Source organism: Necator americanus, chromosome III, assembly GCF_031761385.1.
Source record: "Necator americanus strain Aroian chromosome III, whole genome shotgun sequence".
NCBI classification, from domain to species: Eukaryota; Metazoa; Nematoda; class Chromadorea; order Rhabditida; family Ancylostomatidae; genus Necator; species Necator americanus.
Window position 1 is genome coordinate 35,851,811 of NC_087373.1, and position 121,896 is coordinate 35,973,706.

Below are 121,896 nucleotides of genomic sequence, written 5' to 3' on the forward strand. Positions count from 1 at the left end.
ATAAATGGAACAAGTAAATCAATGAACAAAATAAAATAAGAAAATAAAAAAGTGAGTGAATAACAAATAATAGATAAATAGAAATAAACAATAAATAAACAAATGTGTAGGAAAAGTTACGAGAAGTTTTCTGTAGTTATTCATTTTATCTTCCTTCTCTGCTCTGCTTAGATATGGATGAGGAAAAACAAAAGAATAAGAAAAAATAATAATAACGATTAAAACCAGAATAACTAAAAATAAATAACAGGAATTTTCCGCGTACTACCACGCAGCGCTCCCGAAAATAACATGTTTTTCACGCGCAAATACATAGAATCTTACTCGAATCCAAGAAAATCCTACCGTCTGAAAAAGTACAACTTTAGCCGAGCGATTGTACGGTGGACGACTTAAATCCCTAAATACGTCCTCTTTTTCTTACAGAGTACCAGTTTTAGATCTAACGAGGTTTCTTGAGAAAAAAAAGGAGAAAAAAAGATGAAGAAGAGAAAAAACGAAGTGAAAGGAAACGTATGCATTTATATTTATTTTTTGTGCTAATGAAAAATTTGAAATTCGTGAGTGTAATTGTTAAAAAATACATTTTCAACACTATCTTTTATTTTATTTTCAATTACTTTTTTTATTTTTTTTGTTTTCAATTCTATTTCTAATGCTATTCTAGATTTTATTAAATGCATTAATTAATTTTATTTCAAGGGATTTTGTTAATTACTTACAATCACTCAAAATCGGCGAGTCAAACAATTTAAAATATAATTCTACTTTTACATATTCTGCATAAAATAATACAAATATTATATCATATCTATTAATTATACCATTAACAATAGCATTATTTTTTTAACATATCTGTACAAAAATTAATTTTATTTTAATTAATTTCCTTAATTGCTTACAGTCACTTAAAATTGGTGAGTCAAACAACTTAAAATATCCATATTTCTACTTCTTAGATTGATTCTTTTCTTATTTCTATTATTAATTCCCTTTATTTTCGTAATAATATATTTTATGGTAGAATTTTCATGTGAGTTATGTAAGTAAAGAAAGAATGCGACGATCTCCTTTGGTAGATTTTTTTTTCATTTATTCATATCACATTTTTCAAGTCAAAACTACTTAGTATCCAATCAATCAATTAATCTCCTTTCAAAATTCGTATGTAGCTGACTGTTTCAGTTCTTAATGTTTCTTTCTCCATGCTACATAATTAGAGCTTTTTCTTAGGAAAAGACAAAGAAAAAGGAAAGAAAAAAGAAGAAATATTTTTAGAAAAATTAATAAAACTAAAGGCTATAGAACTTAAACATAAAATTTCGTTATGAATACGTTACAGTCGTCAATTTTTATTTTTCGATCATAAAATTCCATTATTCTTTAATGAGACAAAATAAAAAAACACTGAAAAAAAAACTTTGCGACTTCAGAATTTTTTTAGGAATAATATTTAATATTTACTCACAAAAATGACGCACTATATAGCTTTTGAAAACAATTATTTATCTCCTTGCTGTTTTTTAAATTGTTTATATAATTCCGTGAAGCACCTTTAGTTTATAAATAAACAAATAAGACAAATAAATAAGGTAAATATGTCAGTAAATAAGTCGACATTATAAAAAAATTAAGAAAAATAAACGAGCACAATATTTTACAATATAAAGTAAAACACGATGACAAATAGGCAAATAAATCATGAATACAAATAAATAATAGGTAACTGAATGAAAAATAAGTAAACAAGTGCATCTATAAACAAAAAAAAATAAAGGGCTAGTATGTAGGTAAATAAATAATGAACAAACATGTAGATATGTAGACAGTAAAACAAATAAAACGGTAAATGAGTAAGCAAATGAGTAAATAATTTTTTATCAAAGATTATCTCGGACACATGGTCCTGTAAGAGAGGACAAATATGTGTTTACAGTAATCGGTACAAGTAATTAGAAAAGATACGAGGATATATGAATAAGATCCGTAAAAAACAGATTAAAAATTGAAAAAAGATTTTTTAAAAAAATTTAAAGAAAAAAGAAGATTTAAAAAAAGCAATAAAGATTAAAAATTGAACTGAATTGACGTTCCAAGTAAAGCAATGACTCATCTGCTTGTCTCGAAATGTTTCGCACCGTTAAAAATACGCAAACATGCAGAGAACATGCGTGTATGCTGAAGCGCTCACTCACACCTTCCCACCCATCCGTGAATCATCCATGAATAGAGCGTGGGCGAGCGGGCAGTGCTGATATTAGCCGTAAAACCACTTCATCCGATTAAGCGAGAAAAAAAATGGAGAAAAAGGCACATCTCTTCGTTCGCTACGCTATTAAAACGCTGCTGATACAGTAACCCAACTATATAAATAGCTCTCTAACATTGTTCATTCCCACGAATTACTGCACAGCTACGGTATTCAAAGGAACAATTCTTTTTACAAAAAAAAGCCGTGTATTCGTTAACAATACGCAACAATACAATAAATAAATATTATTATTATTATTTAGTATAAAAATTTGAGAGCAATTTAATTAACTGAATTACAAGTACAAGAATGTACAAGTTACTGTACAGTTATAGTATTTAAAGGAAAAGTTCTTTGTTTTTTTTTTCTACGAAAAAAGCCATTTATTAAGCGTTAATACAGTAACCCAGTTAAATAAATTACTCTCAAATATTGTTCATTCCCACGAATTACTGTACAGTTACGGTATTCAAAGGAAAAAATCTTTTTACGAAGAAAAAAACAGTGTATTCGCTAACAATACGTTGATACAGTAACCCATTTACATAATCAGCTCTCAAATATAGTTCATTCGTACAAGTTACTGTACAGTTACAGTATTTAAAGGAAAAATTCTTTTTTTTTCTACGAAAAAAGCCATTTTTGTTTAAGCGCTAATGACACGCTAATGATACAGTAACCCAAATGTAATGCAATCGCTCCCAAACTTTGTTCACCCCCATAAACTATTGTATAGTTACAGCAGCATTAAATAATAATATCGTATTTATAGTACATTCTAGAAGTAAACACAGAATGTAAACATTTCCTAGCACCTACATCCTGAAATAGACATCCTGAAAAACGTCAGTGTGGAACAACACTTTAAAAATTAAATAGAATAATATTATGAGGAAAAGATTGAGGTTGAAAGTAAAAAAAAATCGATCCTTCCGCTTCTTTCTGGACGAATCATTTTAGATCTGCCTCCCCTGAGACCCATCAGTAGGGAGGAGAGGTCAATCTGGGTAAAAACATGCGGTATTATGTAATAATAATAATAATAATAATAATAATAATAATAATAATAATAATAATAATAATAATAATAATAATAATAATAATAATAACAATAATAATAATAGTAACAATAATAATAATTTATGGTACTATGTAATAATAATGATAACAATAATAATAGTAATAGTAATCATAATATTAATAATGAACTACAATTTTTTACGGTTAATTACGGAGTTGATTTCATGGTCATTTTGAACTAGATGTAATATCAAATCACACCAGGTGACAATATTAAATATACATATTTAAAATACAATATTAAAATTTGTTAACATTTAGCAGTAAAAAAATTGGGAACTGTTCTATTGCTGAAAATTATAGTGGAAGAAGATGAAATATTGGAAGGAGTGGGTACGTCGACAAGAAAATAAACTATAAATAGGGCGAATAATAATAGTAATAATAATAATAATAATAATAATAATAATAATAATAATAATAATAATAATAATAATAATAATAATAATAATAATACGCGACGATTTTTGAGAGAAAAATCATTCAGCAGACGATCGGCTTCACAGCAGAATACAAGTATGAGATAGTAGCGAAGAGAAAGTGCAGCAATTAAATTTCAGAAAAAAAAAACTCTACCCACAATTAAAGAGAGACGAGTTCGTCCGACTCGTACTCTCATCAAAACGTCAGTGAAATCGCACTCGTTCAAGAGATTAAATCTACTTGAAGCAATCTCTCAACGGCGACCGGTCACGGCTATCCGGTGCCGCCACCACCGCCGCCTTCGCCGCCGTCGCCAAGGCGACATTTCTCAAGGGTTTGCGCAGACGACGAAAAAAAAAACTGCTGCAAAGCGGAAATTACGAACATTACGCTGAAACTGAAACTCGATCCGCACGCAAAACGCGTACACGTAAATCGTTCGTGGTGTGCAAAACGTCGGCGACGGCGTCCGCAATTACGGCGGCTACGCGTAGGTGTGGATATTTTTGGTGCACTTTTTAAAAATCACGAGTGAGCTCGAGCGGTGGGTGTAGTGAAGTTGGTAGGAAGTTCGCCTGCCACTACAGTTTTTAGAGTTATAGATCGATGGTTCGAGATCTCCCCGCGGCCAACCAGGCCTTTCGTCTCTCCAGGGTATCGGATAGCCCCGCAAGTCATTATATGGGCCAGTAACACGTTCCTAAACCACAAACGATCCTGAATTTAGGTGAACGCGTTGACGGGTGCTCAGTGGATTGATAAACGCCAGGAACTTTTCCATTTATCCAGAAAAACTCGATATTGATTTTCAGGGAATGGTGCTGAATGTTTATCGAATTAAACAAATCCTAATCATATGCGTATTGACGCTTCGGACAACGCATCAGCGCCGGACGACCAGCGTTTCCGGTTTTTGGTGCTCTCAGCTGCTGAAATCCTGCAAAATGAACACCACCACCACAGGAAGCAGCAGCAACGGCTGCAATCGAACTAACGAATCGTCTGGGTTGATTTGTTTGCTCGCTGTAAACAAAGCATAGCTATTGATCGATGAGAAAATTTTACAATAACACAGCGACGAAAGAAAACAATGGCAAGACGAAGCGGCCGCTGAAAAGCGGCTACGGCTACGGCGACGTACTAAAAAAAAGGTGGTTTTCACGGACGAACGAACTCGACGAGGACGGACGGATGGACGGTGATGGTGAAGGTCATCAATCAATCGCTCATCTCACGCCAAGGTTTTACCTATGGGACGTGTTTACACTTATACGATACGGTTAATTGCGCTAGCGCCGGCGATGTCGATTTTTTCCTCCGGCAGCTAAGAAACAATATTTTCTAAGGGAAATAGTTTTAAAAAGTGAAAAATAAAGAATTATATAGGAGCAAAGTTTGAAAAGTAACAAATTTGAAAAAAAAGATGTAGAAACAAACAGCTCGGGGAGAGAAAGTGAAGAAAGAAAGTTCCCAGAACCGAAAAATCATGGCAATGTCCAATCTCGTGCTGAAAAAATAAGTTATGAATAACCAAAAAAAATTAAAATTAATAAAATAAAATCAAAAAAATTAATGGTTGAGCTAACATTCGTAAGCGAACTCGTTCTAAACAATTTAATTGGCCAATTAATTGGTGTCCATAGGGAAAGTAGCATAAAAATTATTACCGTACCATTGCTACATTCCGGTACTGGCGTTCCTATCAAAATTAGAACAACGGCATTAAAAGTAGCAAATTCCCTGATCATTTCCCGAAAATCAGAAATTTTTCCCCCAATCACAATCAAGTAGAAAGAAGAAGAATAAAGGACTGAACTAAATAACTTAAGAAAAAGTTCTAAAATTTAAAAAAAGCCAAAAAAAACTCTGACGGGAACGGCGGAAATAGAATTTAGCAAAGTTACGGTAATAATTTTTAATGCGACTTTCCCTGAGAACACCGGTTTCCTACCCAGTGATATTATTTTGGACGAGTTTCCCTACAGATGGCAGATCATCCAATAATTTTTAATTTTTATTGAATTAATTTTTAGTTTTTTATTTTATCCATGAAAGTTTATTTTTATTTTTTGACTACGAATTTTCAAAGGTTTTTTCTCACTAACGTAGAACTTATTCGATTGAATTTCATCAATTTTTAGAAATTTTTTTCTCTTCTAATGTGAAATTTATTAGACTAGGGTCCTCTAGCTAGATTATTTCAGCAGAATATTTGGGAATTTATTAATGACTAACAACTGACAGTGGAGTCTTTGTCTTCTAAGAAATAAAATCCTCTAAAAATTCACATTACAGCAAAATCTTGAAAACGTTCGCCATAAAAGAAATGTTTTTCTGAGCAATCAACGGCTTTAAAGCTATCCTTGCAGACCAGAAAAAACGGACCAATAACAGCATTTTCCCGCCACGCCCCCACCTTTTTCTCGTTCATTCCACTGGCTAGTTAGCAGAACAACGTTGTTCAACCACACTAAACCTGTTCATCCTCGCCTCAATGCAATAAAATTTCTTTCTTCGAAAATGTATAAAAGTCCAGAAATAGATACTATGATTGGTTTATCGAAAAACCAGCCAATAATGAAGTCGGCCGGGCGGTGTTCTTTTTTTTTCTTCGGATCGTCATCGTCATCGACGAGGATAGATCTAACCGCCACCACTTTAACGACCAAGGAGAACGGTTGGTGGACGGTTCATTACGCTTGCGCGTACATTGAACTAAATCCTGACGTTCCTGGCTGTCGCGCTACCTCTAAGGTGATCGTTTGAAATCTTTAAATTCTACAGAAAAAAGTGATTTCCCCGTTAAAAGTAGCCTAAAGTGACAAGGATCTGGAAAAGATCGAATAATTAGTTGAATTTGATTTTCTTTTTGAAAAAAACCTACACTATATGATCTAGAAATAATTAGTTGAATATAATCTAGGAAAAAAAAAACAACTTGCAAACAATCTATACCGTTGCAAAAGAAAAAAAAAATGAAAACTTGAGAAGAAAAAATCCAGTAGGAATGAGTACATGCAACAAAAAAGATGGGCTAGATCATTTTCAGTCATTTTCAAACTATTTTTTTGTTATAATTTTTATTACAATTTTTAAGAAGATCACTGCGGAAGTATTTCTACACTCATGTATACCTCATATTTATCGCTCATATTTATTTAGAAGCTAATAGTTTTCTGGGAAATTTTCAGTTTCCCCCTATGTACCTACGAACATCCAGCTTACTTCTGTTACTTACAGTATGACCGCTTCGTCAATTCCTGAAGGTCATAGAAATCTCAAATTATTATAATTGAAATTATTATAATTTACAGATGAGTCCTATTACTTGTCATGTATATTATTTTACTGTTTTATCATTTATTATCATTTATTGTTTTATTTTCATGTTTTTCCACAATTAGTTATATTAATGTGGTTAGTTATATTTATGAGCCCATTTATACAAATCTAATTGTTACCTGCCTTTTAAAAGGAACATCATCCGCACGGAAAATTCTTTCACGCCCACATTTATCGGGATTTTGAACAGTTCCAGAGAACCAATAGTTTTCACAGGGAAAATTTTCGAACCCTCATTCTCTTTTCATTTTTCTTCCTTTCCTATGACTGAGAACATGCGTTGGCTTACACAGTTAATTTCCCAAGATCACAGAAATCTCAGATATACAGATGAGAGTGTGCGGTCAAAATGTTCGCAATGACCATCACGATTATCGATCGGTTCATGCTTTTATGGATCAATGGTGGTCGATCTCAGCGCCAAACGATGAAATTGAAGGTTTATCGCCGCTGCCGCATTCGGAAAATTATTTTCTAATAAAATTCAGTTATAGTCAGCAAAGTAATCAGAGAGGGATAATGGAAACACTACATCTTATTCATACGAAAACAATCCCTAAAAATCCCTTAGAAGGATAAAGTGCCTGGCGTGGATCAATCCGATTAGGGTGCGCCACCACGTTCACTTCAATTCAGAATCGTTTAGGGTTAAGGAGGGGTTGTAACCGACCTATACAATGACTTTCAAGGGCTAGCCCGGGAGATGAAGGGCATGGTGAGCACTAGGGCGGCTTCGAACCTCCGAGCAGGGAGCGGAACCTCTAGCCGCTACACTACACCCACCCCACTTGTACTAACTATGAGAATTAGATTCATTACTACTTTACTTTTTGTAGAAAAAAAATTATAAAAATGAAAAATTTTAAAATTTAGAGATGAGTGCTGTTAGTAGTTATGAATATTATTTTATCGTTCTATTATTTATTATTTACTGTTATTTTTATTTTATTTGTATGTTATTTTACAGAAAAAGTATCGAATGAAAATATTAGAGTATTAATTATTAAAATTAGATTCATTACTACTTTACTGGTTTGTGGCACGGAATACTGTAGCTGTTAATACTACAGTAAACAGAACTCTTCACTTGAAGTGGTACACACACGCACCTCAACATCGATGTTGTTGTAGATAGATGTTATACTAGCAGATAATGATAGAAGCAGGTACACGGTAGTACTGTATCTTGCTGGATTTGCCTTTTTACCACCACTCCCCTATCCTGGGGAGAAAAAAAAACTCCTAAGGAATGACCTTGACGTCGTTAGTGGTGTGGGCAGCGAACAGCCGAACGCATCACAATTCTTGCTCTACGCGCCGCCCGCTGCGCGACGCCGACCGAAAAACCGTTCGCGACGCTCTTGTTCGTCGGCTAATAGCGATGGAACCTAATGATTTTCTTCCATCAAAAGACCATATAAGAAGTAAATTAGGACAAGCATCAAGGAGAGGGTATCGCTCGGTCTCCGGCGCGATCGACCGTAACCCACCACGACGTCTATATGTGGGTTCAGTTCCGCAATAAAATCGTAATGCACATTAAATACGGACTTTTCGTTAGAGAAGCGCCTATTCGCCGATATTTTTGTGTGAATTATTATTCAAAAATTATAATTATGGAATTATTCTACTATTAATATAAGATATAATAATATTATTCATTTAATATTAATGTAAATTATCCCAATGCCAATTATTCCATTGCATTCCGCACAACGTTCCCCCGGAAACCTTCTCCAATTTCAGTTCATCGTGAGAAAATATGATGGAAAAAAGCTAAATATCGATTTATTTTTGTGATCTTCTTGAGCGTTAGTTCTTAGTGGTAACCAGCTTCAAACGATCACAAAAATCATATTATTAAAATACATATTATTATAATTTTTTTTTATAATTTTATTATTATTATTTATATTATTATATATTATTAAATCATGTTATTATTAGTAAATTAAAAATCATTTATCTCTTTAGAATATGGATTTATGACACATAGGAAAATTTCGAATATATTTCTATTCATAACAAAGATTTTTCAGCTTCTTCTTTTTTTCCTGGCATTACATCCCATGAGGTACAATAAAAAGGTTCGATATTTTTTTTTACTGCACACAAAATCTCATTAAAAATCTCGAATGGCTCATTAAAATTAATTGATGAATTAACTCGAATTAATGCATTAGCAAAATATTCAGAATTTATTTTCCAATTCGGGTCCCAAATCCTGGTAATCGGTGTCCTATCAGAGGGTTTTGAACTTGAGAAAAAATGTTCTTCGCATCTTTCATTCGACAATTGTTTTTATTTTCTGGATTTCTTATTTTTTCGTGATATATTAAGGATTTCTTACGTTTTTTTAAAGCAGAAGAACAGTCTGAACAACCGATTACGAGTGTGTAAAAAATACACAAGAAAAAATTTCACTTTTCGAAGAACCAATTTTGCTTTATAAAGTTTAAATGAGATTCTGATTAGGTAATAGAACGGTCGAAGTAATAGAAAATGACTTTGTTAAGTCCGTTCATGCATTATTGTACGAGGAAAAAAAATTGTGAAAACATAAAAAAAACAAGAAGAAGAGTCTCGGAGAGTATCCTTCATACTGTAGCTGTTTTACTCTCTTCTTATTTAAAAATACAATGATGTGTATTTTTTCTTGAAAAAAAGAGAGAATGGAAAAAAGTGAATAAGATCAGTAAGGCGAAACTAAACGACGTGTTCAGAGAAACGTGAGGTACGTTTTGAGCTAACGTGAAGGCTAAGAACGCGTAACGTAGTGCGCGTAACGTAACGACCAACGAAGAACGAAGGTCGTCATCGGATTGGAGCGGATTGCGGATTAGCAGCAACCACATACCACACAAAACGGCTGAAACTCGCTCTATAACCGTTAAGACGATAGTTTACGAGCAACACAGATTTGCCAAAACGAATAAGGACGTAAATCCGACGACGACGTTGATCAGTGTAGATCATTATCGCTCGCCAGCAGCGATAATATTCGACGATGGAGCAAAAACGACACAAGGTGAGGACGAAGAGGGCGGGGGGCGCGTTAGAATTGGCACCGCTCTGGGACGGAAAAACCCGACAGACCTTGAAACACAACAATTTCATGTGATTATCCAATTTTCTGTGCATTATGTGAGTGGATGAATTTAGAATTTGCGAAAGAGGAAGAGAGAAAGAAAGAGGAAAAGAGAAGGAAGGAAGGAAACAAATGAATTAGAGGAAGAGAGAATGGTTAGAAAATTTCCCGTCGATTCGAAAACCAATGTGAAATTTTAATTTTTTTTTAAAGAAAAAAGAACAAATTGACGAGGAGGAAAGAGGAAATTTCGAAAATTTTCCATCCATTCGAAAAGTAGTGTAAAATCCTAAGACAGGTAATTTTTCTTCTCAAAATTTTCCTCACTTCCAAACAGAGAGGGGATTAGAATTAGATTATATAGCTGAGAAACAGCAGATCATGCGTTGACTATGAAAAAAACATTTCTAATCAGATTTTTAATAATTTAATTAATAATAATATTACTTTTTCCGATGGATAGATTTTAATTTTAAGATTTTTAATCATTTAAATTTTTTTTAAAATTTAGATGTATTTTTTTCCAATGAATGAACAAATTCAAGACCTAATGTTGATTCGGAGGAGCTGTTCTATTTTGAAATAATATTTAAAAATCATCTAAAATATCATTATTAATAATATTTAATAATATAAACAGGTATAATATGCAATAATATAAATATAAAACATCATAATAATATAATATATAAATAAAAGAGTAAATAAATAATAAATAATATGATATATAATCATAATAATATAATAATATAAAATATCTATGTACATCTATAGATTTTCTAAAATATTATAATTAGTAAAGTATAAAAAAATACTAAATAAAATAAATAATAAAAATAATAATATAAATAATATAAATAATAAAATAATAAAATACTAAATAAAAAATAGAAATTTTTTATAATATAAATAATAATATTATATAATATTTTATAATATATAATACTATTTCTATCATGTACATTTTTTTCTGTACATCTGAATAGATAAGTAAATAATTGAATAAATAAAGAAGTAAACAAGGTGTAGTGCACGAAAAATGAGATTCCACAGTTTTTAAGAAAAAAAAGTGATTCAATAAACCTTAAGCACATAAGAATATACGCATCGGATCCTAACCGAACACCGAACCTAACCTTCAACTCCTCACATCCAGGAGAAACGCTTCATCGCTCAGCTGTTGGAGCTCGTTTCTAATGCATTTCCACGGGTCATCGGAAAAATCAAATGCGCATGTCCTGTCCATTTGACACGTGAAGCGTGAAAATTTTCCTTCTTCCACGAGGCTCGGATGAAAATCCGCATCCGCGGATTTTCATCCGATCCTCGTGGAAGAAGGTGAGAAATCAGAAACGGATGAGAGAAATCCGAGTTGAAGGGCGAGCGAGCGAGCGAAGATGGATTATTATCGAATAAACACCTCTACGTACGTAGGTGAACACAAATTCGCATCGCATCGCACGGCGTCGAATCGAATCGCATCTGACCCTGATATGTAGGAGGTGTGGTTCCGTGGTGGTGGTTCCCTCGCGGAATGCTTCCAGAAACCTGACCACTTATCTCTGATGGATACCTCGTTCGTCCGAAGGGGGGTTCGAGTTCGAGCTTGTGCAAATATGAAGCATACGCATTTGCTGCGCGGCGCAGTGCGACGCAACGAACTTTGAACAAATATTCATACAAAAGCTACGGAACACACCAATAAGCGCCGAAAAAAAGCATTGGTCAAAGGATTTCAATAAATAATGACAATAATCACTAGTTGTACGCGAGAGAAATGCGCTTCAAAGACGGAATTTTTGAAAAAAAAATTGCCTCCGACGAAAAAAATCTGAAAAAAAAAACCGGGCTGATGAACGCTTTTCTTGAAAAATGCTAAGAGATAATCCCAGCTGATAAACCGTCTTCTTAGAAAAGGCTAAGCACTATTGTCAACAACTTTTTGACTACTAAAATTAAATTAATATTAAAATAATAAAATTATAAATATTAAATTTTAACTATTATTTTGACAATAATTGGAGACAATTGTTGAGAATTATTGACATTTCGTTAAATGTTGAAGAAATAGTAAATATAGATCAGGTTAAAAAAAAGTTAAACTTTCAGTTTTTTTCTGGATAAAAATAAAACGATACGTTAATGTGAAAGAACGATAAAACGCCTATCTATCCTTGTTTCTTCGTCACAGTTAAATAAATAGAAAATAAATAAATAAATACTTTTACAAATGGAATAAATAGCAAATATGAATCAATTTTACGATGTAGGTCACAATATCGTAAGTTTTTTCAGTATTCATAAATAATGTTACACTTTCACTTTTTTGGATAAAAATAAAAAAAAATTATTAAATATAAAAAAATATAAAAAACATTCTGAAAAAAAAATTAAATAAAAACAATAAAAGCTAATGTGAGGCAACGATAAAGCGCCTATGTATCTATCCTCGTTTCTTCTTCACAGTTAAATAAATAAAAATAAATTTAGAAAATAAGTAAATAAACACTTTTAGACAAGAAATAAACATCAAATATGGATCAATTTGACCATGTATGTCACAGTATTATAAGTTTTTTTTCAGTATTTATAAATAATGTCACACTTTCAGTTTTTTTTTTGATAAAAATAGAAAAAAACGAAAAAATAAATGTAATAAAAATAAAATAAAAATAAATAAATATACGCTAATGTGAGACAAGTTTCTTCGTCACAGTTAAATAAATAAAAGTAAACAAAGAAAATAAGTAAATAAACACTTTTAGACATGGTTTAAATAGCAAATGTGGATCAATTTGACCATGTAGGTCACAGTAGCATAAATCGAAGAACTGTAGCACCAGCACTGTGACCGAGAAACAAGGATAGATTGTCGTTTTATCATTGTCTCACATTACTGTATCGTTTTACCTTTGTCCAAGAAAAAGAAACTGATAGGGTTCATTAATATCTCCAAGTGTTTGCAGTGGTTTTAGCGATTTACACACGGAAAAATACATACGATTTACAGAAACATAATCCAAAATCATTTTTTCACCTCCTCATGCGTACCTCACGCTAATCTTTCAAAAATTAAAAAAAAAGCTCAGGAATGTCGGGCGAAAAAGGCGAAAACGTTGAGTAAATTGCCTGCGAACGTTAACTCAATTATTTTTAGGGCTATAGAAAGCAACGTGGATATTTCACGCGTACAACCGGGACCGTTTACGCAGCTTACTGTGTACTGTGTTTGTTTTGTGCTATTTTTGGATCATATAGAAAACACTTGAACACTTTCACACAACTACTAAAACACTACAAAATTATTTGTTATTAGCAGTAATAACGGTTTTTTTTTTATTATTTATGTATTTGTGCATGTTTATGTTTATGTATGGATGGCATAGTTACTATCGCATCCACGGATGCTTCCTCTTTTATTCAATTATTTATTTATTTATTGCAGTGAAGAGAAAGGGAAAGTATATGAAAGAAATAATAGGTGAAAAAAGTTTTAAAAAATCTTCTATACATATTCGTACAAAAGAAAAAACATTAAGATTAAAGCATGAAGCATGAAACAACCTAAAAAAACCAAAATATTCGTACAAAACAAAAAAAAAAAACATTAAGATTGAAGCATTAGGCAAAAATAATTCTTTAAAAAACTGTCAATCCACTACACAACGGGCTAAGGATAACTTTGCTGTATAAAACCCTACCGAGCTCCGTTTTTTTCTGTTTATTTTCTATGGCACACCTATGGATTTTTTCTTCGGAAAAAAATAAGGATAAAAAATAAAAAAAAAAGAGAGAAGAGGAGAACAAGTGATTTTCGATGTAGTTTATTTTACTTTAGTGTAGGATCCTGCTGACCCTCATTCAAAGCTGCACTTTGGATCCACCATCAATAGAAAAACGCCAATTTACCGTAACCAATCGTTTTGAGAGTGGAAAAAACACACTGCTGCTATGTAAATGGGTCATAACAGTATATGATACCCATGTTTGCAGAGAGACATTCCAGAAATTCTCCAAATTTCTCTTCTTTTTCCACAAATGTATCTTCGATCATAACATTGGTTTCACATGACCTAATGTTGGATTTTATTTATTTATTTATTTGTTTGTTTGTTTATTTCTCGATTTGAAAAAAGTTATAGATGTAGCATACAACGGAAACAAGGAGAAAGATGAGAAGGAAAAAGAAGAAAAAAGCCAAGAACAAGGAGCAGAGCTTATCAGAATTTTGCCTAAATTCCATAGAGCAAACGTTGACGTTTTCCATAAATGATCGAGAGGGGATTGAGAGATTTAGAAACACGCACGGTGGTGCAGAAAGTGGTTTCGGACTGAACCTGAACGACGTAAAGGCGGTAAAGCCGCCTGATGGATGCGTGGTCGACGAGAATTCCTCGCGCGCGCGATCATGGACTCATAATAGAGTGAAGAGTTCGAGTTCGGGCGAGCGACGGGACGGCGCGCCCGCCCGCTCGCTCGCTCGCTCGCACCACTGCCTCAGTGACGAGAACACTGAGGAGAGCGCCAGAACGATTGCACACATCGGCCGAAAAAAAAACCACCATCAACACCATCAAGTAGGGGTAGAGGTTGACGGAGAACTCCAGCAGGTATTAAATCCAGAAAACAAAATTCTCCCGCTCTCCCAGCCAGTCACACCGAACAGGCAGATTATTTTCTCTAGCGTTCTCTAGTGAACATGAACGTCTTCTCAAGTGCTTCCACCCTTACCGTAAGCGGTAAATTGAAGCGGTGAGGTGAATGAGGGAAGGTCGGAGGTGGGGGGAAAAAACGAGTTCCCACCGCATCCAACAACATCAATTGTGGTTTTTACCGACGTTACGCGTGTGGTTCATCGAGTAAAGTATTTCTCGATAATTGACTGCTGTTTCAAGGTTGTTGGTTCAGTGGTGGTCGACGACGGTGGAGGCGACGATGTGAAATATTGCTAGAAATGTAAATATTGTGTAAATACTATTACTAGTAGTACTATTTACGTCATCTATAAAGTCAGTGATGAAGTCAAAATCAAATAAAAAATAAATCAAATAAAAGTATGTTTTTTTTTTTTAAAATTATTATAAAAAATTTTTTTTTTTTAAAACTTCATTTATAAAAATAAATATTATATAAATGAATATACGTATGAAAATATATGATACAGATATAATAATAACAAATAATAATTAATAACAATATATAATATGGAATGAATAATAAATATTCACTAAATAAACAGTAAATAATATAAAAAATTACGCTACTAACAAATAAAATTAAGTTTGTGGTCCGCTAAAAACTGCTCGGAATTATTTCTGATAGTAATACATAGTAGAAGTGATCAAAAATTTATTTTAAAAAAATTAATTCAAAATTATTTATTTTAAATAAAACAAATTGAATTTTTTATACCAAAATAAAATTAACTAAAATTAACTTAAATAATTTGCAGGTACAAAATTTACAAATTACTCATGGGATGACCATAATTTTCTATTATAAAAATTATTAGTATAGTAAACTAATAACACCAAATAACTAACAAAGTAATAATTACTACTTGAATTCATTCATACGAAGAAAGGACATTTTTCATCCCTGATTCAAGACCGCGTTATGTTGCCTAGTACGAACTCCTTTTAATCAATACATCCTCAATCAATAAATTTTAGTACGGTATCCAACGGCCAACCGTGATTTGATTAAGCAGTTCATTTAATATTAAATATTATTTAGTATTTTAATTTGAAAATTGAAGAGCAATAGCTATATACTCAAGCTCTACATGCAACATTAACGGATTCTTAACCAGGATATACATAGTACGTAGTAACGGTCGGCTGAGAAAAAAAAGTTGCTACAATACGCTACAGTACGACAATACGACCGCGCACGGATCGTAACTCAAGCGTATCACAACATTCCCACAATATATCGGTATTCATGCATGAAAAGCACGAAACATGGTGGTAGTAGCGTGGCGGTCATCATTCAAACAAAAAACCACCACGATAAAGAACTTCTCCGTGCTACGGTGGATACCTATACTTCACACGAATTCATAGTCGTAGTGGTAGTGGTAGTCGTAGTCGCAACTACATAGTAGTTCATTCTGCTGTACCATCACCGCCACAGTTACCACCTCCACTACCACCGTCGTCACCACCACCAGTACCACCACCGTCACCGTCTTCCTCCACTACCACCATCAACGTCACCATCACCGCCACCACTAGCACCGCCACCGCCACCATCACCACCTCCACTATCGTCACCGTCACCACCTCTACTACCACCATCAACGTCACCATCATCATCACCACCACCACCGTCATCACCAGCACCACCACTACCACCACTACCACCACCACCACCACCGTCACCGTCATCACCTCTACTACCACCACCGCCACTACCAGCACCATCACCGTCACCACCAGCACCACCACCGCCACCATCACCACCTCCACTACCACCACCACCGTCACCACCACCACCACCACCACCGTCACCGTCATCACCTCTACTACCACCACCGCCACTACCAGCACCATCACCGTCACCACCAGCACCACCACCGCCACCATCACCACCTCCACTACCACCACCACCGTCACCACCACCACCACCACCACCGTCACCGTCATCACCTCTACTACCACCACCAACGTCACCACCACCGCCACTACCAGCACCACCGCCGCCACCGTCACCACCTCCACTACCACCACCAACGTCACCAAGATGGTTTTTTGTTTGAATGATGACCGCCACGCTATTACCACCAGATCGTGATTTTAATGCATGAATACACCACCACCTGCTGCAGCTACCACATCGGATTGTGAGAACTTGTTCTCTTCTTCATCACATCACAGACATTTGCAGTTAATTAGACACGAAACCACAGCTAACTATTTTCCACTCCCCCATTAAATGTCGTCTCGTTTAGGATTCGTAGCGTAAAAAGAAAATTGCTTGGAACTGTTTCCACTTTTTAAAACGGTAGCAGGCAGGTTGTAGTGGTTTCCTTGACGATGCAAAAGAGGAGCCTAAGATCGGGGAAATCGCTACGTTTCCAAGGGAAAGTCCACAAATGAAAAGAAGAAGCTATAGTATCGTGAAATAAAATGTTTTAAATAAAAAAATAACAGGTAAAAAAGTAAAATAACATGAAAGACCCAAAATTTAAGAAAGTAGCAGAGATTTAGAGACCGAGTCCAAATTTCCTCGTTCGAATTGCAACGATGAACGTTCGATGGAGACCGGGTAGATGCTAGCGACAATATTATATATTTATTTATTGAAATCTATATTCCTTATTTCATTTTTTATCGCATTTATTTTATTATTATATATTCATTATATTTTACGAAATATTATAGTAGTAGGACCGGATATGTATGTTAGAGCGATAATATTTTACTTATTTATTTATTTATTTATTTATCTACCGAAGCTATATTTCTTATTTAATTTTTTTTATTACACTTATTTCAACATTGTATGTTCAGTATAAATATTAGATATTAAAGCAAATATTATATTATTTTACTATGATTATCACTTTATTTCACTACTTATTTTTTTGTTTATGTATTAATTTCTATATGTTAGTATTTATTGAAATTCGATTGATTGACCAAATGGAGGGGAGAACTAAAGCAAAATAATATATTCTATAATAATATTAAATAATAAATAGAAAATAAAATCAAAATAATAAGTTCTATAATATATAATCTATATACTTCTATAATTTTTGTCATGTATCCATCTACCATAGAAAGAATAATAGAAGAGAAATTTCCCAGGTATGGTAACGGAGACAAAAACATTCCATCGCCGGCCTCGTACAAGTTGCTACCATGGATTTAATTGTCGAGCACTTAGAGGTACATACATACGTACACTTCACACCACGGCGTCACTTAGCTAGTCACTCGACTTCACTCAACTTCACCTCAATCTGTAGCCGCCACTCCTCAGCGATGAATATGACGCATGTTTACCGTACAAATAATGGATTAATAGAGACTTTTCGACCCGTCCTTTGAAAGAAATCCCAGCTAGCTCGAAAAAAAAACACACACACACAAACACATTACGAGATGCACCAAACCCAAATTAGCTAAGATAAGAAAAAAAAACGAAATTAGAGCATAAGGAACAAAAGAAAAAACGAAACTTGACCATAAAAAACAAAAAAAAAACGAAATTTGACCATAAAAAAACGAGCACATTCAATTGAGTATACAGTATTTAAAACTAGGTTTCATGAAATTTGAATGGTAGAATGGTTCCGGATGCTGCATAACTATACTAACTTGATTTAAACATTTCAGAAAAACTTAAAATATAGAATAGAAACAGATAAATAATATAAAGTAATCTAGACAAATTTTATTTTAAAAAACCAAGTTATAGTTGTTAGTTAAATTGTTTATGTATATTATAGTTGTTAGTTAAATTGTTTAGGTTACTTTTTTTGTTGTTAATTTGTTAAATTGTTTTATAATTAATGTAAAATCACAATCATATCCATATCTATTATACAAATAGGGATTCATTTCAGTTTTATTCAAAAATAAAGCAAATAATAATAAATAATTTTTTAAGATGACAAGTACATTTGAGGAAGGTTTCTATCAAAATCGCTTGCATATCCCTTAGCCCTTATATAAGGTGGTAAGAGAAAACGATCCTAGAGAAAAACGTTAACATCAATCCATAATGCTTAACAAATTAATAAACATGGTTCACGATAAGACACAGCATTAAACTTTAAAACAATCATCCCGTAACGTAAAAGACAATCAAACAATTACTTTTGAAAAAATGTCAAGTATCGTAGAAATGTGAGTAAATGTGAGATGATGAGAACAGTGATATGTACGTGATAGTCGGCAACAGATCCGTAGTGGACGGGCAGTTCTGAAATGAAATAAGGAATTTACTTGAGAATAAAAGCAGAAACAATTCCAGATAAGTTTTATGGAACTTGGAGAAAAAAAATCTTGGAGATTACTGTAATTGAGCAAATTGGTTTGTTACCCAACTTAGCTAAAGTGGAAAAATGCGAAGTTAGAGCATAAGAAACGGGCTCTTTCGATCATGATACCGTATTTAAATCTCATTTTCATAAAATTTGAAGGTGAAATGATTCTAGATACTGCTTAATTATACTCACCTTGTCCGATACTCAATTTAGCTAAGGTAGAAAATACGAAAATAGAAATTAGAGCATAAGCAAGCATAAGCATAAGCGTGCTTCTTCGATTGATACCGTATTTGAATCTTACTTTCATGAAATTTGACAATTTAGTGGTTCTACAGATGCTGTTTTAACTATACTCACATGGTTAGGCATTTTACGGTATCCGAGGTGCCGTAAGCTTATTCTGTGCATCAAATGAAAAAGTCACCAACAAACTTAATTTGAACTCCTAAATATTTGTCTGCAGAATTTTGGGGAAAATCAAATGTTTACGGTCACTCCACGTTGAAAGCAAGTTATATCGTCCGAGCTGACCACTCAGGAGTGCTAGGTTTGAGATTCTACGTATTAGCAAAAGTCGTCGAGAATTATTATTAGAGTTTGATAACGCTTCGTTACTTTGGGAGCGAAAATTATTGGGAATTAACTTTCTAATTACTTCCTCGAAAACTAAAAAGAATCACTATAATTTAAAAAAAAAGTGAGATAAATACATTCATTAATGGCAATGCAAAAGTTTCGACCCTGGCAGGACTCGAACCTGCAATCTTCGGATCCGAAGTCCGACGCCTTATCCATTAGGCCACAAGGCCACAAGTAACTTCTCCGACGATCATATTAAGGGTCGCTCGCGACACGAGCGAATCAATAAGTCTTTCTTTGCCAACAAAATTAAAGGTATGATATTGGCTAAACAGGTAACTTCGGTTGGTTATTATTCCCTTTGAGAGCATCCCACAAAGTATTCAAATTCAATTTAGACGAAATGTTTCAGAAATCATGTTTTTCGCATAATACAAGCAGCTAAGTAGCAGAACTACGAAAAAAGGACGTGAATATGACTGTTCCAACAAAAAATAAGATCAAAGATGAAAAATAGCACCAATTAGCAGGTAGCAAGAGCAAAATGAAGAGGATGACGGCTGCTGTTTTGTAGACTGCGCAAAATCAACTGTTGAATCAACTAATCATGCACTACGCATGCAAAAAGTGAAATTGAGAAGAACGAAAACAAAGAAAAAAACGAGAGAAAAGCGGACAGAAAAAGTGTGTAAAAAGTAAAAGACGAACTTCAATGAATGGACAATGAATCAAATGGTCAATTAGTCCAGGAAAGAAGTCACAGCTTACCGTGTCTTAGAGTGTCTCGGTGTTGCATCAGGTGGTATTTTCTTGATTAATCTGGTATACTGTCTCCAAAAGCCTTATGCTTCTATGGTATCTTTGAGCACGTCTTCTTGTGTGTGCACGCCATCTGAACATTTCAGCTGGATTAAAGGAAAACTCTGTGAAAGAGTAGTAGGAGGACAAGGTCACAATTTACCCAGCCTTGACCTGCTTCCAGTGCCTAGCATACTCTTGTCGCAATGCTGCCATATTGTTAGGATCAATTTTCGAGTCGAATTTATCGATATTCGTCTTATCGGGCCATTCCGATTCTTCCGGATACGGTGATCGCGCTCGAGGCAGTGCAACGATGTCACGCATAACGAGGAGATCCTGCATTATAGGGATTACGTCACAATTTATTTGAAAGCAGATAAACACTAACCAAAGAGGTGTCACCAGGCGGTGCTATAACTGGCTGCGGTTCTGGCGGTTCGCTGTCCTTACCACGCATCCAGGCTCTACACAACTGATACATGGAGTCAGCATGTCCATCTCTAAGACTGAATGGCTTTCCACGTAATTCAAACACAACTTCTAAAAAAAAAAGATGCACGCTGGAAACCTCAAGCACTAATCCAGTAATCCAAAATTATAAAATAAAAAAAAACGCGAGCAAATGAGAATTTACTCCGTGGGTAGCTCAAAAACAAATTCTACTGCATATTCTATACTTTACAAAAAAAAAAACTTCAATTAATAATAAAACCCTAGCTGCCACCCACGTTTGTCCTTATTTTGAATTTTTCTCGGACGTCCAGGACCTCGTCGAAGTTCTGCTGGTTCAATACTAAAAAGGCAAAGTAAGCTATCAGTACTGTATACGATGTAATTGCCACTAAAATAATTTTAATTCCTCCACAGAAAAGAAACGCGGTTACATCTATAAAAAAAATCATCTTCAAAACCTTAGAATTACTCACATTTGTTTCTTTTCACATGTATTTAGAAATGGCGCATCTCCTTGCCGAATTGACGTCAAAAGTGTTCCAAGGCGATCACGAGCAAATTTCATGTCGGGCGACTCAGGTGGGATCATCGCGTCTTCGGCTAAGCGTGCGCTAAAAGAGATATAAGTAGGCGACAAATTATTGAAAACCGTAATTGCAACTATTAGACAATAAAGAGATAAATATATGGAATATGAAGATCTAAAGTAAGACTAGAATGGTATTATGGGAGCAGAAACATAACAGAAGAATTCAGATACTGTATTTCATTTAACTAATCCAATTTATTTAACCTCCTAAGTGGCGCGCGCCTGAACAAAAAGTGCACTCATTCATGGATAAATACATTGGAATAAGTTGCTTAAGAGGTTTATAATATTTACAACACGCAATAACTAAAAAAAAGGATTTTAAAAAAGCGCAAAAAGTGGGGAAGAATTCCTGAGGAAAACAACGGTTAACCAATGACAGTTTGGCACAGTCAGAGGTACAGTTAGAGCAGCAGAGGAGGAATTTTCGCTGTCCTCGCTTAAAACAAGTGGAACTTTGTTCTTCAAGATTTATATTGTTCCAATCTATTCAACGAACAATCATCTTGTCACAAAATTACACAAAGATGATTCAGTGACATTCCTAATTGATGAAAGTTATCACTTGCTCACCTATATTTGCAAAAACAAATTAAAGGAATCAATTGTTGAAATGATTTTTCTTTTTGGAAAACATCTTTCCTTTTCAATTTTCCACCGTATCAGAACAGCAAAGAATTGATAAATTAGAAATTAGTCCATTAAAAAAGAAATTAGCGGAGCTTTCCAGGTTTTTACAAATTAAATACACTAAAACCACGTGAACCCCCAGAATCCGGCAAATCAATAAGTTGCGATCAAAGTCGGACTCCTTCCGCCTAATTTTCTCATCTATGCTCAAAGCAGTTCCCTTAAAAGAGTGCGTCAAGGCTCAAATCAAAATTAGACTCACATTTTGGATTAAATAATACTTCCAGACAATGGATGTTCCCAATTCGGAACTAATATCAAAATTTGGCACTGAAATAGTCGTTACGGATGAGTGCGGACGCAATTCAATCACTGCTGACAGTCGACTGTCAGCAGCAGAACGACCACCTCCTACATCATGAAAAGAGGCGCCAAATCCACAACATCGGACGGCTTTTCAAAACTAGAAAAAGAACAGACGGCGATAAAAGCGCGGCTTGTTGCCCGCTCAGAAAGCGCATCACATCAAAACAAAAAGTGCATCTCCTATCACTCTGGTTCAAAAAATGGCGGTTAAAATTCGAAAACCGATCGAAATGTCGTCGTAAAATTGCGCTCGTCATCTTTCGCAGCATAAAACACATTCCAAACTTTTTATTGGTTGATACAGAAAAGCATAGAAGCTTAAATAGTTTATCGTTAGCATACATGGGGTGTGTAGGAACCCAATGAGCAACAGGAGAAGAAAACTGATTCATTTCATTTTTTTTTCATCTAATTATCTCTTTCATTTTTTTAAATTTAATTACCTCTATGTCTACAAAATCGCATTTCCAAAGACAAGTGAATTAAAAATTTGTTAGATACGTATTATTTAGTGTAAGCATGCTATTCTTGCTTTAGCAACCCGTTAGTTAAAATTGAATCGTAAGCTCATGATTCGATTGAAATAAGAATTGAATAGAAATAGAAACAAAAGTTAAGGGATAGAATTCAAGCATTCAGGTGTGGATGATGGCGGAAGTTATGATCTCAGGCAACGCGCTCCATGTAAAAAAAATAGCATTAGTTCCTTTGGAAAACAGTGTAATTTCTAGAATTATCGATGGAACATTACCAAAGTAGGTCAGAGAACAGTGAAGATGTGCAGTTCAAATGCACTATTGAACATGGTGGCGCTACATCAAAATAATACTGTATCGACCGACTAAATACTCGACTAAACAGAATTACTGTGTTGGTAACCGTGAACAGTTTTGTCAATAAGCTTAGTCATTGATGTATCACAAACTTCAATGTATGGAATGGATGAGCAAATGAATATGGAAAACTTGGATGAGCTTAAAAACGTCCATCCACTTCATATGACCTAATATTTACACACATTAATGACAAAACATGCGAGAAACCAAGAAAACAGAAAGAACTTATTAAAGGCATCACCCCACGAATCTCAGGTGGTACGGATTTCAGGTGGACTATTCGTATACAGGATCGTAAATTATGGAGAGAAGGGTGATTCCGTCCATTTCTTAATAAAACCCCGTAAAAAAGAACCGTAAAAAACGGCCGAGACGATACGGCTTCGAGCGCTACAACGAATTCGATTGGAGCGCGCCAGCCCTGTGCACGCGCCGGATCTTTCGGATGGTTTTTTTTGATGACAATTAGGAAGAAATGGACGGAATCACCCCCTCTTCATAATCTACTACCCCATATAAGAATACTCCACCTGAAATCCGTACCACCTCAGATTCGTGGGGTGATGCCTTTAAACAAGTTGATAACGTTTTCAAAACGAATGCCACTTCATAATAGTAGCATAGTTGTAGTTCATAGTAGCAATCCTTTAAGGAGAGTGAGAACTACAGAAAAAAGGGAAAAAATGAAGTAGAAAGGCGGAAGGAAGAAAGCAAGCAGGAAGGATAGGACGGATAAACATAAAGACCACAAAAATCTTACACATTATAAAAGATTTAGTCTATCCATAAAAATAAACCTACCCGAAGCGTTTCGTTGGCGACAACGGTGTGACGAATTCACTGGATGGCACAATTTCTACACCATCCCCTGGACCGACTAAGGATCCATCCGGAATCACGTACTCCTCCACCGCTTGCGGAATAAGGCCAATATCCGCATCCATTCTGAATAAGTGCAGTAGGCTTCAGATATGAATACCAAAATTTCGTTTTGTGGTATTCCTGAGCATTAACGACTATAGTTAATGCTTGTGTAATGAAAGTAAGTACATTTAGGAGCTGACCTTTCTATGGAATGCAACCATGCTACAAAGTTAACAATTTATTAGGTAGAGTCACAGAAACGGAGCACAATCACAACAATATCAACGGACTAACAATCTTCTAGTACATCTCTGACTGAAAAAGTAGCTTAGTCCCTCTTTTGTGAAACATTTCCCGCCATTGAATAGGCAAGAAATGTCCCTGATGCGATAACTGCTGAGTAGATGAATCGAGTCAGAACCATTAGCCATCCACGCACTCCAAATAACGCAAAAAGCAATCTGGAATAGGTAAATCCAAGCGGATGAATTTCAAAACTATCCTTCTAGATTCAAAAGCAAACAAATTTAAGGCCAACAGTTGATGAACTTACTGGTAAACAAATGAGTGAAATACACATGCAGTCAAGAGCAGAAAAACTAAATGTCTGCTCGCAGCTCTAGTGGCCATCCATGTCAAAGCCGCCATTGCCACAAACAATATCAGATCAGAGGAAGAATCCAAGGCCATCTGAATCCATCGCCAGGAAAATGCAGATGCCCTAGAATGTAGACTTTCTGGTGTTTTCCTTTACAGAGTGAATGACCAAAACTAAAAAAAAAAAACATCCTATGGATGTTGATTATTTTGAGTTTCCTCGTGATCTAAGACCGATAACGTACCTGGCTCCAACCCAGAAGAGAATGAAACTGCTTGCCACTGACTGTGCGGCTCCCCATCCAAGCCCACCTGCGAGAAATCGCACCTAGACATGTATTCTTTCAATGCTATTCTCAAAGGTGAGACAACCAGTAGAATGTGATGCTAAACTAACAACTACAGAGTAGCAGAATGCTTAAAAGCGCAGTTCATTCAAAAAATATTGTGGTGACATCAGTATCATTAAAAATTAGATGAAAACTATGACTCAACTGTTTGTGTGCACTCGTTTCTACAAGAGAACGTTTAATGTTCTCTCCAAAAGGAATTCTAAGAAACTTCTTGTCAATTCTATTAAATTCTAATCCATATGTCAAATTTATATCAGTGCAATTCCAAGATAAGCCCTTTATTTCATCGTGATGTGAAAGCACGGGTTCATGTAGTATTTCCTTTCCTCCACAGATGCAATGGGGAGGAGCTGGTTCTTTCTCAGGTAAAGGGGTCTGGCTCATGTGCCGCAACTCAAGTGATGAAGATCTCTTCGCCAACCGTACAAAAGTGAAGGGGGTCCCTTCGCCACTCGTACAAAATAGAAAGAGATCGGAGTACAGGCTCCGGCTATCGTATCTACGCTTTCTTTGGGCTAACAGAATTGCTATTTCGTGCATAATCAATAATTATAAGAAAACAATAGGAAGAACTGTAACCATTGCCAAACGCAAAGCATTTGTTGAAAAGTGTTACTTTATTGTTTATTAACTGTATTACATTACTATTCATTACTGTATTACTATTCAAGATAGTAAACTCCCCAAACATAATAAACAATACAGTTAATAAACAATCATGTGACAATAAACAGATCTTCAGAATCAACCCGTTCAAACAACGAAAATGGTGGAACTGATCAACACTGATAGGATCTATCAGCAACAACATTACAATGATCTAGAAGTCGATTAAAAGGAAAAGTACAAACCTCTCCTTTTCCATTTAGCAGATGGGTCATCACGATATGCATACCAATTACATCAACAACATCAGCGCTGCTTTTAAGAAGCTCCTGAAGAAGAAAAAATCTGGGTAAAATGTAGTCGCGGGGACAGGGGAGGGGACTCAGTAACGCCCTTATTTTTGGAAGTAAATAACTAAATCAGTCGGGTCGGAGCTCTAAGACCTAAGCATTAGTCTTAGGGAATCTATGATATGTAAGCTCAAGTTACTAAGAGGAAAAAAGAAGTTAGAGTCTTCGGATATAAGAGCGCGCCTGACTGCTCCCCATTCCCCCGCCCCAACTACATCTACCAAAAAAAATCCGGCTTTTAAATACATAATTCAGAAAAAAAGACGAGAAATCAATACAAACCGGGAGTATGGCAAAACCTTCAGCGTCTGTGGCCGGGAAAAATGTAGCAAGCAATAAAAGCTTAATCAACTGTGTTAAAAAATATCCACCACCAGCTTGAGCACAACGCCAAAATGAGCTGTACTCATTTAGTCCTTAAAAGGAACGAATTACAAAAAGTAATGTTAGGAAATATAAGAACAACAAAATATACAAAAACGTGATGGTCACGCTCACCTGAATACTTGTAGGCGATGAAGTACGGTGCATATGCTAGCGTGACGCAGTTTATGAAGTGGAAAAACGTCATTATCCTTGGTATAAGGTGAAATTACCTAAATCATCAATGAAGAATAAGAAACGTGAGGTGAACGTGAACAAAAACGTGCAAAGAGAATTTAGGAATTTTCAGAACACTTCTGAAATAAAAGTACATAGAAATTCAGATAAAATTTTCCTGAAAAACTAGGTATTCTAGTACGGTGCATGTAATAATAAACTCTGCGTTGTGCTTACTTTACTTAATGTAGTAATTTTGCATTTTTTTCTGGAATACTAGGCTTCCCGTGTTTGTTTTTCGAAAACAACAAATATTTGCGAGTCCCCGAAGTAGTAACTGTGTAGGAAATGAACAACAACGCGTAGTCACTATAGAATTAACATAATCCGAACTGGCGACCAGCTAGGCTATTATAATGGAACCAATTCAACTGATCCATACTGTTCAATATACTACGTACTAATATTTGAGGCTCCAACAGATTGACAGGGACTATTTTCTTGATAGTTTTAGGATTTTTTTTTTTGTTGAGATCCTCTTTCCTGTGTGTTCCATTCATGAACACATGACCTTGCTCGAATTTACGGAATTTTATGGGGAGGAAACATTTGCAAACGAGTAGCCCAATAGGTCAGTCTCTGAGTTAACTCAAAAATGAACTGAAAATACAGATCGACTCCGCAGCTGGAGCAGTATTATCATCGAAACAAAAAATAAATAAATCAAAAATCTTCTTTGGCTAAACGGATCTTTTTAAATGTACCCAAATATTCGTCTATTACAGAAGCTGCGAGTTCATATCAGTATACAAAAAAAGAGGAAATAAGAAAAAAAGGGCTGAGTCAAATAGCATGACAGAAAAAGTGAACAAAAATCAGGAGAAAAAAAACATATTGAAGACTACTTGATTGACTTTGCATGTTTTTAAAACTGTTGTACCTACGAAAATGGAATAAGTTCTACGAAGTTTGAGAACTGCCCAAAAGTGAAAAAATTGCCTGAAATTACGAATGTTCAGCTCTTCCGTAATGATGTTCACGATTTTCACTATGGGTAATTGGCAGTTTGAGAAAGAAGTTCTTGTAACTCAGCCACATTGTTCCGTTGGTAACTACATGGGACCCAGTGTTATAGTTATCTTATAGGAAAAGATCATGATGGTAAATAACGTCTTGCTGTCATAATTGCATAAAATTAAAACAACGGCTAAACAACAGAGGTAAAGTCCAAAAACCTTGCTCGTCATAACCTCTTAGAACACAAAATCTCACAGATATAACACAAAACTCACCCTTAACAAAACCCTAGCTCTGTGATATCCAGAAACGCTGAGAAAAAACGGAATGTCGAAGGGAATTTCAAAAATATGCAGCAGAATAGAAAAAGGTGATGTTGTTGCTGTGGTCGCAATATTGCGTCTCCAATAATCTACGTAAACATGCACACCCAACTGAGCACAATCCGGCGATATCAATGCCTCCCCCAGCTTGTGGTTTAATTCGTTTCCGACTGTCTGAGCTACTGTGGCCACGATTTCTCCCTTTTTTTTCTTCCTTCTGAGGACTAAGCGGACTTTTTTGAGGTCGTACACACTTTTTGTGATTGTATTTCATTGTTTTAGTTCACGGAGATCGAATGTATCCTATTGTGTTTTGATAGAAATGGGCAACTCACTTGGACCAGCTTCAAATGGCCCTATTATCAGCGTAGATGACGCAAGAGCTCATGGTAAGTTTATTCACATTAATTCAGAAAGTGCATTACTTTGTACTTTCTGGTCGAATTCTTGTCCCAGAGGACCGTTCGTTCACTCCATTTTTTTCCCATCTTTCTGTATTCTTTCAAGGTTGATTTCTCTCAGTGTATTAGTCGGGTTTCCTTTTTTCTTTCACGTTTTCCTTATAATGTCAAGTCAGCATAACTTCCGGGCCTGAGATGAGGTCCTAAAATGAATTTTTAGTGTCCGACGAGGAGTATCGACGTATTCACGCTGCTTTTTCGGGATTCAAGAAGCCATTTATCACATTCGATGTACGTTCATGTCTTCTATTACCTTGTATCTGTTTCTATGACCTAATAATCTCTACTTTTTTTGATAACGAGGTTGTATTAGTCACGTCCGCTCTCATTTTTTTCTTAACACAAGACAAACAATAGCGGACTTTTCGCCGCAGTAGTTTCGCCCTTTCACAAATATTGACTGGCACCGTAAATGACGGCGTCGCTTAAGAAGTACACGCAGGGCCGTAGTGATAATACCTCGTGTACTGACCGCAAAACCCTTTATCGCTCCCTGCCCGTGATAAAATTCAGAGAAATTGGAAATAACTGCTGTGTAGATATTGTCGTTTTTTTCTTTTGAGAACGTGTGACCATAAACCACTTTTGCACTGTCCGAAACATGAGAAATAATTGGAACATGAGCGATCTTATCCGTTTGTACAGGTTTTTCATGTGCGCGTTGTGAACATTTGCTGCACTTTCGCCAGCGCCATTCGGGACTGTAGACATAGTTGCTATGGGGAGGGGCGGGACCCTCCTCAGGTGTAGAGCGTCTAGCTCATGTGGTGCAGCTCAGGCGATGAGGGTCCCTTCTTCGAGTGCCTAAAAATGAAGGCGTCCCTTCGCCAACCGTCCAAAAAAGAAGGGGATCGGAGCACCAGCTCCTACTGTCGCATCTATTACTGTAGATTTACACGTAGCGTGGACACTAAGGCACATTTTGTGAAACCCAGGCACATTTTGTGAATTCATGTTGGTATTTTGGCCTATACATTCTAGATCAGAAAATCAAGATCATTCTCTGACTATATTTCTTTTGAATTTAAAAAAAAGGAAAAATTTACTACCACTTCATGAAATTGTTACGGTAACGAGGTTTTTCGATTCAGCTTGAAGGGATCACCAGTGCTGAAGATATTTTACATTATAGTAAAGTTGAACCCTTTGAATTTGCGCAATAGCATAAAATAGCTGAAATTTACACGGTTTATTACGATATTTCTTGAGGAACTGTATCTTTTGTCCAAATCTAATTTGTTATTGGTAACAAATAACTTATAATTGTATAGTTTTGTAGCTTTATATAGTTCAAATGTTTATTTTCCATTAATAACACGTCTTCAAAGTCTTCTTAGCTTTTGCAAAATTGGTACTTAAAATTTGTTAGTCGTTGGTTTCAATCCTCTTAGAGCTACTTCCTCGCAAAAACAACATTAAGAATGTTTGACTTTTTTCTCTTCTCCGATTTGATGTATTTGGGAGTTATTTTTTTAGGAGTTCTGCTACCACGTTCTTGGTGGTGCGCGGATCCCAGAAGAAAAACAAAAAGAGCTGTTCAAATTCTGTTCTAGAAATTCTGAAACTTTGTCGTTCGAGAATCTTCTAACAGCTCTTGTGGGATTATGTAGAATCGAACAAGTCCAGGAACGTAGGTTTTCCCTCTAGTTATACGTTAGTTTTGGTTTTTTTCAAAGTATGTTTGCTGAATAATGTTTTTTAAATCCATTTTCTTATACTCTAAATCTTGTTGAAAATCTACTGACATATTCATATAATTTCCGAGTAGGCTTATTATGTTTTTTGATAGAAACAGTAGAAAATTCTTGCTAAAGTTGTAAATGAATCCACTGGTAGGTTTTGTTTATACCAGCTGCTGACACATATTCCTTTTTAATTATTAATGAAGCGTCATCCGATTAAATTTTGTTTACCATCATCGGGTAACGACCGGAATCATTTTCTAAAATTTTTCGATCGTTCAGGGTCTGTTGGTACGTAAAAACTAATAAATAATTAAAACTAAAACAAGGTTGGGAAAAATAAAAACTATCATATTCGTGTGTTCATGCGATATTCTACACGTGAATGGATTTTCAACGTACTCATTTTCCAAGGGTTAATCCACTGGAAAATAACACTACTTTTAATATTACTTTATTCACATGACATTTCATACCTCAATTTGCTTACAAAATTCTTGACGAATTCTTTCAGATTTCATAGAAGAATGCAAAGAATTCGCTTCATGGGGTCTGAGACCTCCGCTGCTTACGATCCCAATGAGCGATTCCTACATATCTTTTTACGAAGTGATGTCTTATGTTACACACCGTAAGTTTTTCTTTCCTTAAACTCTAAAATTGTTGGTTAGATCATTTTCTGGCGCCGCTGGTTCTCATATCAATATAATAATATTATATATCATCGGCTTCTGCTAAAATTTCAAGAAAGAACTTCTATCGGGATAGAGCTGCTTGCGCTTGTATTTTTAAAAATAATATTTGACAAGTAACTCATTTAGTGTCCGTGGAAGAGGTGATGGAACTAGAAAAAGTTTTTGCAACAATAAGCGACCGATCTGTATGCAAACTTTCTAAAGATCGTTGGGATACTGCACTTTGTGGTTGTTTTCCTACCAAATTTGTAGATCAGTAAGTGAATGCATGCCAGTAGGGCTCAAAACACTGCCTATTCTTTTCCTTGAAGGCTTTTCCGTGTGTTCGACGAGAACGGTGACAATCAGATCGACTTCCGTGAGCTAGTGTGCGGATTGTCGGCTATGTGCCGTGGGCCATTCCCCAGTAGACTTTCTTGTGAGTTTTTCCAATCATTTTACGCTGTTTTCTTCTACTATGAAGTTCTGTTGCAGTTTTGGCCAAGCTGTGGGATGAGGACTGTGATGCTAAACTTTCCGACACTGAACTTCACGAAATGTACGAGGATTTGAAAGTGGTGAGAGACCCCGTACAAATCTGCGGATTTATGAATTCCGATTATCCGGTCGAGCTCTAATTCAGTTTTATGACACTCAGTTCTTATTTTAACTGATTTTTATATATCCTAGCCTCCAAGTGATCGAAATGTCGTGAAGAGTGCCGGCGAAAAGGCTGCGGCCGTTGACTTTGCTACGTGGGCTAATGGGAATGAGTACGCGAAAGAACACTATGCTATGGCTATGGAAGTAGGTCACATATGCCTAGGACTACGTCCAGAATCTCACAAAGTAGGATTGGCACTAGTGAAGTGAGCTTTTTATCTCTTATTTTTTTTGTTATCTCTTGTTTTTTCTTCTCTTTTTATTTCATTCGCTACTAAGGTGTGCCCTATGATGTTCTGTCAGAATAATTTTCCTCGGATTTCTGTAGTGTTTGCGCTGTTTTTATCAATTGGTGCCTCACCAATTGATAAAAACAGCGCAAACAGGCAAAGAATCATTAGCTCCAACTCGCTACGTTTTCACTTTTTAGCGTTTGTACTTTGTGTTATGATTCATGCCAAAGAAGAACGGCATCTTTGGATTGTTGTGGATGTTTGAAATCCTCATGAACTGAAATATAAACTCGCTTATTTCGTAATAGATGCGTATTGTATGAAAATACCCATTCTGCAACACTAAGAGAAAACCAATCTCTGCTCGATTAGGAACCACATTATGTTATATTACGTATGCGGATTTTCTCACTGTAACATTAGTATCAGGACGACATAACCAGGAGTTATTTGTCTTCAGAAAGTTCTTTTCAAACCAAAAACGGGACACAAATTTTCCAGCTCTTTTGAGTCTCGCTCGAAAAATTTGCCACTACTCGAATGGAGCATTGTTTCATCTGTATGGCACAACGAATGGGCGAAAGCAGCTGCTGAAGGCAAAACTCCACCTCCTGTGGACAACTCAACTATTAAAGGAACTAAAGCTGACGATGGATGGAGTGGAAAGGTTGGGAACGTGTTTCCGGTAGTTGTTCTAATGATATTCATTGTTTGTTCCGTTTTTTGTTGAATATAAAAAGACGGAAAAAAGCTTCGTATCCAATTTTTTAAGGTGGCATGTTTGTCGCTGGAATCTGCAAATCTTCGAGCTGATTTGACGCCTAAGGATTACATTGCTGTACCTCCGGCACTCTGGCGAGCATGGCTAAGATGGCACGGAAGCGCTCAGTCGGTAAGCATCCTATATTGCTGAAATTGCTTCATCTCTCGAAATAAACATGGATGCGTAACATGACTGCACAGTGTTTTTGGGTAATTTCTTGGTTTTACCATCAAATTTACTTTTCTTGTCAATCATTTCTTTCGTATTTATTCGATTTCAATTTTCTTCTTTCGTCTTATGATTTACTACTTCAATGTTTTCCAAGGTCGATGGTCAGTTCACTCGCAAAAGACTTAGTGGGGAGTTTTTTCCTGATGGAAAAGAAGGTCTTGAACTGTACCCTATGGATATACTCTTACTTGGGCACGATAAAAAGAAGCTTAAGGACATTGACGGGATTCAACAAACTTCGCCTTGGGCTTGTGCTCAGGTATGCAGTAAAAATTTGATTTTTTTTTGTTCGTTATTTCAATTTCCATTTTCCTACGACGGTATTCTTCACAGGTTTCGCGAAGTTGTAGTGTGGACGAATTGCTGCAGCTGTGCAGAAGTGAATTGAGACTCGGCGACGGAGATGCCAGGTACCAGTAAGCTCCTGGAAACCGCTTTACTGTTCGTATAATTGTTGTTTAACAGGCTATGGCTTGTTGGCGAAGAGGGAAACACTCTCTTAGACGACGGGATGAGAACATTGCATCAACTGACGGGGAAAGGAAAACGAGTTAGCAAAGTGAGGAAAAAAGTTTATGTCAATGGTTATGAGCAGAAAACGGTGGAGTATTCGTTGAAAGGGTTTTAGAACACCGTTTTTGATCGTTCTTGAATGCAACCTTGCTTTTAATGATAGTATGAGATAGATTACTGATATATTTATAACGTTCTCTCGTCTTCAGTAATTAAATCTCAGGTCTGCATTAGGTGTTAGGTTAACGGTAACAAATTTAGTTTGAAAAACCTGAATCTTGGGTTTTCTGGTGAATTTTTTGGGTGATCTAACTGAAGAATTGGGCGCAAATGGGATGAGCTTCATTGGTTTCTGAAAAGGAGAGAAGCTTGGCAGATGAGCGAGCTCCTAAACTTTCATTTTGTACTTTCAACGACCCTCTACTGTCGTCTTTTTCGAATTAAAAGTTTTGTTCGAACAATTGGTTACGTTCTTTGAAGTATTTTGAAATAGTATGTGAATAAAGCACGAGCTGATGAGCATTTTTCAGTTCCTGTTAGAATTGAGGGATCCAAATGGTGTCTGGCCAGAAGAACTGAGAGCCTCATTAACGGGAACCCAAATATCTTCATTGGCTAGTACATCGGGTAAGTATCAGTGAATTAGTTCGCTGCAGAAATATAGATATGCGATTCGGAGAAGAATATACTTTTAGGTCGTCCTGGTGCCGTTGGTCTTGTAAATTCGGGGAATTTTTGCTACAGAAATGCAGCCATCCAATGTCTAGCACGAGTCTCACCTCTTACCGAATATCTGCTCAACGAACACAGCATGAGTGCGTTGAAGAAGTGAGTTTAATCTGCTTTTATATCAGCACCACAGAACAATATCGTCAGTGGAACTCTTCCTTGTTATCCTAATATCCTGGATGACATACAGTTAAACCCATAATCATGCTAAATCTTTTGTCTTCCCTTTCAATCTCATGCACTCAAGGTGTTCCTAGAAAGTAGAAAGAAAGCGTCAAAATGTTGAGAATGTTTCTGTTATGATCTCAAAAAGACTGCTTTTCAATGCAGTTAATGTTAATGTTTTGCTTATTTTTACGTAACTTTGTATTTATGTGTGTATATACATCGTGAAAAGCACTTTTTTGCAGTTCTACTGGTAAAAAATGGTCACTACTTTAAATAAATTTCCGTGTGATTTATTACTGCAGTTTTGGCTTCTTGTTCGTTTACACTAAACTATTTTCAGAGGTGATGCTAATAACAACGAATCATTCGTGACAACATTGGAGTACTCGAAGTTATTAAAGGAAATGTGGGCCGCTAAGAAGAAGAATATCTCACCGAATAGTTTCAACGTAAGTATTATAACTGTTATTATTTTAAACGGTGATTTTTCACATCTCTGTACTTATTCCTACTCTTTACGATCCTATTCGGGTCTTTTTCTCTGTTTTAGCATTACTCATCGATCACTCAGTTATCCTTTAGGATGCAGTCAGATTTGCGGATCAATTTGATGATGGGGAACAGCACGACTGCCAGGAATTTGTCTCTTTCCTTATTGAACGATTCCATACATGTGTAGCAAGGATTGAATATGAGAGTTCTCTGGAAAATGGAAGTGAAACAACTGAGACAGATGTAGATTCAATCAAGACTGGTTCCGTTGAAGACGTAGAGCCGAATGAGGAGAACTTGACGGATGAGCAGAAGGGAGAAAAGGTGAGGAGTGCTATAAGAGCTTTAGAATAGTCTAAACCACTAACAGATACCACGGTGAAGTTACCGATGTTTATTACTTTCAAGTGTATTGTAAGGTATCATTGATTATATCCTTTATTATTATCCTTGCCAGAATATAGATTTTTGCGATCAATATTTTAGGCATGGAATCATTATATTCGAGACAATAACTCTTTGGTGACGTCACTTTTCTCAGGTTAGATTGTTATTGCCAATTGAATTTAGTGTTATACGTATGTGGCTCTACGTTCTAGGCCAATTGCGATCCCGCTTAATCTGCCGCAAGTGCAAATCCTCGTCTTCAGTGTTCGAAGCATTCACCTCACTTAGTCTTCCAATTGGTTTCGAAAATGTGGAACTGTACCAAATTATTGGTAATTTTCCTATTTAGAAGAGATGCGGCCAAAAAAAAAACAATGTTGTTTTAGTGGTTCGACGTGATGGTAGCGTTCCACGACGATATGGTTTCCGGCTACCGAGAGAGTGCACCATAGCGACATTTAAAGGACTAGTTGCGGAAGCAAGCGGAGTGAATAAAGATGCACTCACTATTCAATGTCTCAGCAAAAGGGGATACTTTATGGTAGGTTCAGTTATCTTCCGGATTCATACTTGTTAATTGGAGCAGAAATGATAATATTTTTTTTGTAGAATCCGTCTAGCACTGATGAGAATCTACCGTTAAGCTCTGTACCATCTGGTGCACGATTATATGCGCTTCATTTACCCGAAGATACACCAGAATGGAGAGTGGCTATACATAGAAAACTGGTTTGTATAGAAAAGAATATTTCTCATTTTAGATTCTGATAACGCTCTTTCAGCAATACAACTATGAACCGTATTTTCTCGGTTCTACGGGTGGATTTGTTGTATCGCAGTTTGGGTTGCCACTCATTGTCCCATGTCCAGCAAATATCACTGGAAAAGAGTTATATGAAGATGTTATGAGCCAGGTGAGTGAACTGACCACAAACAGTTAAAACTTGTTACAGTTAGGAGGAAACGAACTTAATCTCGGTGCAGTTGCATAATTGGCTGCAATCGAAGCAGCGTGGTGTAGCGTAACCGTTAGGATCGAAACGGGACCATCGCTAGCATCGCTTGGACCGCCGTGATGAGTGATCCTAGCAGGGGTCCTCCATCGATCCTAACCCCTACGTTAATCCGTACTGCGGCAATCGCAGCCACTTACGCAACTGCACTGATTCTCAGGTCATTTTTACCCAACTAACTATACACGTTTATAAATATCCCTATGTATTTTCCACTCCAGAAACTTTTTCTTCGAGAAGTTTAGGGGATTTTCTTCCTTCGGCAACGCTTCCTTTTGTAATTTTTCCCTTCAGCAGAGTTATAGAGAGTCGTATATGTTTGTGTATTAGTTGATGAAACATAATTTGCTGGTTACTAATCTACTCATTTTGCCTAAATTTCTCTGATTTCTTTTTCAGGTCGCCGGTATACTATAAGTATAAACTTTCGTTTTTCACTATTAATATATTAAGGTTTCTAGTATAATATCATTATTCACCATTACTATTGTCAGATGCGACGATTTATGGACTTGTCGTCGCCAGCCATCTCCAATCGTGCACACGATCCGTAAGTTCTTTTTGGAAATTGGTGTTGGGTCGAAAGCTGCTTTTTGCATAGTACTAATATTGCCAGTTCCGGTCTTGGTGGGATGTGTTACCCTTCATTGACCACAACGGTCACTAGTCTGTGCTCTACTGATCATTTTGATTCAATGCTAACAAAATAATGAGTAGGGCACAGATTGTACTTAATGCAATGTTTGTTACCTCTGTATTCTTTCGTTTAATCTGACGGGGTTCACCCTTTGTTTTCCCAAGCATGCTCTTTTTCAGTTCCGAAAGTCCAACAATTTATTTTGCATCGTGGTGTCCTACTAACAATAATTTTGAAAAAAAACCACCTAACAAACAAAATGCTTGGGAACAACTTTGAAATAGCACGACGATTGTATAAGGACTTGCGTTATGTTGATGTTATGGCATGAACTGACAGTATGTTCTTGTAGGTCTGAAAATATCTCGTTCGGTTATCCATTTTCTCTTTGCTTGGTGGACGAGTCATGGGAATGGTGTGGCCAATGTGCAGCGTTGAGGTTCTGTCGTGGATGTGCTATAAGGCCGGATTCATCATTGGTGAGAGGAACAGTCTTGTTCCTTTTGATGCCCTTCACCATATAGTGAAAAATAGTTTCAATGGCGATAGATCGCTCCCTATTTCGCAGAGATTTTTGTTGTGGAGAATATCAGTTTATTTATTTATTTGTTTATTTATTACGCTGAATGGCGTGCCAAAAAGATATGGTAATGACAAAATACAAAGCAAATACGGTAAATACTTAGTAAAAGGACAGAAGAAAAGAATACGACAGGAATCAGTTCCGTGTACGAGTTTGGGCTATGTAGTTCATTACAGTTGTTTTGAATTTTAGGCAAATATTCCTGAGAACTGTGGAATAGCTGTGGATTGGTTACCTATTGCGTTGTACCTCAAATATAACCATTCGCAGGAATTGGTATGTTTCGTTATCTGTGATGTAACAGTATTTTTTCAATATTACCGTGAATTCTTTTTCGAATGAAGTATTTTATCTAATAAGAAGTAATAAATGTCTGTAATTGAACTGCTTTCTCCTAGTAATTTATTTTTCTACGCGAAATGTTAATCAAATTCTTAAGCCACTTCTCTATAGGCTTGTGAAGATGACGAATCGGTGGCAGAAACCTGGTCAAGACACTTTGCTCCATCTTCTTTGGAACACTGCCTGGAAAAGTTCAGCTGTCCTGAGACTCTTGATGTGCTGATCCATTGTGACACATGCAATGAGAAGACAAAAAGAGACAAAGTGATGACTATATGGAGGTTGCCAAGATATTTGGTAGGTTCATCCTACTTTTTTTCTCGGGTTGTTTTAGTAGTGTTTCGCTGCAAATTCTTGTTTAGATAATTCACCTCAAGCGATTTGAGTTTTTACGTGGTGAAGGAAGAATGGGTAAATGTAAACGAGTGATTACTTTCCCCCTAAGGCAGTTCGATCCAACACCATTTGTGGACGGACATGTTGGAAAAAGTAAATATGAGTGCATTGCTATTGCGGTGAGTTCAAAACTTAATGGCATTCTTTAACAGATCAATTCTGTTTCTTTTTGATAATCTTGGATTCAGATAATTGTGGTCAAATTAGACCATTAGCATTTTCCATGTTGTTACAAGTTCTGAAACTGAAACAAAAAACTGATAAATATCCACCGAATCTATTTGACTGCTTTACGACCGACTGCTTCAAGCTTTTCACCTTTTGCTTTGTGGAAAAATTATATCCAGATTAGTGATCTGATCTACTTTGCCAGTTAGAAATCTCAGGTTATAAGTTTCATATTGTATTTTTTCTTAGTTTTTACTCTGCAAATACTACAAGTGCTCCTATCCTAAAAAACACCATGTCTTTTCGTTTTTTTTTTAGTTTTTTGCAAGTCCTGTTGCATTCACTTCTTCTACAGTGCAGTCGCAGTTACGTACTTTCGTTTCATTCAAAACTGAAGCATGTTCCAGAATCATTACGGCCAGCTGTCATCAGGCCATTTTGTTGCCTACGCTCGTGGTATCGATGAGAAATGGCTTCTGTTAAATGATTGTTCTGTTAGAGTAAGTCATACTTTTTTAGTTGCTCCTTGTTTTTTTTTAGCATGACTACTCCTTTTAAGGAAGTATCTGAAGAAGAGGTAGATCGAGCTGGTGCATACTTATTGTTTTTCGAGAGAAAGGATTGATACTACAGCAGTATATGTCTTCTATTCGTATTTCACTTTTTTATTGCTGCTTTATTGGTCTTCCATCCATTTCCTCATCAATATTATTTTCTTGTACATAGGTACATAGTTTTAGATTACACCAACGGATAACATTGCTCTCAATGTACAAGCGAATCACAACCAATAATCTGGTCATATGAGCTTTTTTTTCTTTTAATATTCTCTTTCGTATAACAGTACAACAAATTTGTATGTAAAATATAAGCCCAGAAAGTCATATTTATAATATCTTAAGACATTTACTTTGCTCACGAACTCTCTGTGACTCTTCAAATTCCTAATTCCTCATTTTTATTTCTGGTTCTGAGTTTTTACTGTGATAGTAATATGATGTTTGTGTTATAATATGGAAGTAAATATGGCATTCATTGAGTGATTTCCGAGATTTGTTGCACGATTATGTGTTCTTCATGGTGGGAAATGCTATAAAGAAGTAATAATAAGTCTAGAATTTGCAATCACATGTCAAAGTGAGCGACTTTGCTGTTTTTCGTGGATCGCCAATCATAGCTTTAAAGAATTTTTGAGTGGAAAACGCTTTAATTCTTCTTCATCTACTTTCTAGTAATACTTCTCATATGCTGGACAACACTACTAGGTGTTTTTTTAAGTATAATTTTCAGTTTTTTTCCTAAATTTTCATCGAATTATGTTTTGAAATTTTTAAGTAGTATAGTAGCGACTCACCAACATAATAACATCGGCTATCTTGTCTAATTATAGTCGCGTCGAAATGATCTGAAGCTCCTTGCAGTTGCGTTTCCGTCTTCGCTCGAATCGGGGCGGTGCAGCGTAGCGGTTTGGATCGTAGTGGGACCCTCGCGAGCATCAATCATTACCGCAGCCATAATTAAAGTCTTTATTCTTCTTGTGTTCATCTTTCTGTAAAAATGCGCTGCTTCCTATGATACTATACTTGGAAAATACTTTAAAATTTCTAACATGGTAGAGTCATGCTCGCTTTTAGGTCTTACGAGGCTTAATTTCTAACGATAGAACTGTTTTGAAGAATGACATTATAGAAACTGCAGACATCCACTCAGTAACCAACTAAATCGAGTCAAAAATACCTGAAAAAAGACCGGTCCTGTATCATTTATATAATTCAGTTGTAAAAGTTCGAAGAAAAGTTCTAAAATGTTCAAAAAAAGGAAATAGCATCCCAGTCGCACTTTTACTTAACATATATCTAAAATGGCATCACATTTGCTATTTCGGATACATAGTCGGGTCAAAACGACATGAAGCGCGGAATCGAGGTGGGACCATCGCGATCTACAGCATTGAACGGTGATAGAATGGGTCCGCACCCGCTACGCTCTACCGCACCGCTTCGAGCGCAACCGCCTACGCAGCTGCACCGTGCCTCATGTCGCTTTGAGTCTGCTATATATTATGTTAAGAAAACACGTATGAAAATGGCATACTTCTTTCTTTTGGTGAACTAGAGCCACTTTTCCATCTTTGAACTGCAATTCTCTGGATGGAGATTCATGGAAGACCCCAGACACAACACTAATTTGCTATTCAGCCATAACACTGCATTTGGTATTTCAGGTTTTAGAAACAGTTTGACACGATTTACTTTCCATGAAACGTACACCTCTTCAAATAATATTATATAAGAAAAGTCCGTAATTTTTAAATCCCACCGGAATAATCTAATCATGCCATTTTGAGAAGAATTACAAAGGAGCATTACATCGTTACGTAACATCTGTTTACTGATACATAGTGCATAAAACAAATGGGAGCCACACAATTGCATTCAAAAGAATAATTAAAAATGGAACGTACACATAATCAACCTCAATCCTCTTAATCCAGTGATAGGATCGTCGACATGAGGACACAAATATTCAAAGCTGCATCTTTTACCAGGGTAGACCACTAGAAATGAATCTATACCATCTCATTGACTTTAACTCTTGTAGTTCCAGAAATTTATCTGCTTCAACTCGTATTCGTCGTACTCCAACCAAACATTTTCACTTGTCGCCGCATACAAACGCTTCTTATCGATCAGTATTTATAATCAATCAGTTTTTACCAGTTTGCATGTGTTAAAATTAAACAATAAATGTAAACAAATATACCGTGCAACATAATAATACGAAAAATAATACGAAAAGCAACAATAGTAAGCGAATCAATAATCAATGCTACAGATCACAATACGTATGTACATATGCAAAAACATGAAGTGAATCCATAGTTAAAGGCTGACATATATGGCTTGGCACATATTTCAATTTAGGTGTAAGATACTCATGGGAATCAATAGATCGATATAGATCATATACATGTACGAAAGCAAAAAAAAGTGCAGAAATATAAACCCATGGTTGGCAAGTTAACTGGCAATTTATAAACTTTGCAAAAAAAAAAATTCACAATTACGTCATATATATACCTAAATCCACGTCAAATATGTATTTATATAGTTGGACCAGATATAACGAGACATAGAGTCGGCTAACCTAGCAGCTCGATTCGTTCAGGATTTCTTGTGCTTATCACGGCGATCCTTAGCACGTCTGAAATTATTCGCCACGGTAAAATATGGTATACCAATGTGCATGAATAGATCTTTTTTACACCGGACGGGATTAGCTGATAAAAGTACAAAAGTTGCAAGTGCAAGTGATTATGGCGGACGTATGCAGAGAAGAAATATTTCGACACGTTACAATAACCATCAACAATCATAAAGACACAATTTGCAGGGAAGCTTGGAAAGATTATTTAAAAAAAAGTATTCAAACACATATAGAATTTTATACTACGCGTAATTGGTACAAAATCAACAGTACAATCAATTATTAGCCTGCCTTATAAACTTTCATACGGTTTCTGGTTTAAAATCTTGCACAATTATACAGCTCCGGTACGAAATCATCAAGTTTCCCGGTATTATCGAGCTGTTCAACGATAAAAAGATCTCACAAGTTCGACAGAAAAGAGTGTCCCAAAAGAGGGTCCCAACTTACAGTGGTCACATAGAAACCTATGTGGTTTCTCGAAACTACTTTTAAAACCCATAAAATCCGAGCAATTATCAAGGTTCGTCAGCTTTCACCCCCAACTTCGTTCAACAACGGTCAGCTTAGGGTCCATTCCACTTTCTCCCACGTCATCAGCATCTGGCCTCAGTTTGTGGATTGCAGACGTCCGTGCAGGCATTTTACGACTTCTCGCCTTCTGGCCAACATGACCACGTCGACGTCGGCGGCCTCGTTTCAGTCAACCCGCCGTTTGTTTATAGAAAGCGTTCGGACGTGAGGTCGGTCGTAAATTTCGGCCCGCAACGGACCGTCCTTACCTCCTCCTCCTCCTCTTCCTCGTTGTCCTCCTCCCCTTGTATTCCACACCGTATACCCATAGCCATACAGACAGCATTCATTCTACGCAAACAATTATCAGACTGTAAACGTGGAGCAATTTTGGAGCGTCGCGAATCTTAACTTAGCTAGGAGGACGTTTTTATGGTTTGTTCGTGAACAAAATACGATTCGATGAAGGTCGTTTGTGCGAAAGTAGACTTCGAGAATTAAATAGTATGGAATAGAGAATCAACCAACACAAAAGCCAAAGAAAAAACTCTCTTTGCACAAACGTTGTGCTTAGATAATCTAAAGTACTATAGTACAATGATTGAGTGCACAAACTGTCACAAATACAATACCGTTAATCACTACTTTTAAGAAGAGACACAAAGAATTGTTCGCAACAATTTTTCGAACGAATTTAAAGCAATTCGCATCACGATCAGTTCCTGAGGAACTTCCTCGATCGATCAGATCAACATCAGATCATGACCCATGTGATCACCAAATAAGTCAAGTATCGCACAAGATCCCGTCTATTCCCTACCTCCATCTCATGTGGTTCTTTGTCAAATGAACGCGATTTTTTTAAAATTTTTCCTTTACGGTTGCGGTCTAGTGTAATTTTATTGCTATTTGCCCTAAATAAGGATTTGTTACGAAATAAGGACGTAAATAAGAGAATAAACCCAGAACCTAAAAAAGGACCCTAAATAAGGATTCCTATACCCAATTTTTATGCTTCAACTCATCAAGTGTGACAACATAACTGTTGAAATTCTTTTGATAAAAGGACAACTGCATATTATGGCTATATTATGATCCACATGTTTATTTGTTTACTTATAAGTTTCATATTTTTATGATTGATACTATGATTCTAAGAATAGCTGTGCAAATCTTACGTATTCGTATTTTTTTAAGCTTTCAACAATACTCGATTAGTAAGAAAACCAAAGAACGTCAGTGTTAGGAATAGACGATACTATGGAAAAAAAATCCAGGAACAATGCATAGCTCAACTGGGAAAAATACTGCTAATTTTGTGGCTATTATTGGGTTCTGGGTACTGTATTGTGTTATGTTTCCATTTGAACACCATTTGTTCCCTTATTTCAAAGCTAATATTTCTCTTAGAAGTGATTAATTCCCAAGATTCATTCTTGACGACTAATCTATTTGGGTTGACAGCAGTTTCGTTCAAAAAAAAAAGCTGACAAACAGAAACACTTGAAACAGTGACTAACAGTAACAGATGTGATTCTAACGTATCACTTATATGGCAAATTGTTCAGATTGCAGGATTTGATGAGACAAAGCGTCGTCGGCGGCGCGGATAAAGGGCCAAAAAAGTGCTGCACATGAGTTATGATATGGCGTAATGAGAACACTACTTACCGGGTCATAGCCTACACATCAAAGAAATCACACGAGAATATCACACATTAGGGAAAACACCACGATGAAAAAGTAAGCGCTTACCGATTTTGGAACCAAATCTTAATTTGACGTTCGGTCAAATTCAACAACGAAGACAACTCAGCTTTACGTTCCGAAGTCACAAATGTACTTGTGCAGAACTCCTGAAAAGAATGTCATGTGTCGGATCAGGAGGAGTGCCACAACCATCGTACCGTACCTTTTCCAATTCAAGTCGTTGATAATCCGAATACACCATTCGATATTTGTCCGACGTTCGTACACGTACATCTGCAATCATTTGAAATCTACAAAAAATCGAGGGATTACAGTCTCTGCACAACACGAAGGAGGAAAAAAGCCCATTCCATGTCCTCAACAACTGACTCCACGCGATTGCGCCACCGTATCGCGCAATCGCACAATTGTTCCCAGTAGTTTTTCTACATTTGCACTTACACTTGCAGTGTAAATCTACCGTAGTCCGGTAATTTCCAGTTAAGTGCTGGAAATAAGTGTCAGCAAAAGCAGAGCTCTGCTCCCAGAGATTGCGCGATGGAAAGGTCTATATATCAAAATGACAGTCCCCAATGGGAGTTGCAGTCAAGTTTTCTTCATAGGACCAGCTTTTAAATTTTTCTGGGCGTTGTACGTTTGTGGCTGCTTTAAGCTTGTCTTCAGAAGATACGCAATATCAACTTCCACAAATCTTAATGTTCTATATTTAATTTAATGTAATAGGCGGTTTTAACGATGTTTATTCTTATTCTGCATCTTACGCTACCGTACACTGCTTTCGAGGATTTGGAGGCCTTTAAAATGCGCTTCATTGTTAGTAACGGGACCCACGCAATGCACCCTTGGCGTCAAACGTCAACTATTTCATGACTAGCGTACTTCGGTTAGTGTTTTCTTACCGAGGTTTCTTTTCTTGCTTTTTTTAGTTCTTAAAAGTTTTTGTCCGGGCAGGGTTCAGGGTTGTGCATCAACGTATTTCAGCAATGGTTACCATATCACTTGTGGATCGTCTACTGTACTACTGCCCTTGATTCTAAAACTTCGTCTCTTTGAACTGAGTACAATTCAAAACTCCCCTTATTGGAGGTAAGTTCTCATCTCGTAAAATCTTTTTTTTTTGGTGGGGTGTACCTGGAGCGGGGAAGGAGTACTCAATGGCGTTGATATTTCTCGAAGTAAATATCTAAACTAGTCGTGGCCCTAAAACCTTAGCATCATTCTTGGAGGATCTACGAAATGTAAGCTAAAGGTAGGTAGAGAAGAAGAAGATTGAGGTTCCAGAAATAAGACCCCGGTTGAGTGCTCCCCAACCCTTCAACTACATTTTCACCTTCTTTTCGCTGTTAGCGTTAAATTTTGTGTTCCATAACTTGTTTTGTTTATGATTTGAACTATGTATACCATATTTACGTGCCTTACTGTTTGATTTCTACGCTTTTGTAGAGATTTGTACTTTTTTAAATGGTTGAGTACTAATTATTTCTTTAGACTAAAATAGAAACTAGTACTGGACCTAATAGTAACCTAAGTTTGCAGTTGAATTCGAATGAATCAGTGGATTTGAACGACTTTGCAAGGTAGTGCTTATTTCTCCATTCTCTTTTTTCCTCTTTATTTTTTCCCCCATTTTTTCCAACATTCTTGGCGTTCATTTTTATAATCCCTTCTATCTAATGGCTTATGCGATTATTCTTGGTCAAACGCTACGTTTCTATATGTACGTCATATCTATCGATCCAATCGAAGGGTGTTGGCTTATCAGCGCTTATCAACGGTGAGCAGCATCAGGTAGCTGGCGCTCGACTCGCATAAGATAACCCCGGTGTCGTTTTCTGATGTGATGCCGACCGAACCGACGTTATCAAGAAGTCGTTAAGACGACAACGCAAGCGATGTGTTAAGTAGAGGGAGAAGGTGTCGGAAGAATTAGTTCAGATAAAAATTATATGACGACGTTGTAAATCACGAATTTATTAAGCAATACATTGTTACGATGGGGTCAGCGGAAATGCAACAGCAACGATTCGTTATGTCGAAAAAAATTCGTGACATTTACGAAATGGATGGTGGAGGATTCGATCAAATGAGAGAAAAGAGAGAATTTGAAAGGGGATGATTAAATCTGTTCGAGTATACGTAGTACGATACTGGCACTGTATCAGGGATTCGATGAAAACCTAGTACATCAGGGACTGCGCTGTGCTTCCGAGATCGATACGTATATTCTCTACACCTTCCGTTTTTGTGCAAATCACGGGGGAACAATTGGTGTTCAGCAAATTTTTGATAGTGTTTTTTTCTCTAATCTCATCTAATAAATGTAGAATTATCTCCGGAGAAGTGAATAACTGTTTCAAACAAATATTTGTGCAAAAGAAGTGCAAATGGCGCTACCCACAGCTTGTACAATGTCATAATTAGGTTTATTTTTCCTTCTACAACCAAATAACTTGTTGTAGTCGAGATTTTTCTCTTCTCTAATATGATTCGGTCAAAACTATCTAAACCCCAATGGAACTGCGTAAGCGGATGCACTTGCGATGGCGAGGAGCGGCCCGCACACGTCTCTGCACTCCGATTGCTGCAATCTGACTGCAGAGACGAACAATGAATGATCCCTCCCTTCATCGCTTCTCCAACCTTTTTATTTGATCCGTAACTAATCGATAGATCTATAAGTTGCTACTCAGCAAAAACATCCAACTCACTATTTGTTCCTGGTCCTGTTCGATAAGGCGGATTCGCTACTGGCTTTATCGGTTTCATCGACGGCATTTTCCATTGTATTGCCTGAAAATCGATTATTGATCGATGTGCAGCGAGTAAAGCGTATTGTACAGCAAGAACTGAAGGAGATGTAGAACGTCGTTATTGAAAACTATAGGAAATCAGAGCAAACATTGCATATCAGTGAGTCAACAGTCATGCGGATGGCGCTGGTCAGGATGTCCTTTGGTGGAAAATTGCAATCGAAACGCTTGGAACAGGAACTTCATTCCCGGACATTGTTAGAGAAATTTTCACAGAAATCTGTCAATGCAAAATTTAGGGACGTCACCTGGTTATAGTCCGTCGGATAACCGGATCCAAGTATTGTGTTAGGATAGAACGCATTCACTTTGTATTCCGTTGGACCAGCCATTGACGTGGACGGGAATGGATCGGAAGGGTACGCCTGTAGTGAGTGAAGGGAATAATGGTTAATTTTAACAATCATATTTTCATATTTCTCCCGAATGCTTCCTGGAAAAAAATCTGTTTAGTTGCCCTACTATCGCCTTTATTTTCCTTGCTATGTCTTAGGGAATTGATAAGTGAGTCCGCGAAAAACCTTTTTTTAATCGTATTCTTGAGGCATTAGTATCTTATTTAGAACACATCTGATCATTATCGGAGAAAACTCAAGAACATTACGTTTGTTGTTACATATTGTTGGCATTTAGATTTTTCCAGCCGGTTTTTATTGGCTTATAGTAAGGAGGTTGAAAGTTGGAGCAAATATAACGAGAGTTCGTTCTAATTTGATGATAAAGGTATGCTTCCTGAACTTTGTAGTTTTCAATTTCAAGGTATTTTCCGCTATTTCATTACTGCATGGTGTCACAGAATTTCGACAGTTACAGTCATCCAAAAATAATCATATTAAATCAAAAATGACAAATCCAAAAACATATTTCAAATTCAAAAGCCACAAATATTCCTTACTAAGGGGAGATAATAACTCTAAATTTAGCTTTTAACAATATATTACACACAGCTAACTACATTTTCTTCGGTATAGTAGACAATTAAGCCTTTCCAACAAGACTTCCCTCTGGCTAAAGCAGATTTTCTCCAAAGGCAATAGTAAACTAAAGCGGAAGCTTACGAATAGGTTTCTTTTTTCTGTTTGAGCAGTCATCTATAGAATCTACCGTACCATTATGGAACCAACCTCGGTCGGCGCAAACGGGAACATCGGATAGACATGTTCGGTGGCCCATCGCGGTGGTTCCGGATACGAATCCGTGGTGGTGGGTGGTGCTGGCCATCGTGCCGGATAGAATCCTTGCGCAGGTAAAGCGTCGAACGGAGTCTGATGCAGCATGTTGTGCTTATCGGCACTGGAAAGGTCGGCAACACTAGCGTTTCTCCGGCGGAATAGGTCCGTGGACACGCCCATCGCCATCGTTCCACGACTGCGGTGACGCTGGTTACCGTAACTCACGATGGGCGTGGCCGCGGACCGAACAGGGAGAGAGGTGATGCCGCAAAACCATGACATGTTTATGAAATTTTACGGCATTTCGTCCCACTCAGCACATTGTAAATATGTGTGAAGAGTGTGATTAACTGCTTTAGTGTCCCATAATAGGCTTAGAGAAGTGGGACTGATTAGAGGACTCACGTCAATTCGTGTTGCGAACACCAGAATGGTGGAATCACTCGCGGTGGCCAGAGATGACTTCCATCCGCCTTGACCAGAGAAGACATCTGAAAACGAATGGAATTATTTTTTGGGAACTAACAAGTGGCAGCAGATAGTAATAGTATAAATAGTAATGGATATTAGATAGTAATAGTTATTAATGCTTGTACTGACGAGGATTTTTTCCCCGTTTTACGGGAGAACTGGATGCTTAGTGGTACTGCTGTAACAGCGATAGAATCCTAAGATTGAATCAGAACTGTTGAATTCTGCAGATATGAAGAAAAAAGCTGTATGGATACGACGAAAGGATTTAGTTGGTCTGTTTTACAGATCAAAAATGACCAAATGCATTTTGGGCATAGTTATAAACATCCAACTTTTTTTTTTATCTTACACCTTTTAGACAAATTTTTCCTTTCTTTTAATTACCGTACTGCTAAGCTCCGTATTAGTAGTTCCCATGGTTTCACATTTTTCTTTTATCATTGGTTAGCTATGAATAAGATATGATTTTATTGAATGTGCTCTTTTCTTTTTGGTGGATGCCTTTAGCTGTCACCAGTAAAGTCACTAGGTGTCTCGACCACTTTGTGACTTTACCGGTTCTCTTTAACTAGCAAAAACTTTACATTTCCAAGATTTAACTGAAGATTTGAGAAACTGACTCAAGATTTCACCGCTTTGAGAAATTGTAAGGAAATGGCAATATTAAATACAGTATTTAAGGGGATTTAAGTGGATGGGTGGTGAGTTTGTGGAAAAAGAACATGGATTCCAGCTAAGATACACAAATAAACAAAATGGTTGCTCTATTCAGGTTCATATCTCAAACACAAGTTCTGGGAAAAAAAATCAAGATAGTAAGTTCACAGATGAAAATACTAAGAAAATAAAAAAAATACAGAAGAAAAGGAAAAGAAAACATCTTTGAGAATGAATAGTTAAATCCCTTTAAAGTAGAATTAAACTTCCAACAACAAGGAAATTGTAAAAATTGCAAACTCCTTGATTTCTTTTTTCGAACAAATAATCAGAGCGTCAACTAATTATTTGGAAATAGTTTTTTTTTTCGACTGATTCGTCTTATTTTCAAGAACTTTCTTTTTTCCCTGCTAGATTCGTCTTTTATCTTTAAATACGTCCACTTCCAAGTTTTCAGTTCCCCGGAGAAAAACTCTCTTTTGTTGCGTATCCACAGTCTCAACAATTTCAGCCACATTTAATGACAGTCGTAAAAACCGTAAGTGTGCGCAGAGCAATTAAGTCCGGTGTGGTGTTACGGTAGGTAGGGTGGGAAGGGATTAGTTACGTGAAGTTCATCGCGTTGCAAACGAAAAGTTTGAGAAGGTCATGACCGTGCATAAATTCTTGTGACACGAGATACACCTAGACAAATATCGCGCTGGCTCCTTACCCGCATTTATGCATAAATTAACAGGCGAATGCTAATCAGCATCCACAAAAGAAATAGATACGAGGATTATACGGGGCTAGAAAGGCTTGCGAGCTGGCAGCCGACAGGCTCGACGGCGGGGACCGCAAAGGTTTGAAGAGCGTATGCTCGGATGCATCTTAAGAGCACGGATCAGATGTTTTTTGCTAGATGCCTGGTTCGTGGAGCATCTGACTGAAATCAACGGGATCAAGGACTTACGCTACAAGGTACGGTAGCAAGGCTTGTCACGACTTAACAATTAAGTAAAAAAAATCCTTTAAGTCAAAAAAAAATCATTAGAAGAAAATTTTAAAATATCTTTCAATCGTATATTTTTTCTGCTTTCGTGGAGAGATAAGAGTGTGGTCCATAATTTCTGGAAATTGCATCGTTTTCCCTCGGTAACTGAGCTGACGCTATTCAGCGTTTCGTTTTTTTTTGAGACTGTTACAGTAAGTAGAGAAAATAAAATGTGTAACCCTTTTCTAAATTTTTATCTTGAACTAGAAATTTTTCTGTGAATGTTTAAAAAGTTCTGAGCTGTCGTTTTATTTATAAAAATATTCGCATGTTTCAAAAAAGCGTAAAGGTTTTATTTTTTAATAAATTTATTTTGTTTCTACTAATAAATAGCATTAACCTTAGCATTTATTTACCAGTATTTATTGGCAACTCCCCTTAACTTAATTTTTTTTTTTAAAAATAGTTTTGGTTGTCATTATTTTCTCAGTGTATCCATGGTTGAGCGTATCAAACATAAGAATTGACGAGCTTGAAAGAAAATCCGAATGACCTGTACCACGATCTAAAATCTTCATACGTTGTGATATAGTTTTTCCCACTTTTTATTTGTGGTTAACTGCTTAACGATAATTTCTGGTGGTATTGACCATTGACATTCAATCGAAGTCCATGGAGCGGATACGGTAGTCTATTTCCTATGCTTTTACTTAGGCTTGTGTAAGTAAGACGGTAAACAGAGAACTATCGAGTCGAATAGTGCAGTTTTCTTTTGCAAGCCGTTATGTTTGTTTTATTTATTTTTTTTCAACGTCAGGTTTTGTAGCTATCGTAATTGTTATTTGGATTAAATTCCCAGGAGGACCAAGGAGGACCAAAATGACGAGGTGGAAAGCAGATATTTTGAACATTTACCTTTAGCATAAGGCCAAAAATAAATTTTATATGCTAATTCTTCAGAGAAAAAGCACTCCCTTTATCTTTTTCAGGAAAATTGGTCGATTTTTTAACACTATATATTTTAGTATTTTCCAATACTACATATATTTTTAATACTTTCTAATACTATGCACCATTTTTAATATTTCCCTATGTATATTTATTTAAATAGTTTCTGTTACTGTTATTATTTTCTGTATTTTATAGTATTTTTGTTTTTCTAAGACTATTTTTGAGAACTTCATCACTGTACTTATGAATTAGCATAGAATAACCTATAAGAGAAGAACTGACATAAGAAGAAAGCCGAATTTTTTTTTTTTGAATAAATTGTTAAGGAAATGAAGTCGCCGAAATTTCAAAAATTCTAGTGGAGAATTATGCCTCTTTCTGAGGAAAATAACGTCAGGTATTCTGCTATTCAGGGTAATATTTTACTATGAACGGACATTTCTTCAAAGATTAGCTGTTATCTAAAGGAGATTCCTAACAGATCCCTGAGAAGAAGAGTTGTAAAGAGCGGTAAAGTAAGGCGAAAGAAACCAGACATATGTCAAAACCAGTAGCAATTACAACACTTTGAGGTCACGCCCATTTGCCTGCGGTCGCCAGCACCGGCCGACGGAATACACGGCCTGGTCACCACGGCTGTCCGTATCGAGCCTCAAGGCGATCGCACTCACCCATACAGCTTAGCCATAGGGGACCATCGTACCGACGCGAACATTGTTGACCCCTGTAGATAGGTCTTCACACAGATCACGATCGGAACGATCGATAGCCTCCATAGGTCTCTGAGTTCGTTTGTTCGGCTACCGTAGTATTCGTGTCCGCAACGTCGTGCCGATATCAGCGCTTGTAAAGCGGTACAATAAAAGACTGACTAGTCCGAATATGATCAGGTAGTGCTGTTGGCGTAACTGATTTATGACCTTCGGAGGTCGTTCGAGGGAATTTTTCTGACTACTGTAATCGTTATTTCGGTTACAGGTGGTGCTCAGGAAATCCGTAGCAAGCCCAGGCAGAAGTATTCTAGGCAATCGCAAATGAGCACCGTTGATCCACTCATTATTGAAAAATTCCTCGTCCTTTGTCATTTTCAGGAGAATTTCGAATCGTTTCCTTTTGGGTTCCTTGAAATTGTTATTTCTAGGACATATTTCCATGTACAGAATAAAAGTGCAATTCAACCATTTCATCCTAACTCTGGAGAAATATCTCAATATTTTCGTCCCTCCTATCCTCAAATGTTATAAAATGAATATGAGATAATATCAAATAATCACAAAGCAGTAAACATACCTTATCGTTATCTTTTTTTTCTAGAAAAAAATATCTTTCAACGTTTGTTGTTAAATATCTAGAATTTACCAAAAAGAAACACGTGATAGTGTTTTTCTCCTTTCAAAGCAAAGTTTTCTATGAATAATAATTATTATTAGCAGTTTTGGGGCTCCCATTTGATCTCTTTGAGATCTCTTCTTTTTTTTCCGAAGAAGAAAGCATTTATCTTCATAATTATTTTTCTTACAATTACTTGTTTTGGAAACTTTTCTCGAAGGAAAAAAATTCTGATTAAAAAGTAGAAGGAGAGTTGATCCTGAAATACTTGATGGACCAAAGTATCACTGGCATTAATGATCGTTAGAGAATTTCTCGGATTGTGAGCGGCTTGGAAATCAGAAAAGAATGGTGTTGTCCCTTTATTTTTGTGTTTCTTGATTTAAAAAAAGTGATAAAATAAATATAAGTAGATTAATTCTTGGTGAAAGAATAAAAAAAAACTAAGGATTTTCCAGCTAGTGATTTTGATCCGATCAGATTCCATCAAGCGAGCAACCACGACCTTGTCCTTGCGCTCATCGCTGGCGCAACATTCTGGCACAACGAATTAGGATCTGCTTGATCGAAACGCCAGCTAACCAGCGGTCACTTCAAACACCGTAATCAATCAAAAGCTGTGAGTTTTATTGCCAATGTGCGTTCGTTTGGGACAAGTAACCCATCGTCTGGCTATCGAGAAAAAATAATGGAGATGGTACGGAAATGGTAAGGAAAAAGTCGAGTTAACAGTACATTGTGCGAAAAAAAGACGAAAATGGATACAGTAGGAATTATGTTGGTGTAATTTAAATTTAATGAAGATACTGTCGGGATGTTATGTAACAGAATGTTTTTTTCTCATCAGAAATTATCCTAGCTCTTCCCTGTTTCAGGCTTTGTTGTTAGAGTAATGTGCGGGGATTACGGATAGATCTAAATGACAGTGTATCTGCGGAACTACCGCAGGAACACCAGATTTTCTTGAGGATTTCTGGATTTTTTGAGGTTTGTAAGGAAGCAGACCTAGCAACGTAAGCAGCGTAACGTAAACGTAAGCATAGGCAGCAATTGTTTCTGAACAATCAAAGAGATAATTGAATGGAAATTAAGAAGTCAACTAACTGGAGAAGTGACATAAACAAATTCCAAGTAGCTTCTGATATGCGAATGACGTCATTGACCGTATTAGCGAGTGCTGATGACGTAATCATCTTAAGAACCGCTATCATGCGTTCCCTCAATGACCCATAGAAGCCGTAAAAATGGAAAATCAGTGGTTTCATCCAGAATAATTCCAGAAAATCCTCGAGGTCTCCTTTTTTTGTATTTTTTCGTACTTTTTTTTCTCACGAGTTAGCCGATCTAACTGAAAGTATTTTTATCCCTAGAGACAAATCTGGCACCGATTTACCTATCAAACCGGAGGGATGAAAGAGCTTGGTTGGCGCCAGGCCGATTTCGAACCATCGATCAGCGGTGTAGTCATACTGGGGACCTTTTACCGTCGGCGCTATTCTCGATTTTCCATTACAATCATGATATTTTTGCTTTTTTTTTCTTTTTTTTTACCATCCGAGATGATTAATAGACTAAAAAAAACAGCTATACGACGAATTCTGGTACAAAACTCAATGAAGACAAATTTAGGGCTCAAGTTCAGGAATCAAACTTCTTGATCCATAGTTCTGAGAAAAAGATGATTTAGAAATACAAACAAACCATCATTAGTAGCGATGAAGGCTCCAAGTTGGAAGAATTTGTAAGTGCAACGTACCAGATCACCTAGACAATCAATAATCGGTTTGTCAGGGGAAATAAAAAGAAAAGAGAAGCGAGGATGGATCATGAATATGTTTATATGACTCATAATTATAAGACAGGCGGATGGATGGGTCATAAGGAATGGAAAAGAAAGCTAATCCACCGAATACAGGCTTTTAAAGTAGTTCAAAAAGAATTCTAAACAACAACTTATTGAAATTTTCAAAAGTTTACTCAACCGCATGGAAAAAATCTCAAAGTATCGAGAATGTCGAAGCGGCGATGCGTTGTCAATTATTGATGACTGACATTATCAGCCGAGTCCTTTGAAACCGATAAAAGTCGTCCTTAAATGACAGTAAAGTAATTTATTTTACAATAATTGCTGTATGAATTTTGATTTCTACTCCGCTACTGGTTACTGTTTCTGAGAAGTGGTTTTCTCTTTCTTTTTTTTTCATAACGATTGTAGAAGGGGATTCAAGGCAATGGGAAGATGTAACGGATTAACTCAGGCTTCACGCTTCTCAGACTTTTTTCTTCGGTCAATTTCAACTCCCATTTGAAGTCCTTTTCCATTCTAACTGTAGTGGATTTATGTAACAGAGAAAAATTTTCAGCCAGCCAGAGTTCATTGTGTCCTTCAAAAAAAAAAGAGAAAAGAAAAAAACTGAACTTAAGATTTTTTTTAGGACTTGAACCTCATCATTGTTAGTGTTCTCCAATATTCTTATTGTTTTAAAATATTTTTCAAATAAATAAATAAATAAGTAGTAATTGAATATTTTCCTTCTTCCCTTTCTGACGACGGCGTAAATGAACCAATAAGTATAAAAAGTTCATGTATTCTGGAATGGAATTTATTTTTTTTCCAAGGAAATCGAATAACCATTTGTGATAAAGGAAAAATCCAATCGGAAATTTTCCCACGATGGGATTTACTGCTTGTTTTAGTGGCTGATGCTATTGCTCCAGACTACATATGTGTAGGGTTTAGAACGCACAGTTGGACGCTTCTCCCTTCAACTGATCGGATTACTGTACATAGATGTCGAACAAACGATGACACACCAAAGAATTTTTAGCATAAACAATTGTTGTGGTGGCGAAAGGCGATCAGCTGAACGGTCGCCTCTTTATCTCTGTTTTCTCTGCGCTGCGCCTACGTGCAAAATTAGATAAATTCTTTTATTATTAATGTGTGTCGGAGTCTATTTTAGTGAATCCAAATAATTTTTGATCTCCTTCGATAACCATTCCAGAGCACGTTGTATTCCGGCTCCATTCAACGCACATGTGGCATGAATATTCCATTTATGACCACGAATAAGGTCCAGACCTGAACAAAAATATTCCAATAAATATTAAATAAAATATTAACAATAAATATAATAATAAATAATAATATTGAAAATATTCGTGGTCATTTCGGTGACAAATTGCCTCAGATTTAGTTCTTGTGGTTCCCTCTTTTTTTTCTGCCTTCCTTTTCCTTTTTTTCTCTGCTTCCCGTTCCCTTAGACTGCTGTTTTTCCTTCTTATTCCTCTCTCTCTCTTCTTCCTCTTCCCTCTTTTACCGTATCAGCTCTCATCGGTTTATAATGCGAAGGTTTTTGGCGATCTTTCGGCGAACAGAAAAAGATCCCCATAGAAATCCGCTGTCAGTATATTTACTCGTTGCTTTTGGACGAGTTTTCGTGCTGACAAATCCTGGAAACGTGGGAAATCCCTACCCAAACTGGTGGATATCTCTGCCGACGTCATTGCATCCTTAGCGTCCATTTTGTTGGCTAGAACAAGTATGGGGATCTGAAACAGAGGACGATAGTCTGGAGATGAAAACTCGTCCATGTACGAGTCGCTTACCTGTCGACCGCTAACATCCTTATGATCAAGAATCATCCACAACTCGTCCCTAGCAACAGCCATTCGTAATCGATCCGCACTATCCACAACGAAGATCACCGCCTGTGAAGTCGCATAGTACGTCTCCCAGAGGTTACGGTATTTCCCTGGAAATCCCGTCACGTAGCCGATGGCATCGCTCAGTAACATGCATGTATTGTAAATATACGCATTATTTACAACTGATCACAGACATTTAACCATGTGCGGGTCCTTAGGCGAATTTTTATGGCACCTGCATGGATTTACAAGCAGTCATATTTTTGAAAAGAAGGGGAGAAAACGACTACGCTGTGACATAAAAAAAAAGTTATGCTAGCATTTTCCGGTCTAATTTTAGGATTAACTGACCTATGAAAGCCCAAACGAGTATGACTTTTTTTTTCGGATATTTTTGCTTCTTTTCTCGAAGTTTCTATGGAGCCTTTATGTCTGTTTTCACTAGAAATGAGGTTTCAGGGTTTCTGCGAAAAATTATGATGGGGTTGAGGTCATTTTTACACTAGTGACACGTAAATCCTCCTTCCACCTTGTTTGCTGTCCAATCTTTTCCTTAAGTCGAAACATGGAAAAGCAAACATGGTAAATAGGTAGGCAAAGGTTATCCTTAGTACACAGCATCTTTATTAAAGACACAAATCTGAGGTGGTGCAGATTTCAGGTTTATTATTCGTATACGGGATGGGAGACTATAGAGAGGGGGGTGATTCCGTCCATTTCTTCCTAATTGCCGTAAAAAACGGCTCGGAAGATGCGGCGCCGCACAAGGCTGGCGCGCTCCAGTCGAACTCCCTGTAGAAAATAGTGCGCCAGAACGCCTGAAGTCGTATCTTCCGGGCCGTTTTTACGGCAATTAGGAAGGAATGGACGGAATCACCCCCCTCTCCATAGTCTCCCATCCCGTTTACGAATACTCCACCTGAAATCCGTACCACCTCAGATTCGTGGAGTGATGCCTTTAAGCTTGCTGCAAGTTCCCGCATTAACGATTTTCCTTGGAATTAACTATTAACTTTTCCATAGATTTCCTGGAAAATCCTCATTTAAACTGTTTGCTAGCGATTTTGGTTGTTTGAGGTTGATGTGCTTTCTTTTAAGCGCAACCATTAGTCATTCGTTACAAATCATTTGATAAATAAGTCTACATATTTGATAAATGAGTGTACAGGGCAAATAAGCTCTTTTTTCTGGAAGAAAGTCACTACTTGTCATCCTAATGGAATTCTCAATGAGGTAAAAACCGGCTATTTCAGGAGTTCGTAATGATAGGACAAAAAAAGGTGGATAAACCACTACGTTGATCAGCAGTCCCTTCAGGATACGCGTTTCAAGTTGAATTCAGAATTGTTTGAGGATTCCAAACACGTGTCCAGGTTATACAGTAACTTGCGTGGATCAGCTGGTGTATCAGTTCAACACTTTTTATCCTCTCAAATAAATCGCGTACCGATTTATTGACCGCGAAGAGATCGAAGACTTAGTTGGCATTACGCGGTTCCCAACCATCGTCTGTGCAGTCGCAGTCGAGCCTCCTATCACTTACTCTTTGTGATTATTCACAATTTCTAACTTATTCGTAGTTAATGGGATTATTTATTCTATGGGGCCGTGTAGCGCAGTCGGTAAGAGGTTCCGCTATGGCTATGTACAATTGTCGAGATCGCCCGCCAAACGCCTTTCATCCCTCCGTGGTCATAAATTGGTACCTTGTCCTGAATTGGCCATGAGTCATTCTAAGGCTGAACGCGTGTTCATAAACCTCAAACGAAGTCTGAGTTGAAGTCGAACGCGTAGGCCGATCCCCGGATAGGGATTTGGGAAACGCCGTTCACTTGATCCTTTATCCCTTTGTTTATGGTTTTGAGTAAACGCTCAAATGCTCACCTTGTCCAGCCATGTCGAATGCTGTGAAACTGAAATTTTCGGTAACAAAATTCGTCACCGAATAGCCAACAGTTGGTGCGATTTGACTTGTTCTCGTCTCCGGCGTTCGCAAATAGTTCAGCATTGTGGTCTGAATGATCGATTGATTAGTGATAATTGTAACTCGTTGAGGAGTACTTGATATCTAAGGAGTTCATTCCGTAACAAGCCTGGACTCCTGTTGACACATTACTGCTACATTGTACGAAATTTTGTTGGTATATATCAGCAAAAGATGAGTAAATATATTGATGGCCTATTGATTTATTGATTGAAACCTTCGTACCTTTCCTGAATTATCGAGTCCGACTACGATAACGTTCACTTGTCGCCTGCCAACACCAAGCATTTGCGACAAAGACGAGAGGAAACCCATGATCTGGAAGATGTTCGGTCTGAGTTCTACGTTTCCGGACTAGTACGTTACTGCAAGGTAGAAAACCAAGGATTTGTGAATGATTCGTTCATATTTTTCTTCCTTTTTTTCTTTTTGTGTTAGAAATTAATTCGATTCTGATTTGATTTAATTTTTTTTTCCGGAATTTCTGACTTAGACATTTTAGAAAATTCTTGTAATATTAAAATATACAAAATAATATGGGTAAGGGAAAATAATGCGGCGTAATAATAAATAGTACAGTAATATAATAAAACTAAAATGAAATTATAGTACTATTTTATTAGAAGTAATGACACGAAGACCTATTGAACAAAGGAAAATCCTTGGAAAGAATTGAAATGTGAATAAAATGAAAAAAAAACTGGAGTTTCACAGCATTCGCATTCATCTTGAAATTTTGATAATTTTCATGTCTTTTCTCCTCTCTCCCGTCTAAAAAATGCGTCTAAAAAACGTCTAAAAAATATTTTCTTCAATTTTTCAACTTAGTTTTAAATTTCAGCAAAGAAAAACGCTGAAAAGTATCCCAATTAGCGTAGTTTAGTTTGATGAAATTCTCGGGAAAAAGAAAAGAAGAAGAAATCCACGTTCCCGGTGGAAGAGCGTCAAGTTTTAGTTCGGAAGCTGTAAACACATATCTTCATTCTATGCTCAGCCGATTTGGCTTTTAAAAAAAACACATTAGTGCTTGTTTGACACACCGTAACCTTCTGATCACATATAGCGAATTAGCGATGAGATCGAGAACGATGACGTCATCTACGTGTGGCGGCACGTTTCATCCCGACTACAGTAATCAATCACCACCACCATTCGAAACGAATTCTTTCGCATCGTCGCGTTGCCCTCGGACCATTTGTCACAGTGTAGAGATTTTTGAACTGAATCGAAGGGGCTATACATCCGAAATGTGCTATTTTTACAGTATCTGCGTGCGGATTTTTAACCATCATCTCAGACGCTAATTAGGGATTTAATTAAAGAATGAAGGATAAAGTGTCTGGGGTTAATCAATCCGCTCGGGATCCGCCACCACGTTCACTTCAATTCAGAATCGTTTGAGGTTCACGAACGTGTAACTGGCTTACACAATGACTTGCGGGGCTAGCCGATGTGTCACGTCAGTGTTTTTATCCTCCCAGACAAGTCTGGTACCAATTTATCGACTCCGGAGGGCTTGAAGAAAGGCTTGGTGAGCACCAGGGCGGATTCGATCTCCGATCGATCGACAGCGGAACTTCTTCCTGACTGCGCTACACCCGCCCCAATATCTTATAAAAAGTACAAATAATGAAACAGCCTAGTCGGTTTAATCTGAAGAGACCTAATGGTCTTCTCAACAGGTGTTTTTATAGAGTACTTCAATGAATATGCATAATCACAAGCAAATCGCTGATCTCTTGGACTTCAAAAAAATCTGTGGAAAAGTTTTAGGACCAGCGTAAATTTGGAGACTAATAACCAACGTCGAAAGCAAAAAATTAGTCCGAAAATCATTAGTTCTTCAGATTTTCCGTAAGTAATAGTTTTTTTTTTCAAAAGAAGAAATCTTTCTTTGAATTCCTTTTTTCATTCAAAGCAACAAAAAGGAAAGATTTATGTAGACGAATAACTAACTACATAAAATGACAAAAACTTCATTTACAAACTTTATTTTCTGTCTTTAGCTAAATTTCAGTATTCTTAAAAAAAGGTTAGGTGACAGGTGTGTAGGTTGACATATGTACGTCTGTGGAATTTCTGGGAGAAATTACAGGAAAAAATCGGACAATTAGCATATGTATGTCATTGTTATTACAATAAAAAAGTACTAGAACAGTAATGTAAAAGTAAAGTAAAATGAGAAAAAAAAACACGGAAATAATAACATAATATAAATATAAAATATTAAAAAAAATGCAAATAAAATAAATAAAATATGATAAATATAATAATGTAATGTATATAATATGTGAATATGAGAAGACGAACGTGAATAAAGGTATGAATAAAAAAAAAAGAAAGAAAATTAAGTGAGAAAATCAACTGAAAAGATCACGTCAATAAGTTTTCCAGTGATTATATCCGATTTTTTTTCTTTTTCCAAGTTTTTCCAATTCTTTCATCAACCATGAAAAAAAAAACTTATATCTCCTTCTATACTACATATTTTCGAACTTATAGATTGTCATCGGAAGCAAACGTAGGGTTTTGTATTGATTAATTTTTGAGAAAGGTCATTTTTGAATATCAGGATAGTGTCTACATACTTTGTAGTTTTATAGGCACAAAGATACGGTTGCGATCCAGGGTCGTTCATAGTTTATCCACCCTTTGTTCTCTCGAGTTTCTCGCCGGCTCGGTTACATTGCGCAATCGTCGGCGTAGGCTTTACATATATAGAGAAATGGTGCGACAGCCGTAAACGAAACCGTACGGATTATCCCATTTAACGATCATCGGCGCTCTTGTCACAAATCAAAACAAAACACGGAAATCCGAGATGATCTTTGCGCCGGGAGCGGATACATTCGTAAATCTAAGGTTAAGATTTTAAGGTTGTTCAGTAACTGTGTGAGGTGAACCCGCTGACAGACTAGCAACAGAGAAGTACGTAGGTGGGAAATTTATCCAGAAAAACCCCGGAAACCTAGCAGAATTTGACGAAAAATCCAGTTTTCACCCTCAATACTGCCGAATTTCTATTAATAGTGAAGTGTATTCGATCATACAGAAAAATCGATTACAGTAACTAATCGTATAATCTTTTCTCTTCATTTCGTTTTTATTTTTTTCTTTCTTTTTGAACTTATTTTTTGTTTCCTCTTAATTTTTTTTGCTTTTTTACTATATTTTTCGAAAGAAATTCAAAGATATTCAAAGAAATTAGAAATCCAAAGAAGTAATTTGAAATAAGAAGAGCAAACAAATTAAGAAATTCAAAATCTTCAATGACTAAGGCAATACTTAAGATTTGTGATTTATTCCATATTGGAACATCATTTCTAATTAATACACACGTTTTCAAACGTAATCGCTTCAGAAGATATACTCACTCATTGATTCCGTTTGGATCCGTCCGTTTTTTCTTTCCATTACCGTACTACTACGTAGCTGTGTCTCAAAAAACAAAGGTAAGTAGATGATATTGTTCAGAACGAAACAATTCCCAAGCGAACATTTACGTCTCAATCAAGCCTACTTTTCTGTGGATTTTTTTTCAAGTATTGATCGACTTTATGTGGAAAAAAAATTCGAAAATGAGCGAGTAGCATGTGTTGTCAGAGAATTTAGCACGTTAGCTATAGAGTAGACGTATCACATTCTTATGATTTTCGTCTCAATCAGGCCAGCTTTCCTGAGAAACTCGACTCAGCACTTTTAGGATTTGAATTTCATAGTGCGGGTGATAGTGCTGTAGACGGATCCCGAGGTCCGGACCACGTCTTTTTAATTGCTATTTCATGTGGTACATTACCATTAACAAATACACGATATACGTTACTAAAAGCTCCAGATGAGAATAAATGTAAGTTCCATACTTTTAAGGACACCTCACTGTTGTCCTTTATTCCCCTAACGCTAGGCCGTCGATGGACTTGGTGTATCCTATACGGGGGTGAACCAATCAGTTTGAGCAGTGCTATGAAAACTACTTGCCCATTTTTGTTTTATTCCCACTTAATCTCTAGAAATACTTTAAAATATTTTTTGTTATATTTATTTTATTTATTTATAATTTATATTTCCTACCAATGTGCCTACGAAGTTTTCAGACGTAACTTTTACTACATTTAGGCCGATTCGTTAGTACATTGATAAGCGATAGGTGCTTGCTAGCAGCGTCCCCATATTTACTTCAACAATACTTCTCTCGAAGACGTCAAAAAAGCGAAAAAGTCAGGTTATGATAAAGGTCCCATCTAAAAACCTTGCAGGCACTCCAGCATAAAACATACACAGAACTATGTCGAAATTCCTAGACGTGGGAACGTTTGAATAAAGGTAAAGACAGGAAGAAAATGAACAATGTCCGGGGTAGAGTAATAGGTTAGGTCAAAAATATCTCCATTTTGTTTTTCATTAATTTATTCTTAAAAGTAAAAAAAAGAATAAATAATAAAAATAAATATAAGTACACAAATAAATAATAAAAAACAAACAACTAATAAGAAGAAATTCATAAAAATGATTTTAAAAAAATTAATTGCGATTTATTGAGCTTCTTTGCAAAATCTCTCGTTGTTTGACGTGGATTTTGTTCCAATATTGACTTCAAAATATCGTCATCGAAGGTTGATGGGCGACCCTTCATCGGTTCATCTTTCAAGGTCTCCAGAACATCTCCAGAACGGAATTTGACAAACCAATTTCTAACCGCCCGATCGGTTATCACTCCCTCACCACACACACTGTATATTTTTTAAGCGGTGGTCGCAGCTCTATCACCTTGTTCGAATTCCCGAGGCATTACATGGCGCAAATGTATTTTTTGATTCTTCATTTTCATGGTGAACAAAAAAAAATGATAAACGTAACGTGCACAACACTTGACTGCTGTCTAAAGACTAACAGAAGCTTAGTCTGCGCAACGATAACAAAAATCCCTTGTTTGGGTAACCCATTGTATGTGTAAGCAATAATAATAGGTAGCTGGTCCCAGGACTGAAGTTATTTATTACCCAACCTAATAGCATGTACCCAACGTAATAGTATGTAAAGGTTCCCTTGATTACTTACTTGATTCAAGATGTCTCTTATGCTAGCTTTAAGTTTGCATGATTAAACTGCAAGGTACCCTAAAAACTATAGCTTTTTTCCTAAGCTGATCTCCAAGTCATCTCTTCATTTCTTTATTTTTTAAAAACAAAACATATCCAATTTTTCACATTCCAGAGATAAAATTATTCTTAAAGTTTGAAGTATCACTTTATAATTACAATAAATTCGGCATGAAGAGTAAAAACACCAAAGGAGAAGGTAAACGAGTAAATGTACAGACTTTACGTGCACATAACAAAATATAGCACGTCTGACGCTACGGTTGCCATGGGCAACACAACATCTTCAAGGGCTCGGCTCGGAATTGGTGCAATTTTGCGTTTAAACGCAAAAATAACCATACGGAACCATTACGATCCCTGTAGACGTAAAGTTCGAGAAAAAATACTGCGGTAAAAGAACATCAGATACCCGTGACATCTACAGTTGTCACTAAAATTTACAAAGTAAACATGTAAAACACGATATCGATATGTTGAAACCAACTTTTGCACTTAAGCTAATGACGCAGAGGTTCTATACTGTGAATAAAATGAAAGAAAAACATGCTTATTATAAAATCCATGAGCAGAGAATGAGTTCCACTGACACCATTAAGTGCTGTTGCCTATTCACCTGCTGAAAAAAACCCAATTTGACATTTTCAAGCATAGAGTTACTAAAAAAAAGACCATGGAAGTCTTACTTTTTCTTTTGTTGCCCACCAGTCACCGCTTTTTTCTTCGTTTTCGGAGCTCCACCTCCAAACAAATTCGCCATCATTTCACTTACATCAGGCATATCCAGCTGAAAACAACAAGGAATTTTGATATGAAATAGGTAATATATTTTCCTACAAAGACTAAGCAAGAATACATCAAAAAATTAGAAATAAACTTCCTTCTGGTAAAAAAAAAGCAAACACGTAAGGAGGAATAGAAGAATAGAAAATAGAAGGGAACGAAGGAGCGAAGGAGAGGAAGGGGAGGGAGTAAGTGTAGAAAGGGAAGGAACAAAGATCTAACAAAAATAAACGAATTTTTCCCGTCAAACATACCTTTGGCATCTGCATCTCAGATATTTCTTTTTGCAATTGAGGATCATTGGCCGTCATCCTTAAAAGAATCCATCAGAAAGGAATCCAAAATATTTGAAAAAAAAATCCTAATCTACTACGAATGTAGCATATATCTTGACCTCATTTTATTGAACTGAGCAACACCGTAGTTCCATGACCGTGTCATAACCTACGCACTATAGATACCCGTTCACATAATCAATCAATACCCACAGTCATGAGTTTGTGACTGACTGATGTGACTCTTGTCTCCGCCGACTTGGCATAAGCCTACATAAACGTGCGGACAAACACAGCGTGCAGTGAATCTGTCAACAATCGAAATTCTTGTTGAGGAATTACAGCTGATTGCTAAAGGAATTTGGAGTTGCATATTCATATTAGGGATAACAATCATATATCTAGAAAAGGGTGGTGGTACTCTCCGAAAAAGTCTTTTGTGGACAATTTACATCAGAGAATATTCAAAAGACATCGGGGGAAAATGAAGAAAGAGGCATTGTTTTCAATTTTATGAACCAGCATAAAAACTTTGCGTAAACGCTTAAAAGTTGAACTTTTGTAAGTAGATTAATTTTGGATTTTTCTGTAGTATTCAAAATCTATTTGAGAAAATACTGCCACGTTTTAGCTAAAAAGACCAGGAAAGAAACTATAAATACTCAGAACTCCCACGTCAAATAACTTTTACCAATAACTCTATTCTTTTTTTTCATAAATTTTGTTGTTTGAAAGCGGTGCGGTTAGGATTGAGGGAGAACCCCTGCTAGCAGCAATCATTGCTGTAGTTGGTCCTACCCGATCCCAACCGTTAGCTTCAGTGCAAAGTTATCGGGCGCAGCCGCTTACGGAACTGTACCGTGCTTCATGTCGTTTTGACCCGACTATAGTTAGTATGACAGAAGTTTGTACAAATGTGCTCAAATCTATCCTATGCTGAAAAAGAGTCTTCCTCATTTTAGCACATACTTAGAAAATATTCTCTCGTTCATATCTTAACAAACGCAAAACACTCACTTTGGAATAATGAGCATAATGATCAGTGGTACCACTAGCATAAGTACCATCGGATTGAACAGCATATCTGTGATTCGCCATTCTTCTCGTTTCCGGAAATACCGGGTTGCTTCTCTTGCGCTTAGCTTCAAAGGATATGGTAGCTGATTTACAACATTTGGCTGAAATTAGAGTTCGTCTTAGAATTTTCATGATGCAAAAAAAAGAAAAGAAACTAAAAGTATGGGGAAAAATAGGTAGGAAGAGAAATACCTGAAGTACAGTGAGTTTCCTAGCACGAATTTTTCCTTTTGCTGTTATGTCAACACGAATTGGTTCGAATACAAAGTCCACATTCTCCACCTTAACAGTTTATCACTCGTCATTTAAAAAAAAAGTACTTGGGAACTGAAATATTCATCAATCTGTTTATTATCTTGCCTGTACGATGTAACTGCCGCTGGCTACATTATCCACAACAAAGGAACCGTCTTCACGAACAAATCCAATATATTCGCCGTGATTCAAAAGTACACGCGAATTAGCTGCCCACTTACGGCCGGAATTCGCTGATGACGGGAAAATAACCTTCAATCCGGCAAAATATCAAACGTCTACTTCGAAACTAATAATAATAATAGTAGTAACTAGTAATAATAATAGCGAGTAATAATAGCTATACGCTTACATTTCCTTCAACGGTGAATGTGGTCCTTTCGGTAGAAGTCACGTCTTCAGATGCTAGAGAAAGAACGAAAACGGTCAACAAAACCAGCAACCTCATTCCTAAAACGAAACACTGCTACACTTTCATCCACCAACTAAAAGGAAGAAAAATAAATAAAGGGAAAAAAGTAGCATCTGGTTTCACACCACTTAACCATTAAGATATCAAATTTTTGTTCACATTTATACAACACTATCAGATCTTGAACAAAATAAAAATGAAAACAACTTTAATAAATTAACATAGTTTCTTGAATCGGTGAATGGGGTTGGTCATAGCATTGATTCAAATAAAGCATAGATTTTGACTTCCAAAGAAAAATGCTACTTTTCTACATGAACATAACAGAGGGTACTAAGCGCTCATGAGTATAACCTGAAACATTCCATATAAGCGCTAACTGATATGAAGTGAGGAACAAGATGAAGGCAGTAAAACATAAACATATCGCCACCGGCCTATTGCTATAGAAATTGGGCATAAATGCGTGACCGCGCATCGATTATAGGTCATAATAATCACAAAATTTTCACGCCGTCAATATGCTAAACATTTCTAGAGGAGCATAATTTTCAAAATGAGGCCACAGAAATTGCTTCCACGCAGAGGAACGTTCATTCAGGAGATGCAGAGATGCAGAGAGTAGAAATCCTCTCAGGTCGGCAAAGAACACATCGATGTTTAGTTGAATCGTTTCAGGAATTCTTCAGCTGAAACACGAGCTCGTGCGTTCAGAGCGAGCTTCATATCGCTAATTTCCTGAAAGAAAAAGAGAATGTAGTACATTAATAGTACTGGTTTGGGAAACGAACAGTCCTACAAAAATTAGTTATTTCTCTACTGGATGTAACATGCTACAGTAAGGAAGTACAGGAAACCTAATTGAATAGAACACCAGTAGCACTACTAAAAAAACAAAGAAAGTTAAACTGTGATAGGAGCTCCGCATACCTTATCGATTTCTTGCATGAAATGAAGTAAGAAATCTACCAGCTTGTGTTTGTACATCGTTTCAGTGTGCGATGCAGTGATCAAGAATGAAATATCATAGCCTTAAGACAACAAGACGTTGAATGCAACACTAGATACTGCTATTACCAACAAAAACAAACAGCAGCAAAATAATACATCTCTTTTTTTGTTCAAATGAAGTCCAGTACCTGGCAACGGTTTACGTCTTAAAACAAAGAAACTGTCCGCTCGCTGACACATGAATCGCGTGAACTTATGGCAAAGAATGCGTTCAATCTCGTCAGATTGCTTAATGGATATTGATACCCTAAAAATCGTTTTATAATCGGATACACCAAACCACGTAGAACAAAACAAAGAAAGAATTAGAATTCAAAAGAGCGCTACACGTTTCGCAAATGTAAATGACATATGTCTGCATGCATTTACATTCTGTTTCACAATGGAAAAGAAGCGAAGACCGTTGAACTGTGAACCAGTGAAGAAAAGAAAATTTAGAGATGTTTTCTTTTCTAAAAAAGGAACAAAAATTCTTCACGATTCTTCGGAGAAACGTCAAAGACTTCTCGACTCTTCGGCGAAACACCAAAGATGAAAATTAAGATCAGAACAAATCAAATCTACCAACCTCACGGAATTAATAGATGGTTCAATAAGCACCCGTTCTTGTTTGTTACGTGCAACAACAACTGGAGTCATAAGAAGCTCTTTGGATGTACGAACTTCCACCTAAACATACAAAGAAATCAGATGCAAATATTGCTATAGCACTTATCCGCGATACAAACCTCGGGTTTCATGTGTCGCTCGACTACCTGCGAGCTGAACTGTTCAAGACAAAGAGCAGCTTGAAGGGTATGACGAACTGCTTCCAGGTATGGTTGCAGTGTGGCACTCTATAAAGGTAGATCTAAGCACTTTTCAATCACAGAATGATTTCAATCAAAATGAAAAGAATCAGTTTACCAGAAGCAACTAATCGATGGAACAATTAGGGATATCACAGTTATTTTAACTACATTAAATTTTCATAGATAAGTCCGCTTGATAAAGCTTTAGCTAATTAAATCTTGATGACTCCGAAGCTTTTTAACTTACTTGTTTTGGTTGTAATGTTCCATCGTTAAAAAAAGAACTCGTTAGAAAACCAAGCAAAAAAGGCGGGATAATGAAAAAAAAGCGTCTTTCTACAAAAAGGAGAGCGGACTTATCTATGGGACTTCAGGGTAATTATATAACCAATAACCAAACTAAGCTACAAGGCATCCAGTTGAGAATTATAATTTTACCTTCAGGTTAAAAAATCAATAATATAGGCGAGCGATTCACTACTACGGCCAGTGGTAACAAAGTAGCTACTTAGGAATAATTTTTAGATGCAATGAAAAAGTCCGACTATATCTAAAAATTCCTGAGTACGTAATCCAGCAAGCGTTAAGGTTGATTAGGTTCCTCACAGTGGTTTTTCTATATGGTAGCAAACGCTAGTCGGCCATTCATTGAAATATTTCTTTTTTCAACCAAGCAAATAACCGTGGAGTACTATGTATTACTTGTTTCGAATATTGTTGGGAAGTAAAATAAAAAAGGAGGTTGGTAATGAATAAAGATAAAGCTCACCATATCTGAAGATGATGTAAAGATGAATCACAACAGGAACTACTTCGCAATCAAGGCCACTTAGTTCGATGCCTGTCGGAAGAAAAAGATCTTCCCATTGAAAGATCCACAAAAATTTCGATTGACGAAAATACGAGAGAACAGCAATGCGAAACGTTGTTAATACCGGAAGCAATAAAGGAGACAAAAGACCATAAGAAGCAAGAAAATAAATCAAAATCTATGTTTGAGTGAAGAAAAACGAGATCCTTCTAGTCATTTCTGTACGGGGAGGACTCGATGATAAAAATTATTGAGAAAATCCGAGAAAAAATCAATAGAGACCAATCGGAACATCTTCAAAAATTTACATAGGTCGAAACGATGCGTAATGCTGGAATCAATCGAGATTGCTAAGAGTTCGATAGAGCACAGGCAGAGTGGAGTACGCAGGCAGACAGACTGTGTGAATCGCAAGCCTGCGTATTGTCTTTTGATGTGTCGTCTCGAACAAGATCCGAATTTTTTCGAATGACTGATTTCTTCGGGAGAGTTGGCGGGATGATGTTCTTCTTACGTTTATAGGGGTAAGATGTAGTTGGATGGGACCTAACACTGCTCTAATCGACTTCTACTCTGATACGCAAAGGAAAGGGACGTTCCTAGAGCGCAATGAACGTTCTTAACCGGCAAATGCGGATCGTGAAAAACCACATCTCGGACTATTTTTGGTTTTTTTGAAAGTATTACATGAAGTCATTTAGCTATTCACCTACACTAATTCTGTGTGAAGAATTTGGTGGAATCAAAGCATTAGTATTTCCTGTTCTATCTTACTTTTTCTCTTAGTGGCCTTATCCTTAGATTTTTTCCTATTTATTTATTATTTTTATTTTCCTTCAGATTTTCTATGAATAATACTTAGGTTTTAGTGACTCGATTGACTTAGCTATTCACTTTCAGTGATGACCTCTCTTGACAAACTATTTCCTTCTCAAGTAGTCAAATGAGAAAGAGATTTGACAGTTAAGAACGGCTCCATTTGCGTTTTTTTTCGCACTCTAAGCGCAGAAAGCGAGTACAGTTCGATAGGAGCGCGGTCGAGTGCCCCCTTTCAACTACTCTTTACCCATAACATCATACATGTGTTTGTGAGTACTCTGTTTTGTGTTGCCTTGGCGTGGTTATCTTTCCTCGACTATACATCTACACGTTTCTATCTTTTTTCTTCCTTTTTATCTATTTTGAGAGAGAAAAAAAGTTAAAAAAAACAGTAACGGCTGCTACTTCTCTTAAGCTATTTCAGAATAATTTTACAGGCGTTAAAATTGATTTGATATTCAGACGCAATCCGTAGTTATTGGAGGTCCTCGATAATAGCGAACAAATAGGATGAAGCCTAACGTCAGACGTGCTCTATATAAAACTTAAAGGCATCACCCCAAGAATCTGAGGTGATATGGATTTCCGGTGGAGTATTCGTAAACGGGATCGTAGATTATGAAGAGAAGGGTGATTCCGTCCATTTCTTCCTAACTGCCGTAAAAAACGGCCCGGAAGATGCGGCGCGTGCACAAGGCTGGCGCGCTCCAATCGAACTTCTAGGAAATAGCGCGCCGGAACGCCCGAAGCCGTAGAAATATTTCAGCGACCGCTTTCTCCGAGTTATTGGTGGATATCCAACATTTATTGAATCATACTATCCAACAGTAGAAAATGTTACAATTAATGAGCTTCAAGAACGACTTCCACCACACTTTACCCGTTTACAAGAAGTGTTCACCATTCTGTTTTTACTAGGATTTTTTTTTGTTTGGACATTTCATTTGAATAGACGAATATTATTTCTTATGTAGCAAATGAAGCAGTGGGCAAAATTTCGGATGGTCTTCATTGTGGGTGTTGTTGTAGAGTCATCAGTCGGTTGTCGGGTAAGATGTAGTTAGGGGAGGCCACTTAGTGGCGCCCTTATTTCTGGAAGTAAATGACTAAATCACTTGGGGCCCTATGACCTAAGAATTAGCCCTAGAGGATTTATTACCTGTGGTCTAAAGTTGCTAAGAGAAAAAAGTAAGAAAGAGTGTCCAGAAATAAGGGCGCCACTGAATGCCCTCCTCCTCCCCCAACTTCATTTTCCCCGGTTGTGTGTAAGGGGACCATAAATACGATCTGCTAAAGGTGGATTACTTGAGTTAAACATTGGCAGGATGATCTAACGTGGTTGCCTTCATCTTCGCCGAGTCGAGTCGTGCTTCATCATATCCGATCACCGTATCCGCTTCGATCTTCAAGGTTAGTGCTCGAACAAAATCTGTACATTCGTCGTCGTAACATATTCTGCGAAATGTTACGTCTTGTCTCAGCTCCCAACTCATGTGTGGCCAAGTGCCATCACCGGGATTTATTTGAGATTTCGTTGGAGATCCTCTCTCTTCCCCTCATTATTTCCGTCTGAACTTTCTTTTACGTTCACGAAGTAGTGTTGTTTTCCCGCCAAATTAGAACATATCAAGATTATCTTATCTGAATACTTTGCGAATCATCTTCTGCATTTACGAATACGTATTGTAGCTTTGTAAAAACCACAAATTTGTTTCTTTTTGGTTTTATCTTGCACCGTTTCGTCGAACGATAAATAACTGATTGGTATTAATCAAATATTAGCCTACATAAAAATGACATTACTTTCTAATACGCCAAGTATTTCCTTGCAGATCTTGTCAACACTTAGCCGCTTTTTCTGCTTGTCCCTTAAGTTCATGTTCATCTTTTTGACTTACTCACTTTTCATCCAACTACAAAGTTATTTCAACCAATAATGTACTCATCAAAATGATCACTGATCTTAATTCATCGATTGCCTAGATTGATCCACTTGGCCCAGAAATTAGGTGACTGCGACTTGTCGACCGTAGAAGGAAATTTGTGAGAATGGACCTAATGCTTACTTTACTATTCTTAGTTTAAGTAATGCCTTGAGGCTGTGTTGAATCTATTCGGCTGTAAAATAACTTGAAAAACTTTTCATTCGTATTTTTTTTTCAGTTTTAAAGTCACGAGTTCTTGTTGAACATCAAAACAACTAAGGCATCAAATTAATCAATTATTTACAACCTACCACATTACGATCGATTTGTTGACGCCGTTTCTTCGAAAAAGTTTTGATTAATTCCACGCAATTTTGTATTCTATTCTTGTTTTCGAAACAAAAAGATAGTAGCAATCAACACTCCCAAATTAGAACTAAAAAATATCTTGATCAAAATTATCGTTTTTGAACCTTGCAAACCACTTCTGAGCTGTAGAGCTGTTCTCGACTATGAATTCGTTTCTGTACACGAAGCAAATGTCTCGCGATATTTCGATGGACTTCTGGTTCCGATGAAAAGCGAAGGGAAATTTATGTTGAGGATAATTACTTGATGTAGAATTTGCAGCTAGGGAATTCCCTTTCAGGTTCAAGATGTTGTTTTTGTGTTGTAGAGCAGAAAAAGCAGAAGAAAACTTGTTCATGGTTATGCAAAACAACAACACGTATGTAGAGCAGAAAAAAAACTCCTTACAGTGGTTATTTCATTTCTTACTCGTTTTCTATCCATTCGTCCAGTTCGTAATGCCAAGTCATCAAGAAGAGAGGAGTTAGAGATTGTTAAAGGCATCATCCCGCGAATCTGAGGTGGTACGGATTTCAGGTGGAGTATTCGTATACGGGATAGTAGATTGTGGAGAGGGGGTGATTCCGTCGATTTCTTCCTAGTTGCCGTAAAAACGGTCCGGAAGATGCAGCGCATGCACAAGGCTGGCGCGCTCCAATCGAACTCGTTGTAGAAAGTGGCGCGCCGGATCGCTCGAAGCCGTATCTTCCGGGCCGTTTTTGAAATCTGTACCACCTCAGATTCATGGGGTGATGCTTTTAATAGATAAACTGTTCCTGAACAAATGGTTCATTCTAAAACCTAATATATTCGAGTGAAAACGGCATGAAGCTCGGTGCAGTTGCGTAAGCGGCTTCGCTCAAAGCAGTGCGGTGGAACGTAGAGGTAGAGATCGAGGTGGGACCATCTCGAGATGTAGTGATGAGCAGTGCCAACAAAGGCCCCCGTCTATCCCAGCCGCTAGCTCCACCGCACCACTTCGAGCACAACCGCTCACGTAACTGAGCCGACCTTTAACCGACCGTCGTTTTCACCCGACTACACATAGTGGACGGGTTTCGTGGTGGTTTTCCCTGAATGTACTGTTTTGTTTGACTTTGAGAGTCCTAACGAATGTTGACAACGACGAAGAAATGAAGCTCATTAACCAATTTGGCTAATTACTTCACTATGACGAGACTTCATCCACGGAATATGAACACATTTCGCAGAATGGACGCGTTAATAGTGCTTTTTCAAAACATCTGAATTGGAACTCTGCAAAATCTGCATAAACTCAGCTTATTTCCGATCGCATAAAGAAATTTGCATAAAGTCCGGTCCAAGATTGGGTTTGGTGGAATTTTCGTTGTTGAATTCTCTCTAGCAAAGTGTGGGATTCTCTGTGCACATGGGTAGATGCTCTGGAAGTTTCGCAGAAAAAGAAGCAAAACTCTTCTAACAAACAACATTAAGCCGCTTACTAAATGCATTAGACTTATTGCGACGACATTTTAATTTGTAATTTGTTTCAATGGTGATATGATAATCAGATTCACCAAAAAAAGGTCGTGGTTGAAGTATTCTGATCCTGATTCCTATTGTTTCCGCCCATTTTCGGTTCACCTTCCGCTTACTTTTCTCCTGTATTCTTTTTTTACCGAATATTTCAATAATTTTCTCCGAATATGTTGTTTTATCAAATTTTCTTCGTAATATGGATGTGAAGTTTTACCATACTAGTTTATTTGAACACGAACACATCAAGGACGAACTTAAGAAAGATATCTGGTGTTTTTCGACCTTCCGGGAATTGTTGGCCCCAACTGAAAGTTTTCGTTGTTTTTGAATACATGTTCTATCGTTCCTACGTTTCTTTTAATTTTGTTTTTGTTTCTTCTATTTTTTTGACTTCTGGAATATTATGATGCAAATATTATTTTGGAAAATTCTAAATGATATGCGATTAGCTGTAACCTTTGTTTGGCTAAGTATGATAGAAAGAAGTCGGTAGAAAGTCTTTAAAATTGAATCTGTTGTTTCTTCAGTGTTTTCTTTGTTTTTATTCGCTTTATTATTGTTTTTTTTTGCTACCGTAGCTGTTTTTGGAAGAGTCATCCTATGGAACACTGCAGGTTTTTTTCTTTACTGAGACAATTTTCGTTTTTTTTTGAGATGGTTGTGAAGAAATATCATCCCAGCTAAGTAGAAAACAGCTGGAAACTACAGAAGGTTCGTTGTAAGGCATGAAAACCATAGCATTGTGGACGCCCTTTTCGAAATCAACCGTTTGAACTATAGTTGGAATGTTATTTGCCAAGAGTAGAAGAAATATGTACGAATGTGAACAATATACAGATGTAGCAAATGCATAAGGAAAGAGTAATCCTAATTTTTGAGTTACCTAGGAACATAAGAGAGTCATAGCTTCTCGAAAGCTCTAGAAATTCTTTTGTTCTTAAGAAATAGTTTGCCATTCAAAGAAAACGTTTATGGTAGAACTTATTGTGACTGGAACGATGGGCAGAATCATAGTCACCACCATGACGAAACTAGTTTTGTGGAAACAATCGATGTGAAATATAAACACTAATTGAGGTAAAGCAGTAAATCTCCTGCGAATGTAAAGAAGTTGTACAGTCACACATAGACACACACATGAATACATACAAAATTAACTAGCTTGTCAAGATTTTAAATCAAATAACAGTAATGAAGTAAAAGACAAAGATCCATCTGTTGACACAAGTTATCTTCATCGCGCCACCCACCTGTGAAGAACTGTAAAGAGCCATGGCAAACCGCAACGCATGCACGGTAGGTGACGCGTATTGAAACCAGCTGTTTTTTAAGGGAAAGAAGCGCTTAATAGCGCTAAGCGATAGAAAAGTTAGCACTAAAGTAATAAGCTTCTACGAATTTCCTTCGAAATTTATTATTCACGTTGTGCTCGTAAGGACTTGCAATCGCATTGTGGACCTGATGGTCGATTATGCCTCATAACCAGTAGTGATAGGCCAAGAATGACAACTGCACATCCAATTTGGGATACTGTAGACTGTGTGACGTCTTCGAACGGTACCCATAGTTCTCGCCAACATGTCACATCTGATGGACAATGGAAAAGACCACGCTTGAGTTCGAATCTGCAAATTTTCTACATTCTATGGAGAATTTTCAAGCATCTACAATTCTTGAATTTCACCTTGTTTTCTGGCATGGAGCACGATATTCGACGAAAATTGTGCGGGTTTTGAGAAGAATGTTAGAGTCTTTGTGAGAGAGTGCACGGTATCCATAACTATAAATGCAATCCTTTATAGAATGCACACATCAAATTTAACGAATTAAACATGAAAATAAACTAAATCGGTTGCTTGTAAAACAGTTGGGAATCTTGTTTTTCTCTTTATATGAATCGTCGACGCGTTGACTCATTTGTTGGTATTAATTAATTTCTTTTCTGAAAACGAACTACGTGTAGGAATTAAGAAGATTTTCCTACTCTAAACTTCTTCATCAAAGGTCTATGTTTCAACTTGCTTCAGATGACGTAAGCAGTAAATAACGCTATGCTCACTTCAAAATAGACGAGTGACAGACGTGCGCTCAGACATTAATTATCTTGTCGATCAAACATCATATGACGTATTTTATGTATGGAAATGTAGTCCTTATGTTGCTTAGAAAAAAGTTGCCGAGGAAATTTATAAATGGCTAAGGAGCGTAGTCCGTAGTGCACTATCTACTATCCTACTTCGTTTCTCTCTTCCTGCTATCCTCTTTTTCTTTTTTCTACAACTCATACGGTTGATTTGATTAACGACTCCTTCATCCATAAGTAATGACGTTTCCTGAGGAGAAAATTGTTATCGCGGAGGAATGTACATGCGTTCAAGTATCAATGAATCCAACTCTAGCTCTCTAAGAACTTCAGGAGGTTGTGCATATATGGTACTAAATGTGAATTAAAATTCATTGAATATCTTTGTTCACTGTATGTGTACACCTAGTACATTTAGATTTTCTAGAGTAGTTTTTAAAGATCAATGAACAGGAGAATTCTCATCGGATTTTCGGGAAGTTCTATCATGCTTTTGCAATCTTACAGTTGGGTCAAAACGACAAGAAACAAGATGCGTTTGCGCAAGCAGCTGCGCTCGAAGCAGCGCGGTAGAGACAGCGGCTGGAATCGAGGTGGGACCATCGCGAACTGCAGCGATGAGTGGTGCAGGCAAAGGTCCCGCCACGATCCTAACTGCTAGGTTCCACACCGCTCCCGAGCGCAGCCGCTCAGCGCAATTTCACCATGTTTCTTTTCGTTTTGACCCTAGTATTTACTTGTTTGGAAGGTGTTTGCTGCTCCATAAGCACTCGTAAATTTCATGTCTAGTTCTTGAATTCTAAAAAAAAAACTGAGAGACTTGGGAATAGGTCCTTTTTAATAGAGGTTCCAGAGAAGCGAAGTGATTCAATGACCAAATAATCTTCAGTACTTACCTCACGTGTGCACCGTTTATGTATCCGTTGGCATGTACGAAAGTTACTGTAACCATGTGCGGAAAGATGCATGTTGTGGTATTGTAGTCATGTGTAAGTGGTTGTTGTCTAAACAGATTTGTCTCCGAATTCCCCACATTCTTTCGAGGTGTAGAATTGGATGTAATTACCAATCAGCTACTACAAAGTGGAAAACAACTATGAATTCCGTGAAATTGATCATATCCTGCGAAAGGAATGAATACATGTGTCTGATGAGGCTCAAACGCTGATTATCTCACCAAACAATAACAATTAATCAGCATCAGAAAAAAAAGAGTACAACAAAATGAAGCTAACCTTAATGATCGTATAGATACACTAGATATTTTTAAAAACGAAAAACACGCATCACATCACATTTTTTCAATGGCAGCCTATTTGTTTATACTTTGTTTACACGTTTTGTTTAAATCTAAACCAATGAAAACACGTCACAAATCCGTCATAACATCCTGAACTTTCTCCTTAATTCACAGTACTACAAACCGAACTTCTCTTGCCGTAGTTATTCCCGTCACTGGTTGTTGTCAGCTACCATCCATCATAAAATTAGAGAGTGGAACATTTTTTGCTTGTAATGGCTTAAAAGACTTTTACTAAAAGTATGTATCTTTGCTGTTAGAAGCGGTACTCCGCGGTAATGTATCCTATCCGATAACATTCCAAAAAATTTTCAAGATTTGTTCCTGTCGAATATTTACCTAGACCGCGAACTTGCTTGAATATAAAGGTCTACTTACTTTATCAAAATATTGTACCGCTCCAGCATCTTAACCAGATCGAAGTTAATACGAGGGTTTGCAACACTATATGTGTATTACATATCGTCACAACTACAAGAATATCAATTTTCAATTTATTTTCTGAAGCCCCAGTAAATACTTCAATGACTCTTCATTTTCCACGAATTCCACTTTTCAACATTTGCTACGTTGATAGCTTTATGTTTTTTTTTTCTCACAAGTAAATTTCACATGTTCCTCAGAGGCACGGTTTTAATGCTATGGGAAAGGGTTTATTCCCCACAATGGGACCAAGATATGCTTGCTCTGGTCTCCAGACAGCCTACTCTGCAAGCACTGATTCGGTTGCACCTATTCGCCTGTGGGTTCCTTAGGACCGTCTCCCGAAGCACCGTAATGCGTGACAAAAAAATATGAGTTCTGAAGTGGACGTATGTAAGGAATTCATTTTAAATAAAATGGGCTCTAGTAGGGCGATGAAGGTGGGGATAGGGATCGAGGCGGAACCATCGCGAAATGCAGCGATGAATGGTGCTAGCAAGGGTTCCCATTCGATCCTAACCGCTACGCTCCTTCGCACCACTTCGAGTGCAGTCACTTGCGCAACTGCACCCAGCTTCATGTCGTTTTAATCCTATTTAACATTTCCATTCACTTTGTAAGAAAACTGAGCAAGAATTACGATACTTAATTCAGCTCCAATTACGAGTTTAGTATTCACACCAAGTTCTGTTATTGTGAATACCAAACTTGTAGGAAAGGAAAACAATAGTTTTAACGCTAGTCACGTAAGCTTTTTATTATTTCTACTAGAGAATATTCCACGCTCATCATACAAATTACAAATTTATGAGCTGTGTTTCGACTTTTCATCAGTTCCACTGCTCAAATGGACAACATTGCATCCAACTATCTACTTTGCGAAAATGTCTTCAGGTGTAATAACGAGAACGAGACGCGATCCTAGTCTACGTTATAACGTTCAAAGGTGCATCATGACAAGATCATTGTTAACGACAAAAAAAGAGCTAAGCTTTCTATTCGATGTTAAAAATCATGGAAATTACCTTAGTAGCGGTGTCTCACACAAACCACAATTGCAAATGTGCGAAACATTTGGAACAAAGAATTCCCTCAGCTGATCAGCTAGTAGGCAACCGCTTTTATCGACCTTTAAAATCCAGCAGTTTATTCATCCCTTCCATGGAGAACGAAAAGAAAAACATACAAATCTTGCTGTCTCCAAGATGCACTCTGTAGTTGTGTTTACACCGAATTTTGCCAACTTAGCACTTCGTTCACAACGACCGTTTGTTCCTAAATACGATCCATTCGTACTTTTTTGTGTGTAGGGAACAGAAACGAAAATTTACCTGCTTGTAAGAATTGAAGCGGTTGTGATCCGGTGATAAGAGAGCCAGTATGATGACATTTCACAGATTTGTTGACATTCTCGTCCTCAGTGTAAGTTTGAGTGACAACAGAAGGCAACTGTAAACGACAACATTTTTGTTGTGAACTGAACAACTGGCTCAACTTCTTGACAGGACCAACATCAGCACCTATCTACGTACATTTCGTGCTACAGATATGGTCTCGTTGGTTGGCACATTAGAGCGACTATGATGTTATTACGCGGCACTTATTAGTAGCAAGTTCTATTTCTGGGATGATGTTTGTTGCAGGACCAGGAGTCAATATGATTGTAAAGCGTAAACACTAAGAATCCATAAATCTAACGAGAACTAAAACGCGCAGTATTTGATTTGGTTAGGAGGCGTTGTTATGTACAGTTCTTCAAAGCGAGTGAATATCAAATGTTTTTGACATCTTCAATGGATACGTTGGTGATTTTCGCTTGATTTTTCACTAAGTTTTTTTTTCTCCATGCAAATAACTAATAAGAATAACTGATAAGAATGCAATTTTTAATTGTCATACCTGCAAGTCTTTCAGCACGAAGTGTACACTTGAATCATTATGAATCTCAATCACAGCGTTCTGACAAACGTTACCAACTTGTATTCTGAAAATATTTCGTGGAGCTACAAAGAAAATATGTGATGTTGACAGCAGACCTTATTTAAGAGTATTTTTGGCCGGTAATAAATGAAAATCAAAATTATGACACTTGAATTCACTTGCGCGCGAATTTTCTGCATTGAGAGTGACTATAGTCGACTTCGCGAATTTTACGCACAAAACACACGAGAGGAAAAAATGAAAAGGAATATCACATTGGCGGGCTCGGCTTAATATCGAATTAAAACATATGACCTGTGGTGCAATTACGTGGTTGTGACCGGGTTGCGGAGCTGAGCGGAGTGCTACCGTGCTATTGGGTGTTCAGACGGCTGCACATGAGGTCAGGTCGTTTTCGCCCGACCATACAACCAGTGTGATGTATAATAGCTTACTTGGGACAGCCTTTCCTGTTATATTCAGGCCCAAGACAGAAGAAATGGACTACATCAGTGGATGCACAACTCCATCTATGAGAGCACGTTCAGGGAAAGTCGGTTCAAAATGACATGAAGCTCGGTGTAGCGGCGACTACGCTCAAAGCGGCGCCGTTGAACGTAGCGAAGCGGATTAGGATCGAGAGGGACCATTGCTAGCACCATTCATCGGCGCTGCTCGCGATGGTCCAACCTCGATCCTAACCGGTAGCTCCACTGCGCCGCTTCGAGCGCACCTGCGTACGCAAGTGCACCAAACTTCATGTCACTTTAACTCGATTATACCCACACTCCTCACCATCGTTTCTGTTCCGCTAAATGCCGCAGTACGACCAATTCTGGATGGAGCTGGCTACTACAGATGTTTCAGGTGTTTGGCATGGTCACGGAGTGCCGAATGACAGAACAAAAACGATGGCGGAAAACACATTTGTTTTATTTAAACAGCGATGCTAATGCACAAACGTTACGAAGAAGTGGGTGGCAGTAAAAGAAAAACGCACATATTTGCACACGGGACCATCTGGTTCTCTTTCTCACAGGAATAATTTGCAGTCGACCAGAAGGAAACAGAAAATTGGGATCCATTGCGACAAGAGTCGGCGGTAATTGTTGACCTGCACGTCTTACCATCGCCAGGAAACACATAACAAGACCATTTCAATAGTCTAAAGCAGGTTTTATCCGAGAAATAATCCAAGTGGTTCTCACTGAAGAACAGCCTAACCTGTCAGATTTGCTTGTCCATAGTGGTGGAAGTCGTTCTTGAGGCTCATTAATTGTAACATTTTCTAATGTTGGATAGTATGATTCAATAAATGTTGGATATCCACCAATAACTCGGAGGAAGTGGTCGCTGAAATATTCAATTTTGGTTTATAATATAGAGCATGTCTAAATTGAGGCTTCATCCTATTTGTCCGCTATTATTTAGGACGCTAACAACTACGGATTGTGTCTCAATATCAAGTCAATTCCAACCTCTGAATCCTGAGTTTTATCCTGAAATAGCCTAAGAACAGCTGCAACCGTTACTATCTTTCCTTTTTTTCTCTCAAAATGGGTAAGAAAAAAGAGACAAAATAGAAAAGCATAAAAGTATAGTCGCGGAAAGACAAGCATGCCGAAGTTACACAAAATAGAACACTCAAAAACACATGTATGATATTAGGAGTGAAATGTAGTTGGGAGGGGGACATTTAACCGCGCTCTCATTGAACTGTACTCGTTTTTTTTTACGCATAGAGCACGAATAAAACGTTTATGGAGCGCAAAAACCGTTCTTAACTGTCAAATGTCCTTCTCATTTGATCACTTGAGAAAGCGATAGTACGCCGATGGACAGGTGCTCGCTGAAAATGAATAGCTGAGTCGTTAGCGGCCCTAAAACCTAAGCATTAGCCTTAGGGAATCTATGAATTATGGGCGAAAGCTACTAGGTGAAAAAGGAAGATAGAGCTGAAACCAAACTCTCCATACAGGCGTACTGGAAGTGAATAGCTAAAATATATTATGTAGTACTTTCAACGAAACCAAAAATAGCCCGAGGTATAGCTTCTCGCAATCCGAATTTGACTGTTAAGGACGGTTTTTACGCTCCATAGACGTTTTTCTGCGCTCTAAGTGCAGGTCGAGTCGGTAGATTTCAACTTGAGCGCGGTTGAGTGCCCCATCCTCCCTCCTCCCCCCACCATCTACACAATCCCCTGATATTCTTATAGGTATTCACTTCAAATAGGTTATAAGTATATGTATTACAAGTACTCTTATACTATAATCATGACAACGCCTGAGAAAATGTGCGCCCGTACCCACGCCCATTTTTTTACGGTGCCCAGGGCGAGCATGTTGTGAGTTACGAGGTTCGAAATGAGATCATACGCCTATGAATCATGACCAGCCTGCTGGAACAAAAACAGATGTATGTTGTGGATGAGAAAATAATAATTGATGCCGACTAATTTATCACAGAGGAATTAAGAAAAGAATTTTTATTGTATTTCGAAAAAAAACCTCTGAGAAGTAGTACTTGAACTCTAATTGTATGCTACAATCGAGATCTACAGAAAGAATTCACCTGATTTGAAAAGGTATCTCCCATTCTGTAATTGCACAATTGATCAGAGCGAGTATACCGAACACATCGAAAAGATGCATATTGATCGGTAAGGGTCTAAGCCATCAGGTATAGCACTCCAAATGAGAGGAAAACTGTCATAATGAATAATGAAGGGAATATTATCAGATCCATAGTGGTTCTCAAAGAAACTGCAATCTACCAACTGACCTACCGCATCCAGCTGTTTCGCCCCGCCCGCCAGATCGCGTCACTATGGAGACGCCCATTCAACACCCGGCATCCATGATTTTTCCAAGCAAATTATTTTCAAGGAATAAAATACGGATGAATAGGTACTTTTCGGATTCGAATATGTCCATAATACACCGTCAAATGCAGAAAACTTGCTGCTTTGTAGTTCGCAACGGATCACTTGAATTACGCGCTCAAAACGAACAAACACGTCCGCGCGTCCGGCGACGCTGCCGAAGGAACTCGCTGTTTGTTTCGAATTCTTTCGTTTCGGCGTGGTGTTGATTTCTTTCTGGTCTCAGGGTTTTCTCCTTTTTTTTCTTTCTTTTTGTTTTTGAGCTTCAGTAGATTGGCAATTTGTTTGTATTTATTCGATTAGCGTTGATTCGATAGCTGTAACAGTAGGAAGAACGAAGTATTCGTTCTTATTGATCGTTTACTCTAATGAGGAACTGAGCATGCGGTTTCCTGCAATTCGATCGCTTAGCGGCCGTTTCTATTCATACAAGTAGCATGAGATCCTTCTATACAACTCTCTACCCCATTACCTGTTACTTTTTTATACCCCTCTTCAATAGTAGATAAGTAAAACCCATCTCATGTCTTCTAAAATCGTAATCGTATGCAAAGAAAGAAATTTGTCTGCTCAATCATATTGCAGGGAGAAATTTTCAGATTTCTTATCTTACTGTAGCAAAAGAGTGGTGACAGGGATAAGAGGAATAGGAAAGGGAATGATATCATTTGGAGTTCTCACATTTATTCATGTTTTGGTTCTAAATTCTAACACACTCTAATTCTGTAAATTCTAACATCCTAATTTTCCAGACCTCGATTGTGATTACTCTTTACTTTATGGACATAATTCTTTGTTATGCAAATGGCGAATCAAAGAAGTATTAGTTCTGAACATCTTTGGCTTTCTAATATTGATTTGTTGTGGAAGAAAGAAAAGAGCATAATACCTCTTCTATTTTGTAAAGAAACCTTCGAACTTCATAGATCTAATTTTAAAAGTGCGATTGAGGTATCGTTGAATTCTTGAAGGTTTCTGAGCCATGACGATCAGCAATGCGACCTACGGACCACGTCCGCAGTCGTTCACAATGGACGATTCCGGGGAGCGTTATTATATCGGTACGAATATTGTTTCATTATAAATTCCACTACGAGCTTCTTTACTGAAGATTTTTCTTCTAGGAAATATAGCTATACTAGTGCTTTCTAATAAGCAGCAGGATTTTTTTTAAGAATAACTCGTTATTCGCTTATTATATAGTCAACTATCAATGATGTTAGATATGTCTTGTAGTGAAAAAGCCATGTCCCTGGTCTAACGATGAATGATTATTTTGACGAACTTTGCTTTCGAATACAGTGTCATTTGCTGTTTTTCTAGCAACTGTTGATTTTTTGTGAGTTTAAGTTATTTTTTATGTAAGAAAATAGATCAAAACACCTAGTTCACTCGTGGATAATTTTTCTGAGTCGTCTTTTATTTTAGGATCAGAGATTGGCGCATATCTTCGGCTTCACCGTGGTACACTTTACAAGAAATATCCTGTGCTATGGAGAAAAGTTGCTACACAAGAAGACAAAGAGAAACTGCGTCAAATAGCACTTTCACAAGCTTTCATGCACACAAATATAATGTATGTTTTAGTTGTCGTGCTCATCTCCTCTCCAGTGACTTTTTGTTCAAGAAAAAGTCAAGTGGAGATGTGAATTTGAGCAGTTTATGTGGACCTAGGGTCGATTATAGCAGTGTGCTGCAATTTACTCATTCTGAAAAGTCATTTTCAGGTTGGTGAAAGCGCACGAAATCGATGAGTTGTTAGCCGGACAGGAGGAAAAATATCGGGCAGCTGGATCGACTCCATCAATACCGCGTGTTGATTCTGGTGTTGCAAAAAGTAATAAACCCAACGTGCCGGCTGGTTGGATGGGGCAACAAGTGAGCCGTTTTGGTTTTATAGCTATAAAGGGCCTATTATGTGTAGCAAGAAGTATGCGAGCAAGAGCCTGGAAAGAAAATATGGAAAACAAGTGCTTATAATTCTTTTTCTTTTGGTCACTAAACTTCTTCTGGAAGTAGAGGTTGAGGAAATCAAATTTGAATTTAATTGGGTAGCTACGCTAATACCGTAATATGAAGCAGGTGAGTTCACAGGAAAAGAAATGCAGATTATCAAAAAAAGAAAAGGAAATGAAGACTCCCATTCGAGAATTCTTAGTATAATCTCATTTCTCTCTTTTTCATTGCGACGACATTTCTACCAAATATTTCCCTTACACAAACAATTGAACCGTGTTTGAGGGCGAAGCTCGGTTGATCAAGTCTATTTTGCGAGTATGTGTTATCTGAGCGGCAACTTCTAATAAATCTTCTGCCATGATCTTTGAATCGCATTGCGAGTTATGCGCCAGCTTATTATGAAATACTGCAGCCATTCATGTCTTTATTTTCAAAAGAAGAAATTGAATGCCGAAAGATAATAGAGGTCGACGTATTCCCAAGCATTTGTTAATTGCCGTGGCATCTCTATAGCTCAAATTGAGCCTCGAAGATCAGAAGCTATAGAGCTGCAAGAAGCAAGAAGAATAACCCTTGGATTTACCATTCTATTACAACTGGAGTGAAGTTGTTATGCTTAATTTGAAGTTAACTGAGGGACTTTTTGATCTTAAAATTGAATATGTGAAAAAGTGGTGAAGAGACAATGTTTCAGTGCATATAGAGATGATGGAAATTGAAGCTAATAGGTCTTACAATTTTTGAGATACCAACAAATTCGAATAAATGGCCTCGAATTTATAAAGTGATTCAACAGAGGTGAAATCTTAACAAAGGGAAAAATCTTAATCTTGGCCTGACGTAGATTGCCTGAGCTAGTAGGCAAGATAAGCTTACTATCAATTGACCTCCTGCACTCCATCAGAAAAGAATGGCGAAAAATCTTTTTGGGTTTTCTTTCGCTAATTTTCTTCTTAGAAAATTCAAGATATTGAGGATTACTTTAGTATTATTCGACTCTAAATCTAAGTGAAAATCTATATCAAAAGCTAAAGAATGTCATTGACATTTTTAACTCTTGTGTACTATTTCAGTAAATCTTAGGATTTTTCTTCAAGAACTGCTGAAGATGATGTAGAATGTTTGCTTCTCACTATGCAGAAGACTTTATGAGGTCTATTTCTTGCATTATTTAAGGTTGACGGTGGTATTCTCTTTAAAAAAAGGCATATAAAACAGGTATGCAAGAATTCCATGTTTTCTGATTATTTTTCGGTCAGCATCGTAAGCCTCACCGTTAGTTTCGGACATGCTGGATATGTTTGCTCGCTTCCTGTTTAATCTGGACGCCGTTCTTCTCTTGTTGTTGTTTTTTTTTAAAACAACACTGCTAAGTTTGCGCTGTATGGGATTTCATCCTTTTTCAATAAATGTTGCCCTCGCAATGTGCTTTGGTAAGCTGCTCTAACAGGAATAGTGTCAATCCCAGTAACACTTTGCAGAGACTATGCAATGTTTATTTTTACTGTTGTTCAATTTTCTTTGGAGATCACCTTCTTGCGGAGCGTATCCTCGCATAGTTCTGACACATGCGATCTTGTTATTTCAAGTATCTACAAGTTGCTTAGCGGAAAAAGCTATTTTTTTGCTGGCAAAAAGAACATTTCACGGTGTAGTGACGGTTGTTATTCTCTTGTGCTTTTGCTCTTTATCGTCAATGTCGAGGTTAGACAGTGCTTCCTGCAAGGTGTTCTTTAAAAATTTTTAGCTTTCCAAGCAGTTAACGATACCCCGAATTTTTAGGTGAGTAGCGGATCACATCACTTGGAGTCCGTTCCGTGTTCGTGCCCGCTGGCTCATGCTCGTGGCCGGGTGAAACCACGTGAGCTCGCATACAGTGCTGAAGATCTAGAACAAGCAAAAAGGTATTTTACGGCGCTGCTGCTAGTGTATATTATATTTTTTTACTGGCGGAAATTATGTTGGGTAATGAATAGACGTTCAGAGTTGCTGAAAACGGCGAGCAGCCGGAGGAGCTGGTCCCAATCCGTTTGGATATGGAATTGGATGGAGTGAAATTGCGTGACACGTTCTGCTACAATAAAAACGAAAAGCTGATCACACCGGATTTGGTCAGTCCTTGTTTCCTTTTTGTTAATAAATGACATATATTTGGAACAGTACATTGGTGTAGTGATCTACTTTGTGTTTGTAAAACAAAGCACCTCACACAACTTGTCTTATTGCTTTTAACTTTTTAGGTTGCTGAAATGATGTGTGAGGATTTGGATCTGCCGACAAGCACGTTCCAACCTGCCATTGCCTCAGCTATTTACCAGCAGGTTGGTGAGATACGGCTAAATGTTGCTGGGTAAACATACATAGCCCAAACTACTCGAGAGTATGTGTGGTTTGTATTGTACATGGATGTTTTTACGATGCGGATTAATGTGTTAATAATCATCATCGAATAAATTATCATTTTTAGTTCTTTCATTCATAACTACAGAAAATCTTTAGCTTTTAGGAAGAGTTAAAACCTGAATAAACAAACAAATAAGATGCCACCCAAAAAGTTTTCTAAAAGAGCTGAATTATTTGCTTGTGGTGTTTTCCACACTTAATAAGTCTTTCTTCTATATTATTTTGAGACTATATAAGACTCATTTACTACATGATTTTGAGTTCACGTTGGATCTTGGCTTCGAATTTAGAATTGCTATCATTATAGTTTAGCTTGAAGCCGCTGCTGAAGCCCCTCCATTGGACCCAAATGTTACCGACCAACGAGCTATTATGAAATTGAACATAAACGTTGGGAATCAAAGCCTTGTAGATCAATTTGAGTAAGTATTCTCTGTTTTTTTGTTGTCGATTTCGGCGTCACCAATGAATTTAAAGAAATGCTTTTTGTTCCAGATGGGATATGTCCGATCCTAACAATAGCCCGGAAGAATTTGCACGAAGTCTTTGTGCTGAACTTGGGCTTGGTGGGGAGTTCACATCTGCGATCGCGTACTCGATCCGTGGTCAGCTGCAGTGGAATCAAAGGACGTACGCGTTTTCGGAAAGCCCACAACCTACTGTGGAATGTACCTTCAGGTAGGCCGCCATGTTTTGAAATAGTTGAAACTTAAGTGTGAATTTATGTTCCAGAAATCCTTCCGAAGCCGAAACGTGGGGACCATTCTTGGAGACACTTACTGATGCAGAAATAGAGAAAAAGATGCGCGACCAGGATAGAAATACTCGGCGAATGCGTCGCCTCGTTGGCGGCGGTTTCAATTTTTAAAGGATCTGTCAGGAATGCTGGTTCCGCAGAGAAATGTTACTTCGTGGTGTTTCAAACACGCACTATGATTGAAAATGCATGTAGTGTTCATCAGTGTTATTGATAATGGATTTGGTTATCCTTGCTCTTTTCTTTGCTATTAACTCAATTCATGTAGTCAACTTATTTTATACGTGTTGTTTGACCTGTCCTGGAAGGGGAAAGTCTCCCACATCTCTTCTTCGCTTTCGACTTCATCTAAACATTTTCTATTTTCTACATCATTTTTGTACATTAGAATACTTGTATTTATTATGTTGTCGTGTACGTGATCCTGTTTTGGAGCTGCTGCCCTTCGACTTCGATGAGGCGCGCTGCATAATCTATATGTCAGACATAAGAAAATAAAAAAGTTACAGAACAGAATGTCGGAGGCACTTGATGTGGAAATGGAAAACGACGAGACCAATGTGGCAAGCGCGAAGTCATCCAAGGTTCGGGGAACTTTGAATGGTCAAAGTTGTATTTGTAACTAATAAGCACGTTCAGGGACGAGGAGTGGGTCAACCTCGCCAGCGACCTGAGCGTATCGTATATGATGTAGTAGATCACGATGGGTCGTCAACAGGTCCGCAGCGATCGATCGAGGTGGGGCTTCTTTTTTTGTAGCCGTCAAGACAACGATTGACGTGATAGTGGACTATTTTCTGATAACACTGATCACTGCAAGACAGAAACTTTGTCCAAGTACTTTAGTAAACTCGGATATCGACAATGTTTTGAGTTTTTTCTTCATTTGATTTAATGCTTTAACAGATGTAGGGCTTGTTGTTGGGGTTGTGCTCAACTCTTCACATTTTAGTATTTCTGAAACACAGGACACCCTAATGAATACCAAAGAAACTATGAGGTGATATGAGTTAGCGCATAGGTTGTCTTAAAAAAAAACGACGAAAAGGCTAGTTAATCAGTCACATTTCTTAAATTAACACTAAGTAGGAATTTTAGCTAGTTTAATAATTTTTGGCGAAAAAAAAGGTGGGTGAATGATACTGTTTGAGCAAGCACTTATTCTTTTTTTCTCTAGAGTAGAGATAGTACATCACTTTCAAACTTGATTTGTTCAAATAGGCACAGTTATCCTATGCTTAGGGTTGGATCGTGTTCGTCACCAATATTCATGAAGAAGCGACAGAAGAGGATGTGCAAGACAAATTTGGTGAATTTGGGGATATCAAGAATGTTCACTTGAACTTGGACCGAAGAACGGGTTTCCTGAAGGGTTATGCCCTGGTCGAATTCGAAACGCAGAAGGTATGCGCTTCCTTCGTTGCAATTGACAACTATTTGCGTAGGTTTTGACCAATCTCCCCTTCAATTCAGGAAGCGGCCGCTGCAATTGAGGGTTTGAATGGTGAGGAGCTCCTCGGACAGAAAATCGCAGTCACATGGTGCTTCGTGAAACCTCCTCCATCAAAAGGGAAGAAATGAAGGAAGCATCCAGCTGAGAAATTGATATTGTCAATTTGATATCGCGTTTTTTTTCTTTTTGTATTGGAGGTGACGCTTGCGGCAAAACTGTTGTTCTGGTATCAATATTACTTTTCTCTTGTTATCTTTAATTATTAATACATACAGTTAAGTTTTCCTCTGCTTTGCGATGATCTTTTGTTACATCACGTGTTTTTACTGAACGACTTTAGTTTATTGATTTTTCGCACTTTGTTTTGTTGAAGATAAAGTGTGGGTTTAAGTATGAGTTTTCGAGTAAGTTGCTAAAATCGCTGAATCGATTATAATATTTGTTTGATGGTAGTCATTTGTTTGTTCTGTACTTTCTTATCTGCGATATAACCACATGTCAACACTATTTTCTTCTCTCACTTCAGCGATACTAATATTTTTCTGGAACCCTGGTTTTTATTTCAGCAGCTGAGGTTGGGTTCTCTTTAGTAGCCAGTGAAAATCAAGACGTAGTTTGAAAGTTTCATAGCAAAAATCAGAGACATCCCCATACAATCAGAGAACAGAAGTAGTCAACCGATAAATTTTCTTGACCGCCCGGTTCTGTACATCCATGTATGTGTGACGTTTGGTCAGGTGCTCGTGATTCATCTGATTTTTGCATTTGCGACTTTTTTCGCTGTGTTTTTGCAAACTATAGTATGTTCGAGCTCTATTCTTCACTTGGATGAGCCACCATCGAAAATTTCTCCGACCTCTGTTTTTGAAGGAAGGGTGTTATGCCTGGTTAGTGTTTCGTGGCAGCAAATGCTACAGCGATGTGATTCTTCCGCCGCAAATCCTAACGTTCGTTGCTATTGATTGTCGTTGCAGTTATTTACCTTCGTTTTTGCTAGGGTGAAGTTATCTCTATGAGAATTGGTTTGAGAAACTATTATGACGATTTTTAATTTTGTGTTTTTTCATTACCGGAGAGGGAAACGTAAACGTAAGAAGTGTAGTTGTCTTTGACCTTTTGACCGCAACATTTCTGCTGCAACTGCTACGCAACCCGCCCCTCCCTCTTTCCACCGCGCATTGCGGCTATCCAGGCAGATAGCGCTATCGACCCCTGTAGAGCTTCGACGAAGGTAAGGTAGGTGTGACTCAGGACCAGTAATTTGTAGCATTATTGTTTTTGATTAGATAACTAATAAATAATAAACTGATGTGATTAGTGAATTAGCTGGTTTTAATTTCTGTCAGTGTAGAGAAGGACATTCTTTTTCCGTGTTCGTTGTTCATTTAAGGGCAACTACTATTTTTACTAATGGTGCATGTGAAATCCGACATTTTATACCAGTGTCCAGTGAAAAGTTGGTTATTTGGTTAAATTTGCTCAACCGTATGTTTTCATCACTCCTTTTGAGTGTAATTGCTATTGCAATAGGTTCACTGCATTTCAATTTGTTTGTCTTTTCGAACCACTCCAACAAGAAATTTTTGCGCAACTGTAGGTCATTCTATACAACTCTGTGCTATGAGATATTAACCGCATTTTAAGGATGCTCCGTAGCGCCATACGAGCTGTTTCAAGGTCAGCCGTGGCTGTACAATCTGTGCGACGGCTGTCATCTACTCCTATCCTGCAAGCCGTACGTCCACTCGGACCAAAGTGCAAGCTTCCGGATTTTGAGGGCACCGCTGTGGTCGATGGAGATTTCAAGGTATTTAGATAAGTTTTCAATTACTTTGGTCAACCTCAGCGAGATGTATCATGACGACATATTTAATTGTAGTCTGCTGAAGTAGGAACAATATTATCCACATTACGAGTGGATCATACATTCAGGTTATTTCTGCAAAAGACTACAAAGGCAAATGGTTGATCATCTTCTTCTACCCGCTCGATTTCACTTTTGTCTGTCCCACAGAAATAATCGCTTTTGGAGATCGTGTTGAAGAATTCCGTAAACTTGGCTGTGAGGTAAGACAATTTTTTGGTTCGTTTTTGATGTTTCAATATCCTCCGAATGTTAAGGTAGTGGCATGTTCATGTGACTCACATTTCTCTCATCTTGCTTGGACAGAAACCCCACGCAAAGAAGGAGGTCTTGGTGAAATGAAAATCCCGATTCTTGCCGATTTCAACAAGAAGATTGCTAGGAACTTTGGAGTGCTGGATGAGGTGGGCTGACGTACTATTCATTTTAGGCGAGTTATGTTCTCACAAACTCATCTTTTTGGTGACCTTGACGGCACCTCCAAGATTATTTTGTTGCTGTTGTGGAAAGCGCTCTCTGAGGGAAAATAGAAGTTTTTATTTTGTTGTCAGGTTGAGCTTAACTACGCAGTGATTTTGTGGATGCAATAAAGATCTGATGATTATTTTGTGACAGATAGATTCCTTTGATTGTTTTTCCAGTAATTGTAGATGATATAGCTGATGGAAGTTATCTAATTGCTTTCTCGTATGGATTACATTTTATACACAGATTTAGTAGTTTTTGTAGCAATTGTTCGTAACTAGATGCTACTGGTACAACTCGGAAATTATTGCAGTGTCAATTTTGTTTCAGGAGTCTGGTGTGTCCTTCCGTGGGCTCTTCCTATTCGATCCTAACGGTGATGTCCGCCACACCACATGCAATGATCTACCTGTTGGTCGCTCAGTTGATGAGGCTCTACGTGTGCTTAAAGCATTCCAGTATGTAGAGAAACATGGAGAGGTACGTATAAGAGACTACTAGGAATTATTTGTTAGTATATCTGAAAGCGTTGCTTGCTCAGGTATGTCCCGCTGACTGGCATGATGACTCCCCAACTATTAAGCCAGGGGTCAAAGATAGCAAAGAATACTTCAACAAGGTCAACAAGTAATCTGGATCATTAGGTTCTGCATCTAAATTTGGAAATATATGTTGTAGTTTTTTTGTTTCATTTTTTGCAAAATTCTCGTGTGCTGTTTGTCCTGGTCGTGAACTCAATTATACGGTTAATAAAGTTTCTGTGTAGAAGATCTGAAGTTGTATTGGTTATTGCATAGAAATCAGCATGTCCAGTAATATTTTCACCGACTCACTGAGAATAAAGTCAAGCGTGGAACAGAACGTATCGTTGTATTTAGAATGTCCGATGATGAACTGTTTGCTATTTATGGAACAGAATTTGAAGACTTGGAAGAAGAAGAAAGTGAGGATTCTAGGTGTTTACACACTTACATTTCACTTAGAGATGTTAGCAGAGTCAAAGACTTACAGAAATGTTGTCTTTAGGGTATGAAAGTCTTTGGGATATATGATTTGAGGTAGTTGGTAAAATTTGTAATATTGTAGCTTCACTTAAGAACGAACATCCAAAGGTGTCATCGAGCATTTAGGATTTTTATTCTTGCTGCTTCCCAATATATTTCCTACAAGTCGTACCCTTGTTCCGACTAACCGTAGTTGACCCCAACTGCTTAACCATGGCGGATTTATTCCTGTCTTCTGGATGATGCAAAGTAGAGGATCACATCGAATTGCTTGAATTCCTACAAGGAATCGTGCGCGTACCATTCTTTTGAGAGCTGTCTTCTTCTTCATTCTTTTATCATGAAGACATCTGAATGGTGTAGGGATGGTCTTCATTTTCTCAATACCAGTCCTTATAACTTCATTTTATAGAAGGATCTATATCGAGGAAACCAGCTGGGATCCAGGATCAGATCGTTACTGATGAACAAGGAAGGCGTAGGTAAGTAGACTGAATGGCAGTATTGAATAGTAATAAAAATTCCAAAGTTTGCGAATCCACCACCTAAGACATTGTGGAAAAAGTTATTCCACTAGAAAACCAAAATTGAACTAAATGAGCATGTTAGATCAACCATACGAAAGGAGCTTACTTCTTTGGAATTACAGGTTCCATGGAGCATTTACTGGAGGTTTCTCAGCAGGTTATTACAATACTGTCGGCAGTAAAGAAGGTAATTCCTTTAGCGTAAAATCCATGATGAGCTTTCCGTTCTGCTCGAGCTTTTCTTCCATTAAGATCAATAATTATATTTCCAGGATGGGCTCCTCAAGAATTTCGCTCGTCAAGAGATCAACGAGCGGTAAAATTCCTGCAGAGGGCAGAAGATATTATGGATGCCGAGGTTAGTTATGAGTGGTTTTGTCTGTGATTACCTCTTTTCCATAATAATCATTATTAATGCTATTCAAATCTCTCGGCATTCGGCCGAGTAAAGAACATTCGATGCCAAGTCTTGTTCTCCATAGGATCTCGGTGAATTCGGTATCGGAGCAAGAAGAATCAGAACCGCAGAAAAGTTTTCGAGCGGAAAATCAGCAGAAAAACGAATGGCCTGGGAGCATGATGTGAGCAGCTCTGGTGTTTCCATAGCTCAACAGTTGGAGAGTGTTATCAGACCTGTGAGGTATGCCCCAATAGGAATTGCAGATTGTTTCTGAGTCGTCATTGAAACACTGATTTTAGTGATTCAATTGGGAAACGCATGTTGAGAGCGATGGGATGGCGTGAAGGTCGAGGAGTAGGTCTGCTTACAGCGAAATCGAAAGGAAAAGGTGTGATTTTTGTAAGAATAAGTTTACTAAGGACATAGCCCATTCAAGGAATGAAATTAATTTGTTCAATGCAGTTTTTAGCTATTTTGAGAGTCTGTAAGTTGTTGCTGTACTTCGCTACTGTTCATTTCTTAGAATCTTTAACAAAGGTTGTTTTCTCTTAATTGTTAGCAACTTTTTGTTGAAATTGAGCTTTGTGTTAGTCGAAAGCTATTACATGTATGTTTAATTTCCTTTTTCTAGAAAGATGCTAGGAATTACTTCCTTTGTTTTTTTTTATATCGACATAACATCATTTTTTCCACTCAGTTTCTTTTTTTTTCAGTGAGCGACTTCGACGCTGAACAGATTAAAGCAGCTGCACCAGGTGGATTCGACGTTGCCGCAGAAGACGTGCTGATGACACGACTGCGATCCGTAGAAACCATCCATGGTCTTGGCTATGAAACCATGAGTGCTTCTTCAGTATTAGATGAACGTTATGGGAAAAGAGCATCGGCTTTTAAGACAAATGCAAAGAGTAAAGGAATCAGAGGACAGGTATGAGCAGTTTCACAACGAGAAAGTTCAAATTGACACCATAGAATTCAGGCATTTGGTGTCGGTGCATTTGAAGACGAAGACGAGAACATTTATTCGAATTATGATTTGGATCAATTTGACTTTGCTTTGGATGCACCGGGTACATCGGAAGAAGGGACTGCTGGTGTAGACAGTACTTTTGTGTTGTCAAACAAGGTAAACTTAACTTCTTACTCGGAAATTCCCTTATCGAGTTGAATTCCTCTTTTGTAGCATTAGTCATATCTTCTATTCCTGTCAGCAATGTTTACTTTTTGTCTTTTTTACGTAAGGTAGCGTAAGGTAACGTAAGTGACTTGGTATAGTCGGGTCAAAATGACATGAAGCACGGTGCAGTTGCGTAAGGGGCTTCGCTCGAAGAGGAGCGTAGTGGTTAAAATCTAAGGGGATCCTTGATGATACCAACCATAGCTTTAGTTCGCGATGGCCCCACCTCGATTCCAGCCGCTATTTCCATCGCAAATCTTCGAGCGCAGCCGGAAACATCTGTGGATTGAGCCGCTCACTCAGCTGCATCATGTTTCATGTTGTTTTGATGTTACTATAACAATAGAGTAGTAAACGGCAAACTGTACTTTAATTTCTATTTATACTTCTTGCTTCAGCGCCTCAATCCACGAAAGTTTTATCCACCACCAAAATTGCCTCCGAACTTCCGACCAGCACATCGACCAAAGCTTTTGGAAACGGCTAAATTACCAACAGCACTTCAAGATGCGATGAAGACATTGACCGCCATACAGAGAGCGAAGTAGGTGTAAAACAAGATAAATACGGACATTTGTTGTCTTCTATATGAGTGGTCGCAGATTACTGGGAGAAGACCGTGTTTCTGTAATGGAAATGGTGAAAGATAAAGATCGTAAACGTCTGGAACGGCACCGAAGTAGATGGGACCAACGAGAAAAAAGTGATGACCGAAGAGAGGACGACTCAAGAAACAAAGTGGGTCAATTTTATATAGTGATTCTGTATAGCGCACAAAATATGGCCTAATTTTAGGATCGTGTCGAGTTTTCTGAAGAGCCGATGAAACAAGCGAGATTCAAAGAATTTTTGAAATATTTGCGAAGAGGTGACGCTTGCCTTTATGCGTATCGTTATGCATCTAATGTTCTTAATAAAGAGTGCTGCAGGACTTGTACTACCACAACCGAAAGAACTTTCCGTATGGGAATGGGAGGCGGAAAGGAAGGAATTTGAGAAGAAACTTACTGCTGAGGAGCGAGGAATGTTACCGGAGGTGAACTTCAAATTTAACTGACACTTAGACTTTTTAGCAATATATTTGCTGAGGCACATTCTATGTACTTCTATGTTATCGTTTTTCTTCTAGACCGACACTAAAAAGTTTTATTATAAAGATCTGTCATAATATGGTATGTATAGTATCATAGTATCATGAATGCTGCAGTTATTTCCAAATATTGAATTTTCCATTGGAAAGACGTGAGATGAAGACAGTTGATGCTCAAATCGTTATTGTGTTGATATTCTTCTGTAACTTAGTTTAGGTTCGAGCAAGAGCACAGCCGCTAGCAAAATCAAGCCTTGCCCTGCCGATACAGGAACTGCTCCAAAACAAATTCACCAAAGAAACAGGTGTATCTGGTCATGTAAGTTTTAGTATCGCAGAAATCCCGACAATTTTTTGTGAAATATTTGCATCAAATAATATTTTCCTTTGCAGTCCGGTAGAAATGACAGTGATAAGATTGCAGCAGTTAAGATGGGCATGTTTGGCGAGAGGACCAGGACAACTTTTCAGTGGTGAGCTTCTGTGTTTTTCTTTTTTTTTTTAAATAATTTGCTAAGTGTTTGGGACTGGGCAATAAAAAAGAAGTGAACATTGAGAAAGGAATGTTTTTTTTCCTGTATCTCTCTGTTTGCGGGAATTTCCATGACCAGTTGCAGTCCTATACCAGTTGCATATAGTAGGGTCCATGATCTATACCAGTGACATTAAGCATGATGCAGTTGCGTAGGCGGCTGCGTTCGAAGCGGTTAGAATCTAGAGGAACCAACTTGTTGACACCATTCCTCGTTGTAGTTTGCGATGGTCCCAATTCGAATCCAACCGCTTCCACTGCAGCCGCTTACGCAACTTCACTGTGCTTCATGTCGTGCTTACTGAACTTTCAATAAATAGCAATCCTTTTGAGATAGTTTGATTCAATCGGTGCTTCGTTTTATTTTTCCACTTGCGTTGTTCCGTATAACATGTGTCGTTCCACTGTTCTTCGTGCAATCTCAGGCGCTGTGACTTGTAACCGTAATAATGTACGTTTCGGTGTAGGTATCCCGACAATGTTCTGGCTAAGCGATTCAACATTCCGAATCCGTATCCAGGAGGTGGTATAGTGGGTGTGCCTCATCTTCAGAAAAGCACCAAGAAGGAAACATTGCTGAATCTAGGGCTACCACAAACTGCTAACGAGCTATCTCATAGGTAACTTTGACGAGTTGCATATCTAGTGAATTATTACATTTAATATGAGAAATAATCATTTTTTTTTTTTGAAGAAAGCTGATTGTTGATGAGCCGTTGGGAGAAGTAGAAGAGAAAGAGCCCAAGTCACTAGAAGAAGAATTGGATCGGCCTCCACAGTCAATATTCGATGTGATTTTTGGCGAAAGTGAAAGTGATACTGACAGTGAGTCAGAGGAAGAGGCAGAAGAAGAGAAGAAAAATGAGGTGGAACCACCGAAAGAAGAAAAGAAAGAGGTGGAGGAGGAGGAAAAGAAACATGAACAGGAGAAGACATTAACGGAAACAGAGCCGAAGAAAACAGTCACCGTAATGGATGTAGTGGATGATGAAGAGGATTTTGGACCTGCACCTCCACCTAGCACTAGTGAAAGTGAGTTTTCTGATTTTCTAGACAAATTCTTTTTTTTCTATGTTTTTTGATCGAAATTAATACGAGTATTATTTGACAATTTTTGCTCCCTTTCTCAGCTATCACTGGATTTTCTGTGCTGAAGTATTTGAAGGAGGAGATAGATAGACGAAAAAAAGACAAGAAACACAGAGAACATAGGAAACACAAATCAAAAGTAGGTCGATGTACTAGATTTATTATTTTCATTACTAAACTAGCTTTAAAATGCAGAGGAGTGAAGTTGTATACCTCTTTGAGTATGTTTGTTTCTATGATTATGTATAGTATGTTTCTAGATAAGAAAAAGGTCTTACACAAAAGAACTTTAGATTCTACCAGACAAAAGAAAAATGCCTCTTTAGTTGTTGTTGGAGCTTTCATTAGTTGTAATATCCATGTACAATATATAATGAAAGTTATCCCAATGATTTCGCACTAGGACCACTCACAACTAAGCTGCTTTTAAACAGTAACTGGTAAATAATTATTAGTTTCAGAAAAATAAGTTGTTGAGTTAGACGCTATGAGGTTTTTAGTGCTACCACATGAGAGTTTCAGCGAATTAATCTTGGAAAAATTCTGTTAATGTAGGGGAAATTTTACCTGTGAGCTATAAGATAATAAATTTTTAGAAATCGAAGAAAGAAAAGACGTCGAAGAAATCGAAGAAGGAGAAGAAAAGCAAAAAATCTCATCACAAACATCGTTCCTCATCCTCATTGTCTAGCGATTCGTCGGTGGTCGAAGTGATCGATTGATTTTTCGAATTGTGTTATATGAACGGGTCAAACATTGTTCTTTATGCTCAGAGATTTCCTGATATATTGATCTTTCTGTTATATTTTACATTTTTTGTTTTTTATTTCAAACTGAGAATGAATTTGATTATTGTATTTTAGGTGGTACAGGTTAGAGTGCTGATAATTTTCTCCTGAGATTGATAACGACACCTTGAAGAGGTTGTTGAGGTTTCATTTAATTTTATCCATAATTTGTCAATGGCTGAGCTAATAGGTGATCTGAATTGTGATATTCGAGGTACATAGTCGGCGTGCACCATACAACTCATCCGTGATGATCTTGGATAGAATCTTTGAGTTTACATGACACCTCTCATATCTGCTTGATCTATGCTGGCTGTGATCGATTCCTATCTTTTTTAAGGGATTTAACCTTCAGACAATTTTGCAACCCTTCTTTGGATACCAATTTTTGCTTCGTTAGCACTAATAATCGCATAATAAGGATGCAATTTTCAGCCATGTAGTGGTCTCGTACGTATCGTAATATATTTAAAGTATAACTATATGAGTGATGGAGAGCGGTCACAGCGGTAAGTACAGTTGTGGGAAGAAAAATCCAACGAAGTTGAGGGACCTATGAATTTTTGAGTTTTATAACAGCAATTTCAGGATGATGAGATTGTAGTGTAAGAATCAGATTAATATAGTTACTTCGGGGCGGGTGTAGTGTAGCGGTTAGAGGTTCCGCTTCGTGCGCGATCGATCGGAGGTTCGAACCCGCTCTAGTGCTTTTCACCGAGCTTTTCACCTCTCGGGGGTCGATAAATTGGTACCAGACTTGTCTAGGGGGATAAAAACACTGACTTGACACATCGGCTGGCCCCCACAAGTCATTGTATAGACCAGTTACACGTTCGTAAACCTCAAACAATTCTGAATTGAAGTGGTGGCGGGTCCTAAGCGGATTGATCAAACTCAAACTTACTTATTGAACTAATAAGTATTCCGATGTCTCTCATTCATTTTCTACGGATTACACTTTTAACCACTTGTTACTTCATGTTTCTTCCTACTTTATCAGAAGGAAATTTCATCTCTCATATTATTACAATTACAAATTCAGTTGGAGGTTATTAGTGTTCACAACGTGCACAGGATATGCTTTCTCTGGCCTACCGACTCACCCTCTTCCGCAGATATTTATTCGTCTGCACAAAATTGGTAGTGGGTACCAAATTATCCCTCCCTCCCTCCCTCCCCCCTTCTCTTCCAGGTTATAACGCATTCAAAATTAACCTTTTGAATACGCGGCGGTACATCATAGGGTAACTCTTTGTTGCCTCTCCAAAGCCATCAGCCTGTGCCCCAGTTAAAGCCATCAACCCACGAATCTGAGGTGGTACGGATTTCAGGTGGAGTATTCGTATATGGGATCGTAGATTAAGGAGAGGAGGGTGATTCCGTTCATTTCTTCTTAATTGCCGTAAAAAACGGCCCGAAAGGTACGGCTTCGAGCGTTCCGGCACGCTATTTTCTGCGAGTTCGATTGGAGCGCGCTAGCCTTGTGCACACGCCGCATCTTCCGGGCCGTTTTTACGCCAATTAGCAAGAAATGGGCGGAATCTCCCAGCTCTCCATACCCTACGATCCCGTACACGAATACTCCACCTGAAATCCGTACCACCTCGGATTTGTGGGGTGATGTCTTTAAAGAAAACCATCCTTCCACTTATGTTGGAGTTGCGGAAGAGCTATATGAATAAATTGTTGTTGTCTAGTTATTGTTTACACACCCACGCTAATCCAGGGGGATTCCCACGGTTATCAGTCGCAGATTGAATGCTATTACTGGGTACAAGAAAGCCAAACTCGTGTTTAAATACCTAAAATATGAATGTTCAAGAAATTTCAACGGTCCAGCCTCGTAAAAAAATTATGGTTGATTTCTGATGATGATAATTTCGATGGCGAAAATTATGATCATCAACTTTCAAGGGAACCCCCCAGATGATCAGTTAAACATGGAAGAAATTATAAATGTTGCATGACGTGAAATCCTCAAACATTAAGAACATTACTTATAAATCAACCATATCAATGCTGTTACTATACACAGCCGTTGTAAAAAAAAGAAAAAAAAAAGAAAAAAAAAAACCTTAACAATTCGGAATTGAAGTCGGGCGCGCATCTCAAGCGGATAAGCACCGGATTGATTAGACACATTACTTTGCGTAATTAAAAAAATTAAGTTATACTTTAATTGTTAGTAATAATACCTTGATTTATCGCTTTAATTCACACCTTGATCAGTACTTATTAGTAATTTCATCAATCCTTTAATGCATAATTGAAATGTAACTCAATTGATTCAGCGTTTCGATGACATCCGCGGTCCGATCTGGTAATGTCTTAACGCTGGCTGCTCCCAATTTAACCAACGTACTTAAAGGCAGCATACCACGAATCTGAGGGAATCCGCTGGAAAAGCTAGAGAAGAGGTTGTAGATTGGGAAATCCGGAGTGGTTCGCCCCTTACTCCTCAATCGTTGTAAAAAAAGGTGTGGAAAACGCCGTTTTCTACGACAATTTCATATGTAGCACGCCAGCTTTGCGCACGCGCCGCATCCACGCGACGCGCGAGCGGTCCAAAGCCGGTGAGTTCTCCTCGACTGTCTATTCGAGTAAAACCATTGAGCAAGGAGGAGGGAACTGAAACGTGTACAAGTTGGTACGTTCTAACGTACTTCGTAGGAACGAACGTTCTAACGTACTTCGTAGGAACAAACGCCAACCGCAAACCGTTTCTTACGAAGATTAGCGAGAGCAAGCGGAACACTTGTGATCTCCTCACAATCTACGCCCCATCTCTGGGGTTTTCCGTGGATTCTCTGTCCACATCATCAAATTCGTGGTATGCTGCCTTCAACAGAATGCTCCTGGTCGATTGCGGACAGCTTTGACAGGTTTACTTTTTTTTATTAAGTGAGTTTCTGACAATATACAGAATTTACTTGGAATGATTACTTTCTTATTCTAACTTCTTCAATCGTAAGATAATTCATTCAGAGAGTTGTCGTCATACTATTTTTTTGCCATCTTTGGACAATATTGAGTGATAGGAAACATTTCTGTATGGAAATCGTAACGTCTACCATTTGCCAGCTCCCCATTTCGATCTTCGAACACAATGAATTGCGGTGGATTTTCTTCCTAAAAAGAACAATATTATTTCGTCTTTCATCTGATTCTGATGAATCTAATAACTCCACAACCCGACTGCGATTCTTCTTTCTTTAAACAACAAAAATTACATCCAGTGTGGTATATGGTGTTTACTGACAGTGATGAACAGTTGTTGTTCAATAATTTTCATAAAATAAACACATTGGACATAGGTAGCTTTGTGTAATTGTTGTGTGCATTTAAAAATGGCAATATTCTTTTAAAGGTGACTGAGTCAAGTCAATGTGTTCTACGACGTTAAACTGGCATATTGTTCGTGGCGGAATTCGATGCCGGATGTTAAAGGAAATTTGACGAGGTGGGGTGCGTATCGTTAGATACCCGCAGCCGATTATCTGCAGCCGGACAAGTGCCTGCAGAAGAGGCTGTCGGTAGGCCAGAGCAGGCATATCTTGGGCTACCTGTGATCACTAAGCCACGCCCATCCATCACCACATCACTGAGGTCATGAGCAATGTTTGTATTGCAATTACGTGATCGAGTTGCCTTCTGCGAAGGCACAAAGAACAAAAAGACAACAACGGAGGAAATTTGTACAAGACAGAAAATCGCCGGAAGAAAATTGGCGAAGAGAGCAACGGAGAATTTCAAAGAAGAATGGGAGGCCCGTACCGACATATCCACCATAGCAATAAACACTTTCAGCCAAAGAATTCCAAGATTTGTAACTTTAAAAAAAACTATATAGAAGATATAGATATATTTGTATTTATGCAGAGTATTTAATGATAGTATTCACCTAAGATACTACAATAGTTTGTGAAATTTCGATTTTTTTTTGTTTTACGCAAATAAACGTACAATTATTTCCTGTTTCTGCCATCTCGTGTGCAGTCGTTCGATATATCTTTATACGTGAACGATCGATACTCCATACAGAGGCAATAGCAGAGATACCGTGCCCCTGCGAGGCATGTTTCGCACCTCATTAGACGAAGAGAGTCGCTGATGAAGGATGTGGTGGGCGGGGCATAGGGGAAACGCAGCGCATTGCTCTGCTAACTCTGCGCAGCGCAATTAACGATCGCCGTTGCCAGTCGTTTTCCCTAATGATCGGCTGTCGCGGCGGCTGCGGGTATCTAACGACCGCCCCCCGACGAGGTGAGGTGAGGGAATCTGTGGAAAAAAGCTAGAGAGGACGGATTTCCGGATCTGGTGTGGTACCGCTCATCTCTCTTTGATCGTCGTAAAAAAACATCGCTGGGAATCGTTTTATTTTTTACAAGGTACTATTAAAGGGAGGGAGGGGGAGGGGGGAATGGGTGCAGCGCAGTCGGTAAGCGGTTCCGCTGCCTACACGATCGATTGGAGGTTCGAATCCGCCCCAGTGCTCGCCGAGCCTTTCATCCCTCCGGGGTCGATTAATTGATATCAGAATTGTCTGGGAGGATAAAAACACTGACTTGACACACCGGCTAGCCACCGCAAGTCATTGCATAGGCCAGTTACACGTTCATGAACCTCAAGCGATTTCTGAATTGAAGTGAACGTCGCGGTGTATCCCAAGCGGATTGATTAACACCAGAAACGTTATCCTTTATCCTTTACCCTTGAAGGGACCTCTATGTACACGTTTCGGTCCCCTTAACTGCATATTCGGTTGTTTTACGTGAATAGGTTGATGAGACGGATTACAACTAAAATCAATTGGGATTAGGGAGAGATGAGCGGAACCATCCCGGATACCGCAATCTATTATATCCCGGTCTTTAGCTTTCCTGTGGACCACCTTCACACCACCTCAGATTCGTGGCATGCTGCTTTTAAAAAAGCTATTCAAGTAGTATACTCCAGGACTGCTCACGTAGATCGCCGGAGTAGTCGATAAATAGACTACATATAACAAGAAGAAAAAGCAAAAAAAAACCCCCTGATTTTTTCCTCCAAGCACTAATTTATGTACCTCATTTATTGTGATGTACACGTAATACTTGTCGTCACGCGTGGTAACGTCTGTCATGCCAATTATCGTGTCTTTTGCCTGAAAATTGAAACTCTTCTCTCTGCTATGTATATATTACGGGGGAACTCACGGGGGTAATCAATTATTGTTAGTGTGGAATATTTGATATTCAGTCTAGTTCAGAGTGTGAAAGTATCAAGACGTGTTTTATATGGGAATATTATAAATCTTGTGGTGTTGACGTTTTTTTTTCTTTTGACAAACAAATTCATACACATTTCTATTCTTAGACCGTTGTAAAAAGGTGGAAAATCAACCAACTGAAGAAAATTTGCATTATTCTATGCTGTTTCAATTTTGATGACGAATGTTAATGTAACTATGCTTGTAACAAATAAAATTTGTGATGTGTATGGAGATGGAGACGGTATCGAAAATGAATAAATGTTAACATTTGTTTAGAAAATTTTACAGCGGTAATTTTGATTCGGATCGGATAGCGATCGAAGTGATCGACGCCGTGTTGAGTTTGATAATGATTTAACTCTAAAATTACCGATGGAAACTGATCCTAAACTGAGCATTCAGGAAATGGTAGACACCTTTCTGGATGACTTGATGAGAGGACTACAAAGAAATGTTCAAGAAATTTGAAAAGTTTACAGTTTCGGTCAACAGAAAAGGTGTAATATTGAAGTATGCTAATGCTAGGACGCACGCATGCAAGATTTACTCAGAAAAAAAGAAAGCAGTTAATTTGGGAGTTTTCAAGTCATCTCAATATTCTACCTACATCGCATCGCATGATTTTCAATTACTCGCATCGACGAAATATCCGTAAGGGATAAAAATTTCAAAAATATCGGTGAAGTGCCGGCTAAACTTGAATCATATTTTTCTTTTCAAAGAAAACCAAATTTTATGAACAGGGTATTGAAACTCCACGGTGCAAAATGGCAAAAACACCTGGATAACAGCAGAGATTACGTAATCGACTAAAGGTAAAATTAAATGTAAGTAAATTCTTTTTTTTTCGTTACTACTGAAATTAGTGATTACTTATGGGTGCTCCTAATAGTAGGTTACGGAAAGGATTGTAGTTTCAAAATCTAGAGAAAAAAAAAACAATTAAAACACTCTAAACGAAACGATGATGGTGGATAACATACAAGCGTTCTTCCAATAAACTTCTCCACGCTCTCAATAACGTGCGGTCTGAGCCCCTTCACAAAACTAATCGTTTCGCCTTGACTCTTGCAATTCATTGAATTGTTAGCGGCGGCAATAGAAGTGCAGAATGCGACCAGAATAAGATTGCGCATCTAAATCTAAATCTTATCAGTTCCACAAAATTTCAAAGTTGATGTGATATTTTACAAGGGAAAAGGTGTAGAAATAGAGGAGAAAAGGCGAGTAAAGAGAGAGAGAGAGAGGGTTGTAATGGTTTGAAAAAAATTGATTCAATGCAATCTTATATACTTGTCGCTAAAAGCAGCTTGATATTCTTCCCAACATGCCATTTTAGCACTGATGTTGAAATGGAAGAAGTGAAACATTGCGAACGACAAACGATTCATCGCTATCGAAACTTTTTTGAAGTGTTTCTACGATGTAATCTGCTCATAACAATTTTATTTCTAATAATTTTACTTTTCCTTTGTCTTATTTTATTATTTCTTTTTATAAAGAATAGAAATAAAACAAGAAGGTCGGGATTGTTTAGTATAGTGTAGCTGGATATCAGTAGTGATTTCGAATCCGATTACTTTCGAAAATTGTCACTACAGCAATAATTTTGTTTGTTTTGCTCTTCAATGTTTCCTCGGTGATCAAGTTTCTTCGATATCAAAATTAGAAACTGACGAAGAAGAAGGGAATCGACACGTCATATCTCTGTAACTCCTTTATCCATATTTATTTACTTCAAGACATCACCCCACGAATCTGGAGTGGTACGTATTTCCGGTGGAGTATTCGTATACGGGATCGTAGATTATGGAGAGGGGTGTGATTCTGTACATTTCTTCCTAATTGCCATAAAAAACGACCCGGAAGATGCGGCGCCGCACAGGGGGTTGGCGCGCTCCAATCGAACTCCTTGTAGGAAATAGCGCGCCGGAACGCTCGAAGCCGTATCTTCCGGGCCGTTTTCTACGGCAATTAGTAAGAAATGAACGGAATCACCTTCCTCCCCATAATCTACTATGCCGTATACGAATACTCCACCGGAAATCCGTATCACTCCAGATTCGTAGAGTGATGCCTTTAATTGCGAAACGAAACGATCCCAGGTACTTCGCGCCACTACTGTGAGCAGAAGAGGCACGCAACGACACATTGTAACATTGTTCGATCGCTCATCGTTCAATAGATAAACAAATTCAACTTCATGTTGTTGTTGTTAATTATCATCTCCAAAATTTTCTTTTTTTCAACTTCTAAAGCAATCGAAAACCTTCACTAATTAACTTAAAGGCATCACCCCTCGAATCTGAGGTGGTACGGATTTCAGGTGGAGTTTTAGCATACGGGATCGTGGATTATGGAGAGATGGATGATTCCGTCCATTTCTTCCTAATTTTCGTAAAAAAAAACGGACCGGAAGATACGGCTTCGAGCGTTCCGGCGCGCTATTTTCTCCAACGAGTTCGATTGGAGCGCGCCAGCCTTGTGCACGTGCCGCACATGTAGGAACTCTCCACCTGAAATCCGTACTACCCCAAATTCGTGGCGTGTTACCTTTAATCATTGTTGAGGATAATTGAAAATCAGTGAACGACGAATCGCGGCTAATCATTTCATAGCAATTCCAGAGACATTTTGGAAGATCACATCAAATGTGAAAGAATCCATTAGGGGAGCACTTATAATGGAATCTAAAACGATTTCAATTATGTCGCAACATAGCTTTTTGCACGTAAAATACCTAAATGGAATATTAAGCAGGCACAATGTTGATGAAATTTGAAAAAAAAATCCTTCTTTTCATCGCGTCTTCTAACATTTTGCACTTCCATTTAGCCCAACGATTCCCGCTGCGTGTCGACGGCGTTGAATAAATTGACAGCAAATCGTCGAAATGTTTTCTCAGACCATTGTAAGCATCCATTCTGCGAGTGCTCATTGGGATTCTCCTTTCGGGATCGTGAACAGAATAGCTTTTTGTTGTTCGTAAGACCCACGCGCTTTTAAGATCAGTCAATTAGCGCCAGTTCTGCAGATGACAAGAGGAAAACGTCAACATTTTCCTCTGCCCTCTATAGATAGGCAGAAAACCGTCTTCGCTTTCTTGATCACATTATAGGGAGACTATCAGATCCGCTTGTCCAAGTTGCCCCGAGGATGGAGTGGAGAAGACTTTCTGGTCGGAAGTTTTGAGGGAATATTCAAGAAACTTAATCGTCAGGCAGTTCAGACAATGGGACGGTGATGGATGAACAGATTCTGTGCGAGCTCAGCTTAAGACCGAAAAGGATGAGCTTCGATGTTGAGCTGAGCTCGCGCAGGATGGTCTCAGATGTGTTTTCCCCTTTGAAGGCATCACCCCGCGAATCTGAGGTGGTAAGGATTTCAGGCGGAGTATCCTTATACGGGCCAGTAGATTATGGAGAGGGGGTGATTCCGTCCATTCCTTCCTAATTGCCAGAAGATGCGGCGCGTGCACAAGGCTGGCGCGCTCCAATCGAACTCGTCGTAGAAAGTAGCGCGCCGGAACGCTCGAAGCCGTATCTTCCGGGCCGTTTTTTACGGCAATTAGGAAGAAATGGACGGAATCACCCCTCTCTCCATAGTCTCCCATCCGGTATACGAATACTCCACCTGAAATCCGTACCACCTCAGATTCGTGGGTTGATGCCTTTAAGTTGTTAAGTTGCGCACAACCGTGTAAGAAAAGCCAGTAAAATCTTATGAACAGAATTCTAATTTTTATTTCTTATTAATTAAATCTTTATTGAGAGTAAAATTGGTACGATAATGAAGTTTATGTCATTTCATGTTAGCACATTATTCTCCGCTAATTGTTGAGGAGAAGGAGAAAAAAAACTCATTCTTCGGATTATGTTTTCAAATTTTTACGGTATCCAAGGAGTATATATAGATGTAAAATCAAGTTTGAATACGTTCCGAATGTGGTACTGGCTTCTCTAAGAAGAAAACCATGAAATCGTCACCTCAATTGATCAACATTTCATGAATATTTGAATTTCTAAGGAAAAAAATATGAAAGAAGCGTCGTTAGAAGAAGTACAACTTTAATTTTACGGAAAATTCCACCACATTTAATTCCTAGCACTGGAAATGGACGAAGCGAGCGCAGTAAGAAGTTTGACATCCGACTTTATCCGGACGTTCAGACTGGTAGCTTAAAGGCAGCATACCACGAATCTGAGGTGGTGCGGATTTCAGGTGGAGTATCCGTATACGGGGTCGTAGATTATGGAGCGGGTGATAGTTCCGCTCATCTCTCACTGCATCACTGCAAACAACCGCCTCCAGAATGCTGTTTTGTACGACGCCATCTATTGCAACGCTCCACCCCTTGCGCCGCCTCCGCCCTGCGATTCGTCGAAAATCAATTCGGACTGCCCCGATAGGCCAGTAAGGGACGCTACGCGTGCAAGGGTGGCGCGCTGCAATAGAAGGCATCGTGCAAAACAGCATTCAGGGGTCGCCTGCTTGTAGTGATTCAGCGAGAGATGAGCGGAACCACCCCGATCTCCATAATCTACGACCCTGTACACGGATACTCCACCTGAAACCCGCACCACCTCAGATTCGTGGCGTGTTACCTTTAAGTAACCAGCGGAAACTGTGACATTCACATTTTCGTTGCGAAGTGTCTGCCTTCTACCGCCCGTGATGGATTGCATCATTGGAAATGATGCGGATCACACAAGGCTGTTTCACACGTTTTTTTCTTTGGATTAATTACTACGAGAATGTTGAGCATGATCGCGCACATATCCGTAAACTATACCCCCATCGGTTAATTTTACTCATTGTGCAGGATTGCCAATGCAGAAAATTTCGTGTTATCCAAGAGGTCTTAGGATTCACTGTGAAATTTAATAGAAATTTTCAGGAACTAATCGTGCTGGACACGGACACAGACACAAATGGCATAGTTCAAGATACATTGATAAAAACACGTCGAATTGGTTGTAAAAGAGATGGAGACAGATCACCGTAGTCCTACTACCGTTGTTTAATACTCTTTAGTAAAAGTATGTATTACTACCACTTCTTAAATAGTTTATTTCAATATCGATTTTTTTTAAAGTTGATCAGTTTCTCTACCAAGTTTTGATTTTTAGTTGGTCAGAATTTTGACTTCTCTTTCACATTCTTACTTTAACAGCTGGGCTTTACGTGCACTTCTACTGTCAACTCGTGGATTTCCCTGGAAAAAAAAGAAACTGATAAGGCCAACTTCATTTCATTATAAATGAATTGGCGAAGACCTTGCTGATTTCACGACGGCCTCTATGCTTGTAATCGATTTGACAAAGGTGTGCGCTTGGTTCACGGTGCATATTGCAGAAAACAAGGCGACAAAGACAATGGATTTGTTGTTCGTATAGTGTCAATTTACGATCACAGACCTAAAATTAAATTAAGTTCTTTGAGAATCAATTTTAGAATATCAATACTCTTAATTTTAGTAATTGTTAACCTTGCATGTGGTTCTCAGCGCTTGTCTTCGTTTTTCTTTGATCTCTTCCAATTCTAATTCAGATTCTGCAGGTAGAAACAGATTGTCTCGTTTTCTCAGCAATTCGTCTAGACATTCTGGTGGCTCAAAGAAACACTGAAATTCTAGCGATTTCTTCAAAAATGCAAAATTGTATCCAGTTATACACAGGCCTTCTGCGGCCATTCTCGTACCTTTAGTTCCTTCTCACTGATTTCTTGGCCAACGATCATTGAAAAATTCTTGTTTGGAGAGGAAGTGCATCCGCCAGCAAGCTCAATTCGTGGTGGCGATTCAGCTGGTGAACGGCTGGAAGACGTCAGTTACACATACAGTGGCCAAAAAAGGTATTATGTTAATGTTACGTCCTCGGTGGAGGCAGATATACTGGGTCCAAGCTTTTTTGCAACCACCGATCGATAGGATAGGAAGGCCCATCGATGGGGTGATGGCATTGATGCTAATAAGGAAAAAAAAAGAGATTATGTGACAACTACAATTACAAAGTAATTCTTATCAGCAGCGATAGCAGGCTATTGAAGAACAAGGAGGGAATATCCGAGGTACCCGTTCGAACGGTTTTCGCTTCGGTCATCGGCTGCGGAAGAGCACGGTAGCAGCGTTTGGGTCTGTGAGAACGTAACACGTCAGGACCATACGATCCGTCCAGCGGCGGTTTCAGCCAGAATTACATTTTGTCTAGTAAGTAGTTCTGTCGAATAAGATTAGTAAGGGAACAGTTCCGCGTTATAACCGCCCAGAAGAATGTTCCACAGAAAATACAACAAAGCGTAAGTGTGACTGATATGGATGGAACCTTGACCTCAACAAAAGTTATGGTTATTGCGGTTAATGCTCCACTTTTTTTTGACACTAGCTGGCTACAAAAAGCCAACTAGTGTCAAAAAAGTGAAGCACTTAGAAGTAATACGGAATTAACCCCTCTTTAAATCTTTCTCATTGCTAAAGTTATATAAAAAATACTTCTTCTATTGCTACCTTCTATTGCTTTATTTCTGGCCAAGATTGGTATTGATGTATATTAGGAACAAACGTTTCGGAGTTACCTTAAACGCTGCATACTACGAATCTGAGGTGGTGCGGATTTCAGGTGGAGTATCCGTATACGATTATGGAGACGGAGGTAGTTCCGCTCATCTCTCCCTGCATAATTGCGAACAGCCGCCTCCAGAATGCTGTTTTGTACGACGCCATCTGTTGCAACGCTCCACCCCTTGCGCCGCCTCCGCCATGCGATTCGTCGAAAATCAATTCGGACACTGCCCCGATAGGCACTAGGGGACGCTACGCGTGCAAGGGTGGCGCGCTGCAATAGAAGGGATCGTACAAAACAGCATTTAGGGGCCGGCTGCTTGCAGCGATTCAGCGAGAGATGAGCGGAACCATCACGGTTTCCATAATCTACGACCCTGTATACGGATACTCCTGAAATCAGCACCACCTCAGATTCGTGGTATGCTTTAATCAGGGGCGCAATGGTCGGAAGCCTTGTTGGAGCGACTTCGGGAATTTTTTTCTTGTGTTTGACATGTTGCCTTGCCTTTAACCAGACATTGGCATTCGCTGAAACCTTTACTTGACTCACAAACGGGCGGCTATGGCTCCTTTTAAAAGCCTTTGTGATTCACAAAGGTGTTCTGATTTCTTATGCCAACCGTTTCACCACATGAAGTAAGCACTAACCGATATATTGTTCATTTTGTATGAGAACCGTTTGAATATGGGGTTATGAGGATTTTGAGAGATTTCACTTTTGACCTCCAGTCTGCTAGACTCTGACGGTGATAACGCTGAAACGTTAATACGGGACCCCAGAGGAAACGAACACAGGGACTAGTAACGTGTAGATCTGCTAAACGTAATGAACGTCACACTCTCAGTAAACACCTGTCAGAATGGGATACTTCTTATGAATTTGGACAAATTTGCTTTACTTCTCTGCAGTGATGGTTCCCGCTGTTGGTTCCAGAGTTGTCGCAAACGCAAGAAGTTCCTGTTGCTCTTACATATGCTGCACTGGCATCTCTAACTTTTCCAGTGCACCCTTCCGTACTATGCCAACACATCAATATTTCTTCTAGATGCGTTGCCTATATTTGTCCGAATGAAGACGACGCATTTGCAACCAATTAGACGCAGTTCATAATTGCCCTGGTAAACCTGAGTGACTTTTCTTCCACAAATGTGCATAACTTAACAACTTAAACGGTGGGTGGATACCACATCCTAATGCTGTTTATCCTTATCTTCACCCAGGAGAGTCGTTCTTAAAGGCATCACCCCACGAATCTGGGGTGGTACGGATTTCAGGTGGGGTCGTAGGTTATGGAGAGGAGGGTGATTCCGTCCATTTCTTCCTAATTGAAAAAAAAAACGTTCCGGAAGATGCGACGCGTGCACAAGGCTGGCGCGCTCCAATCAAGCTCGTCATAGAAAATAGCGCGCCGGATCGCTCAAAGTCGTGACGTACGGGCCGTTTTTTACGGCAATTAGGAAGAAATTAACGAAATCAGCCATTTCTCCATGATCTACGACCCCGTATAGACATAACCCACCTGGAACCCGCACCACCACAGATTCGTGGGGTGATGCCTTTAATTATGCGTGTTAGAGGTTTTCCAAAACCTTGGAAATGTATTGCACTGGAACAAATAATTTAACTTGGTTCGGGCTAGAAGCAGCGATTTTTTTGGACGAGGAAGCAAGAATTTGTAAAAAGAATTTGCGTATTTCACGATGACACGTTCCAATGTGTATTACCTTTGCAATGTGTCGGTGTCGTTGACTTTGTAACATGCTTGACTCTTGTGCTACGCATGAAGCAAAGAACAAAAACCGTGCAATGTAGTACCCTACTGCGGCGTTCGTTATGAATTTGTTCATTTATCGTTAGCGGCTGATGAAGTGTAAGGAAGTTCTATCATCCAGTAATTCAAGATTCAAAATATAGCTCTATACACTGGCTTATATTGCCGTAGTACCGACTTACAATGATTTTCAGGGAAAATCCCATTTTCGTAGAATGCACAGGATGTAAGTAGTATCCGTTGACATTTCTTGGCCTGGAAGACAAGCCGGTGCGACCGGTAGGTCACGGTTGTGGTAAACCGTTTGATTTCTGCCCATATGGATAGTTAAAGACAAAAGCGCATGTTGTTAGGACTTAGCTATAGCACAGTTTTCAGGTTTTCTACTCTTTTGTTACTTTTTAATGAGACACTTACCTAATCACCGAACCGGGAGTTTGTGGTGGAGTATACGAGCGAATCGCTGTTCGTTTTCTCTTACGTAAGAGCATCTGAATAAATCGGTGTAGTTAAAAGTGATTGTTTCGGCGGTTAGTAGCATTCGAAAGTCAAATGGTCTATCGAGTTCATGTGGCAGACTATGATAGAGCTTTCCAGTTGGAGAAGATCTAGAGAAGTAGCTCAGCATGGGTAGGAACGTGTGCTCTCAACCACTTCGCAGAGAAGCGACAAACGAAGACCTTATAGAAAGAAGAGCACATTGTTTTTGAAGGTAACATTGGTTGAAGCAGTAGAGGCAGGAATGAATACTCGCCACGCCTTTCGGTACTTCGCCGATCTCAAAACAAAAATGACTGGAATGGAAGCCTTGGATAATCGAGGCGTTCATATACTTTATCGTCCAACACATAAAATAATTGTGAGTTATATAACAACTTCACGAACAAAATCTCTCATTTTACATTACAATAACGCCAAAATCGACGTGAAGAGAGGGGTTCGACAGGGTGACACAAGCCCAATCAAACACTGAGACTCTCGTGGAAGTAACGCAAGGATTGAAATAAGTTCTGCGATGTTCAGAGGAACTTATGGATTTCTGAAGTCCCATTAACGCTCAACGGAACAAATACATTCAAGTCCTCTAGTTTCGTATATCTAGGTCGGAAAATCAACTAATCAAGTTAACAAATCAATTAATTAGAATTTTATGAACAACCAGGTCCCCAAGTACAGGAGGAGACGAGAAGTCTGAAGAGCTTATAAGATCATAGATGAATTGGGGAAGAGGACCAAGACAACCAGCTCTATGCCCTATTCAGTAGCACCGTTATTCATGCTTTGACTTATGCATCGGAAACGTGACATTTTTTGTGCGGGAGGTAATGTGGTTAGTGTCATAGAACACCCTATTGAGTTTCTCTCTTTACGAAGTAAAAGAGGAGAGTTCGAAGTTCAGTCCTACGTCAACGATCGAAGGTCAGAGATGCTACCGCGCATGTCCGGGAAGAAAAATTAAGTGGCCCGGACACGTTATGCATCCTAATAACAACAAGGGCTGGGTTCAACGCGATCTTGAATGTACTGTGGGAAGTCCGCCAATCCTACGAGCAGAAGCGTTTACAAAGTCCTTCAAGGACGAAAATATAATGTTCTTTGAGTCCCTCGCGAGGATAAAGACCATTGGGCATTGGGCAAACTTCGCGTGCAATCAAAATACATAGAAGTATTGACAGCTGATTGAGGTTATGTAAGGTTGCAGAGGGCGTCCTTGCTCTTTTTATTTTTATTGCCGTTGCAATTCCCGGAGGCCGTAGAACGTGAACGCAAAATCGGAATTTAGGAACCTTCGTAGAATTCTGGGGTGATCACTGGCTATTTCTAAGATTTGCCTTCTGTCATGCAGCTGTATCTTGCATCACTCCTGTCTTGTATAGTTACAATGCAATTTGGTTATCTCTTAGGAGTACTGTTTCAAGTATCCAAATCATGTATATATCGTTCTGTCAGCCTAAAGATAACCAAATCTTTGTTAATCGACTCTCTTGATTACCTTCATTCGATTCCTCGTCAATTGGTGTTCCAGTTGTTTCGCTGGAGTCCATTTTGACGAGTTTTCGTCAACTACCGGGTTCCATCGGTGCTGTTTTCGTCTGTAAATTTCTAATTTGTTCGAATTTTACGACCATTACACCCGTTGGAATTCAATTCGTACTCTTGAATGTCAGTCATCGTGCATATTTTGTTACGAATATCAGAAAGATTGTCAGAAGGCATAAGCATAGGTAGAAAACACATTATTTCGGCTACTTTCAAACCAATTCTGCAAAATTTTCGGCTAAATAGTGATTAATATTTCTATCATTCAACAACATAGATGAACGTACTGGTCGGTTTTCACACCCGTATTCATTTTTACATTCATTATTATCGTACATGGTTTTGTAATATCGTACGAAGAGATTGGAGAGTCGTCATCCCTAAAATTCGGTCTCAGAAATCCTTCTAAATCTGTATCTATTATTATTTTAGGTTGCATTAGAATATGGAGCTTTGCTCTCAAACTACCGAAGGTTTTTCATTTTTAAAAGTTTCAGTTACTCTACATTTTCAGAGATGTGTGCAATCCATCCGTTTCGTCTTTTTTCCGCTGCACCGTTCTCAAATGAGAGAGTTATGAAATAGAAACTTTGCAAAAGTTCCGCTCTCAGATAATGAGCTAACCTGCAGGCTCACATGTTTGTTCTAATATTTTCTTAGTTGTTCGGAAAATGTCTGCTGAGAATTACAACAAGAAGTTACAACTATGTATGCATCAAGATTCCACTCCAGAGCATGTGTGAGTGGGTGACTAGAGACTTAGGGAATTTTATCACCCTAACTAAACAGAAGAAAAGCGATGGTTCAGTGGCATGTATTTATTATGTGAATATAGGTGAGCAGAACAGTTGCTAACAATGCGATCGAATGAAAGAGTGAGCAGAACGTTGCCTGCCGCAATCTTGGACGGTACAAATCGTTATGTGACGAAAATAACCATAACAGCGAACGGTACTTTATACCACGCCCTTTATCTATCATCGCGGTCGGTGATAGCATGCAATGATTCGCATGGTTATGTGCATATGAAAATAAAATGGACAAAGAATAAAGTCACTGGCGGTATCAATCCACCTGGGATCACCAACGCGTTTGAAAACTGCAGTTCGTAATCGATGGGCGTTTGGAACGCGTGTTGGCCTACACAACGACCTGCGTGCGCCAGCCGATGATCAAGTCAGCGTTTTTGTCCTCCCAGACTAGCTTGGTAACAGGGATGAGAACTTTATCGACCACGAAGGGATGAGAAGCTTGATTGGCATTAGGGCGGTTTCGAACTATCGGCCGTGCGGCTACAGCGGACCTCTAACCGACTCCGCCACACCCGTCCAAGAAGACAGAAGATACAGCAAACGAAGTCAAAGGAATCATGGCAATCATTGAATACTGTTGAGGGAAAGCTCGATGTACAGTCGTAATGTTCTTTTTGTTCTTTTAAACTAAGGCGAGAACATCAGAACAAACATTTAAGCCTGCTGCAAGAAAGTCATTATCTGAGAGCGGAACTTTCGTAAGATTAGTATTTCATACGGTTACGGTTGTCAGATGTGTGCAGCTCTATTGTGAATGTAAAAGTACAAATAGCTGTTAGTGCAACAAATTTTTGCAGCTAACTATCGCAACGTTGTGAGCACTGTTGATCTTTCTTGTTCTCTTACATTCCGCTTAATGATGAAGTATAATTGTAATCGAGGAGCATCTTATCTCACTTCAATTCCTTATCTTTATAGAGGAGTAGTTGTCGTTCTGGAGATACACCAGTTGCCATTGTTATATGTCTTTTCATTTCAAACAATGTAGCATCTGTTGGTATCATAATTTTTGCCTAAAACATTAGCATAGAAGTAAGAGGAATGATGAGAGATGATGACAGAATAACTTAAATGCATCACCCCACGAATCTGAGGTGGTACGGATTTCAGGTGGAGTATTGGTATACGGGATCGTAGATTATGGAGGGAAAGGTGATTCCGTCCATTTCTTCTAAATTGCCGTAAAAAATGGCCTGGAAGATACGGCTTCGAGCGTTCCGGCGCGCTACTTTCCACAACGAGTTCGATTGGAGCGCGCCAGCCCTGTGCACGCGCCGCATCTTCCGGGCCGTTTTTTTACGGCAATTAGGAAGAAATAAACAGAATCACCCCCCTTTCTATAATCTACCATGCCGTATACGAATACTCCACCTGAAATCCGTACCACCTCAGATTCGTGAGGTTATGCCTTTAAATTCTAGTATGTGCAATAGGCGACATATTGATTTTAAAAAAAGTTGGACTATTTTTGTTTGATGAGCTAAAAGAATTTTGAAGTTAATTGCGTCATCACTCATCAACTTCTCTTACATCTTTCACACCATCCATAACGCTATGCACAACAATTTCAATGGATCCAGCTGCGCCAGAACCTTGAACCCCGTCCGGTTGCGTAGGCATGATTGGTGGTGACCAATCTAAAATAATACAGACATACTGACTTACAGAATCCAATATTTCTATGATCCACTAGAGCTAACCTCGACTTGCTTCGGGACTAGACGACATTGCAGAGGGCTGCTGCCGTCTTCTGACTTTCACGATGAAAAATGTGACCAACCACAATAACCACATCCATAACACGAGTGTTTACATAGTTGATAGTACACTCCTCAATAGGATCCTATTTTGAAGTAGTGAAAACGAGATCTTCATCAGTCATAATTTGCCGAAACTGCAGGACTGTTAGCGGAATTTTAGATCTGCGACATTTCTTAGGTGAAGTACGACGATTGTGTTAGGAGTGCTCATTGCTAAATTTGTAAGCTAAAGTGATACAGATTGCGGCAGAAATTACCCCACATTTAGAGGACTGAAAAAAATAAGGTTAGGAAGTATTTCTAAAAACTTTTTATTGCCTAAATAAAGATACAAAAAACTTTTACTTCAATTTTAAAAACTATGTCGTGTAAATAGTTGCCTTGACTGCAGTTGTATAATTGGAGCCGTCCTTGAAAGCTTTCCTCCATTCTCATTAGCATGTCGAAAGAATTTAAATGGACTTCTTCAGTTGAGTCGAGGACCGAGGACGGTAGAAAACTTCGACCCTAAGGCACTCCATAAAAAAAATCACAGTGAGTTAAAGGCTGCATACCACGAATCTGAGGTGGCGCGGATTTTAGGTGAAGTATCCGCATACCTGGTCGCAGATTATGGAGACGCGGGTAGTTCCGCTGATATCTCCCTGCATCACTGCAAACAGCCGCCTCCAAAATGTTGTGTTGTACGACACCATCTGTTGCAACGCTCCACCCCTTGCGCCGCCTCCGCCATGCGATTCGTCGGAAATCAATTCGGACACTGCCCCGACAGGCAGTACGGGATGCTACGCGTGTAAGGGTGGCGCGCTGCAATAGAAGGGATCGTACAAAACAGCATTCAGGAGTCGGCTGCTTGCAGTGATTCGGCGAGAGGTGAGCGGAACCACTCCGGTCTCCATAGTCTACGACCGTATACGGATACTCCACCTGAAATCCGTATCACCTCAGATTCGTGGTATGCTGCCTTTAAATCAGGCGAGCGCAATGGCTACGGAAATGCCTTGTATGGAAGCGCGACTTCGGCGAATGGTTTTCTCTTCAGTGTTGGACCTGTTGCCCTTAGCCTTTAACGAACAGAGACATTGTTTTTCGGTGGGAAACACCTTACTTGACTCACAAACCGATGCGCGTCCGAAAAGGTAGTTTTGCTACGCAGTTACACATTCGCCATTTTTGAAACAATAGCCTCTACCACGGAGTCTCTATGGTCTCCCGACTACTGTATGGTGACAACTGGGAACTAATCATTTATTCAATGTAATGGAATGGACCCATCCATTTGCTTTGCGGATTTTTAGGAATTTGGGAGTTAATTTTTGTCACATCATGTAGAAGCTGTACTCTTTTGAAGAAGTATGTTATCGCTGTGTTTTGTTATAGAGTGCCTGCGAGGTTTTTAGAAGGAACCTTTATTAGCCTGACGTTTCGACTTTTTCGCCGTCTTCAGAGGCCTAAATAGAGGATGACTGGAGCAATGCTACGTTCATCCCCTCAAGCGCCACACTCCCCTGAGTCAGTGTTTCGATAATCGTTCAGGGTAGTGAAAACAGAAACCCATCTACGTTGAAAATGGTCTACCGTGTTGCTCCATCGAATGTGGCACGGCTGGTTGCACGCACTTGTCACTCAGTGTACCAGCGAATGAGTATTACTGCGTGTAGATCACCAGCGACGATACAGATGATTTGATCTACACACAGAATATCAGACGGTTATAGGTCACAGAGCGGTACAAGTGGCAAGAACTCATTCGTTATCGACAAGCATTCATTCCTATTATTCATTGAAGGGTTTCTTTTAAGAATCCAACGTCTTCCTTGCCGATATTTCTGTTTCGTGAGCCAGTATAACGCATTTCACATCGTAATCGTTTCCGTTGTGGGCCTCTTGTCTGTGTCTTCCTAGTGGTGTTATCAAAGTTTTTCGTCGTTTTCCTGCCATGTGTTCATTAATCCTCACTCCAACATTCCTACCGGTCTCCCCAACGTAAGTTGCATTGCATATCAAGCACTCAATCTCACATATCACCCCCATTTTTGCGCAGTCGCCTGTTTTTCAGTAAGGACAAATAACACATCTTTCACAGATGCAGTATCTATCATATAGTCTGTTTCTAACAAGGTGGCTTTTGATGTTTGGGATATCTACCAAGATCACGTCACTTTGTAATTGTGCTTGGATAATGCTGCGCTGAACAGCGGCACTGGCACTGTCAGAGATAAAAGGAAGGCAAAGAGAAATTTTGTTTTCGCACGGAACATAGCTATTTACAGTGCGGGTTCTTCGGTAATGCGGACGTACTGTATAGCCATTAGCACATGCAATTTGCGAGGCTAGTCTTCGTGATTCGTGTCGTTCTTGGTTGCCAGTGCATACTTCACTAGCGATTTTGAACATATTACGAATCACTGCGCGTTTTACTGCAGTCGGATGTGCAGATTTGGCGTGCAATATGATGTTCTTGCATCTTTCTTTGCGATACCACTTTACTCTAATAATGCCGTTTGATTTAGTTATTTGTGTGTTGAGGTAAGGAAGCCATCCTTCTTTTGGGGTTTCTCGTGTGAGTCTTATATATTTTATACTATATTATTATTATTTATTTTATTTTATTTTATTTTATTTCGAATTATTATTATTTTACGTTATATTGTATCATATAACACAGACAGAATATGCCGAGGTTTCAAGACAAAAGAAAATTCGAGCCACTATGTTATCGCTATTCTATCCACATTTTACTGAAAACATAGATTGTTAGACAACGAAACAAAGGAAGTGCTGGTTTCAAATAACAGAAGTGGCTGACGTTGATCGGTCTTTTAACGATTCACAAATATAATCTAAACTTCAACTAGTCGTAGTCGCAGAAGTCTGTCAATTCCTGTAGGGTCTATAAAATCGAATTTGCGCTATCCAGACGATGTGTTCTTATTCTATGGATTCTATTCTTCCACACAAATGTGTTATTAATTTTTGACTACGAAGTGATAGCTTTCGGTGGCGTCAAACAATCCACCATTAATCGATCGTAAACACAGTGCTAATCTTCTAACTCTGTTCTACATCCTCCATTTCAGGTAGTCGGCGGATGGAAATGGAATTTTAAGGAGCTTCTGGGAAATTTCCTCTGTTTAAAGCTATATCATTATTGTGGATTGCAACGGATCATCACCTCATCTATAGTTATTGATCCGGACTCCATGTAATCATCATAATGCTGATATAATAGCGGATTCTTTTACACGAATGTTTGTTGCGTATTGGTCCTTTTTATTTCTCTCCCATTTTCTTAACCTCTTTACCATAGGGGCAGCACCAAAAAAGAGAAGGAGCATGGATTTTTTTTCTAGTTTCTCAGCTTACATTCATTTGGAACAATCAATTATGGAATGATCCATGCTAGAGTTAGAATCCTAAACTAACATCCAATATTATGTTCAACATTTAGCGCCGCTCCACAATTCGCATCTGTACGACATAATAAGAATTAAAAATTCCAGGGCTCGTTTGACGAGATTGAATGCTCTCGCTGGAAATAAATCCACTCCGCTAACATATCGTTTGGCAATATAACAGCGATGATTGTTGTTGTTACAGTTTCAAAAATTCTGCCACATTTTTAGGCGGAGAAGAAACGCGCGGATTCGAAGTTTTTGATGTAAGTAGCTGTTGTGGTAATAGAGAAAAGAAGCAGTTATGTTTATCTGAATTGTGTTACGAAGAGCGACAATTTTAAATGCTACTCAGGCTGTTCAGGTGTTGTATTTTCTTCTTCTTCTGGTTTCGGTTCTCCTTCTGGGTTCGGTTCTCCTTCTGGGTTCGGTTCTTCTTCTGGTTTCGGTTGTTCTTCTGGTGATGGTCCACCATTTCCTCCCTCATCTTCAGTTGGTTCTTCTGTTGTTGGTCCTGTTTCTCCGTCTGGTGTTCCAGGTTTGTCGCAATATGAAAGCTTTTCAAAGCAGATTTTTGTCTCGCTCTTCCACTCCTGGAAACTTTCGATTTATAGAGAAACGTGTATGTGTTGTTCAGAGGAAATGACGTGTGATTCACATCAAACCTCATTATCTGCGTCTTTGATAACTGCCAACGCTTCCTCCGCTTCCTCTATATGTTTTCCAACCTCACTACACTTAGCTAATAATACTTCGTCCTCCCGTGGATATATCCCGCATCTGTATTCCACTATCTATGACGACAATTTATTAAAGTTGGAAATAAAATTAATCGGTAAATAGAATTACCTTTCCTACCGGAACACTCATTTTCATTTTCGTGACAAAGCGCACTGCAAATACTAGAGATTTGCAGATATCACAATCAGTATTTGTTCTCACTGTGGTTATAGCAGAGCAAACGATAAGAACAAGAAGAATGGTTTTGTTCATTTTCTCTAGAAAATACTCGTATAAACGTTAGAACCGTAAGATATTAGCAATCACGGAAATCAATGAAATATGTCCCCGGAAAAAAGTATGATTTTAAGACAGCTTTATACATTAAAAAAAGAAGATATTGAACTGAGATAAAAGTATGACGACGAGGTCCTAGAGTTTTCGATGGTGATTAGATTTCACACTGACATACGCATTCTATCCATCCCTGGATATGATTTTCAACTGTGTCGTTTAAGCTTCTTATGGCGCATCGCCAACCACTCATAAAAGCTGATTTTCACGGAGTAAGAACTCCTTCTTACTACTGTCTCCGTCAATGCATCAAAGTTTGCTAAAAGGCGCTTTTTTTACCTAGTGCCATGAAGGAAGAACATGTTTATATGACCTTTTCCTTGAAAATGGCAAAGAAAATATTACTCTTCGTTTAGAATGTGCATTTAGCATTGAAGTGGTCCGGAAGAGATTGGGCATGACATGATATAGCTTTTAGCTACACCTAACTGTAAATGCTTGAGAACTGATCGCGCACGATCGTACACATCATTTTCTTCTTGTGGGTAATAGTTCCGATATTATAGTGTCTGAAGAACAACTGCTGATAATAACCTGAATATACAACTTACATCTTTTACACTCAATAAAGGTGAGAATTTAGTTCATGAGTATGCCATAGATCGCACTAATTCTCTCCTTTTCCACACTGTTTCACACGCCTTTTTCTGGATTCCTTAAGGGAATTGAAGGAAATCGCACTCATGCTCGTAAACCACACTTCTATTCCTATCATCTATTCTTGGAGAGAACTTGTCGTCGTCAATTTTGAGACGGCTTACCTTATACAATCATCAACTTATTTTTGTTGATTGTACAAACGACCAATTGATATATATGATTTGATCAATACATAAATAGACTTTCACGAATCTCCCTCATTACGGGGATGACAGCCGGTTATTCGCGAGGCTACGTGGGGCGTCCCCAGGTGGTGAATAGGGGGCTAATCGCACACCAAAAGCGACCTTGTACCTGCCCTGAGACGCATTCAGGGGATGGACTCCTTGTTTCTGCTGTGCCAAGATCCCCGGTTCTCCCCTATTACGGGTATCACAGCCTGTTATTCGCGAGACCACGTGGCGCGTCCTCATAATACTATTGTATCCCGCACGACGGTCCGGTCAAAAGCCTGCAATCAAGTTACTGCGAGGTGCAATGGAGCAGGTTAATAGTCGCCTCCAACCAATGAACTCTGCTTGTCCGCTACGGGAGGACGCAACGTTCTCATAAAACTCGTGCGACTAGAGGCAGACATTTTCCCATTCTACAGTGATGTCATAATCGACGTGAAGAAAGAGGTACGTCAGAGTGACGCAGTTTTAGCCAAAGTTTTCAGTGCCACTCTCAAGAACGCGACGCGAGTATTGGAATGGGATAACATAGGAGTAAAAGGGCGGCTTTTGCACCATCTTCGTTTTGTTAATGACGTCATTCTAAGAACATCAAACATCAATCAGGCGGAACGGATGCTGGCCAAATCTGATGAAACGTGTAAAAAAATCGGTGTTCAGCTAAACCTAGGCAAGACGATGTCCATGAGGAACAGACGGGTTTCTGATGCCTCATCCACGGTCAACGGAAGGAACATATCCGAATGCAGCAGCTATGGATACCTAGATCGGGAAATCAACATGATGAGCGATCTCGACCTCAAAGTGTGTAGAAGGAAACGAGCAGCTTGGGGCACACACGAGAGCATCGAGGAGGATAATAGTGGAGAGGACCAAGAACATCCGGCTCCATGCTGACCTATTCAACAGCACCATTCTTCCTGCTTTGATCTAGCTTTAGAAACATGGGCGTTTCGCAAGCAGGAGGGAAATGCGATCAGCGTCATAGAACTCGGCATTGAAAGGGTGATGCTAGGAGTAACCCGCTTCACGCAGCCGAAAAAAGGGGATTAGAAGTTCATTCCTACGTCACCGATCGAAGATCAAAGACGCTGCCGCATGTGCCAAGGAAAGCAAAATTAGGGCAAGAGACGTGATGCGTTTCGACAACAATCGTTGGACCGCAGCCGTAAGCAACTGGATACCACGCGACGTCAAATACACTGCGCGAAGACCGTGGACCTGATAGTCAGACCTCTTTACGAATCCATTCAAAGAAAATTACGACGCTTTTCGAGTCCCTCGTGAGAAGAGTGTCACTGGGCAAAACTTGCGCGCAGTCGGGACAAATGGAAGCATTACTGCTGCCTGCTCGAGTAAATCGATGAACAACGGGGGCACAGGTTATACAGGTGATAAATAGGCGTTGTAGGCAGACATAAGGCAAAAAGAAAACTTTAGAGACTGAATTTTCAAATAGCGGGACATGACAAAAAGGAAATAAACGCTCCTTTTATACTATCTTGAAGCAACATTGTCTTA

General features: G+C 38.3%; 15 protein-coding genes across 24 annotated transcripts; 5 read left to right on the forward strand and 10 right to left on the reverse strand.

Moving 5' to 3' along the window:
• Positions 1-3,249: 3,249 nt before the first annotated feature.
• On the reverse strand, positions 3,250-5,502 carry RB195_012037 (uncharacterized protein; the record flags this gene model as incomplete). The annotated part of the gene is made up of 3 exons (XM_064193712.1): positions 3,250-3,399; positions 3,687-3,829; positions 5,427-5,502. 3 exons carry the CDS (start codon positions 5,500-5,502, stop codon positions 3,250-3,252), a joined length of 369 nt encoding a protein of 122 aa, XP_064051295.1.
• A 9,381-nt stretch (positions 5,503-14,883) lies between these two features.
• RB195_012038 (uncharacterized protein) lies at positions 14,884-16,944 on the forward strand (the record flags this gene model as incomplete). Its single annotated transcript, XM_064193713.1, has 2 exons — positions 14,884-14,936; positions 16,320-16,944. 2 exons carry the CDS (start codon positions 14,884-14,886, stop codon positions 16,942-16,944), a joined length of 678 nt encoding a protein of 225 aa, XP_064051296.1.
• Positions 16,945-19,025: 2,081 nt separating this feature from the next.
• On the reverse strand, positions 19,026-24,383 carry RB195_012039 (uncharacterized protein; the record flags this gene model as incomplete). Of its 2 annotated transcripts, XM_064193715.1 has the most annotated exons (8): positions 19,026-19,118; positions 20,533-20,537; positions 20,634-20,656; positions 20,726-20,901; positions 20,954-21,105; positions 21,294-21,358; positions 21,492-21,629; positions 24,241-24,383. In XM_064193715.1, 8 exons carry the CDS (start codon positions 24,381-24,383, stop codon positions 19,026-19,028), a joined length of 795 nt encoding a protein of 264 aa, XP_064051297.1. The 2 variants fall into 2 exon arrangements, with proteins under 2 accessions (XP_064051297.1, XP_064051298.1); XM_064193714.1 differs by lacking the exons at positions 19,026-19,118; positions 20,533-20,537 and having other exon boundaries at positions 20,560-20,656.
• Positions 24,384-24,631: 248 nt separating this feature from the next.
• Positions 24,632-26,780, reverse strand: RB195_012040 (uncharacterized protein; the record flags this gene model as incomplete). The annotated part of the gene is made up of 6 exons (XM_064193716.1): positions 24,632-24,764; positions 24,857-25,024; positions 25,146-25,228; positions 26,105-26,188; positions 26,492-26,625; positions 26,708-26,780. 6 exons carry the CDS (start codon positions 26,778-26,780, stop codon positions 24,632-24,634), a joined length of 675 nt encoding a protein of 224 aa, XP_064051299.1.
• Positions 26,781-28,411: 1,631 nt separating this feature from the next.
• RB195_012041 (uncharacterized protein) lies at positions 28,412-38,849 on the forward strand (the record flags this gene model as incomplete). The annotated part of the gene is made up of 29 exons (XM_064193717.1): positions 28,412-28,478; positions 28,711-28,781; positions 30,027-30,180; positions 30,747-30,863; positions 31,054-31,183; positions 31,239-31,345; positions 31,402-31,484; positions 31,597-31,775; positions 32,304-32,469; positions 32,575-32,694; positions 32,891-33,055; positions 33,130-33,206; positions 33,262-33,355; positions 33,840-33,936; positions 34,005-34,137; positions 34,547-34,655; positions 34,789-35,022; positions 35,185-35,239; positions 35,298-35,417; positions 35,472-35,626; positions 35,695-35,814; positions 35,868-35,999; positions 36,593-36,648; positions 37,088-37,214; positions 37,511-37,594; positions 37,772-37,957; positions 38,023-38,175; positions 38,632-38,724; positions 38,784-38,849. 29 exons carry the CDS (start codon positions 28,412-28,414, stop codon positions 38,847-38,849), a joined length of 3,450 nt encoding a protein of 1,149 aa, XP_064051300.1.
• Positions 38,850-41,388: 2,539 nt separating this feature from the next.
• On the reverse strand, positions 41,389-57,967 carry RB195_012042 (uncharacterized protein; the record flags this gene model as incomplete). Of its 3 annotated transcripts, XM_064193718.1 has the most annotated exons (12): positions 41,389-41,428; positions 43,700-43,800; positions 43,857-43,927; positions 46,363-46,444; positions 46,713-46,829; positions 47,589-47,757; positions 48,042-48,127; positions 53,722-53,784; positions 55,438-55,572; positions 55,630-55,775; positions 57,553-57,682; positions 57,878-57,967. In XM_064193718.1, 12 exons carry the CDS (start codon positions 57,965-57,967, stop codon positions 41,389-41,391), a joined length of 1,230 nt encoding a protein of 409 aa, XP_064051301.1. The 3 variants fall into 3 exon arrangements, with proteins under 3 accessions (XP_064051301.1, XP_064051302.1, XP_064051303.1); XM_064193719.1 differs by lacking the exons at positions 55,438-55,572; positions 55,630-55,775; positions 57,553-57,682; positions 57,878-57,967 and adding an exon at positions 54,653-54,655; XM_064193720.1 differs by lacking the exons at positions 41,389-41,428; positions 43,700-43,800; positions 43,857-43,927; ... (3 more) ...; positions 48,042-48,127; positions 53,722-53,784 and adding an exon at positions 54,975-55,102 and having other exon boundaries at positions 55,497-55,572.
• Positions 57,968-63,363: 5,396 nt separating this feature from the next.
• Positions 63,364-65,589, reverse strand: RB195_012043 (uncharacterized protein; the record flags this gene model as incomplete). Its single annotated transcript, XM_064193721.1, has 7 exons — positions 63,364-63,370; positions 63,438-63,538; positions 63,789-63,846; positions 64,827-64,987; positions 65,079-65,168; positions 65,247-65,393; positions 65,494-65,589. 7 exons carry the CDS (start codon positions 65,587-65,589, stop codon positions 63,364-63,366), a joined length of 660 nt encoding a protein of 219 aa, XP_064051304.1.
• A 624-nt stretch (positions 65,590-66,213) lies between these two features.
• RB195_012044 (uncharacterized protein) lies at positions 66,214-71,765 on the reverse strand (the record flags this gene model as incomplete). Of its 2 annotated transcripts, none has more annotated exons than XM_064193722.1 (6): positions 66,214-66,291; positions 66,484-66,584; positions 66,693-66,811; positions 67,133-67,233; positions 67,293-67,400; positions 71,688-71,765. In XM_064193722.1, 6 exons carry the CDS (start codon positions 71,763-71,765, stop codon positions 66,214-66,216), a joined length of 585 nt encoding a protein of 194 aa, XP_064051305.1. The 2 variants fall into 2 exon arrangements, with proteins under 2 accessions (XP_064051305.1, XP_064051306.1); XM_064193723.1 differs by lacking the exon at positions 71,688-71,765 and adding an exon at positions 68,125-68,127.
• A 2,407-nt stretch (positions 71,766-74,172) lies between these two features.
• Positions 74,173-81,327, reverse strand: RB195_012045 (uncharacterized protein; the record flags this gene model as incomplete). 2 transcript variants are annotated; one of them, XM_064193724.1, is made up of 11 exons in its annotated part: positions 74,173-74,383; positions 74,443-74,538; positions 75,738-75,845; positions 77,590-77,693; positions 77,751-77,839; positions 77,896-78,013; positions 78,464-78,548; positions 79,485-79,649; positions 79,709-79,837; positions 81,059-81,154; positions 81,269-81,327. In XM_064193724.1, the coding sequence occupies 11 exons, from the start codon at positions 81,325-81,327 to the stop codon at positions 74,173-74,175; spliced, it is 1,260 nt and encodes a 419-aa protein (XP_064051307.1). The 2 variants fall into 2 exon arrangements, with proteins under 2 accessions (XP_064051307.1, XP_013307854.2); XM_013452400.2 differs by lacking the exon at positions 81,269-81,327 and having other exon boundaries at positions 81,059-81,138.
• A 1,023-nt stretch (positions 81,328-82,350) lies between these two features.
• On the forward strand, positions 82,351-86,598 carry RB195_012046 (uncharacterized protein; the record flags this gene model as incomplete). Its single annotated transcript, XM_013452399.2, has 9 exons — positions 82,351-82,429; positions 82,797-82,944; positions 83,096-83,246; positions 85,110-85,231; positions 85,312-85,438; positions 85,568-85,648; positions 86,043-86,152; positions 86,226-86,408; positions 86,463-86,598. 9 exons carry the CDS (start codon positions 82,351-82,353, stop codon positions 86,596-86,598), a joined length of 1,137 nt encoding a protein of 378 aa, XP_013307853.2.
• A 404-nt stretch (positions 86,599-87,002) lies between these two features.
• On the forward strand, positions 87,003-96,810 carry RB195_012047 (uncharacterized protein; the record flags this gene model as incomplete). 4 transcript variants are annotated; one of them, XM_064193726.1, is made up of 28 exons in its annotated part: positions 87,003-87,071; positions 87,127-87,225; positions 87,730-87,891; positions 87,961-88,028; positions 89,133-89,171; positions 89,585-89,747; positions 89,873-90,007; positions 90,062-90,208; positions 90,600-90,749; positions 90,811-90,896; positions 91,148-91,212; positions 91,686-91,755; positions 91,923-91,987; positions 92,073-92,158; positions 92,283-92,440; positions 92,500-92,588; positions 92,914-93,128; positions 93,180-93,326; positions 93,776-93,921; positions 93,980-94,115; positions 94,173-94,245; positions 94,307-94,413; positions 94,685-94,786; positions 94,861-94,940; positions 95,467-95,619; positions 95,694-96,031; positions 96,130-96,227; positions 96,685-96,810. In XM_064193726.1, the coding sequence occupies 28 exons, from the start codon at positions 87,003-87,005 to the stop codon at positions 96,808-96,810; spliced, it is 3,372 nt and encodes a 1,123-aa protein (XP_064051308.1). The 4 variants fall into 4 exon arrangements, with proteins under 4 accessions (XP_064051308.1, XP_064051309.1, XP_013307852.2 ...); XM_013452397.2 differs by lacking the exons at positions 87,003-87,071; positions 87,127-87,225; positions 87,730-87,891; ... (5 more) ...; positions 90,600-90,749; positions 90,811-90,896 and having other exon boundaries at positions 91,149-91,212; XM_013452398.2 differs by lacking the exons at positions 87,003-87,071; positions 87,127-87,225; positions 87,730-87,891; ... (17 more) ...; positions 96,130-96,227; positions 96,685-96,810 and adding an exon at positions 88,333-88,344 and having other exon boundaries at positions 89,133-89,176; positions 90,811-90,900.
• Positions 96,811-99,876: 3,066 nt separating this feature from the next.
• Positions 99,877-103,263, reverse strand: RB195_012048 (uncharacterized protein; the record flags this gene model as incomplete). The annotated part of the gene is made up of 3 exons (XM_013452396.2): positions 99,877-100,005; positions 101,942-102,019; positions 103,111-103,263. The coding sequence occupies 3 exons, from the start codon at positions 103,261-103,263 to the stop codon at positions 99,877-99,879; spliced, it is 360 nt and encodes a 119-aa protein (XP_013307850.2).
• A 4,025-nt stretch (positions 103,264-107,288) lies between these two features.
• Positions 107,289-115,107, reverse strand: RB195_012049 (uncharacterized protein; the record flags this gene model as incomplete). Its single annotated transcript, XM_013452395.2, has 11 exons — positions 107,289-107,342; positions 107,404-107,544; positions 107,616-107,750; positions 107,828-107,942; positions 110,879-110,952; positions 112,455-112,554; positions 112,617-112,724; positions 112,789-112,881; positions 114,211-114,326; positions 114,844-114,950; positions 115,014-115,107. 11 exons carry the CDS (start codon positions 115,105-115,107, stop codon positions 107,289-107,291), a joined length of 1,137 nt encoding a protein of 378 aa, XP_013307849.2.
• A 3,708-nt stretch (positions 115,108-118,815) lies between these two features.
• Positions 118,816-119,461, reverse strand: RB195_012050 (uncharacterized protein; the record flags this gene model as incomplete). 2 transcript variants are annotated; one of them, XM_064193727.1, is made up of 3 exons in its annotated part: positions 118,816-119,061; positions 119,134-119,262; positions 119,318-119,461. In XM_064193727.1, the coding sequence occupies 3 exons, from the start codon at positions 119,459-119,461 to the stop codon at positions 118,816-118,818; spliced, it is 519 nt and encodes a 172-aa protein (XP_064051310.1). The 2 variants fall into 2 exon arrangements, with proteins under 2 accessions (XP_064051310.1, XP_013307848.1); XM_013452394.2 differs by having other exon boundaries at positions 119,318-119,344.
• Positions 119,462-120,990: 1,529 nt separating this feature from the next.
• RB195_012051 (uncharacterized protein) lies at positions 120,991-121,272 on the forward strand (the record flags this gene model as incomplete). The annotated part of the gene is made up of 1 exon (XM_064193728.1): positions 120,991-121,272. One exon carries the CDS (start codon positions 120,991-120,993, stop codon positions 121,270-121,272), a length of 282 nt encoding a protein of 93 aa, XP_064051311.1.
• Positions 121,273-121,896: the final 624 nt, after the last annotated feature.